At 40.2% G+C, this 144,179-nt stretch overlaps 1 protein-coding gene across 1 annotated transcript; it reads left to right on the plus strand.

Annotated features, from left to right (window-relative positions):
- The first annotated feature begins 2,218 nt into the window (after positions 1–2,218).
- NPR3 (natriuretic peptide receptor 3) lies at positions 2,219–43,508 on the plus strand. Its single transcript, XM_067315307.1, has 8 exons — positions 2,219–2,936; positions 8,335–8,457; positions 13,191–13,357; positions 31,647–31,782; positions 35,751–35,845; positions 38,546–38,681; positions 40,267–40,354; positions 43,397–43,508. The coding sequence occupies exons 1-8, from the start codon at positions 2,219–2,221 to the stop codon at positions 43,506–43,508; spliced, it is 1,575 nt and encodes a 524-aa protein (XP_067171408.1).
- The last annotated feature ends 100,671 nt before the right edge of the window (positions 43,509–144,179 follow it).

Raw genomic sequence — 144,179 nt, forward strand, 5'->3', positions numbered from 1 at the left:
TCCTTTTCTACAAGCATCACAATTGGTCTTTACACTTCTACTGCTAAATAATACTGGCTCGATGCCCTTTTCCTGCATGTTGGCCCTGCTTCTCCCACTCTTGCTCGGTCCCCGCAGTACTTCACCTCCCGAGGAGCAGCCAGTGTGAAGGATGGCAGCCTTGCGATTTAGGCGCTTGCTCTCTCTGCCTTTGCGTCTGCACAGCTTACACTCCGCTACAACAGCTAGGACAGTATGGAGCTCACGCGTAAAATGAAAAAGATATTCTGGTGGGGGAAGGAGGAAATCAAAAGAGATGTTTCCAGATTTCAGTGTTGTAAACACATCTGTAGGATCACCATAAAGCAGTAACTACAAAGGTCAGCATTTCAAAATGTGTCTTAAGAAAATGTTTTTGCAAGCTCTGTGGTGAAGATGGCTGACGTGTTGTATATTGTAACATTCTGCTTAATCTCGACTATGTTATACGTAGTCATTTACAACAAAAAAATGCCTGACATAACTTACAGTACAGGAACATACAAAATGAGCTTCACCAGGGTGGATGTTTATGTGATCTTCAAGAACACTCTGAAGTTCAATTCAGTAAGCAAATAAAACTACTTTAAAGGCACATTTCTTAGAGAAGCTACCCATCTATGAATTTCTGAGCTTTATTATTTTACTGAGGTGTGTTAGATAAATGATCCCCCCCAAAAGATTTTTTTGATGCTTATTTTTGTACACAGTATTATCCGGTGTTTTCATTCCACTTCGCAGTTGTAGCTGCACAAGCACTTCCAGCTTTCTTGCCTTTTCAGTTGAGTAATTGCGAAGGTGAGCAGATGGGTCACCCCCGGAGCCCATGTTTCCCTTTCAGAGGTTGCATGGTGAAGGCAGCAACAAATTTACACGTAACTGCCCTGACAACGAGAAACCCCCTCCGTAAAGCGAGGAGCAGCTCACTCACCTTACTAATTCAAATCCAGGGCTGAGTAATCACGAAACGTGACCGCCAGCCGCCTGCCCAGCTCTGAGGACGCGTACCATGACGGGACCCAGAGGCACCCACTGAGAGACGGCCCTTAGGATTTCACTGTCAAAACGCGTCGCAGATCCCAAAGGCTCTTTCACAAAATATTTCACGTTTCACGCTGGCATTGTTCTTTATTCCAAAATATGAGTGTCCGTTTTAAATGGATAATACCAAAATCTAAGCATAGGAGCTTTACGGCCGGTAAATACAGCGGATCAGGGATGCGGTTAACATGCCGCTGCCAGGCAGCGTTGTCAGGCCAATTCAAAGTTATTTTCCTTTTTTTTTCTCCCCCCCCCCCCCCGAAAAGCATCTCAGAGCAGCACTTGTCTCCCCGCTTTCCCCGGGGAAGCCTGTGCTCCTCGCGGCACGGCGGGGAGGCGAAGGGGCAGAAAGCGGTGCCCGGGGCGCCCCCCAAATCCCCCCAGCCCTGCGGAGCCCCCTGCCCCTTCCCACTGCCGGGGGGCCCCTCTCCTCCGCCCGGGGAGGGGGCAGCTCGCCGCCCCCCCCGGCAATGAGGGTCCGCGTAGCCGCGGCAGCGCCCGCGGGGGCCCGGCGCATCGCCGGCGCCGCTCCGCGCCGCTCCGCTGCCTGCAGCGCGGCTTGCGCCCGCCCGCCGGGGACGCGTGAAGATTAATGAAGATAAAAAATTAAAATAAAACGCAGTGGGTTCCTTTATCGCCGCTGCGGTCCCGCTTCTCAGGAGGGCAGCAGCCCAGCAGGGATAAATCTCTGTGTATAGGCGCACACATGCAGGCATATATACACATATTGGCTAACCGGCGGGCTCGGTGCGGCGCGGTGCGATGCGGTGCGCGGGGGTGCGCGGGGGCGGCGCGGCGGTGCGCGGGGGCCGGGCCGGGCCAGGCCGGCGGGCGGGCGGGCGGCTCCGCCCTGCGCGCAAGCCCGGCCTCGCCGCGCCATGTGTGCGCCCGCGCTCCCACCCTATTTAAACAGGCGGGCGGCAGCCGCGGAGCGGCACGGGGCACCCCGCGGGGGCGGCGGAGGGCGAGCGCGGGCGCAGGGGCGGCGATGCTCCGCGCGTAGCGCCAGCCGGCGGGGGGCAGGCTGTTAGTTTGTTTTATTTTTATTTTTATTCTTTGCAAAGCACCTGAGCAATAAAAGCACGAAGGGGAGGGAAGGGAGGGGACGGGACGGGACGGGACGGGAGGGGAGGGGGGCAGCCCTCGCGGGTGCGCGGCGATGCCGCCCTGGCTGCTCGGCGGCCTCTGGTGCGTGCTGGCGGCGCTGGGCGGCGGCGGCCCCGCGGGCGCGGAGCCGGCGGCGGCCGAGGAGGCGGCCGAGGAGGAGAAGCTGATCCGGGTGCTGGTGCTGCTGCCGCAGGACGACGCCTACCTCTTCTCGCTGGCGCGGGTGCGGCCGGCCATCGAGTACGCGGTGCGGAGCCTGCGCGAGAGCGGCTCCGGGCTGCCGCCGGGCTACGCCTTCCAGCTCACCTACGAGGACTCGGCGTGCGGCAACCGCGCCCTCTTCAGCCTGGTCGACATGGTGGCCCTGCAGCGCCGCCGCCCCGACCTGCTGCTGGGCCCCGTGTGCGAGTACGCGGCGGCGCCCGTGGCGCGGCTGGCGGCCCACTGGGACGTGCCCATGCTGTCGGCGGGCGCCCTGGCCGCCGGCTTCGGCGCCAAGGGCGGCGAGTACTCGCACCTCACCCGCGTGGCGCCCGCCTACGCCAAGATGGGCGAGATGCTCCTGGCCCTCTTCCGCCACCACCAGTGGAGCCGCGCCACGCTGCTCTACAGTGACAGCAACCCCGAGCGCAGCTGCTACTTTGCCATGGAGGGCGTCCACGTGGTCTTCCAGGAGGAGGCCTTCCACATGGCCGTGCACAGCTTCGACGAGAGCAGCCGCCACCTCGACCTCGACGACGTGGTGCGCGCCCTGCAGGCCGGCGAGCGGGGTGAGTCCGCGGGGAGCGGCGCGGGCGCGGGGGGGGTCCCACCTCCGCTCCCGCTCTGCGTTGGCGAGAGGCCAGCTGCACTCCGGCTCTTCTGTCGCCCGTGGGTCTCCTGGGGTGATGCCGGGGCGTTGGGGCATGCCGAGCTGGGCTTCGCGCCCAAAAAGCGGTCCCACCACCAGTTGGGATTGATGCCGGGACACCGGGCAGGGAGGGCTCTTCAGAAGGGATGTCACCTCTCCACCTGTTGGAGAAGGTGGCCACCGGAGCAGGACCAGCCATGCGTGAGCTCAGCCCATGAAATCTTGCCCGTGCGGGATGGGGAGGGAGTTGCCCTCGGTGGTTTTCGTTAGGATGGTTTTGCGGTATAACAAGAAATCAGTTTTCCACGGCGAGCTGTGACAGCGACCAGACTGAAATCGCCTGCGTCTGCCTGCAGATGCGGAGCAGCAAATCTGTTGCTCGTTCCGTGGGATTTTTCTAAGTGACTCCGTGTAAGTTCAAAGGCAGAGCGGAGATGTTTTCTTCTCACCCTGCTGAGTCTTGCTGTGGTGATCCTTTTCCCCACTCCTGCCATTAGGAGCCCTGTTGAGTGCTTCATAAATAACAAATGCATTTTGTGGAAGCAGTCGTATCAGGGAATGTGTGAACTCTAAACCCTTGAGTGCGTGCAGTAATATTGCCACCAACTGTTAGCAAAACACTGCGGAGATAAATGGCTTGTAAAACATATTGGAAAGTCACCCCTGGGCTGGATGCATGAAGTAGTAAAATGCTTGAAGTACTTTGGAACGTTTAAAATACATTTAATTACAAATTTGAAATGAGATATTGCCAACTGATGCACAGATATGGGGGCTCATCAAAAAGGTATTTTCAGTTAGAGGTTTTACCAGCCATAGAGTTCTTTAAGTTGCTGCAAAAAAAGAAAAGGTGTATTTTGGTAGTGGACTCTTAGAGATCAAGTTAGAGAAAGTTCTTAGCTGTGTTTCAGTAGAGACATAAATGTTAAAAATATTTTGTACTATTTTTACATCCTCAGTTTTAGAATCTTCCAATAGTATGAAAATTGAGCAGATATAAATCATGTTCTATGTGGCTGACACAACTCATGTCACTGTGCTGTAGGCTGGAGTGCTTTAACAGTCCTGCTTTGCACTAGTGATGTAGTTATGTTGGTGTGAAATTCCTTAATATGCACAGGACCGTATTTGTCTAATAAGAGATGGATCTTTAGTCCTCTTTTTGTGAAAATACCTGAGCAGGTGCTTGAAATGGAGCTTTCCTGTAAATGCTGTTTGGGACAATGTAGTGAATGAAGAGAAACTTGTAAGTGCTAGAGGAAACTGCTAAGTATGGAAAGAACCACCTAAGTTATGTGCATATTTGCCTTTCCTCATGTTAAGAGCATAAAAATAAGATTGTAGCAAGAAAAGATAAGAACCCTTAGCTGAAGCGAGCTCTGTCTGTGCTGTCGGATCATGAGCCATGGCTAAAGGAAAGCTCTGCTCTCTATCCCCATGCCGAAAGCCAGTGCAGAGAGGTTTGCTTTTTACTAAACTTAAATGCTTTGTTGAGCTGGGACCTTGTTGAGCTTGGTCTTGCGTTTCAGTATCATTCTTTAACTTGCTAATAACCGTGTTAAAAGCAGCCCTCCGTGTTACTTCTTTCTCCCTTTGTGCATGGGGGGGATCCTCTCCCTCCATCTCACCTGTTTCATTTGTCCTTTGGTTCATGCTGCTACTGCTAAATGCAGTGAGACCCTTCCACCTCTGTTTGTGCCTTTCTGACTTTATGGACGGACCACATGGCTTGCCTTGCGTGTCCCTTTTGGTCTAAGTGGTGTTCCCGCTGCCCACAATGCTATGACTGTCAAAATATCTTTTAAGTCATTTATCATGACAAGGATTCACCATGCACCTTAGCTTGCCAGCTTAGGTCTTCGTTTCTCCTTGGGACTCCTCAGAGGTTGCCTGATGGGGTAGTGTGCCTGGTGGGCAAGGTATTTGGGTGGTACTGTCCAAATCACTTCTCTACTTCTTTTAAACAGTTTTTAGGGGCTACTGTATCACACCTTTGGCAACATCATCCCGTGCTCTGACTCCCACCCTCTTGCTTGCCTGTACAAATGTACAGGCAAGATGTCACCTCGTATCCCTGCTGGTAGTGATCCCACCTGGATGGTGGCCTTTCCTTTAGTAGCAAGAAGTAGGAGCAGGCTTTAAAACAGATATAGGATACATGCTAGAAACTATCTTATGGCTGAGAAAGAAGTTGCCCCATCAAATACGAATCTTGAAGCTTTGCTAGCCATCTTCTAGTGAGTCTGACTGGAGGAGTCTTAAGATGTCACATTCTCTGTGTGACCTGCCATTACCCCTGGCTGGAGCTGCCAGGCCTGCGAGTGGCCCAGGCTGGCCCAGGAGGTTAAATCCCCACCGGATGGGGCTTTGCGCTGAGCTATCGGGGCTGGAGCCGGGGATCGGGAGCCAGGGACGCACCTGGCCGCACGAAGTGTTTGCCAGCAGATACCTGTCCAGGCCCTGGAGCCATTTCAAAAGCCTTGAGCCTTGTAGCCACGACAAAATCATGATGAAAAATACAGTCATAAAAGTTAACCACCTCTCTTTAATGAATGTCATTAGTAGCTGAAGCTCACTTTTGAAGGCTCAGGCTAGCCGTGATGGTCACGAACCCCATACTGTGCTTAAACACACTTTTTGTGTAAGGAGGCAAGTGCGTAGCAAAGGGAACGCTTACTCCTTTCAGACTCTTTTCTTACTGGAATTAAACACTAAGTATTTGCAGAATAAGTCAATAATCTTCGTCAATAAATTCAAAATATTAGTATTAGAATTACTTTGTGTATACTATACCAAAGGGAAAACATTTTGTGTGCACATGTGTACATTTGTTTGTATACAGTAGTAATGTACAGCTGCAGATTAAGTAAACATAATTTACATTTTTGGAAGATTGTAAGAGATCTGCCCATAGCTAATTAACCTCAAAATCTTGAAATATGTAATCTTTGCTCTCCTGCTGGGTTAAAAACCACATCCAAATAGTTAATATCAATTCCCTTACATTCCTTTAGAGGTTTACAAAATATGACTTAATGTATTTTAAAGTAGACTTTTTCCACCACTTTTCTTTTTTCCTTTTTGTTCAAGATCTTTTACTGGTGTTATGGGAATTGCTTTGATTTCCATCTATAGATTATAATTTTATGATGGATATGAATTATAAAGGCAAAGTCAAGGGAGAATTGGGAGGACAGCAAGGAAACATTTCAAAAGGAAATCTCTCACCTATACTGAAATTAGGAACAGGGAGACAAATCCATTCCTGATGTAAGTCTGGAAAAAATTTGATCCAAATTTTATTGTAAGAATTATTTTTTTTTCTTTTCCTTCATGTTGATACCTCACAATAGTCATGAAATATGTCTTGCTCTGTTTCTCTGGAAATTATTATTATTACTCTGCAATAATCAGTTGGACAGAGGTATGCATGGTATAACTTTTCTGAAGCGTGTGGATTTAACAGAATGTGATTTACACCAGGGCCGCATCTGGAACTTTATGCCTATCATGGCATAAAACCAGAAGAGTGATGGGAGAAGATTCATTGTGTGAGAAAGGATTTGGCCTGTTTGGCCTTTTTTAAATAATACCAAACACTTCTAACCAGAGAAGCTGAATGTGGTTTTGATTCAGTTTTTTTTTGTTTGGGTGAAAATATTTGCGTACATTATTGTAGTTTTTAAGTCCTGCCATGCATGACAGCATTCCTGGAAGTGTGTGCGCAGTTGGTTTTGAATCATTGCTCTGACGAGCTCTCTTATGACGAGGCTATAGGATACAGCCACATGCATTGATACAATACTTCACTGCGCTCTCTGATGGTAGTAGCTTCATACCCATAGTCCTGTGAATGCATATAAAAGTTTGATTTAGTGCTCGGTGTGGGAGGTATCTACCCACTGCCGAGCTCTAGCATGAGAGTCTCCTTTTTCCTTGCACAGGGAAGAGTGAACAAGAGGTAGTTTGCCTTGCCCAGCACACTGGGAAAGTGAGCTCTCAAAGAACATCCTTAGATTAATATAGAAGAACACGTTGGGGGTCTACTACCTTGTGGAGGGGTCTTGCACAGACCAGCTAACTGGAGTGGATGTGGTGGGCAGCAGTGGGACACTGGGCTGCGCAGAGCCCTCAGCCTTCATGTGGTGGAGAGCAGACCACCCTGACTTCCCGAGTCCCTACTGCAGCACCTTTCAGGATAGGACATGGTGAATTTGGCTTGCATGCTTGAGACTCATGGCTGAGGTACCAGGCAGGCTTTTAGTTGGGTAGTCTGAAGCTCTTTGCACCTTTGAGAATCGCTGACAGCTGTTTTGGCAACTGATAACAATATGTAGGGCTGTGACTGCATAGTTTCCTCTCCCCTGCCGGGCAGAAAGCAAACTGGGCTGCTGTGCTAGAGATCTGCAGTGATGTGGAGGCTGCTGGGAGGGTACCTGGAGGCTTTGTCACCTGAGCTTTGAGCTGTCATCGTGTGGATCACGCTCCTGCATAGAGCACATCTGCAGGCTTGTAGATCCCATTGCAAGACCAAAGCCCCTGTTCAGTGTTTGGTCCATGACAAACAAGGCCTTGTGGCATTTAATCTTGTAACCACCTTTTGTCTTCATGCACAAAAGGTGGCACTCATTTTTTTTCCCATTTGTAGCTACCTGACAATTAAGCATCCAGGCAAAGGTAGTTGCCTAAGCTCATTGTATTGTTGAAGAGAAAGTCATCTGCTGGAGAGATTCATATCATTGACCCTAGACAATTGCCTTAGGGTGAAGTAAATCAACTGCAGAAATATTGCTCTCCATTGACTGTGGGGGACTCCTGGACAAGAAGTTTTACACTAGATGTCTACACTTTAGGCAGCTAACGTGTAGGTGAGATGAATCAACACCAACTGTTCAATGGACTGGAAATTACAATGGTAATATCACTGTACCATCTTCATTCCTCATCTTCAGATTGTCTTATCTTCACTCGGAAGCCACCAGTGGCTTATTGTTGCAATTAACTTTATGAATATATGCAGTTGAACAAATTCAAAGCCACAACTTCATTGCATGTTGCAGGAGTAAAATCCTATATCTTTTTTTTTTTTTAATTCCTTTTCAGAGGAGTTAAGGGAGTATGAAGTTGCTTTGTGTTTGGGACCTGCCTTCTGTGGACTCTTTGGGAAATCAGCTTTACTTGCTAGCTGAGCTGTCATGTTTGTTGCAACATAGGGGGACAGTTTGGGTCACTGTCTCTGGCAGTGTACACATTTAACAGACTGTTCTCGAAAGCTCTTGAACTGCTTCTTATCTGTGTTTTCCATTTTTCTCCACCAGTTGTAATCATGTGTGCCAGCGGTGACACAATCAGGAACATCATGTTAGCTGCTCATCGACAAGGAATGACCAATGGGGACTATGCTTTCTTCAATATTGAACTCTTCAACAGCTCATCATATGGTAATGTTTTTCCTCCTTAAGTAAGTTGCAAGGTCTTCTGTAAATCTGGTAATATTTTTAGATCCATTAGCCTCAAAATATGCCCTACTGAATCTCAGAATACGCTACCATCTCTCCCTGTTATTGTAATTACCTTCCACTTGGGTTATGATATTGCAGGAAAGAAAATAGACATTAGTTTTTATTTAGCTATAATTACCACTGGGTGGATCACAAGATGTAGTATGACTATAGTATGGGCATTATTTAGTTAGTTTTAGTCTGTGCTGGGATCCACCCATCTCATTTCTTTTAGCTTTTGATTGCTAACTGTTTCTGCAAAAATATTCAGCATTGAAGGGGAGATACTGGATGGGACACAGGCAGTCCAGATATCCTAGAGTGGGATGGATGGATAAAAGTGGCTGACTTCACCCCTTGTTTTCTAAGGAAAAGTGATTAGATCTGTGAAGTTAAAATGGGACTTTAAAAAATTAAATTCATTTGCTTTTTGAACTATACCCACATTTGATATTATGGCAGTGTGTGGTAGAGCCAAACCTGCTGTCAGCTGTTAACAGCTGTCTCAGTTAAGTTAAAGTTAGTACTTGAGCAACGTGTTTGCTGACAGTTTTAAACAATGTCAGACTGCTGAAGCTGAGGGAAGTGCCTTCCTGAGAACTAGATTTTATTGAAGTGCCAAAATGGCTTTTGAAAGAGCAGTCTCTTTTGCAGGTGCAGGGAAAATAATTTCCCCCCTGCAGTCTGCCTTAACTAATCCAGTACAATAACAAATTCATTTAAAATTGAAGACCAAGTGGGAGCTGAAAAAGAAGGAAAACTTGTTTTCTTCTTTTAAGCCTTAAAAAACTTGATGAACAGAAACAATTGAATTCACAAAAGGATGATGTGCTTTGTTTTAATAGATAAGTTATGCTTAAGTGAAAATCTTTTAAGTAAACTTTTGATTATCCATCTAGGACCTCTGAGATCACGTTACAATAAATAACCCTCTTTATTGAAAAACTCTGATAAGCATATGTTGTTTAAATTCAGAGGGAGAGATACATACAGAAGTACTGATACAGCTACATATCTCTTCCAGGTTAGCTAAAGAAGTGCCAAGTTCCACCAGCTAATTAGGAAATTAATGAAATAACTAAAAGGTAAAATTACAGAACAAGATCAAAACCAATAGTTCAATCACGATTCTGTTTGCTGATTTAAATTTGCAGTGATTTAAATCCCTCATGACATAAAGTGAAACCATTTGGCATTGCAACCGTAATCAGGACCAGGGTAAAAGCTGAAGGTTTTACCCATATCATCAGTCATAGAACCCTGAAGTTTCAGCCCTTCTGTAGACCCTGGGAGTTTGGCAGACTTGTTTTTTACCTGTGCCTAGACACCACTGATCAAATAACTGCTCCAGTTTCTGGTGGTGTCTCATTACAGCTGAGCTACTGCAGCATTTCATCTCACAGAATGAAAATGTCAGATGTGATTTGTCTGACCTCAGATACAAGTCTGCCTCTGAGCTGGGCTCCCTTTAGAGTCAGTCACAGGAGAGAAACAGGCACTCCTGCACAGTGATTCACCTCAACCTTTGATGTCTGAAATGGCTCAGATGAATCATTCCCTAAAGCTCACCGTTTCCTTGCCTTGGCTGTAAGCAGAGCCCAGGGTGACTAGCTCAGCTCTGGAGGTCTACCAGGGAAGTGCTGAAGCTGGCTGGGACAGTTGTTACCCAAAGTTGTCTTTAAGCATGGAGATGCTCAATGCGTGCAGCAGCTACGGGAGGTGAGACACTGCATTTTGCAATCTGTTCACGTTTCAGGATGGTATTTGCTAGGAGGTAGCGGTGGTTGCAGGAGGCAGTGTTGCACTGGGATGGGTGTCCACAGTGATGCAGCCACTGGTAGACAGCACTTGTTCAGTCATTTGCTGGGCGGTGCTGTGCTGTCCTGGTGGGGGACCTCCACACGGTGCTGGGCTGGGTGGTGGTACTCGTTTGGCCTGTGGTTGTGTGGGGATCTCAGCATTGTCCTCTGCGGGTCATAGGAAGTCCAGTCTACTTGTAGTTTTTCGAAGTAAATAGTTAAAACTGTCTACCCTCTGATGTTAAATTGTGGCATTTCCTAACACTTACAAATTCTTTAGAAACAGTCTTTCTGTTTCTTTTTGGATGTGTTTTCCATGAGGAGCAAAATGACTTTTTGTCAGAAGCTGACTTCTGTGCAGATAGTCATCACATGCGAAAAGCAAGCATACAGAGAAATGTAGAGAAATTCCCCCCCAAATTTCCTCTTCCCAGTGCCTTGAGATACTGAAATTACAAAAGGTACAAAATCTAAGACTGGGTGTGACTGACAAATCAACATTCCCCAAGCCAAGTTCATATGACTGTATTTTGTTATTGCCCTCTGTTCTGAATGTTTTTAATTTTTCAGAAGAGCAGACTTATTAAATGTCAAGGCTGCAACAATTTCAGTTAAGTATTGGAGCAGGACTACATCCCATAAAATTATCCATGGAGGAATTTAAATATGTAAATTATTCTAGGAACTCTGTTTAAATTATTCTAGGAACTCAAGTTTAGCTTCCCTGTTACCACTGTCAATTTGTTTAAATAAAAAAAAAAGTAAGTATAGCATACAGGATAGAAATTTATTCATGTTCTGAGCTTCAGTGCTCTGGCAAGGCTTGTGTCCTCTTGAAAGGAAGCCACCCATAGTTACACTGCTGGCTCGATGGCCTTCCTTCCTTGTACAGACTGAGCTCTTCAAGTATTAGCTTTGTCCCTTGAGCTAGGATACCGTTGCTGGACGTGCATGTCTGTCTTTTGGAAAACAGGACCAAGGACAAAGTGTGTGTATTGAAAGGAAGAGCACTACCCTGTACTGCGGTCATGTTAATAGCATGTTAGGCTGCGGGATGTTAGTTGTTGTCCAATGCCAGGTCTGATGAATGGAGTTCCAGCATAAGTAATCTTGACCAGTATCTTTGAATTGGGATGCTATCCCAAAAGGTAGTGCTTGACCACTATCTTTGAAAGTATCTTTGAATTGGGAAAGAAATCCCTAGATCAAGGCAGAAGTATCTAGAATTTCATCATAAGAGAGCAAAAGAGCTCCAAAAATAGCAGGCAAAAAAAAAAAAAAAAAAATTACTAAGGTCATGTGTGAATTTTGTAAAGATTGCAGTCCTTCCCAGTGCTGACCTATGGTAAATAAGGTTTTCCTGGGGTGGAAGAGAGCTAAAGGGAGTTTCCATTTAATGTGAATCTTTCTCATGGCTTAACTGGGACTGTGCCTTGCTCCCTGTGTTGAGAGTGACAGGAGCTGCTGTAGAGGCAAAAGCAGCACGAGGAAAGAGTTTCTCTCTTGAAGAGTACAGTTCCTTCTGTATTTCCCCTGTGCTCTCTGAGGAAGGAGAGCAATTCCCAAATTGCTTTCAGTGCCAAAAAAAAAAAAGTCCTACCAGCAGTGTCTGGGTACCAGAGGGGGTGAAACACAGGCTCTGTATTCACCTGCTTTGGGAGGGCTTGAGGGTCTGTCCATGAAGTCTTGCTCCCACAGATGCCCAGGTGCAGCCTGGAGTGCAGTGCAAGGAGCACTGAAGGTTTGGTGCCTGGGCTCTGTCTCCATTAACTTCTCTCCTAAAGCATTCAGTTTTCTTGGTCCAAACAGCACCATGATTAAGGTCCTTTAACCAAGCAGGGTAGCCACATCCTCCCTCATCTCATGGGTCCTGCAGATCACCCTTCAGAACTGAGTGTGTTCCACAGTCTTCACTTTTGCACATTTAACCCTGAGTTTTTGTTGTTACTGTTCCAAAAATAAAATCACTGTCTAGCTTTTAATTGTTTGTAAGTATTTAGAGACACGCTGTTTAGGCTACTACTGTTCTACTCCTACTCTAGGCCCCTCTGTTTATCATTTACATAGAATAGCACAAAACCTGATCCAGGTCAATGCAAATCTTTCTGCTGATCTCATGAAGCATTGGATCAGGGTCTCAGGACCTGTTAGGGTCAGGCCCCATTGGGCAGAAGGGCTTCTTCTTTCAATTAACAACCAGTCAGCTGTTCTGCTTTTTAAAAATCTGATTACTCTATTGGTGTTTTGAGTTGAATCATTTCCCTGCTGTGACGCAGAACACATGTAAATACAGCATAGGCAGAATCCCATTTATTTGTAAGTGTTTCTCTTCCATTAGGAACAGGCCTCGTCTGGCAGCCACCGCACACATGGCTTTCTCCTTGACTGCTATGGGAGAAGTAGCTATACCATCTGCCTCCCATGCAGGGTGATGATCACGCTATTGTATTTTCTGGAGCCTTTCTGACTGCCCATGACTGAAAAGAGTGTCACCGATGGGGTGATATGGAGTAGTAAAAGCTTTGTGGTCAGACCCTCCCTCACTTGTTCTAAGTTAAATAGCTCTGTGTTTGAGATCTGGCGTGTTTTTTGCTGGGAGATGTCTTCTCATGCTTAGACTTGAATCCAACCTTTAAAAATAAGCAAGCACATCATGGGAGTAAAGTTGTCTTTCTGTTTGCACATTTACTTCACAGTCGTCACATCAGCTGTTCCTTCCTGCCCTGCTTCCTGCACTTCCTCAAGTGGGTTCAGTTCTCCCTCATACTTTGCTGTCTCCCCCAGGCAAAAGAGGGGACTTTTTGATGGAAAAAGGAAGATTGTCCTTTAACGGTGCCCGATTTGGTACTGGAAATATGTTTGTTTTCCCCCTAGGAAATGGCTCTTGGAAAAGAGGAGACAAACATGACCTTGAAGCCAAGAAGGCGTACTCATACCTCCAGACCGTCACTCTGCTAAGGACAGTGAAACCTGAGTTTGAAAAGTTTTCCTTGGAGGTGAAAAGTTCTGTTCAGAAGCAAGGGCTGCATGAGGATGATTACGTAAGTACTTGTTTACAGGCTTCAGGTTTTAGCATCTTTGAAAACACTCTTCTAATTAAAGCAAAAGCAGCACGCAGCCCTTCTCAGGTCAGAAACACCTGGTTTCATTTATGAAAACTCACCATTGCCCATGTAATCTCCTTTTGCTTTGTTTGGCAATATGTGGTGCTTTTTTTTTGGTTTTGTTTTTCTGTGGGTAAAGCAAATGCCAGCTAGAATAGACCTATGCACAGTCATCCATGATCAGTTGTCCTGTGTTCAGGGCAACTTTTTTTGTCTTCTCCCAATACTTTTCTTCAGTAAAAAGAGATCTCAGAAGATGCACAGACTCTGTGTATTGCATCCGATGATGAAGTTTTTCTTAACGATAGTGAGAAATATGGTCTTGTTTCCCTTGTGAGCATATTTAAATTGTTACTGTTGTTTATTTTAAACTGTCCAATTGTATCACTGTAGTCCTTGCAAGCCCTTTTAAATCCAGGGGAGTTCCAGTGTCCTCCAGAGGTGGATGTGGGAAAGTGTACATCTTTATTTTTTCTCTCTCCAAATGTAGGAGGAAGATGCCTCTGAAAACTGCTTCTGAGCTACAGCAAAGCTAGTTCTTTAGGTATATTCATAGAAAAGTCTTCTGTGAAAGCAAGAATTTATAGCACATACCTATAGGGATTTCTGCATGCTGATACAAGTACTTGCCTGATAGTCAGCCCTCCCCATAATGGAGAGTAAACTTTCCAAATGCACTTAAAGAAAAGAGCCTTGAAAGGGGTTTGGTCACTGCTTAGCTGTAGGAAACGAGAGTTGTAATACAAACAATTCTATAAGAAAAAGGACTGTCAAGGGAAAAACTTGAATTTATTGCAGTTAAGAGTGTGGCACAAAACTTCTTTCACTATCACACATGCCTACCAATAGAGGAAACAACAAACTGGTAATGACAGAAGACATTTTGGCTTCATAGAATAAAGTAGTATATTATGTTGTTTTTTCAAGCTAATTCAAATGTTGCTGTGAAATGTATTCTGTGAAATTAAGATGCTGCAGCAAGGGTGGATTTGCTTTGAAAGCTGACTCTTGAGTGAAAGGACAGGAACTGAGGCATCCAGAGCACCTGCTTTAACACCTGAAGTGAGATTTGAGGGGAATTTAGGTCCTAAACTCAAAAAAGCAACCTGAACCCCTCATTTGCCAGCTCCCACTTAGGCACCTACCTTAGTTCTTTGCTTTAAGCATTGTGTCCGCCCCCCCCCCCCAGGTGAAGGCATCGTCTTTGATTCAAAGCAAAAGCTGGTGAACTTGAAGGTTATGCTAATAAATGACCCCTCCTGCAGTTTATTGCATAACCTCAGCTGTCTTCAGAAAACCTGTACGAGTTAGAACTTTGATATATTTTATTTAAAATGTAATGTTGAGTCACATCAGTGGCTTGCATTTTTACTGTAAAGCTTCTAGAGTCTATGCAGGCAGAAACAATTTTTTGTTGGCATTCTTTGCCTCAGGCAAATAGAGACACCCCAACTGACAAGTTCAAGGTGCTGCTTTCTGAAGAACCTGCTAAATGAGTTTTGAACAAGGCAAGGGACTGTGATTTGTGCTGTTTTCCCCTTTTCCCTCTGTGTGCCCCTTTGCAGATGTTACTTGGCAGAACATCTACCTTGAAAACCTGCTATCTGCTCTTGGTTGTAGTTGTTGAGAAATGTAATTCTGAATATTTAAGATCCAGTCGCCCCCAAAGACTTCCAGCTGTAGGGTTTTGTAGCATTTCTGGTTTGGGCAGCGTGAAATTTTCCCAAATGAGTAGCACTGTTAAACTGGCCAAGAGCTCAGGATCCTGTGTGCCCAGCTCACGGGTGGTGGGCTGTGTTAGGGAGGGCAGTTTGAAGCAGCAGGGAGGGATGCTTTGGTCTTCTGTAGGATGCAGACCCACCTCAGACCATGTGCCAATTCAGCATTGGTGCATGCTGAGATACAGCAGTGTCACTGGATAAATACGAGCCCTGTTATGTTCAACCAGACTTGGATCTGCGAGAGATCAAATCCCCCAGTGCTGGCAGGGGAAGGTTTTGCTAGCTAACATGCTTGCTGGGGACATTCCTTGCAAGTCTGTGCACCTGCTGCCAGAAGTCCTCAACTCTCTTTTCTTCAGTCCATGCTTGCTTGTGCAATCAGACCTCTGTGCTGGCAGCACTCCTGGCTGTCCCAGTGCGGCTGCATGGGCGCCTGGCTCCCTGCCGCCTTCCCTTCCTCCCTGGCTGCAGGTGCCTCATCCTTTTTCTGCCTGGCTCTGTGGGCTGCTTCCCCCATCTCCCCTTCCACCTGGCTGGGCACCTCTTCTTGCTCCAGAGCTTTTCACCTTGCTCCAAGCACTGCCTGCCCCCCAAATGTCAGCCTTTTTTAGGGCCAGGCAGTGCGCTGGATTCCTGCTGGCATTGCTACAGACTTTTACACCTCTCCCCACCCTTCCTTTCCCATCTAGCTTTCTGCACCCTTCCTGGTCTCTTCTCACTGCCTTGGGGCAGAGAGAGAACTTGTGATATATCTATGCCTACTGTAGTTTCCTGCTGTTTGAAATGACAGTTCTTGACTTATGAGATCTTGAATAACTCGTGGTGGAGGCCTCAGGGATTTGGGGCTCCTCATTTAGGAACTACGGATCTCAGCTGTTGGGAAAAGAGGTTTGGTTTCAAATGCAGAATCTCCTGGTATTGCACTGATGCTTAACACACAGATCTCAGTAGACCCTCCCATACCTGCTTTCTTATAGCCTCCTAACACAATGGGAATATAAAACCTTTTTTTAGAAGGGATGTTCTTGGGTTGAGTATAGCAAAAAACTATGATACTTTGTTAACAATGTGTGAATTTTAATAATCTGGTCTGCTTTTCACTGTTTATGATGAATTTTACATTTCCTCAGTTTGGACAATGAGAAAGAGATGGAGCAAATTCCCTTAACTGATTGTCTTGCTGCCACATTCAGAGGAGAAACACTTTGGGGAAGTCTTGAGGCTTAATCTAGCGAGGAGAAATAAAAAGCCAAACTGAGGTCCAGTCCCTTCCTCTCTGAAAGATGTCTGCATAGTGGACATCTCATTAACAGTGCTTTTGGCAGCATGGAAAGCAAGTGGCCCTGTTAGCCTCATGGCATGCTGACCATGGCTGTTTTCTTCAGGGGAAGCTTGCTAGGCAGAGGTCGTTCAGCTGAGTGGGCTGGGAAGTGGGAGAGACTGATTTTCTGTGCTGGATTCTGCTCCTAAAAACAAAACCTATGGGGGAAGACAGTCTTTGGTACAGTCTATCTCAAATCCTATCCGCGGGTGTTGAAACAATCCTCATCCTTTTCTGCAAGCCCCTGGAGGACAGATTCGGAGAAATTTGGATTTGAAGCATTCAGCGTTTCTGCTACTCTGTGTGGATTTTTCCAGTGTTACGGGAAAATGAGGCCTGGATATATGGCCTAAATTATCTCACAGTGACCCTAACTAAAACAAAAGCAGTTAGTGCTGCCATTTTGTCCTGCCCCCTTGCCAACATTAATCCTAAAGGCATTATTATCTACCAGAAAAAGAACATTATAAAAATGGAAAATAACCAGATGACAGAAGGAAAGATAAGAACGACGGAAAGGGCAAAGTCCTAAAAGAGCAGTTGTCAAATTGCTGGACTGAAGAGCACATATGGCCCTTGGAGAAATAACGGGTCAAACAGTGTTGGCCATCTTCATTTCCAGCTGTGAAATTACACAGAAAGAAGTGAAATTCAGGGAACATGTTCTGGATACTTCTTTCCCAGGTCAGAAATTGCTGTTGTTTTGATAGGGATGTTATATTATAGTGATGGGAAAGGTAGAAGAACCTGCACCTTGTGCATGGGTAGGAAAGTGTTGGAGAGGCAATTTCTGATTTCTCAAGGAATCTCTGTTCTGAAGGAATAAACTTCCTTAAACACCTTTTAACCGACCACCAGTGAAAATAAGAGTGTAAAGGGGTTCAGAGAAGTTCTGAGAAGGCATCTTAAAAGTATTTGGGTACGCAGTAACTGCACAAGGTAAGGCTAAAAAGAATGATGTTCCCTGCCTGCGACATCCCACTGCAACAGTTGCTTGACAGTCAGCAGTGCCTGTTAGTAAATATTATTAGTTTGCTTTCTTATCACTTTCTGAGTCTGAAAGCAGTTACTGTCATGTTAATATAAGCCAAAGGACTGGGCTGAAGCATCAGATCTGCTCAGCTCTCACTTCAGCATTTAATAATGACCTAATTACTCTTTCAATAAACATCATGTTGTTCTGTAGAAGGTCTGGCCATTTTTTATACCTTCCTGGAGGCTGACTTCTTTGATAAAATAGCCAAATGTGGAATTCTTTCCAGAAATCCCTGTAGATTGGGTGTTCAGGCATAGGAACAGTAGAATCACTTTAATGTTGTTACAGAAACTACAGCATTTTTCTCACTTCTATAATGTTAATACAGTACCAAGATATTAACAGCAACATGTCCTGGAATTTATAAAGCAATTGAGATCCTCTGTTTAATAACAACTTACAGGACAAACTCTGCTCACAGATCTATAGCAGAGGTCTGGCAGACAGCAAAGGGAATTGCATGCATTTGCTTGAAGGAAGAATTTGAAACTGTTTCTGAACTGGTGTGTGAATAGGTCCCAACAGATGCTCTAGTTAAAAATGCTTATGAATAAATAGCATTTCAGTTAAAGTATATGCATAACCCATTTTTATTAAATAATGCCCAACACTAGATGAATTGGTGGTAGGCTGCAGTTTGAAAGTTCTTAATGGACCTTCTGTTCCTGACTCAGGTCTAGAATTCAATAAATGCTTTTTTACGTCTGACCCAGTATTCTGAGTGGGGATGATTTTTACAGCCCAGGATATTTGCTCTTCTGAGGTTACAGACCACCCCGGCTTGTTTTTTTTTCTTCTAATTTAAAAGCTGAAAATTTAACTAATTAAACAAATATCTCTGCTGTGTTAACTACATGGCAGCATTGTTTGCTAGGTAGATATGTGGATTTTATCCTATCCACAGCCTTTTTCACAACACTGAAAATGAACAGGAGGAAGAGGGAACTGGAGTTTGATTTGCCTGCGAAGTTATCTCAGTGAAAGAATGTGTACAGAGTCACAGCTACGTAGATTAATTAGATAGCGAGATGCTATTACCTATTAAAAAGGGCAAGTCTGTTACTTTTAACATTTTCAGCCCTCCTAAAGGAGAAACGGCCAGCATAAGAGCAACTGTTCGTGCTCCAACAGTTAACTACAAAAGCTACGTGGGAGGTAGCTGTGCTCATAAGGTTTATCATCTCATCCATAACATCCGTGCCAGACTCTTCCCTATGTGTATTCCTTACGTCAGCCTTTTAATTAGGATTGTACACCAGCTAGATAAGGGTTGAGAGAAGCAAGCAATTCAGTAATGTCACTGTGAGAGATGGTAGAAATGTAACATATTCAGCAGCGTATGTCCCACTTGTCTTTTTTGGGCACAGCCAGGCAAGATTAATGACAGTCAGGCTTTTGTGTCTCTTCTGACTACACCAGAATGAGAGTTTTTTGGAGTGTGTGGTTCTTTTTTTTTTTGTTTTTTTTTTAACTTTGCCAGGGAATAATTTGTTCAAATGAATAGATCTATTCAGCTGCTGGAGTGCTTTGCTAATTGTGTTTGAAAGAATAAAAAGCAAACCACAAGCTGCTTTCAGCAGCAGGAAAAAATGGGTTCACATGCCAGCTTATTAATAAGATGAATTCTATTAGTAAAACATATTTAGGATTTTTGAGCCCAGCTCTATACCCTCTGCAATTAATGAGAGTTTGTTTAATTTCCGTAAGAGCAAAGTTGAACTCTGGATTACTGAATTGGTGAATATAGCAGACATTTACTTATTTATTTATTTGCTAAAGTTAATGCTTTCTCAGTGGTATGAAAGACTAGTGTCTTCCACATTGGGGTCTTAGGCAAAAATATGGAGTAAAAGTATGTTATTTGCAGTTAACAGATATCATAAAAGACAGGAAAAGAAAGAAATTATTCTTCTCTCTTCCAGTGTGTTTCTGTTTAGTTTTTCTGCCCTCTCTAAGCATATTTTTGAAGGTGTCTTAAACCATGAATGAGATAATATAAAACTGTAGGTATATCTGAAAATAGTAACATCTGAACTCCGTGGGAATGTAAAAGTTTAGAATTGATCTTCGTATATATGTTGTATATTTTCCATAGCTCTGTGTTTTTACTTTGGTTTCCCAGATATTCACATTCCACTTTACTAAACCGACACATAGACATTTATGGGCAAGGCACTCTCCCTTTGAAGTTCTTGCTAGAAATATACCTTATTTTCTACTAAAAACGTGTGAAAAATGTCTTCCAGTAAAGTTCATAATCTGTTTTTGTTTGTGATGTCTCTCAATGTTATTTGCATTGCTAAGCTAATGAGCATAAAGCTAATGTGTCCAATTAAGGTCTTGTTTTTATTTAAATTCATAGGAATTTTGCTGTAGATTTTAAATGGTCCTTAGGTTTGGCTCTGTGGTGTTTGAATGAAGGCAAGAAAAGACTATGTACCTCATTCTGCACAAAATTACATTTAAAAGATGGAAGACATTTGCAGACTGACCTTCCAGCAGCTAATACCTTTCTCTACAAGCCATGTTCTCTGTAACTTGTGGAAATAGCACTCAATTGGAAGTTTCTTTTTTAACTGAAAAAGATTCTAAACTAAGCAAGGCATAAAGTAGAAGGTTTGGGTGTGACTGGCCTGTGTCAGGAGGCTGTTGGTAGCAAGCAGCAGGGCACAAACAGGGTCCTAGGCCGCCAGCTGGAAGCCCTTTCCTTGTCCTTTCTTGGAAGGTAGATTGGCTGCTCCAGCCTCAGCATTTCGATCACTGCAGAGGATTGCCTCTACTGGTAGCCAAAAGCTGCAGTAAAATATACTGGGTTAAAATTTCAGTATTTGAAATTTGCAGCAGCCGAACAATTTAATCAGAGTTTGATCAGGAGGGTGACAGGCATGGCAAGAAAGGATTCTCATCTTGTTTCCTGTAAGAACATGGATGGAGGGGCAGGTGATATTTCAAGGCCAGAACTGCATATGCATCGGTTTGAGAACTCAGAGAGGAGACACATCACCTCCACAGAGGCCTTCTGGCTAGATCCCACATGGAGATTGTTCAGGAAAGCTTTCCTGTACTCGTTTTAGCTCTAACTTTGGTGAAGGCTGTCCCGAATGACAGCAGGAGAAAGTCTGACTTTGTGACATTCAGGTGATAGGGTTCCTGAAAGAATAATACGGGTGGAAATCGGTAATACCCCAAGTCTGTGATCTTCTGCCACATTGGCACATTCATTTCTTATTGCTGAGTGCCAGGAGGTTAAACAACCTGAATATATCACTGACAAAGATCCACTCTCCAGAGCTGCAGATCAAGTATGAGGACACATCAGGCCCTGTACGTGTGTGAGTGAAGTTACCCAGGTGTATGACTTTGCAGAGAAAAGGCAGGTAGCAGAACTTGGATCTAGTCAGCCTGGGATGTGAAATAAGATCAGCATACAGCTCTGCCAGCTGGTTTTTTTTTTTCCCCCCTCCAGTGAATATTTAGCAAGTCCTCTAATGTGGAGGGGTTAATTTGTGAGGATGGACTGTGAGAATAAAGGTAGTCATGTCCTTAGGTACAGAAGGAGCGGTAGGAATTCACTTGAGGAAACTCCCAGCTTTCCTTCTCTCTTCAGTAGAATTTTTTTCATCAGGAAGAGAAGTCTGAAACAAAATCCAAAGGTTTAGTCCATTCCAAGAAGAACTAATACATCAAGGCAGATTGGAAAGACAAGAATTGTCTATGTCGCAGAAGCAAATGAATAAGAGGGGGCATGAGAGGCATGTGGGACTATGGGAGGAGGGTAGGTGAGAACCTCTGGTCGCCCTTTGCTCAGAATACAACAAGGAGACATTCAGTAGGCAGGATATGTGCATTTGGTGGGACATGCGTTTTCACAATGTGTCCAGTTAGCCCACCAGACTCCAGACCATGGGATACCTTAGGAAGTAAAATCTAGTGGGAGCTCAAGGACTGGGCAGTTAATAGGGAAACAAGAATGCCTAGATGTATAAAAGGAGAGCTAGAACAGAGCAAGGATTTATAACCTTCTTGGAAGGGTTGAAAATCCTCAAATTCTGAGGCATAAACATCTTGCTGCTGGAGGTTGGGAGGACATGTTCCAGCTGCATAGCTGGAACATCACTGTCCGCTGACCGCTACACATGAACATCTTTTGAGGTAGCTGCTGTACCTTTCCTTTTGCATGCTAGTGAATTCCTTGCAGGTATGCCAGCAGAGGAGGGGTGGTTACACAGCCAGCTGAACACCTTCCATCAGGTATCCAGTATCTGAAAGAAAATAACAAAAACAAGTCGTCATTTTTTTTAAATATTTGGAATGGAAACATAATTAACAGCAGCCTGAGGGTTTGCATTAGTTCCATGCCATTAAAGTTTACAAGTTAGTATGCCCATTTGCCCTGGTATTTAATAAAAGGATCATTTGTCATAGCAACCTCAGCCTCAGGTAGGCTCTTCTGGCAAATGATTTACTTCTAGCAGTGAGGTACCCACAGGTGTTAACAAATCCTCCTGCTCCCCCAGCACCTAGGTCTCCACTCCAGGGCACGCACACCCCGGGATGCCCTGCAGCCAGATGGTTGATGCCGGGCAGGGGAAGGGTGGAGTTCACATTCTCTCAAAAAAGGGATTTCATCCTGAATTTCTCTCATGCTGGCACAGCAGTCTCAGCCCTGGGGCTTTTAACATGAAAGGGGGCAGGTGGCGGTGCTTTCTTTTAGGGGATTTGAAAAGATTGGCTCCCTGTGGGGTTTTTGTACCAAAAAAAGAAAGGGGAAAAAAAAAAAGTGTCTCCATCCAGCAATGTAGTTCATTACCCGAGTGTATGAGTAACAGGATAAAATCAGTCCCTCCTTCTCCACCTTCTCTGCTGGCAAGGGTGAGGCAATGTGTTGGTGCTTTTGAATCCTGTTTTTATGTGCCTAAATTTCTCCCACTATTCAATAAGAAGCTTAGATGACTAATCCTGGCTCCAAGGGTACTTTAGAGCTAAGCACCACGTTTGGCAGTGCCTAAATCATCTGTGTTTATCCAGCCCTTAAGACTGTGTTTAAAGCAAACGCTCTGCTGGACAGCTTTTGCTAACCTATTACAAAGCACAAATACTATGGTCCTTTCACAGTGCTGCGAGTAGACGCTCTTGATAACCCTGTGTGGCTTTTTATCCTACCTACTGAAGACTTCACCAGCCTGCACTCATTTATTCGGAAGCTAGCATAGCATAGTTAAATTCAGTTTGAATGCGTGATTTTCCACAACAGTAATTTTTCTGAGTTTTGCATGAGAACTGGTGTGATCTTGAGAGTTTTCAGTGGAGAAAATAAAGTATTTTGATTTTTGTTGTGTGATGATAAAGTTAGAAATCCAGAGTCCAAAACAATCACGCATGAATGCCCTTCCTGTTTGTCCTAGCTCTGCATTTATTTAAACCAGTTAGCTTATTTTAGCAAGTGGAACTGATTTTTTCAGATGAGTGACTCTGTCATCCCTCAAAACTGAAATATGTTCCTATTGCAAAACAAACTTGCTCGCTGACATTTTAAACTTAAACTTTAATGAAAGTACTGTTTTTGGTTTCAAGATATTAATCTGCAATTAAAATGTTCTAACTCTTGTGTAATGCTAACTTTAAAATGTAAGCATTTGTTCCAGTGGTAGAATAGGTGATTGTCAGACTATCAGTGGGGTCCTTAGGAAAATCTATATAAAACAGAAGTGCTTAAATCTTTGTGTATGTTCAGTTGAAAAGAATAACTTTTAAAATATCCCTCCTCTTTTGCCATTGTGAATAGAGGTATGACTTCTAAGTATAGTTTTGTAACCTATCACAAGAATACCTCAGTAGTTAGTTATGACATGAAAACTTAAATGTAGAATGCTTAATTTTTAAATGATAGCTGTAACTTTTTTGGTTAAAATCCCTTCAGTGGTCAAGCCATGATATAATACTGTTTACTGGAGATCCTTTGCATTGGTCATTTATCTAGAGTTGGAGACTTATTATAAATATGGTGAAGCATATTTCACCTTAGCTGCAGGGAAGTATTAATGCATCCTCTGATTATTTTTTTTTCCCTTGAGATCTGGTCTAGGGTCCTTACAGCTGAATTATAGATATGAATATTATGTATGTAAAGTATGCATACAGGAAAAATTCCCCTAACTGATTATTATTTGTGGTTAGTTCAGTTCTGGTATGAAACAGTGCTACTCATTAGCTACATTGATTGCAATGCTTTGAGACTAGTGTTATTGTTCCAGTGAACTTCCCAGTCCCTGGAATGGGGCAGTTTTCAGCAACCTGTGCTTTGGACACACTGTCGGAGGTCCGAGGGGAGTTCAAGGCCCGGTGATGTCAAGCCGTGACTTTGGTCCAAAGTTCATGCAAATCAGCAGCACTAAGAGCCCCTTGATGTGAGCTGACTGTGGATTATGCTCTAAACGTGCTGAGGTTGAGATTCCCCTTTCTGTGTTTATTGGAAGGAACAGTTTTTGGCTGTATCTAGAAGGCTTTCTGCATGGCGTGTTGACAGCAGACTCTAGGGATTTAAGGCTGTTTTCTGGATAATCACACAAGAGGCTTGCAAGCAATAAATAAACAAGCAATGGGGGGCACTCACCAGTACTGTGTTGGAATGGTTCTTCCTTGGACTCGTGTATCAGTTGTCGCTGTGCTGTTTTAGCTGGTATTTTACAGTGCAGCTCCCCTGCAGCCTAGGACTGAATAGGTTTGGACTTCAATTCACAGCTGAGACAAAAGAGCAGCTTATGGCTGCCCTGGCTGGATGATACTGAGTAAATCTACCAGCTTTTCAAGAACTGGGTATTAAGAAAAACAAAGAAGAGAGCATGAAGAATAGGTAGGAGATGCAAGGGGAGGGGGGCAGGCTTTGCATTGCTTTTCTTTCCCTAACAAGAAAATAACCTTCACTGACAAAATCCCTGAGCTCCTTGAAACTGGCAGCTTTTTTAAAATAAATTCCAGACATTTTCTGTTGATTTCTTTTTATTTCAGCATAACTTTTTGTGGAACAAAGGGTCAGCTTATGGTCCGCATCTGACTTTAAAGCCAATGAGGAGTTTGTTATGGTATTTGTTGTAGGCAGTATTTCAGTCCTATTGGATTAAGCATCCTTTTGTTTAGGTGTAACAAGGTCAGCAATGGCTCGGTGTGCCTGGGGTACACATCAGCCCGTGTACCAGCTGGGTCAGATGCACAGGTGAACGGGGCAGGCAGACAAAGGCACGGTCGCTTCCTGAAGGAGAAGGGCTTAGCCATGGTAGAGTATCTTTGTGTCCAAATTGCACAGAAAGCAGTACCGGGAGAGGAGCTCTCTTGGATCTCCTGGCCATGCACCTCCCATAGTTAGTGCCGTTGACTTCTGAGGAGCTTCATGTGCTCCGGCACATTGGTAAACCCCATCGCAAAGGACCTCCTACAGCCAAGAGCCTGCGGTGCTTCGGTCTTTCTCTGCTTTAGGCTACAGCTGCCGGCAGCCACAGGGAAGGAGGCGTAAGCACTGTGCCCAACCTTGGGGACTGCCTGGGAGCACAGGATACCTGTGGTGTGACAAGCTACCCCCAATTGATGTTGCATGCTGAAAAATACAATAGCATTTGAATAAATCTTTCTAAAATATGCATAATTTTTTACTGTTCCGTAATATCCACCTTCCCATTGCCATTCCTGCAGTTTCTTTCTACGTAAACACCTTACCCTAGTGAATGCTTATCCTCTTTGCCTAAGGAGTGATACAGGATCCAGCCCCAGATAACAAATGAGACGTGGGACAGTTGCTTATCCTTTAGAAAACACAGTGCTGAGCTCGGGCCTAATGTGTTTTTGAGCAGGCATCAGTTAATTTATGTATCTATACAGAGCTGGCATCAGGGAATACACTGGGTGAGAGACTGTCCTTGGTTACATCTGTGTTGCCGTGAATTTGGTGTAATGCTGTATATTCTTTTTCAGTGGTGAACTAATATTGAGGAAATGGCCTTCTCTGGACAAGACAATTTTTTCTGTTATTTTTCTCTTTCTCCTCCTGTTTCTTTGAAGCTCTAAGGTCCAGCTCCATTAGAGAAGCAGTCTGTTTGCCCAGGAGAACAGGCTGTGTTTTTAACATGTTGGAATTTAAACATACAGCTCTGATTAACTGTTTTGTAGCTTTATTCTGCTTTCTAGTGCCGGGCTGGTTTCAGTGATATGATTGCGGTGGGAGCAGGTCAGGCCCCTGGTGGTGTGTCCATGTCAGTGGGCACCATCCTGCAAGACATGACAGCTGTTTATGAGAGCTGGATGGGTGAATCCTATGGCTTTGCCTTTGTTACACTTGGGAGTCCTTGAAATCCCAATCCAGATACATAGAGCTGACTGTTAGCTGTAGATCAGATTAGGAACTCTGCGAGTGTCTGCTGCATAGCGGCATTAAGAAATCATGCAAGGATGTGAGGAGCTGGACGGTGAGTTAATGAGGCAGGCAGGCAGGACAATCTATGAGAGTGTTAGAGGTGGTAGGACTAACACGTTACTCCAAAGATGAAACAGGACATGGCATTACTGCTTTGAAATGTGCTTCACATACTTGCAGGTAATCCTCAGATGTAAGAGCACTCTTCCCTCAGCTTCCAAGTCACTGCATCTCACTTCCATCCAGAGTTTCTTGTTAAGTTTATGCAAACCAAAAATTTAATGGAAAATTATTTTCCAACAACTGTATTTTATCTTTTTTAAAAATAAAATCATTAAAACCAAATCAGTTTATATCTGCCAGTTGTCTACTGTATGGAGATCACAAGCACTTTTGTTCTGAGTTGGGGCAGCTCAAAGCATGAGCAGAGCAACTGATGAAGGAGCTGCTGAGGGCCTGTGAATGTCCCAGGAGCAGAAGGAGCGCTTGGCTCAATGACAGCAGTGGTAGCAGTGTGCTGAATGGGAACGTGTGACGTCAGCGAATGGCATCAAAGATAAAATGAGGAGTATATTGCCAGGTAGTGTCATTCAGCAGTAAACAACCGAAGATGTGTGTCCAGAAATGGATGAAAAAAGCTATTCCATGAGTTTCTTGCAGAAGCTCATAAAGCAAGGACAATAATTGGCTTGTTGAAGAAGGATTGAGAAGAGAGACCTGAGAATTAAATTACAGCTGCTTACAGAAAGACTATTCCATTGAGATATGTTAAAACAGAACAAGGTAGTAGAAAAAACGTCACGCTAAAATGTAAGATGTGTTGCCATGCCACAGAAATCCATGGTCAAACAAAGTGGATGAACCAACTTGGCAGGAGACTAGTTTGAAATGTGATATATGTATAACTGAAATACAGCTGCTATATTTGAACTATGTTGCTGTTATTTTGGCTGAGTCATGCCATACTTACATAGCATGGTACAGCATTGTTAAAATTCACAAGAGTTCGCTTACAGCATTCATAGTTCTGAAGTTTTATGTGATTGTAGCATCAAACTTCCAGATCTGATTGCTTTTAAAGTTTCATCCCTGTGGACTAATCCAAAAGATACTGAGCATTAGCTCACCTGAGCATTACCTCAAGCTGTGGTATCATTGTCAGGTACGTAACTTGGTAAGACACCTGCAAAACATTGGGATAGACGCCATGCGATCCCCCAGAGTCCTCAGGGATTTGGCTGGGGCTATAGTTTGACAGAACCTGAAAGTCACTGTGGATGTCCTGGGACGTATGTTCAGACAGCCAGTTTGGGGGATATTAGCTGTCTGACTTTGTAGGAGGAAAAAAAAGTACAGATCCCCCTGCCTAGCACTGAGGTGGTATGGATTGCTGTAATTGCTGTGATTCAGAGCTGGGCAGCTCCAGATGGAAGAGAGTAACGTTACTTAACAGTCAGTGGGCAGGATACGGAAAATTATGCGTCCTGTGTAGCTGTAGCTTGGCTGTCTTCCATGTCGGTAGTATTTTGCATTGCTGTGTATGCTGTTAACACCTTGATATATATGAATGGTGTGGTCACACTATAGCTGCTTGGGGAACTATAACTTTGAACCGTGTAAGATTTATTCATGTGATTTCCATGGAGAGGGTTTTTCTCTAATGGATGGTGGTTAATTAGAGTAGAAAGGTAGGAAAATAAAAAGAACAAATGTATGTTTATCTCATTCAGTTTTCCAGCTATGCAGTTAGCTTATCTGCTTTTAATTATACTGTAGCTTGAGTGGGACGTGAGTGTGATGTGGAAGGTATTGCAGGACGGGGAGTTTCACATATTTGTGCTGCAGCCTCCAAAGAGGTTCAGCAAAGTGGCAGCTTCTCTGCTGCTACTCATATTGCTCATGACACATTTTGGTGGGGTGGCTGTGCTGCGGAGTCAGCAAGACTTTAATAGACCTGACTTGTCGATAGTATTCACAGCATTTGGAGTTAACCTCTCACTTGTAGTTTAAAAATCAGCATAAAACGAATTGGAAAATACTGTCATCAAAAATGTCTGCTTTTATTCGAGCTCAACTAAAAGAATTAGTAATTGCCTACAAGATTAGGGGATCTTTAAAATCTTAAGCTGTGTAGTGTCTTCCTGAGGGCTATCTAAGGTTGAACCACACATTATTAGCTACCATGCAGACCTTCGAGCAACCTATAAAGACATCTTCACAATTATTCTTGTCCCCACTTGACACATTCATGGAAAGTCCACTTCTTCTAGCCCTTTAAACCTTTCATTCCCACAATAGTATATTTCTTGCAGCAAGGGAAGAATATATTGTTTTTTACAAGTGTGATCTGCTTTTACTGACAGATATTCTAAAACCTGAATAAACACAGACCAAAAAAATGTAAAAATTGCGGAGAAAAGTTTGGTGTCAATCTGGTCATTTTTGATAGGTTGTCAAGATTTTCTAAAGATATCAATCATTTGGGTACTTCAGTTTTGGGATATGCATCTTGAGAAGCTTTGGTGTCCTGATAGAGTGATGTCACTGTCTGCAATTCAGGCCTCTCTTTAAGTTATTTCATACAGCACACTAAGTCTTGTTTCTTTTGAAAATACTGGCTATTTTTTTTTAATTTTCTACATGCACATGCACACATGCGCGCACACACAGATTTAATGCTTAGATACCTAAATAATGCTAGACAGAAATTATATGAAACTTCTCAAGTATATGTAGGCTGAAAATTGACAAAAAATTATTTTTGAATTGATTGTAGAACGGAAGCTATGTTTAAAAAAAAAGAAAGGAGGGGGGAGGAGAAAAATAAAGAAAAGTCTTCTTACCCATGAGATACATGAGGTACAGTAATACTCAGAGCTAATCTTGTCCAAAAGGGAAGTCCTGGGACACCATTCTAGTAAGTCAGGAGTGGTATCGGATTCACCATCTGGCACAAATTTTGGACTCTTTTTATTCAGCAGGTTTGTTGTAGATGATCTTAGTCACAGCAACAGGTCTGCAAAATGAACCTGAATAAACTCTAGGCAAGTAGAAAATGAAACACAGAAATAGAAACAACAACCCCTTCAAAATTATCTCAGGTTGTTAAATAGCTATTTCATACTTGAATATTCCTCCTGTCTCAGATGTTCTCTCCTTTCCAGCTTAGAGCAGTCCTGAGCTCTGATTACATGTCATGCATCCCATCCTCAGTGCAGGACCATGCAACTTCTGAATGACCCAGCAAGATGATAGGCAGGAAAACTTTATGCCCTTCATGGTATCCTGTATCCCTCTTCAAAAACTGGTGCTGGAGAAATCTGAAGAGTAGCCAGTGTGCCCAACATTTGCTTGGCCGGGGAGTGCTTTCCAGCTGCAGTTAGTAAATACTACTCTTTTTCTAAAAGACTTGAAATAGCATAAATTGCCAGTAGTTTCACCTTCCTTGAGAATGTAAGGGAAAATGCTGGATTTTGTACTAGAGGAACTGCGAGGTGGCACGGATGATTTTCTGATGATTTGCCTATGCAATGTCAGGACTCCTGGCCAAGGGGCAAGGCAGGAGGCTGCAGCAATACCCTCCCAGACTGCCAGGCGAGTTTTGCCAAGGCTCATCTGGCAAGTCTTCTGTAGCGTCTACAGGAGGGTTTTCAGGCTGGTTGCATGGGTAGATTTCAGATTGAGCAAGTTAGCTGACAAAACAGATTTTGATGGTTGCTGTGTTACACTGAGAGGTCTTTGCCATGGACAAAGGAAGCGACAAATAGCTTTCCTTGAAACTCATGCCAACCACAAGCTGTAAATCAGTCAGCAGGCAATCAGAGAGACTCATTCCTTCTCCTCCTGAGAGAATGAGTGTCACATCATGAAAGCCTGTGTTTGATCATCCACAGGTCACTTGGATTCTAAGGCTGGCACGTAAAGCGGTGGCCCAGCTTTGTGAGTTGCTTTTTTGTCTGTTTGTTTGGTTTTTGTCTTGAAAAATTAAATCCCCCACTGGCAAAGCCTGTCCTAGTGTGCACTTTCTCCATCAGCTCTTACTGTTCTACCAAAAGGTTGACTTTCACCTTCTCTTTTGTGCTTTCTCTTTAGGTCAAAATAACTTCAGCTGCATTTTAGTCTTTGGCTGTCTTACTGAACTGAGCTGTTCTGCGCCTTCTGTTACACTGGCTTCTTTTTCCCTAAATTTTGGTGAACTTTCTTAATGAAACATAGGTCAAAGTTATCTAAAAGTCCAATTTTAAATGCCAGAGAAATGTAAACTTTCATATTATCAGTGAGTGGGTTTAATTCTCCTTACTGTTGGCAACCAGTTTAAGAGTGAAAGAATGTCTTGTATGTAATTACATAACCGGGAGCTTGGTTAGTTCAGCTCGGCCAATCAACTATGTAATACTTTTTATCTATGGAGCAGTTATTTACTTAACTGGCTACATCTTTTTGCTCTTTTAATGTCCAGCTAAAACTGTGGGAGTTCAAGCAGTGCTTTATTTACCAACATTTTTTAGTTGTTTAGATATACTGAAATTGAAGATAAGCTAAATATTGTTTCTAACCAGGAGAATATTTATAGAAGGGTGTTGTTCACTGGAAATGGCAATAAAAGGCCCCATAATGTGCTACAACCTTTGCTTACACCTTTGCTATTTCCAGCACATCAGGCACTTTTCCAGTGTAACTAAACTGTGAGTGAATGGGAACATCCTTCTTTCAGCTGAAAAGATAATTAATTCTGAATTATTGCACATCAAGCTGGGATGTGCATCAAACAGGACGGAGATGTGAGTTGCTGCTTAGAGGAGAGGAATACCTGTGCTGTTCAAGGCACTTGCATGTCTGCTCCTTGGTGATGGGCCCAGATCTGAACTCAGCACCTAACGTTCCTTGCTTCATCACTGAGGTGCACATGGCTCGGGTGAACAAATCCGTAACGTTTGTGCAGTGCTCTGCTTTTAACTATTTCTGATACTCAGAGTGTTGCAGGACAAAAGCTGCAGGCTGGCTGTATTGACTCGTGGAGGACATCACCAATTTGCAGCAGTCTCCTTATATTAGTGTTAGAAAGCGACATTTTGTGTAGTTCATGTCATTTACTGAAAAAAACTATTAAAGATAGGAAACTGTTCTCCTGGCAGTCCCAGAGAATGCATTACTGTACAGGGTAAGCAGCTTCCTCCATTGCTCATTCACTGGTGGAGAGATGCTCAGCTGAGCAAGGGCCAGAAATGGAAGTGGTAATCATTAAACAAGCAAATCCACCAGTCAGTAAAACTTGTGCTCTCCAAAAAAATCATGGCAAAGCATACTTCCCAATCCTGACAGATGCTAAGTCCTTTGTGCAGAGGGGGGAGGACGTTCTCGGTGCTGCGGGATGAGGGTGCTCAGCACCTTACGGAACCTCACATGATCAGCAGCAGAATTTGTGCAGTTTGGCATGGAAACTGTGATCAGCAAATTTCTCCCCTATCTGCAGAACTATTCAGACACAACATTAAAGTGCAATTTGAGCGTTCAGAATAGCAGATAGTAGTTAACTGTTTTTAAAAGTGGGTCAAAAGTTACCCTTTTCCTCTTGCTTTTTTTTTTTTTGAAACACATTCCTTTGTGTTTCAGCAGTTGAGAAAATAACCCTCCAAATTGGTTATTTTGATTAATCTGGAGATTTTCTCCAGTTAAGCAATTCCGTAGGGAAGACAGATGTTTTTCATGTGTCAATTGCCATTGCTTTTTTTTTTTCTTTTTAGGTGAACATGTTTGTGGAAGGATTCCATGATGCTATTCTTCTTTATGCTCTAGCTTTACAGGAAGTCCTGAAGTATGGTTTCAGTAAGAAAGATGGGGAAAAAATTGTTCAGCAAACACGGAACAGAACATATGAAGGTAAGACGTAATATGGAATTCCAGTTTTCAGAGTCAAAAAAAATGCAGGTCTTTAGTGTGTGCAGAATAAGGACCAGTGCCTATCCAACTCTTAAATGAGAAGCAGATATCCATATGAAACCATGTACATTTTTAAGGCTGCCTCACATACCAGTCTAAACTTTTTTTGCACCATCCCTTGAGGTGTTATTCAGTTCAAAGAACTAACAATTTAATGACCCTCACTGATGTTGTAAAGAAATACCAATAATTTTCTCAGGCTCCTTTGTTTTTGAAAAGATTACAGCTGCTCACGTTACTCAAGTGCATCTATTAGCTCTCAGATTGCCTCATTCTTTCCATTTGACTTTTTTATCTTAAAAGGCTGGGAATGGATCGAAGCAAGCAGGTGCCAATTTTTTTTGTTTCTTGACAGGCTCTTTTGGGCCCTGGAAGGATTTCCTCCCAGCCTCTTTCATGACTTTTGCATGTTATCTCAGAGGCAGCAGCTGAATAGTACTGTGACTTTCTGTGCCTAATCCTGAAGGCTGTGATTCCGCAGTGCAACTGGCACGTGTTTGCCACCTTACTGATGTAAAGCTATGTGAGTGCTTTTGCCAGGCAGGGTTATTAATAAAGAAACAGAGTTCTGATATTGTTGGATTCATCTATCATCTCTTATAATATTCCAGTCTTTTGGAGTACAACTGATGAGATTTCCAATGGAAATGCCTAAGAGAAAGAAACATTTTCCCTTGATAAGAAGCCAATTATTAATTTAAACATCTAAGGAAAACTCAGTGGCCAGATTCTCTGCTCTAAGAGCACACACTGGACATAGTGGAGGAAAGCAAGAAGGACAGTGGCTGAAAACCTCTTACGTTCTCAAATTATGGCTGAACAGGAGGCAAAACAGCCCACAGTGTGGCTTTAGACAACCCTGGGTTTGCTTTAAATGATGTTGGCTGCAGTCATCCCATAAGGACACCTGCACCAACTGCAGACTGTGCTCAGTGCTGAATGCCTTGTTATCTCCCGTCTCATCCATGGCTTCCCAAAACATACTCCTTTAACAGAGGTAACCTGCTGTTTAAAGAGTTGCCTCACTGTTTGGCCATCCTATGAATGAACAGATGCTCCAGCACAGCCTGTCTGTGTTTTCTTGCCTAATATTCTGCTCCAGAAAGCCACCAGATGATGTGCCCATGCAAGACTTCTCTAGTGCCATGTGCTCCATGCAGAGGAGACCACAGGTTACACAATAGGTTCTCACACCTTATTTGTAAAACCAGCCAGGAGGAAACGAATGTTCTCTTTCCCCACTTGTGAAAACCAGTTTGTTGTTGCTGGGTGACCTGTCACAGCTATTCTGAAAACATAACTGCCAAGTTGAGCTGTGAGGGCACAGCTTGCAAGGTCAAAATGCCATATAAGTTATATGCCATCTCCTCCCTGTGGCAGTACTTTGCTGAACTTAATTTTACAAGGATAGGCCTGATTTAAAAAGAAGCCTTCAACCTGGCTTCTTACAATCCAGTCCTTTTAGGAAAATCACATCCCTTTATCCTGTTTGTAAGCACCTTTCTAAAATAAATACAGCATCACAGCATACAGTCCATCCATGCAGTTACCAGGTCTGTTGCAGGGCTGAGGCTTTATAATTCACTTAAATTTTTGCAGGCCTCGATCATCAGAAATATAATTGCTGTCATTAATTTGTAATTGCTGACATATAGATCTCTAATTGCCTGTGCACCTCGTCTTACAGCTGGCTCTGAGTAGGTGACCCATCAGAAACCCGACTGGATGTGGATGCCATTTCACGCAGCATTCACAGACAGTCCCAACTGCCAGCCACAAGTGCACAGACAACAACATGTACTTCAGAAAAGAAGGCTGAAGTGATCAAAATATTTCTTGGGTTTACCAAATATGGGGAATACCAATATTTCTGGGTTATTAGAGACACCTTGATATGACTGAAGTCAATATTTTGTGGGCAGTATTCTTGTTCCATTAAGGTTTCCTCTGAAACAGTGGCAACATTTTTGGTATGTAAATATCTAACGTAATCTAACAAAAAGATAGTCCAGATAAAATTCTTCTAGATTCATCCAAATGTAGTACTACTTTGAGGTGTCGTAAAATTTCCTAAATATGCTTCTTCAGGAGGAATGTTTTAGGAAATATTGAAATTTCAACTCTTTGTTTTGATTTATATTGCAAGTCAAAAAATTAGTGTTTCCCATTAAAAAAAATCCCATAGGAAATCTGAATTTTAGCAAGTTCTAGTACCTACTCCAATAATTCAGTTTTGGCTTGCTTAGGCCAGGAAAGTGTCTGTTCCCTATAAAGCCTCCTGCCAAATCCAGCAACCTGATTGCCATGTAGGCAAGGACATTGCAGCTCTTTATAGCGGTCTCTTTCAGTGCTTTTGTAGCCAACTGGTTATGCCCATTCTGTCCTCCTGCAATAATCAAATTTGCAAATTTACTGTACTGTTATACTTAAAACTAGATGTTTGACAGTAAATCTTTTGATTAACAGTACATATGCTGAAAATCACAATAGGCCTAAACATTCCTGATATCACTATGTTAAAGTGGGAACAGAGAACAGATAAATGTAGGTGTGTTAATCTGTTGCAGGTTTATTGTTATTAGGTATGTTGAGGGGAATTTGCACTCTGGCTGAATAGCTGACTTCTCTTTTCTGATTTACAGTCACTGGCAGCCTGATTCTCTACTGCTTTGTGCCTGGCATAATCACGTAACCTGTGTAACATGGATATAAAGTGATGCTTGTTTGACTTGCACTGGCTTTGCACAGGTGTAAATTGCTACATTTGGTGTCAGGCAGTGGAAGATCACATTTCAGCAGCCTCTCAGCATGAGGACAGTTAAGCATTGAAACAGAGGTTGTACAGTCCCCCAGCTTTGAGGTTTCCAAGACCATATAAATCCCTGAGCAGCCTATTCTGACCTCCTAGCTGACCCTCTTTGAGCAGGAGGTTGGACTAGAGACCTCCTGCTTGATGTCCCTTCCTGCTTGAATTATGCTATGATTATAAGTTTTCCCAAAGTTTCCTAGAATATTAGTAGTAGTTACAGATACAGATGGTGTCTAAGACATGCACAATACATACCAGATGTTTAATTTATTCCTCATTATTAAAAACAAATTCTGAAATCATCAGGAATCAGACATGATTTCATGTATAGAATTTTTAATGTGACTTCATTGTATGAAGGGCTGCTAAGATGAAGCCATGACCTGTCAGTTAGAGTGGTCTTTAGAAGTCTAAATTTTGTTAAAGTATGTGAAACAAGACTGGCAGCTGGCCTAAGGGAATGTCAGATTCTACCCTCAAACGTGTAAAGGAAGGAAGTGCACTGGGGTCAAAAATATAAAATGAACAGCACCATATTATGCAGTTAATCATATGTAAATGAATGCAGGATTTAATGTACATTTAATGTACAGTATGTGGTTCCTCTTTTCTCCCTTCCCACCCCCCTCCAATATCCTATCAGATAGGATACAACGCTGGATTAGCTGCATGGGTGCCCCAAGCTCCATCAGGCTGTGGGGCTTCTGGCTGTGCCCTGGAGGTCTCTGCAGCGCATGAACTGGACTGTCTTTACTGAGACATCTTTAGCTATTTTGGGGCTGAGCTCTCTGTAGATAATTTGCGTTAAAAGTATTTTTGTTTTATTCTGGCCCACTGGCTCTCTGGATAAGATTTTTCTCACATATTCCCTAGTCTCACACATTTGATATTTAAAAAGGAGAAATGTTAAGAATTCAGGAATGCAGACACCGAGCTGAAATTACAATTTCTTTTGGAATGTCAACAAAAATGCTGGGAGACTGATGAGATTTCCTGTCATATCAGTCTGTAAAACCTGTCCACTGTTTTCTTGTTTTCCTTGGAAAGGCTCAGTATTTTAACTAATTAATTTTCTAATTCCTCACATGCCATTCTTTAGGCATTGCAGGGCAGGTGTCCATTGATGCCAATGGAGACAGATATGGGGATTTCTCTGTGATTGCAATGACGGACCCAGAGGCAGGCACACAAGAGGTAAGGAAACAAACACTATTTCAATTGACCACTGATGAGTTAACCAGTTTGATGTAACATCATATCATCTGTTTAGTTAGTGGGCATCTGTTTATTAAATATACACATTAAAATGGTATTGCTGAGTTTATTAATACATACATTGCCCTAACTCCAGCTGAAGCATATAGGTACCTTACCATTGCACTGTTAGTTGCAATGTCAGCATCAACCCGAGCTTTGCTAGCCTTCCCCATTTTGTCAGAGGCCAGCAAGCTGGACATTTTTGTGTGTGGATTTGAATCTAATGAAGGAAACTCTCAAATTATTGTTCATGTCAGAGCTGCAGTAAATACAAACTCAGGAAGTCTTTTTAAATGTCTATGATCACTAGTGCATTTTGGTGGGTAAAAATGGCTGAAAAACACCAGCAGTGACTTACAGACACTCCCGGGGTAGGAGTAATGATCATTACTTAAAGTTAGTAGGACAAATTGATTGGGATAAGTTTGATAGGAACGAAGTGTATCTCTTCTTTTTGCTCAGCGTGTTAGCTTTTTGTCATGTTTATCAATTTAGTCTAATTCTTCTAGCCTTCCTTCCTTTGCTTTCATTCACTTCCAATTCAGACTATCTTTCATTTCTTTGATGTTGCATTCCTCTTCCCCTTTAGTATATTTCTCATCTTAATTTCTCTCTGCTTTATGATGATACATATAAGTATACTTACAAGTAACATATTCAATATGCAATTATTTATTACTTGTTTCCGCTACATTCATTTTTGCCTTCATGCTTCACTCTGACTAATAACATGGTTTCTTTGATGTCTTTGTTTTATTCATTCTGCTGATTCCTTCCATGTCAGCATGAAAACTTTTGTTTCTCAGTGGAACAGAGCCAGACAAATCCGTGTTTGGTCAGAGCTGTTTTCCTAAATCCATTCATAGAGTTTAAAGCTAGAAGAAAACATCAGGTTACCTAGCGTGACCTCTGCTGCATCACAGGCAGGCACAGTCTCTTACCCTTGTATGGAGCCTGGTAGTTTACATGTGAGTAAAGCTCACCCTCTCAGAGGCATTCATTTTTCATTTGAAGACACTGAAAAACAGGGACTGTCTCACTTGTTCCCTCAGTGTTTGTTCCAGTGTTTAACCACTCTTGCTCTTTAAAAATGTGTATCCTATTTCTCATCTGAATCAGTTTGATTGCTGCTACATATTTGTTCTTGATAAGTCTTCCTGCATCCTTTTATATTCAGTAAGTCCTCTTGGTAGAGGAGAATTACACTGTAATAAAGACACCTCTCCCACTCCTGTTCGATAAATGAAACAGTCTCTCAGTGAATTGTGTGCTGCCTGCAAATGGTCTCCAAGGCTTTTTTTCTGTATTTTTTCTAGTTTACTGAATTTGCCTGTATTTTTGAACTAATATAAAAAAGTCTTTCTTTTAAGGTCTTAACTTGCAATACTGGGAGAAGAATCTGCTCCCTTATTTAATGTGAAATCTACCTTTGTGTACCTAACCAGGGCAAACGTTACGTGCCTTCTAAATCTTTCTCTTCAAAATGGAGTTCAGGTGTAAGATTTGAACTGGTTATCATTAGCCTGAATAAAAGAAGTGTTACTCTAATATCTAAACCCAATGTATTTATAGATATATCTTATCCATAATTGGAAACTTAGGCCTTTTGATGTGCTTCTGCCATCCCTGCTGACTACTTCAGTGTCTGTGCATCATATATGGCCTTTTACCTTTATTAGAGTGCATAGATTTTTGGGAACTACTTTCAGATGACTGACCTACTACTGTTGCCACAATTTAGTCCTGCAGCTTTGTAGTAGATCCAGTGTATCTTATCTTGAATAAAGCCTGGATTTACCTTTGAGGACAGGATGTAAATTCTAAAGCATCTTGATGAATTGGTCTGAAATAATAGCACGTTACCAGAATGGTAAACCGAAAATGCCTTTTCTATATAAATATAAACGACTGCAGAATTACAAGGTAGAGAATAACTGACTCTGTACTAATTCTGCAGAAGATGTGAAGGTTTTAGCTGAACCTCAAGTACCTCCAGGTCCATCCAAAAAAGAAAAGTCCATTCAGGAATGTGCAGTCAGGAACATCAGAACTTTAGTTGGCTGGGTGTCCTGAAGACCTCCACTGCAGTACAGCCAGTCCTGAGCACTCAACCCATGGTGCAGCAATTTAAGAAAGTCCAGGGAGAGCAGCAGGAATATGCAGAGGGCTAAAACACTTGTGTGAAGCAGGTTTATACAGAAGAGAAGCCTGAGGGGAGATATTATAGCAGTCTATGAATATGTAAACAGACGTTTCAGAAAGGAAAAGCCTCTGTGTCCACTGGCAATAGAATAAGTAGTGATGGATGATTACAACAAGGGAGATCTAGGTTGCATGTTAGGGAAAACCACTAACAGTAAAGATAGCTAAGCTCCAGAATAATTGCCTGCAGGAGCTGTCAAGGCTCCATCTTTGGAGGCTTGTAAGAGCAGGTTAGATAAGCATCTGCCAGGAATGCTTTCGTTCAGCTGATCCTGCCTTGGGGCAAGGCATGGACTACATGACCTCCCAAAGACCCCTTCAGCCCTATTCTCCGTCATTCAACATCCTGCCGCAAAAGTTCGAGTGATGCACCTCTCTTGTTTGCTTTCCATAGTTAACAGGAAAATCCTTTCGTTCCTTTCTTTTTTTGCATAGGTGATCGGGGACTACTATGGAAAGCAGGGACGTTTTGAAATTCGATCAAATGTGAAATATCCTTGGAGTCACAGCAGGCTGAGATTAGATGAAAGCCGTGTTTCAGAGCACACAAACAATACACCATGTAAATCATGTAAGTTTAGCGATGTAATGCTTGCATCCAGGCTGTCCGAGAGAGGAATCCATGCGGTGATGCAGCATAATGGGCTGTATTAGATTGCTTAGCACAGTTGTCCAACTGAGACATCGTGACTATGTCTCTCTGCTGACCATTCGGGAAGCCAGAGTCTGACAGCCCTGGATAGTACGTGGTCTGAATCACTCTCCTGAACTTAAATATGATAGTAATCATGATGCCTGCATGAGGCACTGGCCCAGTGTCCTGGAGGCTCTGGGACCTTCCAGGGGCTAAAAGGTAAAATCTCTTTTAGTCAGAAAGAAGCAAACGAAGGATGTAGCTGAACCTTTTAGTAGAGAATAATCATGTTGATAATTAGAACTTGGGGAGCCCAGTCTGACAGGAGCAGTGTTTGCTCTCCCAGTGCAGAATGATTTTTCAGTGCTGAGAGGAGGCACTGTGAGGAGTCCAGTAAGGTGAGAAGAAGTAAAGTAGGTTGAACAGGCTAACCACTGGGAATCCAGAAGGTTGGGACTACTCTCCACAGAGCAATGTCCTTGTTTTCCAGCATACTGAGTCTGCAGACCATGTCATACTGAGCAGGGCACTGCAAGGAGATAAGGGTAGGAAGATGGGGGTGCCTGAATGGCAAAGTGTGGTCTTAGGTCTTTGCAGGAAACAAATTGCTAGCCCTGCAGTGAAAAAGTATTCACAGCTTGTTAATTCATCAATCCCTCCAAAACCCTATGCATATAAATGCTGGAGAGACTGCTTCTAGGCCATGCCCTCCACGCTCAGCACAGATACACAGTGTAGCTATGCACCTTGTTCCTTCCACACATCTTGGTGTACAGAGACAATCCCCTCAAAGGGTCAAGGATAAACAAAGAGGAGGGAGCTGTTTAATTTCCTTATTTCTTCTCTGTTCCTTTCCACGAACCTGGGTTTAGGCATGGAGAAAGGGAGCAGGCTGCACCCACCTGAAAATGCCATTGTTGTTTAGCTTCCCTGTGCTTCCCAGAATGACAGTCCCTGCTAGGGTTCCCCTTTAGCCACTGTGTCCCCGCTCTGCCCCTGTTCAGACTTGGGGCAGGGCAAAGCTCATGTGGCTTTAACTTGAAACAGCATAGTTTCAGAAAAAGTCTGTGGAGCTGTTGAATAATCATACAGTCATTTTAGTAAACCTGGCTGATAGTTGGTTATGATGCTAAACCAGGTGAAATAAGATTGTTTCTTAGGTGATATTCAGTGCTGATTCCTATTACATGACTTGTTACAATCACAGTCCAGGTGGTGTGATTCAGATCAAGCTGTCCAGACCAGTTTCTTAACAACATTTCTGCATATAACATCTTTACGATTCTGACTTCGTTTGGCACTGACCTTGGGGGCTTGTTTAACCTCAAGGAAAGCAGGGACAAAAAATAAACATGCAGGAACTGGAACTGAAGAAAAGATTCCCACGGAGTCCTGAACTCTGAATGGCTTTCGTTATTGTCTGATGCTGGTCATTCATTTCCTAGTCCTGTGTATTTTCGAAAATGTGAATGCAAATAGTTCTCAATGTGAACCCTGATGGTTTATTTTTCCCTTTTTCAAGCAGGTGGTCTAGGAGAATCAGCAGTTACAGGAATAGTTGTGGGCGCTTTGCTCGGAGCAGGATTGCTAATGGCTTTTTACTTTTTCAGGTCAGTCCAATTAATTTAAATTTTCTTAAACTCTTTACTCTTTTATAAACCTCTCAGCTCTTGGCAGCACATCCTTGATGTGAAGAAGATGGGAGACAGAGAGGCACCATAATCATCTGTGGTAAAATTCCCACCAAAGACAGTGAACATACTTTGACTGTCCTTATCTTCTGTGCGTATCCAAATCATTTTATGGATTCAGAGCCTTGTCCTGTAAACGCTTACATCTCTGAGTAACTTTACTCGAGGAAATAATTCCAGTGTGTTCCGTTCATTCACAACTCCCTTGATAAAATGTCTTGGCCTTAAAAGCCGCCTTTCTTTGGTATTCCTTGCCAGCTTAATTGTGCAGTCTGTGATCGTGCAAGAGATTTATTTCACTTGCCTGGTACCATGCTTAGTTTTGATTATTGAGCAGAATTCTCCTGAAAGCTAGAAGGAGATTTCTGTTTTGGTTTAAGAGAACATTTGGATTTCAAAGCCGTACGTTTAACTTAATAAACTGGTGTCAGGGCTGGGTGATTGATGTTTCATGCCTCTTTAAGAAAAATAATGCTTATGTTGTTGGTCAGCAAATCTAAAGTGTTAAGAGTTGATCCTGCACTAACAGACCAAATTATTATAACACCTGTTCAGCATCCTATATATGGTGTGATTTATCCTCTTATGGCAAGGAACAGAAAAGACAAGTAGGAGAATAGAATTAACCTCTGCATATAACAATCAAATCATATTCTTCAATGAAAAGAATTACTTATAAAACACATTAACAAAATGAAACAAGCAAAACCTGCTTTAATTCACCAGCCTGCGTCCAAGTTTTCAAAATATCTCAGAGCCCAGGGTTATTCATCCAGTATTTATAGCTGAAATCTATAGGAAGACTGATGCTAGTTGCATGGCCAGTTAATGTACTGTTATAAGAGGAGAGGACCTTTGCTGTTCATGTTATAAAAACTCTATGGCTAGAGAAAAAGGGGTTTTTGCATGTGTTTAGTGCTTATGTTTGCATAACATAATGTAGACATTATTTGGGTCTAAGACAAAGCAAGATAGTTGAAACTGATTTGTCTTTGAAAAACCAAAAAAAGAGAAAAGATGTGTGTCTATATTGTATGTCATCATAGGCTCTTGCATTTTTTATACCTTCCCAATCTGAGATGATAACTTTTAGGTGTTTTTTTTAGCATAGCTGATACTGAGAGGGAGTTTGTGGGTGGGGACAGGAAATGTGGCAAAAGACTCATCCTTAGCTGGTATAAAAGTATATGAAGCATTCAGTGTAGGAACAGCTCTTGAACTCTTAAGCATCTGACACTAAGATTTGGGATGGAAATTTATGTGAGCAAAGCTGGGTGGATATCCATGCTTCAGCTCAACACCTAGTCGTCTTATTTATGGTCAAAGGGGAGAAATAGGCACATTTTTGGTGCAGTTCATGTCATCTTCATGTAAAATAGGTCAGAAGAATGCCTCCTAGAAAGGCCTATTTCTCTCTGACTATTAAGGAAGGTGCAGGTATCTCAGATGGACCTGCACATTGGAGACGTCTAAAAGCACGCAGGTGAATTTAACCCTGGAGATCTGATCGCACCCTTTGAAAGGAGAAATGTGGTCCTTTCTCCTTTAGAATAAGTGTATGAAACATGTCGTATCAGGATGTATGGCTCAGATTTTCAGAAAATGCAGATCTGGGAACTGTGTGCCTGGAAGCGATTGGTACCTGCAGCTTCTACAGTGTTTGTACTGCATATTCACCTTCTGATTGCATCTCTCTGATCATTTGGATCTATAATCACCACAAATGGACATGTAAATACTGTTTTGAGTGTGCATATGAACTCTGTTGAAGAATCTGTGTTGTGCTTCTGATATGTAGCTTTGAAAGGATTTAAAGGTGAAGAGCTGCATTTCTAAAATGTGAGCCTGTCCTTGTGCCTGAGCTACTTCTGTGCATTCTCTGACCTGTGAAAGGACTGACTTGAATAAGCATAAATGAAGAATATAGGTTTTTAAAGTTTTTTTTGAAGCCTACAGATACAGACACAGATGTCTAGGGGAGTTTTTCAGGATGGGTAGGTACCCGCTTTCTATTGAACCACCTTATCCGGCTAGAAGACCTTTTTAAAAATCTTGTTTTGAAAATCCTTCTTTCATCGCTATATGTCTGACTCTGACTCCTGCTACACATGCAGATGGAACAGAGATATCCTTGGCATACAGACATTTTGTCCTGCATCTGCACAAGCAGTTCTGTATGCAGAGGGGCTGGACTCTTAAGGCCCTTTTGAAAAATTGGTCCTGAAACCCAATAGATGCATAAATGCATAAAATATAAACGTGGGGAGTCTAATGATTTTTTTTTTTTGAGATCTGAGTACTAAAGAGGAACAGAAAAGCAATCTGAAGGCTTCTGTTTGACATATAAATTAGCATTAACAGAATTCTTCAAAAGGACATGGAGGAAGATGCACAGGAAAAACTGTCTGATGCATGAGCAGTTGTATTTACTCCTTATCTATCCTCTACAGCCCACTTCTTAATTCATCTTACTACCTCCACTGACATTATAAACATAGTAGTTTTCCTCAGAGGGAGATGGGAGGATTAGTTAGTTAATAAATAGTTTCAGTGAGAAATGCAACTGAATAAAGAGTCAGCTCCATTGTTTGAACTCTGCAGAAAGTGCCCCTGAATACAGGAAAGAAATTTGGCTTTGATCAGTATAAAGCAGTGATGTGACACAGTTCACATGCCACTTCACAAAAACTTCCTAATCACTTAGATCAGAAATTTTCAAAGAAACAAACGTCTGTGTCTTGATGCTTTGAGACTGCTGTGTAGAAATTAACAGGCATTCTTGGGCTTGGGTAAAAGTTTCAAGGCAAACTACTTTAATCTTTGACCAGGGCTTCACATTCTGTCGCATTTCATTTTTCAACTGGAACCCAGCTGTCCCCTACAGGCATTCTGTATAAGGGAAGTCCTGTTATCCTATAGCAGGAGAAGGATTTATCACTCTGTTCTTCTCCTTTCATGCAGAAAGAAATACAGAATAACTATTGAAAGACGAACTCGACAGGAGGACTGTAACATGGGGAAACATCGGCAGTTACGTGAAGACTCCATTAGATCTCATTTTTCTGCTGCATAAAGAAGAAGAAAAATAATCCCATTCTTCCTGGAAAAAGAAATTAGGGAAATGGACACAACCAAAGACATCAGTGTAAAAAGAAGAGGCTCTCGAAGAACTCACTCTTTTAAGCAGTAATTTTATCTTAATTTCTTTCAGAAGCTCAGGAATGATTTACTAATTACATTAAGCCACATGGCCTTTCATCTCATGAGAAAGGAAAATGACACAGTTTGATCTTATAAGACGTACTTAATGTGTAAAGACAGTATTTCTTAAGGCATATGCTAAGGGCAGCAGATTTGGGCTTGGTTGATGGGGATGCCTCTTTCTGTTCCCTTTTTTTTTTTTAGCTCCTACTGCCTCCTTCCTTAATGACATCTCCCTTGTGGGTATCGAATGTGGTTTCACAGACACAGGTGCTGCTTTGCTGTCAAATTGAAAAAAGGGGTTCCCTTGGGGTTTGATCCTGCATCGCTGAATGATTGCTGTTGATTACAGGGGATGCAGGATTGGATATATGGAGTTCATTCCTGGGAGGGAACTGGCGCTTGGCTGTAATTAACTCCACTGAGAAAGTCAGGCAGGTGGAAACACACACAAATCATCCCTTCCTTGTGTGTACAGTACTGCAATCAAAAGCACTGATTCTCCCTTGTACGCACTGGGAGTCAGGAACAGCTCCAGTGAAGGACGTGGAGTTTCACTGGTATAAAATAGCATGGGAGAAGACAATCAAGCCTCCAGAGAGGACTGGCTAATTTTTCAGTCTTATATGTGTTTTATCGTGCTCTTTTCTCTCCGCTGCCATCACCTTTCAGAGAGGCAAATATAGTCCATGAAGAGCCTGCTCCTGTTCCCAGTGAAGTCAATGGCAAAGTCCCATTAACTTCAGTGAGTACAAGACTACATCCGAAATATGTAAATATGAAAGATACAGAAGTGTTTGTATAGCAGAGGCAATTCAAAAGAGGGTCTTTTTGTGTAAAAACATTCCAAGCTAACATTTTATTTTTAGGATAATTTTTATCTTGTATTTTTCTATTAAAATATCTATTTTTTGCTTTGGTAGGATTAAAAATTAAGGGGAGTGAACATTTGAAGACATATTTTTTATGATAGGAGTAACATGCAGGGAAAGTCAATAGATGTAAATACATTTTAAAAATCAGTATTTGGGGAGGAGAAGGGAGTTTATGGATAATAACAAGCTTTCTGCCCCACTCTGTTCTCCAGGCATGTGCAACATGCAAGTAGTTATTTAAACAATATAAATGTGCTTATACAATTGTCCATATGATGGCCCTGATCCTGAAAATAATTAACTGTTCCTATGTTGGGTAGTCTCACATTAGTCAGTGAGACTAATCATTCATGTATGTACAATTAAACACACAAAGAACTACCTTTACGATTGGGGTGGTAAAACACTACTTAGGGCTGATTTTAATCTTGCTGCCATCAGTAGTCCTGGGAGTTTTGCAATTGACTTTATTGGGAGCAAGACTGAATCTGTGATGAATTAGCTACTGATAGGTTATTTTATATTAGACAGAGGAGAGCTCTATGCTTTCTAGTCAACAAATGGAAGTGAACAGTACATATTATAAATGTGATGAATAAGACCCATAAAAATATTGTCTGAAAAAACCCAACTATGACTATGATTCTAATGTGGTAAATCTTTTGGTTTATCCTGTTCTGATTTCATAGGCAGAACTTTTGGATCCCACAGTTATAATTTACATGAATGTTATCCTCAAAACTGGCACTGAAGCCCATGTTCTACAAAACTTTTACGCTCTGAGAAGCTAGAGGGCAAATTCAGAGAAACCATTTTGAGGTAGCTGGAAGTGAGTGAAGAGCAAAAGTTGGCTCTGTCTTCTTTCTGCTGTCTTTTATCTGTTAATGTTATATGTGCAGGTCCCATGGGATATTTCCTTGGACTGGTTTCACTGTTTTTTACATTGCACTGTCTCTTAACATATGTAGTGGTTCATTGCCTGCCCTTTTGAAATATTGTCCAGTGTCCCAGGGCAGGGCTTCTTGAATCTCAGGGCTGCTCCAGAGTAGCTGATGGCTGTAGAGCAGATAGATGTGGCGTCTTTAGGCCTCATGGTTACAAAACTGTCATTCACATGGTAGAGTCACATCATCCCATTTCCCTGTCTGGACCTACAGCGTATGACTTCTACAAAGGTGCCTTGGCCAAAGTAACACGTAGGCCAATGGACACTGTTTTCTGGAGTGGCCTCCTTAGCCCATGGGCAGCAGAGAAGGAGACAGGCTAGAGCAGCAGTCATACTGCTGCAGTGTTGGAGTGGAAAAAAAGACTTTTTAATTGTTTTTTGGAATTTTTTTCAAGCAGTTGACTTTATTTAGCTTGAGGGAGGGAGGGGTGTGATTAATTTTTTTTTTAAGCTAATTTCAAAGAGAGTTTTATGTTTCAATTTGAAAATATGCCTTTCAGTATTCTTACTTTCTTTTATCCATTTGACCAATTTGCCACTGAAAAAGGGAAGGAAAATTTTAAAAAATGTAGAGAAAAAAGGGTATGATTTCAAGGATAAACTTTTTCAGAAATGTTTGCTCTGACTTGCCTTGCAGTCTGAACTCATACTCCCCCAGTCCCTAGTTAGGGAGCATCGCAGTAGTGTAGATCTGTTTTTTTTCCTGTGCCAAGCACTGTTAGGTCAAACCAGAAGATCTGGGCTAGGACAAGAGATCTGGCTGGGACAACAAATTGTTAGGACAATTTTTTTATTGTGCCATTTTACTCTAACTAAATTAAAAATAAAAAACAATCAGAACAAGTATAATTGTATAATTAAAGGTCACTCTTAAATTATAATAATTTTGATCCCCAATTATATGAAGTGTTTTTAATCATGACCTCAGGAAGTGTTGTCATGAGATGTCTGCTGGTGAGATGCTGATGGAGGTCTGGCCACAACTTTACATCCCAGCATCTCCCACCATCCTCCACAGGTGAACCATTCTTGCTCAATTAGAACATTTTAGATCAATGGGTTGTAATCTTTCTGAATTTGGGAACACCTGTACATTTTTGCCATGGAGGTGTAGAGATCATTTAAGACATTTCACATAAGTAGATTCCTGTATAGCATAAATAAACTTGCTCTTCTTAGCTGCCTTTCACAGGCTAATAGTTCCCAGATCTTCCAAGGACTATAGATCACAAACTGCTTTGAGTTTAGATTGTTCAGCAGAGAGATTCTTTACCATCTCATGCACTTTTCCTTTCTGGCTCATCTGCATTAGCTCAATGCCACAGTGTTTAGGTTTCAACCTCTGTAAGAGAATGTCTAATCAAAATAATAATAATGGATTCCCTAAAGAGTTTTCAAAACCTACATTTTTGGCTGCAACAAATCGCCCATATTACAAACATACATCTGTATTATAGAGCAGCACAAGGAGGGCCTTGACTCAGCCCAGTACTTTAGAGCACACTTAAAATATGCTCAACTTCAGCTTCTGAGTGCTTTGCTCACATGGGACCAAAGGGAATCTCGCCATGTACTTGAACCAGAAAAAGGTTGGCTCCATAGTCCGTATGTTTATTGCTAAGTCTTACAGTTGTGGTTGTTAACTTGAAACCATACCTGTGGCTTTGCTTTCTTTTGTTTGTCAAAGTGACATCTGCTAATTTAGCATTTTTTTAAATTACTTAATATTGTTCAGCTTAATATGGTCTCTTCTTGAGGATTCTAGGGACAAGTTATCTGACTTCCACCCCCTTATCTTCAACATGCAGACTTCCACTGCAAGTTAGCTATTGCAGACTACTCTCCAAAGACAAAGATGAAGCAGAACTTTCAACAGTACCTCTGATTTAGTATGCTGAGACCCACAGCTTTAGAGTCAGATGTCCAGGTACCTTAGTCTGGGCCATAGGTACTTCTGGAAGTTTTGCTAATGGACGGTTTGTCTGTCCTGAGTTGTCTCAGAAGTTTATAAGCAGTTCCTTCTGTGATGTGCTTCACTGAAGACCAAATGCAGCCAAGTTCTGAGAATGTTGAGCCATTGCTAAAAATTAGGATTGAGGGTGCTGTGCACCTTGCAGGATTGTGTCCAGAATTCAGTTTATTAAAGAGGTATATTCATTCACTTCTGAAAATAAAATAAATTTTAATGATCTATTTTCAGATTGCTTTTAATAAATGCTTTCTTGCATTTTTGAAAGTCTTTTGTTATTTTTTAATTGAGAATTATTAAGATGTGGCTAATGCTTTGAAAATGCTGGGAGGATGAGAGTTGTGCAGGACAAAATAAGAATTTTCCCTCACAGGGTGTTTTACTGAGAGATTGATCTCTAATTCATTTCTTGACTTGGAGATCCAATCGCACTCCTATTAAGCTGATGAAAAAAACCTCTCATTGACTGAATGGAAGCAAGCACAGGCCCTTAGTGAAGTGTCTGCAGGCTTTAAACTCAGCATCTTGAAGCAGTTCAGAGTGAATTTCTCAGCTTTGCAATAGAACAGGCTGCATCAGCCTTAGCTGACCTGGCTCTGGAGCGATTTTCACCTCATGAATGCCATAATGCTCCTGGAAAGCCAAGAATAGACATCAAAGACAGGAAGCTAATAGTCCTGGCCATAAATTTTGTTGGCAATTCAGTCCACCTTTTCCGGAGCTCAAGACAGTTCCACATCCTTAACTATCCTCCTTTACGCTTCAGAGTAACCATGTAACCATTCTGTTTCTATAAATAATGCAGAGGAGATTTTTTTCTCAATTTCTCCCAGGGTAGGATGAAAACTGTTGAATTCCCTAGTTTTTCATGCCTTTTTCTCTAGCTTCAGAAGTACTCTGAAGAGAGACAGCCATTTTCCATCATTTATTCAGAAACGCTTCCTCTTCACTGAGATGTGGCTTTTATATAGCTTCAGCCTTCACTTGTGACTGCCACACTGGTGAGCTGCCGGCGCAGCTCACGTTGGCCCTCTTCCATGCCAGCTGTTATCTGAGATCTAGACCCAGAATTGTCAGATGTTACCTGTCTTTAACTGACTAAGTGAAGTTGAAAAATTGGCTTGACCAAAAACTTTCTGAAGTTTAATCTGAAATTTGCAACTTGTGTCCTTTCCTTTTAAGAACACCCAAGACTAGTACTGCATATTGCGAGTATTGGAGTAGTCCCATTAAAGCCAGTATGATTACTGGGCATGATGGGGCTGCAGAACTGGGCTATATTTCAGCCATGGTTGGATGATGTCCATTTGTGTGGTGATGTCAGCTGATGTCTTTTGTTTTTGCCCTAATTGTTGATGCTATGTAATGACAGCAAATTTGGTGACCCTCAAAGCAGGACAGATAGCAACAGATAGGTAAGTTCTAATGGTGCATTACTTATTCTATTGGTCAGAGACATGTCCTAGTAACTTCTGTCACAACAGTGAACAATCAAGGGACAAATTCCAGCAAGGTGCATGCATTGTAGGAGGCAACTTTAGTCTTTTTCAGAAACAAAGACATATAAAAGTTACTTTTTGGAATATACTTTTAAAGAAATGCTGGAAAAAGTTTTGCCTTCAGTATGTGCTGCACATGCCCCCCATCCCTCCCTCCTTACTTTCTTGCTGTTGAAAGCACAAGAAGATTTGTGGGTATGTGAAACCTTTCAAAGGGAAAAATGGAAGTGTTTGCACTGTGCGTATCCCTGCTTAGAGGCAGAAATGAGTTCAGATGTTAAGGGGCCTGTATTTTTTCCATTCTCAGATACCTTTTAACATTGTAACTCTGAGACTGATGGAAAATGATTGCTGAAATTAAAACAAATATCTACTTGTGAGAGACCTCAGATCTGGCTGTCTACGGGGTCAGCAAGCTGTGCAGTAGACTTTGATAGTGTCTTTTTTCCTCTAGAGAGTGACAGGAAGCCTAAGCGCTTTGGTTTGCCCCAGTAAAGTCTTAAATCTGGCATAGATGCAGCTCTCCCTTTTTCTCACCCATAGAAGAAGAAAGGATGATGGTTATGGCTGCTGTTTTTACAAGGATATTGCTGGTTTTGATCAAGAAGATAATGCTGCCATGGCTTTGAGGCTTTCTTGGACTAGTGCTAAATTATGTCCAGTATATCATTACATAGGTTTTTTTTATTATGCTATTACTTCTTCCAGAATTTACATTTCAGAGTGCCTCTTAACTGACATACACCAGATTTACAGCATACAAAACTGGCTTTCAAAAGGTGAGGCTTAGAGTTCATTCAAAATCTCTCACTAACCACTAAGTTAATATTCTACATCAAAGCCAAAATATTCTAAATAATCTGACACTGTTAAAGTTTGTATGTTAAGCTATAGTACTTCTGAAATCTTACGTGGATTCATTAGGTGTTAAATCTTTGAAAGGTTAAAATCCACTCTCTGTGAACTGTTGCTTGGTGTTTTTGTCATGTGAATGTTTCTAGAAGACACTTGAGCAAACAAAGGAAATGTACCAAAAAGGGTTTTTTAAAAAAAAAATATTTTAATGTTTCTTTTGTAATTTTAACCAGTATGCACAAGGAACGCACAATTCTCTCCCCAAACTCTGATCAGAGGTTTTGCTAACATTACACTAAGCCTTCAGCTGATATAATCAGCACAGCTATGCTGACTCATACTAGCTGATGATCTGGACATTTCTTTCTCTGTGAACTGCATATGCAGTGTGACATAGGAGTGAGCCACCACTGAAAAGCCAATATCACAGTTACTAATCTGTGGACAGTTATTTTGGTGCCATGTGAGGTGATTAATGTTTCCTCTCATTTAGTACCTCCCTATTGTAGCTTTGTGGCAGATGTTGTAATGACTTCTGCAGCAAAGGATGCAAAAAATGGAAAGATCTGTTGAAAATAAAGGGGAAGTATCTGTGCAGTTGACTTAGGGAGAAGGAAGAGGGAAAATACTCAGGGACTGATTATACTCCCATGAAGATACTGTTGACTCTGGTGAGGGTGGGATCAAACTCTTTCTGTACAGTACACTGTCTTTATAGTTCCATACCTAATTTCTTAAAGGCTCAGCAGAAAGCCTATTCACCTTTTAAATCTCACATAGTCCCCTTACATAAAGTTTAAATGGGATTTAAGTGGTGCATAGGACCTGGCCAGGGTGCACTAGACCAAAAGTTGTGGTATTATCTAGTAGCAATATCTCCTTGACTGCACAGATCTAAAAGTGCTGAGAGCACTTGGGTAGAGTGGCAGGATGAAGGCGATGGGTAGAATTTGCTGTGTTTCTTGTGCATAGGCTGTAATTATCACAAAACTAAAAGGACTCAGGATAGACACTGTGGACGTTAACTCTGTCCCCTTTTTTGGGTGATGCTGTCCATTATTAATGTAAAAATACTGGACAACAGAAAAACCTAGTATCAGTCTAGTAGAAAACGAATGGAAAGCTGCACAGTATATTGTACTGATGTAAGTAGATCTATCTGCATATAATGTGATTTTATTTATTGTTGTTTTTGTGTAGAGGAGAGTGAGTATTCATGACTGTGGATATAACCTTTGTTTATTTGTGTAATGTATTTTATTTCTTTTATGACTTGATCATTTAAAATATCTACATTCATTGGTGTCATTTGACTTTTTATTATGTACATTTTACTTTAAACATTTAAAAAATGCAAGAATATCACATACCCAAATTGTAACAAAATGTTTCCATTAAAGAAATAGGAATCTGACATCTCCTGTTTTCCTGGTGTCTTTTGTCACCTGTTCACTACATTCTTGGTCTGTGATGTGTGTTTTGTATAGAGGGTACTATCAGATTGTAAGAAGTTAATAACAGGAGGATTCATCTGGGTCTAAGACACCATATAAAACCCTGATTTTAATGACGACTAGCAATTAATTAAATTAGGAATCTATTTTAACCTTTCTTTGGGGAGAAAAATCCCCCTAATGTTTCAGGGCCTGGGAATGGTTTAGTCAGTATAAACACACATAGAATATTTTTATATCTATTCACAGTCCTCCAGAAATACAATTAAATAGGAACAGAATTATTTAAATACACTGGGACCTTAACTAGTAAGCATTAATTCTTACAGCCTGTACAGATGCAAAACTCACAAATTTTACCAACCTACAAGTTAATTTCTTTGCAGCAATCTTATCAAATTGGGGACATTTCATTCTGTTTCTTTCCTGCTCTTTTAAATACAGTCTTTATTATCCTGTTTTGTCTAGCCTTCTGCTTTCTTTAAGCATGTGTCTGTTGTAGCGATGTTGCCAAATTTAAGATTTGTGCTTGAGAGTATGCCAGGCCTTTAAAATCTAAAATACCTTGGAAATGAGTATGAGGAAGAAATATCTGATCACACTTATATCAAAACTAAAAGTACCAAGAATTCACTGGAGAGTTGATGCAGAGATGGAAACATCCTCTGATTTATCCACCAACCTAAAATCTCTCTGCAGCCAAGGAAAGGATAAAGCAAAGGGTAGAAATACAGGCTTGCAGGGGCCCATTCAGTTAGGAGAGGGTTGAACTACTTTTCTAGCTGCAGTTCCTTTCACTTGTAAGTCTCCAGATATGTCACTAAATTAATTAACTCCATACTACCAGCAAGTAAATGAATATTGCCAGTTTGTACAGCTGATCAAACCATAAGATGCAAAAGATTACCTAAATTTGTATAACATTCCTGATATATGTTAGAATTCAGATCATTTTAAATCTGCATCCTCAGAGATACACTTCTATTTGTACAGACAGTGTATAGACACATATTACTATTTCTCCTGGTTTTGTTTGTTGGCTTTTGTTTTGTTTTTTAGTGGTCATATATCTTTATCCCATTATAAACAGGAATTCTCTGGAACTACTTAGGGATTTTCCAATGTTTCTTTATAAAGAATTGTAGAAAAAAAAATTATGGAAGTATGGTTTTGTGTTCCGAATAACTGCTGCAACCATTAGAGATCTTCAGTGATCCCTTTAAAAGTGCACACTTTGCGTGACTCATCTGCAGTTAATTTAAGACCCTAGCTAGGGTAAACTAAAGATTAGTTTAATAATGTTTACTAATACAGTTTGCTAGAACTGAGATTAGTAACCATACACGCTTTACTGCTGTTATATTCCAGGGATACGTTGTCAGGGATGACAACAGAAGCTGAACTTTTGACATCTTGCCTTCATTGATGGCCATGAAAAAAAAGCTCCTTGTCTTCAATGAAATCAGATGTTCACTCAGGCTTGGGAGTATGGCATGAGACATTATTGACTGAATTTATTGCATGAGAGATTATTGACTGAATTTATGTTCAGTGTATAACCCTGAGGCTATTACTGAATGCCCAACATTTAATTACCTCCATACTGGAAGGACTTCCTTCCACTGTTACGGTGATTTTTTTTTTTTTTTTTTACTTTTTTAATAGTTTATCCTTCCAAATGAATGCTTGAGAGTTGTGTGATGAATTCTGTATGCATATACCTACATCACTATTTATGCAACAGTTCACTCCTACATGTTAAGAATCTTTTTTGTCTGAGAGCATCAGCTAGTCTGCCAGGTAAAAAATTCATTTGCTGAAATTACCTATGGCAATTGATCTTCAAGGGAAGCAACTTCTGGATATCATTCTAGATATTCTGTAACCTGGCTGGGCACATTTTTGTGGCTTTCTGAGGAAACTATTTCTTGAGGAACATTCATCACATTTCTCAAAAATTATAGTGGCAGTTGAGCCAAATCTTGGTCTTGAACTTCAGCCAATGTTTTCTTGACTTGAAAGAGCACTGCCAATAAAAAGTAATTGTACAGCTGACAGAACCTCTTTTGTTACCTCCGAGGAATAACCATAATTTACAGCCTGTAATGCCAAAAGGGTCTCCCTGTGTACATATGCTACTCTTGGTAAATTTTCCTGAGTCATTTTAGGGCTGGTTTGATGGCCTTCAGTCATCTGTCTCAGAAAAAATATTTTATATTTCCCTTTCTATAAGTAATTTTGCTGTCCACTACAGCTATTTGTTCTAGCTGTATACTGCTTTATTACCATTCTCCACTGCTTCTTGACGCTGCCATTCAATTTACACAATATGCCTCTGCTTTCAAATTATATATATATGTTTAGGTGCTGGCTGATGGTGAAAACTGTCACCATGGGGTTTGTCCAGGCTCAGCTGCTAGATTTACAAGGGGACATAGGAAACTCATATCCTTGGAAGCCCTATTCTTCTCCTGTATTCCCACAGTACTAAAGAGCCAGCCTGCTCTATTCTTAGCACATGCTATTTGAACCACCAAAGAACTAATGCTGCTGCGCTGTCTATAAGCTGACAGGCTTCACAACTGGTTATTTCTCCATCACCCAGGCAGTGCTGGTCCCTCTTCCTCCTGCCTCTTCCCTAGTGTTAGATTAGTAGTGGCATGACTAGGGAAAGCCGGTGTCAGTTTTCTCTTCTACTGGACTTGGATCAGGGATAGGACCCCAGCTCTTCTGCTTCCTAAGGGAATGCCCTAAACATGAATGCTATTAGTGAACTGGTGTCTTGCTGAACTCATATACTGTTACATAAAAAATGAAAATGCCTCAGTAAAAACATTTTAAAATAATTTTCCCATAACCTAAATGCATGCCTAGACTACCAGACCACAGCAGGGATGTCTCACTTCTTATTTCTCTTTCTGCAGCAGAACATTTCTTTTATTATTTAGCCTTCAAAAGGAAAGAGTGAGAAGACAGACTATATACCATAGCCTAGGGGCCTTTCTGCCAGGAATGTGGATTTCTGGACTTAAAATGCTGTTCAAATCAAGCAGAAGAAAGATTTGATTTGAGGCTTCCTACAACCCTGGTAAGTATTACTGATTAAAAGGACATCAGTGAGAACAGTCCCTCTCAGTGTGATTTATATGTACTGGCCAAATTAGATGCCCAAATCCAGGAATGGACTAATGGCTGTGAAACCTCAAGAAAGAGAAAGCTGCTCTCAAGAACCAGCTAGAGAGACAGAGCCCTGACAGCACTGTCTGTCACTGAATTTGTGTAGATGTATAATATGCCCTTGCTGAAAAGGAAAGATTGCCAGTAAGGAACAATTATGTTGAACCAGTGCTTGGGCAGCCTTAGAGTGTGGATTTTATTGGGAATCCTAAGCAGCACATTTCTCCTGGGAAGTCAAAAGGAAACGTTCGCAGCCCCTGACTGAATCCTTTCATGCAAAATCTCTCCATGATAAGAGAGGAAAGGATCCCACTTGCTCCCATTTGATTACCACAGTGTTTTATGGGATATCAACTGGAGCAACAGCTTAAGAAGGACCTGGGTATTCCTTGGGCATCAAAAAGGTATATTACAGATGAAGGAGATCAGGGCTTTGGTCTCTGTTCTAAGAAGAGATTTACCAGAGCAGAGGACTGGCCAGTATCCAACCTCCTACCCTCCTAGGATAGAGGGAAACAAGGCTTTCTACTGGGACTTGGGCAGTTTTAAGGAAGAAATAATGGAGCCTGTCAGGAAGGCACCAAAAGGTTTAATGAATGTGGACTAGTTCCTGCCCTTTTGCGTGCCTACTTAAACAGAAATAAACCTCAGTACCACCTGGGATTCACCCAGCACTAGTTATAAATAGGAATAGTGGAGTTAAGACATCAAACAAAGGAAAATGTAGGCCATGTATCAGGAAAAATTGCATAAGAGTGTGATCTATTAGCTCTCAGACACCCCTCCCAAAGGGGGTGGGGGTTGAATTTCTGTTGCTCAAGGCATTAAAACCCAAAGCCCTTGGGAGTGTGCTGCAGGAACAAACCCGCACTGACTAGCGGGAGGATGAGGTGATTTAACTGGTGGTCATTTTCATCTCCAGATCCCTTTAATGTACATGCCAGGATGCCTTTAGTGACAAGCTCCAGCTCAACGCCAGAGCTGAAAGCAGCCTGGACACAGCTCGAGGGAGTGATTCAGAAAAAGTAGACAGGAAAGGAGGTATAGAAAGAGTGGCGGGAGGAAGGGGGGTTAATTTAATTGAGACAAGCCAAAGTCTATAAAAATTTTTCCAGTTCACTTTGGGATGGGAGCTGAGGTTGAAACAAAGACAGAGTGAAGTGATCCCATCATTCCTGGAATATTTATAGATGCCGGTCACATGGCAGTGGCAAGTATGTTAAGGCCTCATTAACTTTGCTTTCCTTAGTCAGAGCCTGACAAATTAATACAGATATTAAGGGCTCCTGCCTCCAACACAGACACCACTGCTCTCTAACCGCTCACCTGGGCCTGACCAGTCTGAAATTCTTCTCCTGCCAGAGTTGCAGCTGAAACAAAAGTTTCCATCAGCACCAGCACCAAACACTTAATTTCCTCCTCCCTACAGCTCCCCTTTCTCTGCCAAGGAAATAAAAATGAAGGAGAAATAACCATTCGTAATCATGAACGTCTGTACAAGAGATCGTGTTTTATTTTGCCCCTTTACGTTGTCAGTCCTTTCTATAGTCCCTCCTTTCATCACTCGTTTTCACTTGGAGGTCATTTTTTTCCTCCATTTCCTCCATAGTCCTCCCTAGTCCCTCTACTCCACACCTAACCTCCTTTCCTTCTGCCTGCCTGCCAGTTTTCCTAAGTGCTTTCTTTAAAGCTATTTTTACATTTTTTGTTGTCTTGTTTTAAAAAGTCCACCTGGATTAGCCAGCCCTGGAGAAAAAGCCTCAGCCACCCCTGCAGCCTGAGGCAAGCAAACTTGGGCGCAGGGGCCGTTCCTTGGGTGCAACAGGCTGTGCGGACGAGTGCTGCGTTCCACTTTTCTGTCATTCACCTGCTCCTGTGCCACTTCCCCCCTGTACTTCTCCCGCTCTCTGCCCCCTCAGCTGCTGAGACTGTTAGCTGGGTAGAAATACCTTTCCCTCATACTACGGGGCTTTGATTTTATTTCCGGCTCACAGTGGTGATAGAAATAATAACCACAAATCGACTGCATTCCTCCAGAGGACATTCCTTATGCCACCTATCAGTTAGTGAATTCCACACAGTGTCTTTTTTTTTTTTCATAAAAGGTAACACAACTTTCATTAGGACATTTTCAACATATTTTTGTAGAAATAGCTGGCTTCTCTCTGAACTCTCATAGCTTAACCCTCCCAGCCTGGAAGAATGACTGAAATCCATAGCATTGTAATGTTGCAGCCTTTAACCACGTATAGACCACCTGTTGAAAATAAAGTTTACTGTCTGTCAGACAAATATTATTAGGAGTCTGTGTTCTGCTAGAACATAATGTATCTAACTTGGCAGACTAATGTTAACAGGATAGTGCCACTGCAGCGGGAGGAGGCAAAGTCACACCCTTACGTACTCTGTGACGCCAGCACAGTTCTTGCTGTTCCTACAGGTCTGCAACGCTTGGAGCTGGCTCTATCATCTTTAGACCTGTAGCCCCGTGTTCAGGCGACGATGAGCGGTACATTGTCAGAGAAAGTCTCTGAACACCGATGGTAACTACCTCTTACATAAGGCTTCACAAAGGTAAAACGTCCTGCGCAAACGTTAACAAAGCCACGCAGCACGGCACTGACGATGAACAGCGCTGCCTCTCAAAGACGGTTTTAATGTTCCGGCCGAACGCCAGCTCAATTTTCCTGGTAGAGTAAGTTCTTTGACTAAAACTCTGTGTAACTGGAAGTGTTCCATGACAGATCGGACAGCTGATAAAGCCCCTTCATTCTCCTGTTGATTTGGCTAAATACTGAACCTGACTATGGGACACTCCCCATAACCTACATGCAAATGATCTTGTTGGGTTAAGATACTTCCAGATACTGCAGTCAAGACTTCGAAAAGGGACCAGGGATTTTAAATCTCTCAGTTCAGGGGTGCCTAATTTGGAATTCTTTGGAGTAATATGACTTTGGGAAATGGTAAAACCTTGCTCTGGGAAGATCAGATCTTTAGATTGGCTCAAGCAGGCCCACCTACAAACATGGCATCCAAAATCACTAGTCATTTGGAAAATAGAAGTCAAAAAAAAAAAAGTCAGTCCCCAAACCCTCTTCATCAACCCTCTTCCTTCCCTACCCTAAAAATTTGACTATTGTTTCCTCTTATTGGTAAGCAGTTTATTTTCACTGGTTGTTTTACAAGTGCACATCAGTTCCATAAGAGGAATTAGGTGGAAACAGCCAGGAAACTGTATAGGAAAGTTTGAAGTATTGGAAAAAAAGAAAAGAGAGAAATGATTTTTTTTACCCAAATTCAATACTAATATAGAAACCCATGTGCAACTTTCATTAAAAAGTCAAGAATGTTCCTAATTAATTTCCTTTATGCTGTTGTGTACTGCTATAATTACAGACCGGAGTTCTGAAGCCCACTAACCCTGTTGCAGAGGTAATGAACTTGAAGTCACTATCTGACTAAATCCTGTATTCAAAAAGCAATTTGAAGCAGGGTGTTCACTCAAAACATCACCTCTCAGCTCTGCAGCTATGGTAAACTTAAATGCCCACACGTTTACTTTACATTTACACTGCTGCAGTGCTCTAGGCTTCACATATGGCTTAGGTTCCCTTGTGGTTGCAGAGCTAACTGGATTAATTCAAGCTTCCCAAGAACGGTTGGTTTCGCAGATGGGAGGCAGGAAGCCTCACTTTGCTAACAGCCAACAGTTTGCTATCAAGGTTACAGTGTCAAAATCAAGGGGGTAATGTTAATGTTATACCAGCTAAATACCGCATTAGCTGTGACTTAATTAACCTAGCCAAATTGTATCAACGCATTCTCATGCTCAACACATTGTCTTCTTTTAGCTTATACTGTATAATTGGAAATATTAAAAACATGCATTAACTGTACAGTGGAAACAGAGTTAGGTTGTGCATCCACGTGTCATTTTCAAAGGGTCAGGGTTAAATGCTTTTCTTTGTGGTAAGAGTCATGCCTCCTATGCAGATTTACAATCATCTGCACTGTTTGCAGAGAAAATTAATAGTTGAGAAGCAAGATTTGTTAATGGAAGTGATGGCTCTTTTTTCTCTTCTCTTCCCCGACCATCCTTCTTTTCACAACCCTCTTTTTGGTATTCACAACCCCATTTTTAGTATTCAGAAAGGGAAAATAAAGCTCCTAGAATGAAGAAAAAGCTTTAGAAATTATTCAAGACATGATCTGCCAACATAAATTCAGTAGAATTATCATCTCCACTGTTCCATCATTGTATATGGATATAATACATATAAGATTTAATACATGTGATATAGAATATATCACAATATATCACATGTATTGAGATATAAGATTGTATTAAGATGTATTAAGATATAATACATATGCAAGATTTCTCACAAACACTTGCATGTAATATTATCAAAGCAAAATACATTTGAGGGTGAAAAACATCTTTCCGAGGCCTATTCCAAGTTATGAAACTTCTTGATGTATTTCCTATTTGTTGCCATTCTTCCTCCCAGTTTGGTGATCACATAAGAAAAGCTTTATAAGTGGTGTGGATTGAAAAATGTTCATCAGTACTATCTTGAATGGAAAATTACAGGCTAAATGTTGTTTGAAAAGAACCTATTTTCTGAGAAGAAATAAAGTATCTCACTAAAAACACCTGAAAACCATTACTTCAGTTTGACGTAGTCCCAACAGTTTTAACTGGAGGTTTTCAGATATGTTATGATGCTACCTTACAATATTTTCTTCTCAATATTGGCCTCTCAGAGCAGATGGCATCCGAAAGTTTTTCTAGGGTTTATAAACTGCACATTGTGCTTTACAGAGGAAAAAACGGAGCATCATGAGAGACAGAAGCCTGGCCAGCCCCTGCTCATAATACTCTGCTTCAAAACCTTGAAAAACTGTTACATCATCTTGAACTGATAAATTTGTTTTCTCTTAGTCTTTTAAAAAAACCCAGTATTTTCTGCAGGGAAGATAGAGCCCCTTTTGTTTTGACCAAGTCTGTTTTCAAGCATGCAGCACAAAGAAATTACTTAGAGGCAAGGTAAATATTAGATAGTATTACCCTCACCAGGCATTTTCTGCTGAAAAACACTCAAAGCTTCAACCAAGGGTTCTGTAGCAAGGCAAAACTTTAAGGAAGGGTTTCTGTAATTAAGGGCCTCATTATGCCCTCTCCAGTGTTTGCCCAGTTTACTAAAGGAATGGAATTATGCACTCCAACAGTTTATTCATCTGTGGCAAGTTTTGAATTAGCTGGCTAATTTCAACAACATTTGACAGGGGGATGGAGGGAGCTGAAAGATATTTTGGGCCCAGAAATTTCATGCAAATGATTAACTAAATAGGAGAGACCTCAAGGGAGAGTGAGCAAGAGAGGAGGACACAGCTACTGATGGAAGGAATAAAAAGGTGGGTTCAACATTTACCTGCTCTGTTGGCCTGATGCGAGCCAATATAAACCCATGCACTGAGCTGGTGATCAGGCACGCTGCCTATGCCCATTTCATAATAGCAATTTTGAATGGTAGTATAAGCTGGAGTCATTATTTTTCATTTGGCGTTGAAATAAACAGAGGAAAAGGACATGGAAAAGGGAAGGATAAATATTTTTGCAAAATACATCTTAAACACTAATGAACATTAAATCATTTCTACAGGAGTTTGCAAACCAAAGGAAACAAGGAAGAAACCCTCCTAAGTTTGTTAAGTTGAGAACTCCACTTATTTTTGTTTTGGTACTATTATCTGGAATTGTCCTTCTTCCTAACATTATCATTATTAACTTACATTTAAGCTTATGCTAAGTGTGATTTAACACAGGAGATAGAAAGCCAGAGAGGTCTGGTTTTCAGCATCAGAGGCACCTTTGTTGTGGAAAGTTGTCAGCTTCAAAACGTTGTCTATACTGCATAGATCTGTGTACTTTGGACAGGTTTATAGCTCAAAATCTAATTCCACAGAGACTTACTGTAACTTGTAAATCTGTAAGGAATTTTTCAGACCAGTTCTATGTTCAAATTCATTCATTTGTGAGAACAGATCCGCTATGCCATTTTTAAAGGCACTTTCAAATACCTGGTTTTCTTTCCAGCTGAAAAGTGGGGAAAAAACGAACAAAATAATTGTCAAATGAAACATTTAATCTTGTATTAATCAGTACATTTTGGGATGAGCTGAAACATTTTGGAGTTTTTGATTTTGATCTTTTGCTGGGGAAAAAAAAAAACGTTCTCATTTCATTTCAGTCTGAATCAGCTGCTATCTCTCTGGAGTTTTCAGTTTATTTAAATAACCACTAACAAAACAAGAGCATGAGCTGGTCTGTATATTAAAGTATTATTTAATCCTATTCTTTCATTAAACATCTAAAAAGTTCCCACTTTTTTCTGCGGGAAAAATCAGCTTCTTACACAAGAAATTATTTGGGAACTTCCAGTACTATAAAAATGTAGCTCGGTAAATTACTTCACACTTTGTCCCAGGATTATAGTTTCTCTGGCTGCATGGATTACTTGGCTTGGATCTTTTATCTTTTTTTCTCACCAGTGCCTTCCAGTCTTCTCCTCATAGCCTCTCACTCTTACACTATCATGTCCTCTTTTCTCCATCCTTCATAAGCTTTTCTTTATGCTATTAAAGCCACAGATACAAGTCCTTTTTTGGAAGACAAAACCCCACTCCTTTCTGAATGCCAAGAGGACATTGCAGCTGATTGCAGACACCATTCCCGGAGGCCCACTCAGCACTGAGATGGGCCTGCCTTCCCAAGGTAAGACGTATAACAGGGCTGAAAGATGACGGCCAAAGCTTTGCTGTACTCTAGCAGTCCCTGCCTGTGAAATGGCTCAGAGGGGCTGTTGCAACTGGAAATAACCTTGAAGCCCTGCAAGATCCTTCAAGGTGCCTCCATTCCAGCCCTAGGTGAGAGAAGATGGAGGCAATTTGGTGATGCAGTTGAGCCTGTCACTTCCTTGCAGAGCTCCAGCACGCCTGAAGTCCTGTCTCACTGGGACTGGGAGCGACTGGGAGCGACTGGGAGCGACTGAAATCAGTCTCTGGAGGATTGTCCTCCAAATGATTCAAATAGCACTGTGTAAAGGCACGTTTCTGATAAAGTATTTATACACCATTTTGTAGTGTTTTTATGTAACCCATACTTCCTCCTATTCTGTTCGGGTTCATTTACCCCGTCCACCACTATGGTGTACAAGAGTGTTCAGAGAGGATGTGATTACATCTGTTTTATCAATACACACCATTCTGTGGAAAGGGGACCAGCAATTAAAATTAAATTATGCTGCTTTTCCCCTTTGAAATCATTGATGAAAAAAATAATCTAAAAATATTTTCTTAACCTTTTGCTAATATCACTGTGAACCTTTGGTTTAAGTTCTCTTTATTTAACTGTTTAAAAGAGGAAGTGATAACAAATGTTTCAAGTAACATTGTTTCCAAAGACGTAGGAACTCTGTCTCCAAGCAAAATACTTAACTACTTCTTGTTTACAAGAGGTATTTTCTAATGTTCTTTTCTGGTCTGAAAAGATCCAAAACTCACAAAAAAAAAAGGGAGAAGCACCTTTTTTGAACTCACAAATAAAATCCCACACTTGCACTGTAGCTGGTCTGATATAGAGATGGAACAGAAGAGGTGAAAAGTACTCAGCAATGAGTTTTCCCATAGGTCTCTTGAGGAGCACATAAGCCCAAGCGAAGCTAATGATATCCAGCCACATCTAAATTGCAGAGAAATTAGAGCCTTCTCTAACTGTGAGAAATAATTTAGCCAGTTTTTCTAACAGATTTTAAAAATTGAATCAACATAAAGAAATTGATGCTGCAAAGTATTTGATACATTATTAACCAAAGAGAATTAAGAAAAAATCACATATTCTATTACCTAATTTTTGCCCAGTGCTGAATGCTATTTTTATCCGCGTTAACTCCCTGAAACTGATGGAGCTGACTGAGAGTAAAAGTGCCATGCAACAGGATTCGTCACTTTTATTTTGATTTATTTCACAAAGCACATCTAGGTTCCTACCTGCACATTCAAGAGATTTTTGATCACAAATCTTTAGTTACAGAAGTAGTACTGCTGCAACCAGAAGAGATGCAAGTGCCTCATGGGCTTTGCTGGCCTGTGGAGTACACGCTAAAAGGACTCAGCACTTCTGGAAGGCAAAGAGCTTATGAAACCACTAAATATTACCAGTTGAAATGATTTTTAGGATTTGTGTTGCTGACATGGAGAGCATAACCTGGCCTGCAAAATTCAGTTGCTTCTTCAGTTTTCTGCATCTGTCCTGGACAGTTGCTGGATCTGGTCTCTGCTGGGAGTTTTGTTTAATGCTTTCTGACAAGCGGACTGAAAGACCCTTGTTCAGTTGTTTCCCTCCTTGCAATTGAAAGGAAATTCGCTCTACCAGCTAGTTTGAGGAAATCTTCAGATTAAAAAAAAAAGGGCACAATTTTAAATAAGTGGATATATAACATTTTTAAAGGTGAGGAAAAACCACCAGCTGAACCGTCTGACCACTGGTATTCAGCATCAAAGACAAAACTAAGGAACATTAATTTGTCTGGAGTTTTACTTCTTCCCTCCAACAAAAGTAATTACAGTGAAGTCAATAATGTTACCCAATTGACTTGAAACAGGTTTCATTTTTAAGCCTGGATGTGGATGTTGGGTTAGTATCAAAGAAGCTCTACAGCTGTAGATAGGAAAAGCAAGCAGGAAGGCTGATTCTTCTTAGCAAAGGGCATTATGACTTTTATCATGTCCAGTGAGATATATATGCATTACTCAGGAGGTGAATAATAATAAAACAGAGAAAGAAGCTAACTTTTTTTGAGTAAGGTTCACAGCATTTATCCTACGTTCTGCAGTAATCAGATAATTTAAGGAAAGCTGAGAAAAAACGCATAATAGGAAGCCCAATTTATGTTAGTTAGTGATTATTTTGTGCCCTGAAGCAGTGGAGTCATATATAAACATAAATCATATTTTATATGCCTATATTAATGCCAGATTCCTATTTGAATTCATGGAATTATGTCTCTGTGAAAAAAATAGCATTTTCTGTGATGGGTTTTCAGTGTATTTCTGTCAGATATTCCTGTCTTGGGTATTTTTGAAAGGCAGATTAGAGCCCATCACCTAGTCAATTCGTGTAAAAGGGCCATCACACAAACAAATTTTTGGCTCTCTGGACTTGCTTCCTATGCAAAAACATCACAGTAGATCTAGGCTAAAGTTGCCTGGTGCATAATACATGTAACACAAAGAGTAACAAAACAAAAATTACGAGCTGTAGCATGACATCCATTATACAGCTCTCCTGAGAGACAGATACTTCATCACTATAACAAACACAGTATGAACCTGGCAATGACCACAGCCATAACTCTGTCTCAGGGCAGTTCACCGTCAACTTCCTACTGCTCCAATTCATTTGTGACTCTGTACAGTTCTGAAAAATTATATTTGGGTATGGGAGTAAGACTACTGCTGGGCTGGATTTCCACTGTTGGGATATCCATATGATCCGCAAAACCTCCTGCAATTTCCTTTTCCTCTTACTGCCTTAACACAGCATGAAGCGTATGTACAGCACCTCCTGCTATTTCATTAACACAGCCAGAGTAGAATACAACCAGGGATGCAAAACCCGACTGATAAAGGCCTTCCACACTCAGATAGAAATAACTGTTTTTAAGCCAGATTTAGAGCTTTCACAAGAGTATGTGGACATGAAGCAATGCAGCTTGATTTTTGCCAGCACTTTATGTCATAAGACGTCTTTGTCTAAGCATACCAGGAGGAATTTTGGAGGTGATCATTTCTCACATAATTTCACAGTGAGAAAATACTTCTCACCTCCACGTGAGTAGAAGGAGAATGACAGTCAGGCGAGCAGGCCATGCAACAGCAAGTTGACCCTGACTGCGCTACCCGCAATCATACTGAAGTGCTAACCATTTCTCATAGAAATTATTTCCTGTCTGCTGGATGTATTCCCACAGCACTAATACAGGGCTGGTATATTGCTCTAACTGGAATAGCTTAGATCGTCTAGGAGGCTTGCTTTGTATAAAATGCAACCTAGAATGTTTACTATCAGATAGTTAGAAAATACAGAAATTAATCCAAACTAATGGCTATTTTGCTTTCAGTTTTTTTTAAAACTTGTTCCATGAGCAACAAAACTAATAAATACTGGTTGCGGTATGCAGTATGCTATGCTACCCTTTAAATAATCCTGATTCCCTCACCCCTATTTGCCTTAAAGCATCCCATACATTTTCCAGGGTACCTCCTCTCTTTCTCACCTTCTCTAATGCCTGCTTATGCAGAAAGCAATGCCCGCTGTAATGCATTCAAAGCAAAACAGGTACTGACTAGCCAGACAGTACAACTAGGCTGACTGATCAGCTGGGAGGCAAAATAGAGCAGATGACTGATGAACTCACACTGCAGCATTTCTCTTGGTGGTGGCACTAATGCACAGATTTTCAGGAAATGTATAGGAATGTAATTTCTGTCCCTTTATCATATATGGCTGAAGTGAAGCAACAGATTTAAAAGTTCTTAGTGGAATGCCAGGTGGACCGGCAGTCAAAGATTATGCATGGTTAAGAAGCTAGACTAAAAAAAGAAACTGGAGAAATAGTGCACGTTATACACTCCTAATGTTAGAAGTGTGATACGTATATTGCCTGCACAAAATAAGTATTTACACCTATTGAGTAAGGAAATGCCTGGTTTTGATGAACATTTCCACATATAAATATCTATGTCTAAGCATATAATGAGCTATTTTTGTATCTCCTGGGAGTGCATGCAAATCATCCAGGCATCATTTAGGGTGGACTTAGAACGGACTTCAGTGTATAGCTATTTCTTAAATCTGCTGCGTATTTATTAATCATTATTTGAAGCGCATTCTATAGCAATCAGGCAGGCCTGTCTGTTTGCAGCAACACTGTTCTAAATCAACCTTAAAGCCAAACTTAAAGCTGTGGAGAAAAACAGTTCCTTCTCCTCAGGCAGAGAATTGCTGAACACTGATCAAAGAGTACTATCCTGTTCTGCAACCATAAACCCCTATCTCATGTGCTGCAAATCAGACTCCATATTCATATATTTGCAAGCATCCCTTTTATGTCATTAAAAAATAGAAGAAAAAATTAAAGGGGCTGGTCCTAAATTAAAATGGGATTATGCAAAATGTGTGTCATCATAGAACTGGTCAAGCCACCCCTTTTGGACATTCTTGAGGTTGCTGAGAATAGTAAAATGATCATTCTGTTCCTCCCTCTGATTTTGGGTACCTAATCACCCCTTTCTGGGATTTGAAAGCCTGCGGTCCATGAGTTTATACACTGTGATTAGTACAGCAGCCACAGACTCCCCAGTGTCTTAGCATAACCCTTCACAGAGTTCCCTTTCGTGGGCAGTCTGACTTACAGTTCATGTCTTCAGGGACACATGATGGTGGAAGCAGACAGACACAGGCCTTGAAAAAGATCCAGATCTATTAATCTTTACTTCTAGTAGCATAAGTGATATCCAAATCCAGACAAACAATAAGCCATCTGTATATATTTGCCTGCTTCAGTTTCCTCATACTTAAGCATTCTTTGGGGTTAAGTCACTCTTCTAAGGAGTTCAGCATTTTCTCCTTCCTACTCTACCTCGACTTTTCCATCAGAACACAGAGCTGAAACAAGCTCTTCTCCGAACTAGCCCAAAATATCCAAAGAAAAATGTTTTCTTTTATAACTTACTTTATCCTGGCTAGCTAGCTTTGTTTAATCACTATGTCTTAGGGAGCTCAGACATGAAAAACTAGTTTACTCTGAGCAACAGTTCTCCCTTTAGACAAGGCTAATGCCATCCGAATGAACAATCGTCAAAGTTTAACACATTATTATTATCTTCCATTATTATCCCAGTAGTCAGTGGGAGAATTTCCTTAACATTGCTACTGGGGTTTAACTTATTGGGGAAGCAAAAGATAATAGTGAAAGCAATTGAGCTCCACCTCCAAAATGGAAGTTGCAGGCTGACAAAGTCACGTGCATATGGAGAGCTCATTTCACATGGACTTTCTCAGTGACCTTTTCTCCTACCCTATTGCAGAAAAGATATTCTGCAATAACTGTGTCTGCATGGCCAGCTGTTTCATACTTCATTTCTACAACAATGGCATACAGACAGCAGGGGCCTTTTTCAAAGTAAGCACATAGCATTCTGGGCAGGAATCCTATGGTGCTTTTTCCAGATGGTGAGCTTGCTGTCTGTATTCTGGATCCTTTCTGGTGGTGTGTTGTGATTATATAGCAGAGCCAGCTGGAATCAGCTAGAATTGCAGGACTCGTGGTCAAACTGCACATTTCCACTAGATCATCTCCTTTTGATGTACCAAAGCATTTTCAAGTTGCTGTCAGCTAGTGTGAAGGGAACTCCTCCATCTGCCATGACTCTAGGAGTCTCTCATGCAAAGACACCGAGATCTCCACACTGAATGCACTGGAAAGCACACACCATTTTGATATACCATTTAGCAGCTCAAATGGGGTGATGGCACCAGGAAAAAGAGGAGAATATTAAACAGGAATTAACTCCTTTTGAAACAATTTCATTTTATGAGCACAGGAAAAAAGTAGATAATGCTGGGAAAGAATTACTCTGATAAGATACTCCCAAGATCTGGGATGCTTAGTGGAGGCTGAAAAAAATGTTAGTGCTATGAAGATCGCTCTTCTAAAGATCTCTGTCAAGCCAACCTCATGGCTACAGCAGCAGCACAACAGCATGGGAGCTTTCCAACTCACTTGGAAATGTCTGACTGTCCAACAGTCCCTCCTTCCAAGTGCTACCAGATGGCAGTAAAACAATTTGGCATGGATAGAACAATGCTATCCGAGGTTGCTATCACTGAAGGATGAGCTTTGCATGAATTTTCATGGGCAATGAAACATGAAAGCCATTATATATTCTTAGCGGCTTTACACACTTGTTCCCAAGTGATACTGATGTATTAATGGGACCCATGGGCCTACACTTTCCCTGCTGCACCACGATGAAGTGTTCTAAAGAAATGTAGCTAAAGAGATGTTTCTCTCCAGTTTTTGATGGCCTGGTTGCACAGCATAGCAGTTTCTCCAACACTAGAGTCACTCATGTATACATGGAAAAAGCTGGGAGATTTGCTTCAAGAACCACCTTGCTTCAAGGACCATATGCTCATAGTGTTCAAATCCTTGCCATTGTTTCGGAAAACAGAGCTTACTGCCATTCCCCTGACCCATGAAGCCTTTAACCGGAGTCCTGCATAGTAGGAAGTATTTGTTTATCCTAAGAATATGAAGGTTGACAGTGGAGTATGCATTTAAAGGACTGAATTGGGATGGAGGAGTAATGTGGATGACATTGAACAGTACCTGCCTTTTGTGTGCTTGCTTGCTTGCTGTAGTTTCAATGAAATCTACTTTATGAGAACAAAGGAAAGCTTTTCTCATGGAGGCAGAGGGGAAAGACTGAGAATGAGAGATGTTCCTCTGCAGATGGCAACTGGCAAGGACAACAAATTCAGAGAGGACTTGTGTTCCTACATGGCATGTGAAAATAAAGTGACTTCACGCATCAAGTCTTTTAAGCATGCAAATTATACTTTTATGAAATAGGGAATTACTTTTCACAGATTGGCATATCTTAAACATATTACCTTGACAGGAGAGACCCGTGTATGCACTGTATTTTGTTGACGTGCGTGAAGGCCAATGCTTTTATGAGCCATTCATTGTGTTCTCAGCCTGGGGTATTTTGCCTTATGAGAATCAAATCAGTTGTTAACAGAAAGGTTCTTATCAAACAAACAAAATCTACTTACCATCATCTGACATGTATAAGCTTTTTAACCACTGAAAAGATAAAGATCTGGGGAGGGTCAGGCGTTCTTCCTTACCAGTTGTTCTTGTACAGTCCAGTAGTGTGCTCAGACTTTTCAAGCAGAGGGTCATGTCTCATCCCCAGCAGCTCTGTGTGCCCCAAAGGGCACTGCAGATGTGTAGAAGAAGGTGCCTACAGAGAATTTCTGCCCCAAGCAGGCAGTATTCTCAATGACTTGCGTACGTGACTGGACCATTGAACTGCCTGAGGCTACTGTGGTCTCTGAGGAACTGACAGTAATAACTTGCACTCCTGCAAAATCATTTGTCTCTTCATCAACTCCAAGAGCTGCCTCTGTCTGTCTCTGCCCCTTGGGTACTCTTCTGGAGCAGGTAAATGCTCTCTCATGTCAGGACAGCACTGCCCAGAGTGAAAGCAAGTCAGCTTAACTTTCTTAATCAGCAAGACAGCTGCTTAACTTTCTTTCTTCCTTTCTTCCTTTCTTTTGTTCTTTTGTTCTTTCTTTCTTTCTTTCTGAACAAAATGTCAGCTGTTTTTACTTTCTTCTGGGACATTGATAGATTTCTGGCCCATTTTCTCTTCTGTCATTTTTTCTTACTCCTTCTTGTTGGGCCAATGCTTAGCAGATAATAACAAACCTTACCTTGAATGTCTTGACACTCTGTTTATATTGCTTATAGGAAATAAAAAACTTAGCTGTGGGTGTTAACTTTTCCTTGCTTAGTCTCCATCAGTTAGCAGAAGATGACAAACTGTGCTTTCTTTGTGCCAGATTATGAATCTTGCTGTAATGAACCATATGCTGTTACTGAGTTGTGTGAAGTCATGGTCTGGACCAGTGGACACCAGCATCTGTCTTTACACTGTTCAGTGGGACATGTTTAACATTCAAGTAATGAAGCATCCATAGATCATAAACTCGGGCTTTTCAGTTAGAGGCAATGGGAGAGTGGACTGGATGGGAGCAGATCAGCAATCACACCTGCATGTCCACAAACAGCTCTTACAATGTCAGATATTACATTTTCAAGGTTAAGAAAATTAGAAGAGATTGTTCACAAGACTAAATGCAGATTGAAGAGATATGCAATAATGTTGAACCAGGCGAACTCCTCCAAAATCTTGCTGGACTGGAAATGCCTCATTACATACCTCATTGCTTCACAGTTCTGCCATGCTGTCCATGCTGTGCACTGAAGCAAAATTGCCCTTTGATTATTCAGAAGACTAAAGAATCACTGCATCTTCCATGAATGTCTATATAGATGTCCTCAACATTTGGGATGAGTTGTTGCATCAGCAAGAAACATTGGCTTTCAAGGGGGAGCTCCTTGTCAGCATCAAGGTCGTATCTCATCAGTCTCTTTAGTATTGTCCTCCACAATCACCCCAAACAAGCAGAAGTTGAGGATCACTAGGGTGCACATAGATAAATATGCAGGAAGGTACCAGAGAACAGGATAGCTCTGGAGGACTATTGTGAAGTACAAATACATCCATGCCAACATTAGTCAGGAAAACACAACAAACTGGAATCTTTTTCTAGGCAGACAGAAAAAGTCACATCAACTGGGAAGTAAATTCAGAAGGAAAAATATATTAAGTGGCACAGAAAGAGTAACTGTGGACAAACAGTCTGATGCAGGTATGCTCACAGATAGTGAAACAAAGTTTCCAGTGTTCAAGATCCATGAACCATGTAAAAATTTCTGTCAGCATTAAGTATGAAACTATTCATCTAATTTCTATGTATAAATACTACACAAACTGGAGCTCAGGTTTTATAAATGAACACTTATTTAGGTGCCTTATTTGAAGCACCTCTCTTCAAGCTCCTTAAAAATCTAGTTTCTAAAGTGTCAGAAGTTATGCTTTCAAAAATGAACACAATTACGCTCACTAATCAGGTTTGAAAAATATGATCCTAGATATTTGCATATAGCACTGTGCAAATAACTGATTTTCCAGTTGGTTGGCTCAGCATTTCTGTTTGATTTCACTTGACTGCACAGAAGAGATACAGTCTTCTCATTAGCAGGTTAAAAAAGAAGAAACTTTTCTTAGACCTTTTATACCTCAAGGATTCTTATCAATAAACAGAGTAGATCTACACCTTGATACAGTCAGAGTAGGAGGTGAGGTTTAGTTAAATATGTTATTTTGTTTCTCTCTGTCTTTATTTTTAAATTTACAGATACGATTTTAGTTTTGGAAAAAATGCTATGTTGTTAATTTCTAAAGAAAATTATCTAGGGAGAGATGTGACAGACAGCAAAGACATGTAGTCTTTGCTTTAGTAATCCTGTTTTTGTGAGTCAAAATTTTCCTAAGAGCTTTTCACTCATGTTTAGGTTGATATCATTGAAAGAGAGCATCAGATGCATTGCATTTGTGTTCAAAGAGAAGAACACTTAAAGAGATAAAGAGTTGCACCAATACACAGACAGATTCCAGGTCACTGATTTTGCTTGCAGTAAAAAGCCAGCAGCCCGTCATGTACATTTGTTACCACCCAATAAAAAAATTGCTTTTTTTGTGTGTGTGAAACACAAAAATTACTTACCCTATGATTAAAATACAACTTCCCACTAGGCTGGAAAGATGTAAATGTCTGGATGTGCACCAGGATAGGAAGTGAAAAAGCGCACACTGTCCATCACTAGTTACGAGGAAAATATTTTTATCCATAAGGTGACATTCACTCTCAGATATGATCCAGATACCAAGGTCAATACGCTGACTTTTGAGAACACAGTCATGGTCTTTAGATAAAATTTAGCTTTAGATAAAATAACTCTTGGTGGCTTGGTGTGTGTTTTCATATGAATATTTCATTCAGTTTCACTTTGCATCTGCAGAAAACAGCATTTCACAAAAGAGGTTTTGAAATGAGCTATGTAGGTAGACTGCAGTGCTGGAAGTTTGCAGCCTGAAATTTGCTTAGAAGCCATCATGTTCAGCTGACCTTTGGTGTATGCACAGGGGGACTCCAGAACTCACGCAGAGCGCAAGGCAGGAGGGATTAAAGTGTTTGCCAGCCTTTGCTCTGTGCATATGACCTCGGCTGAACTGAAGTTTCACCTGTATGGGATGAAGTTCACATACACAATCAAACTTCGATACTATCTAGAACTGTTCCCTGAGATTAAGCCAAAACCACACCAGCGTGACATTTAATTATAACAAATATTGAGTTGAATTGTTGTAGTTTAATAGATGTTAAAGCCAGAAAGGATTGCTGTGAGCCTTAGCCCTGACAGCCTGGACAACACAGGATGATCAGGTTGCGACGATTAGACTCTAATTCACATGAGTATTAAAACAAAAGGGCCACTGACTTTAGTGAGTTGGTGCCTTTTTAGTAAATACGGTGGATTATTTTTCATGGTCAAATTCTCTTCTTAGGTCATGGAAAACCCACTCTGACGACGAGCTCTTGAACGTCAAGAATCTTCTGCCAAATTTGGTTATGCCAAAGCCAGGACAGGGACAGCCCTAGCAGTCAGCAGTTGCCCAGGACAGCAGATTGCCGGAGTGACAAAGTGGCCATGGCCTCATTGCTCAGTCTCCCTGTGCTGCAGGAGCTGTTACGGGTCACTGCTGCCAGAGGTGAGTGCCAGGGCGGAGGGCAGCAGCCACGGCCCAGGGAACCTCTGCCACCTCTCAGCAGCAACAGCCACGCAGCAGCTTCCCCGCGTTGTGGCAGGAGCAGCAGCAAACCCTTGGCTTTCTGCCCCTTTCCCTCCCACCCTTCCCTTTCCACGTGAGAGCAAGCTGACCCAGGTCAGGAGCCTGCCCCTCCTCCTGCAAGGCAGAGAAAACCGATACAGCCTACCCTGCTAAAAGCCTTCAGCAGCCTCTGAGTCAGGCATATCATACTCGGCTCCTTGAAAGTCTTAAAATGTGTAGCTAGATTGCTGACAGGAACCTCTACGCCCTGTATTAATTATTATTTATTAATAATCCTAAATGAAAATCTATAGGAACATTAATTCATTTTTTTAATCCCCAGGGAAATAAAGCCAGGCAGTTAGTTTTCCAGGATACTTGGTATTCTACTTCTGCTTCCTATTGCCCTTAGGTTAAGCATAAAGGAACAGGGAGCACTCACATCACCACCCAAAGGACTCAGACCTCCTTCTCCTGTGTACTGCATGCAGTAAACCAGAGAATTATTATGCTATATGTACACTGCCTCAGCAGTGTGCTCTAAAGCAAATTCAGAAGTTCACTTAAATACATGAGGATCCTACAGTGGAATTTTGTGAGCTATTTCCCTTGGTGTATGTATCTGTATGTATCTGTTAAACAACAGGTGAAATCCTGGCCCCTTGGGGAAATCTTTGGCTGGCTTTGCTCCTTGTCGGGGTTTTCTCCAAAGTGGTATGTCAGCCTGTGTGCATGGTATTTCTACAGTTCTTTTACATGAAGGTACATCCCAATGAATATAGTGTAAAAGTGATTTTTTTGTCCAAGACACATTTCCAGGCGCAATACAAGGTTTGAAAATACTGTGGGCTACATGCTGGAAGTGAGGCCCAGTTTCTGTGGCATGCTGCCACATCTCTTTTGATTAGGAAGCTAAAGGCTGTATAACTTCTGAGAACAGGAAGGTATGACAGCAAAACTTTCTTTCAATTAAATAGCTCCCATATAAACACAGGAATTCCACTGTCATCCCTGCTCCCTTCCCTCAGCAGGTTTTGCAAGGGCGGACTGGCTGGGTGACAGGCCCAGTGGCTACGCGCTGCCCGCAGGTCACAGCAAGCAGGTCTCTTATCTCGTTCAGCTGGCAGCCGCTTTCTCCTGACGTCTGCCCGGGCAGGTGGACGCTTGGTCAGTGCTGGGTGAGGCAAGCGGGAGGGGATGCTGGAGACTGTGGCTCTGGGCGCGGGAGGAAGGGGTTCATTCAGGGACCAATAATATTCCCAGCTCGGCAATCTTTGAAGCTACCACCTGAACTCTCTCACAGACATTTACGGTCTTCTGCCAAAGCACATACTCTGAAAAGCTGCAACACATCTGGTGTTAGCAGAACTTGCTGTTTTGCTGCAGATCTAGAGAATTCTTTAAAGTTTCATGAAAACATGCAGGAAGGCTTCCAACACGTGAATCTTCCTGTATACAAAATGGCCGCCCTCTCCCATGGCTGCCGATGGGAGGGAGGCCAGCGAAATGGCCGCCCCTGCCCGTTGCTGCAGTGGCGTGTGGAGGAGGGACTGCTTGTGAGCCAGGTGTGACTGCCCTCTCTTTTCCAGTGAAGGGGAGCATATACTCGAAGGTAAACTGCTGCAGTTGCACAGTTCACGGGGTAGTAGCCTGTCACCGCTGAGCACATGCCGTGTGAGGATCAGTCCACATGCGCCTGGCGCGAGCAGAGCAAGAAGGAGGCACCAGAGGAGAAAGAGGCAGGCGAAAGCAGAGGTGTAGGAGCAATGCCGGTGAGCGTGGGACACGGGCCCGGCAGGCAGCTCTTCTTCCTGGCAGCAGCACAGAGGGAGGGAATCCCTCCTGGTGCTGTGATTGTGCTCGAGGCTGCATTTCCACCACAGAAGCTGATGGACGCTTCGGGGGTATGTATCATTCACCACGAGCTGAACCATTAGCAGGAAACCGAAAAGCCCTCAGAATACCTTAGTTTAGCCTGGCACATGGTTTTTACTCTGACCTTGTGCTTACTGGAGGCCTAGCTGATCCCCCTGGGCTTGTGAGGTCGGCAGTCGTGAGCGGTGCCATTTCTAACACTGGCGACTGCTGACTGGCGAAGCGTGCTTTTTCTGAATTATTTTTTGTTGTGCTTCAATGTCACAAAAAAAATTCAAAGATGTCTTTGAAGGCCAAAAAAAAAAAAAAAAGAAAAAAGCCAGTTTTGTTCTGATTTCTGGTGAAAGAGGTCGGCATTCTCAAGTATCTTGCCTCTCTCCCCACAGGACAGTGACAAGATGGTGGCAGGAGAGCTGCGCGGGCTGAGGACCCCGAGCGGGACACAGCGGAGAGGATGGATTAGGAAAGGTGGAAAGTGGCTTGAAGACCTCAGAGTGGAGGTAGGGAAGCGGCAAATGACGGCGGCGTTGTAAAAAATCTCTCATGTGTGTACGTGGATAGAAGGCAAGCTAGAGAAAAAACACAGCAAGTGTTTGATCTAATGCAGGTGATGAAAGCAGTCAGTCGCCATTGTGCTTGCGCTCATTTTAATGGTATGAGCTGTTATTAGCTTGGCTTATTTATAAGCCAGTTTCCCCTAAAATTCTTAATGAGGCTTAGTAAAATGTGAAGTATGAAAGCTTAGTAAAAATATTTGTTGAGTAAACAAAGTGAAACTTAGAAATACAATTTCTTAGGAGACGGGTTAAATTAATTTTAACTTAAATGATCTGCTCCCACCCCCCCATAAAATTCAATCTTTAGTTACAGAAAAGGTGGATTTTGGAAAGACATTATGCATTCTTCATATGAAATAATGTTATTTAATCTAATCCCCACATTTAACTCCTCTCTTAGCCAGTGTTTATATACCTAAAATTTATTGTAGCTTCAACAAGTCACTGAATAGACATTGCAAATATTCAGGTGAGAATCGGGTAGAAAAAAATCAAAAGGATATATTAGAATTATTATTTAAGATCTACTGTCTCTTGTACAGAGTTTTAGAAAACAGGTATGCATCAATGGAAATCTGGTATATTCCACTAATCAGCAATGTCTGCCATTAACTCTCTCCTATGCAGTCCATAAGTGACTGGGAGTTAGACTGGGCTCATCATTGCTGTCACGAATCAAGCTGGACTTTAAGTACAGACAAGCCTGCATATTTTCAGTATCTCCACTGTTATGGGCCACACACTTCTGACAAATTCTGAGAAGTACCTCACACTGATAAATTAAAACTCCATCCTCAGGGTTGCCTTTAATAGTTATACATTGTTTAAACGTACTGTGCAAACTGTGACTCCTTAGAACAATTACACAGATCAGTGGCTTATGTTCCTTTATAAACACTACTGAGATTAATTAGTTGGAATGGCTTCCTTTCCTTCGCCTCTGATGTCATGAAAATGCTATTACTAGCTCTTCCTTGGACAGAATAAACAAGCATATCTGATATGCAAGCTAATATAATGTCCTTTATTTACATGATTGCAAATCCTGTTAGCTCTAAAACAATTTTGAATTTAAAAGAGGGCCAAAAAGGAGAATAACAAAGGAGAGAAGTGACCTCAGTGATTCCACACTGACGTATCTTCAGCCTCAGAACTGGCATGGGAAGGTTGTGTTATCAGTTGGCTTGGAAAACCTGTGTGATGGCTTTGCCACTCTGCCCACAGTAGGATATAAACAACCATTAATTGTCTCAGGAGTTCATAGCTTTTACCTGCACCTCAGTTAAGTTTTCTAGGTAGCATGCACAGGGTTTAAGGCACTTTGAATAGAGCTAATCCTTTAAATAGAGCTAAACTGGGATTTTAGGACTTCATTTTCCAAAGAACTTTATGTCCAATTCCAGGTGTTTTAGGCTTCCATTGTAACATCTATGAATATTTTTTCTGAGGCTGCACATCATATTGAACAACCTGTTTATTTAAGTATCTAAATGGGAAATCTAATCTCTTTGAAAAACTGAGACCGTATCATCTCTGAAAATGTTGGTACATGGTACAAAAATGCCATGAAATATCAGCCAGTTGGTGTTGTGCTTGTGAAGCAATGAATGTCACTGCACAAGCTTAAACTGGTTATCTAAGCACTTTTGCAAGGGTATTTTGAAAGATATAGATGTTCTTCCCTGGTTTCATCATGGCACCTACTCAAGAATGAACATATATATCCTGTGAAAATGATGAGCATTTAGCACACTTTGTCTATTTAAACATACCTTTTCAGCTACATTCCTCACTTCGTTGTGAGCTTTGTTACAAGAGCAACTGTTAAAAGATCACAAAAAAAGAACAAGGGTAAAAGTCAGACCCATAGAATGAATGACAAAACTTCCACTTATTTCAGTGGAACTGAAGTTTCAGCCCAGCCTGTGTCAAAGAAGAACTCACAGAGAAATAGCTAGGACCTTTTCCTCATAACATACTGGGTTTGGCTCACCAGTAATTGGTTCAGACCAGGGCCCCACATACATCCAAATCAAAGTTTATTTTTAGCACTTTGTGGTACTTTATTTAAGTTTCATAATAGCCCAAATGATGTAAGGCTGGAAAATTGAAATTATGTTCAAAGATAACCAAACAGAGCAGTATTCAGTTACAGCTGATTTATAGTAATTTAACTCATAGTGTTCTTGCACCATCAGATGACCAAAAGAACAGAACAGCCATCCTGCCCAAGGTCAATCCAAGCCAACTGTCATTGTAAGTGGATGCCTGGAGAACAGTAGAAGCATGGCAAACATTTCTCCAAGGACTCCAAATATTTTCAGTTCAAGGACTTCATAAATTGTTCTACTCCCAAAGGCAAAGATTTCCCCAAAGGAATGCATAAGCTACAAATGGATGCTGAGCCAATCTCCCATATGTGCTGAATCAGGACCATTAGAGCAATTCGTTTAGCCTGTGACCCATTTGTAATGGCCATATTTCTTGTGGGCCCCTCACACTTTATCTGTGTGAATGTATTCTGTAACACATGTACAGTAAGCTATTCTGGGTTTCAGGTACACATGTTATATAGTAGGTCTGTGCCTGTTCAGTAGGTCTAGTCATTTGTCAGGCAAAGGATAGCAGCATTCAGACTCTGTCTGCCTGCCTGATTGGAAGGGCTGGAAACCACTGTTTTCAGAAATGCATTCCCATTCATTAGTGAAAATGTTATTTATGGAATCAGCTTCACCATGGTGTATGCAGGATTAGCTTTGCTGAAGTCAGTGGCATTCATCCCATGATTTGGCAACCTTCCTTTCTTTAAAAACCTACAAGAAAATAATAATAGAAAAAGCAACTGATTACTTCTTCATCTCAAAAAAGAAATCAATATCTGATTTATGATTCATCTCCTTTCTTTCTTTTCATGTTTCTGTGACAGAAATGAATAGAGTAAACATATTATCAAGAAATCATAAATTTTTCAGGAACTCATCTTAAGCTCTCAGCAAAAACCTGAAACAACATTTATACATTTAAAAGCTTGTAATATTTAATTCTGTGTGATAAATATTATTCTAGTTTAAAAAGCACTAGAAATTTCCAAGTACAATATCGAGCCTGACCTGGGACATGTTAGACATAGGAGTTGCCCCGAAGCTTCAGATTTAGCAGAATGAACAAATTAAAATTCGATTCACTCTGTATTACTTTGCTGTGAATTCACCTTCTCTTTCAGGGCTCCAGATCTCTTGAGTATGCCCTAAAATAATATCATTCTTGGATAAATCATTGATAAAATTATCAAAAACCTATTGTATCTGTACAAATTAATGTAATTATATTGTAATTGTATATGTAATGTAATTTAATGCAATTAAAGTGCTTAATGTACATTAAAATGCTGAGCATTTAGCTAAAGTTAGCCTTACTGTGCAAACTGGTTTTAAAAAAGGCAACCCATAGGACCTCTAAATGTACAGCTTTCCATTTTGCTATGAATTTTCTAGAGGAAGAACTCCTTTACAGTTTTACCTAGCTCAGGCTATACTGTCAAGTCTGCATGACCACACTATTACTGGCTAGCAGGTTTTGGAAAAAGAGCTGCTGGTCAGGTAGAACCACTAGTGAAAGAACTAGTGCTCTGCATTTCCTCATCCTGATTAACATTAAGCCCATGTGCAAACTTTTCTCCCCTCCTCTCCCAGCCCATTTCCGACAGAGGTCTTTTAACTTTCAGCTTTGTTTTCTTTCTGTCCTGGACACAGAGCTAGTTTTCAGAGTCCTGTGAGCTCTTTTGGCTGCAAGGAGAAGTGGATGCAAGAATCAAATGGGTTTTTCAGTGCATTGTTTTTATTTAGGAAGAGTGTTTTCCTGAATGAGGCAGGAGACAGTTCTTCACTTACTGTAGCAAGCCGCATTCCAGCCAGCTCTAAGTTCCAAAGCTTGCTTGTATCGCTTCTTCTCAGGGCTGTGCTATCTGTGTTTCTGTAGCTGAGCCTGGCCCTTTTTTCCAACTCACATACAGGCAGGTGTACGTATACGTCTCCATCACTTAACATCCCAGGCTTTACATTTGGTCTTGCAGTCTCCAGGGAAATTTCTGAGTCAGTTTGTAGTCAGCTCTACTGAGTTGCTACTTGTCTCTGCTTTCTTTCTGTTCTGAGTTGGTTCCTTTTAGTGTACTACTCTTAATACCCCACAGAAGAACATCCTTTATCTTTACACACATCCTGAAGGAAACATCTCTTGTGTTCATTAGCTTCTATAAGGTTTAGCTCAACCCACAGTCACTTACTCTGGGACATGGGGTAGATAATAAAGTATATAGGCAGAAGGCCGTGAAGGGGATACTAGAAAGTCTTGAAATGTACAGAAATGTTGCTGTTCAAAACAGTCTGTTCTGCTTCATGTGCAGAGCAAACATTTTTGACAGCAGTAAATTGTCTGAAATTTTCAGGAAGCATTTACAATATGAAATGGCCAGTTTCACCTGGTATTTGGTGTATGTAAAACTTGTTCTATTTCATACCAGGCTTATTTTTCATTTATATGTATGTTTTAATATTTGCATTATTTTAATATCCTGCCTTCTTTTATCAGATGATGAACTGCATTCTTTAACCATCTGATTTATGTGGAATTTTCACTATCCTGACCCAGCAGCAGCCAAGCACACTGTCCTGAGGGCTCATAATTAGTGTAGGACACTAGTGATTAGGCTGCCTAAGTTCTCAGCATTTCTGCTGGTGTGCTGCATGACCTAAGACAAGCTTTTAACTTCTATACTTCCGTTTTCTAGCTTAAAAAAGGCAAGGCTGCAGACCTATCCATTTCTACATGAAAAAAAATTCTCAATTTCTTGGTGGTACATCAATGACAATTTTGTGTCCTCTCCTAGAACATTAGAAGGGACAAGGGAACAGAATCTAACAATAGAAACGTTGCTCATTCAAGGCTGTTGAGTGGTTAAAGCACAGGCCTGAAACTATGGTTCAGTTCCTTGGGCAAGACTCTAAATGTCTCTAATACTCCATCTGTGGAATAGAGATAATGTAGTTTTCCTTCTCCCATCTTTTTCCTGTCATTGGTTATTTTTACCGTAAGCTTTTTTCAGGCTGTCTCTTACTACATGCATGCACAGTTTCATAGCTCTCATGCTAACTGCAGCTTTGACTTCTCAGTACCTCTTGAGATCTTGGTACTTTGCTGCAGAATTCAAGCACATTTCCTCCAAATGAGGGTCTGAGGCTGCAAATGTGTGATTTACAATAGAAATTTACTCAGAAGTTTTGACTTCAGTTCAGCACCTGTAATTCTGCCCTGCCAGAGACAGTCAGTTCTCCTAAAGCAAAGTATTTTTTATTCAGAACAAAAACACTGAAGAGAAAATGCACCTCTTAAGTCAGGCTCAATGTAGCTACTTACCCAGCAGTCTGCCCTCCTGCACATGGACACCCTGGTAAGCACATCGCAGTCTGAATTGTACCACTTTTCCAGGTGACAGTGCTTGCTTTCTCCAGGCATAGGGCTGTTGTTTTACACAAATTCAGGTCAGTCCCGTTCTTAGTCTTTTTGAGCATAATCATACTTGCTTATGCTTCTATAGGGATGATAAAAAAGTTCAGAACATTTATTATTTCTGTTGTTTCACCATAATTCAACTAGCTATCACCCCTGGTGATTTTATATCCTGTGGAAAGCAATGAGCTAGAAACAAAGGTGCCTATAAAGATACATACACAGTTTCCAGTATTAATACAATCATCTCCAAACAATCTTTGAAATTAATGCAAAGTTCATGCCTTGAGGAATGGGACTCATTTTTCAGGTGTGGCTTCAAATGTATGTTTCATAAAAAGGTGTTTGTGTAATGCAGCTGGTTAGATTCTAAAAATGATGCATCTTGGTCTCAGAAAAGGAAAATACACTGCAGTATGCAGCTAAAGTCCCTGAGCAGGTGAAGTTGTGAGACTGAGAAAACACTGTCACAATCTACTCACTCTTGTTGTTGCTGAGAGCAAAGTTAAAATATAGATTTCACATTAAAATTAACATTCTCTGCTGAAACCTTAGAGAAAATATTGCTAAGTGCAAATCCCATACCTAAGCTCAGCACGTATTGGACATGTATTGGACAGAGTTCAGTTTCAGTTTAGAAAATTCAGATGTTTAGCTCTATAGTCGGCATAGCACAGCTGTCTCTGAGCTGTTCTTGCACTGCAAAATCTGCCTCCCCTTGGTAATTAGCTTTTTTTAGGAGAGTCTGCATTTCTATCCAGCATTACATCTTGTCTTCAGAAGTGAGTCAGTTGAGCATCTGATAACTTCTGGTGAAACTAGGTGTTTCGCTGTTCCAGCTGTGTAAAAGTGTGAATAGATGTCTATTTACACCCAACATATGACCCCTTTGCATTGCCAATATAGAGTGGAAGGCTCTTGGAGAGAATCAAACCAATGGTCTTCATTTTTTTAAGCTTCTTGTACTGCAAATACTGTCTAGCCTCAAAGCATTTGCACTCTCAACGACTAAACGGCGCCACAGTGATATAAAATATTATTTCATTGCTATTTATATTTTTTGTTGTTATGATAAATACAGTGGTGAGATCAGTGGAGATTTATGTCTGACAACGGTCCTTGGAAAGTCATTTTGTGTTCTGGTAAAGTGTAAAAGCCTTTTTCTCTGTCTTGTCTTCCATTAAGGCTAGCGAACATAGCAAGCATGACAGGGCAAATTGCAGGGCATGATGAATGATGACTTTTCCAGTGACACTCATCGTCACTTGAAGCTGGAAAGTAGGATATTTAGCTGTGAAACAGGAGGCTGTAAGATGGGGCTGAATAAAAAATGTCAGGAGCTAAGGTTTACATATCATCCTACATCTTTTAACTATATGCTTCTAAGCTATTTTTTAAACATATTTCTCTACTCCATAAACTATTTTAAATGATACTTGGATTGCATTATGTCACATTCCTGTAAAGATGCCGGTAGCTTAGTCTAGTAATTCATTTCTAACAAAATTTACTGTTCAAGTAATATTATTTGTCTCCTTTCTACTTCTTCACCGATCTTCACATCTTGCTTCTAAAATCCAGTTTGCGTCTGACTTTTTTCATTACATGATTTTTCCCAGGGGTGCTATAATTTCAGAAGACTCGGTGTATAGGAGTGTAATGTCAGCTGCTCAAGACCTGACCTTCAAGCTGCCAATCCTCTGAAGACCAGGGAAGGTGAAGGGGATAAATAAGTCTCAAATTTGGGCCTCTGGAAAGTCAAGGGTCTGTAGCGTGCAGTCACAAATCACAAAATGTGCACGTGAATGCCTTAAGGGAGCTTTTATCTGTTCTGATCTGAGTGCTGCTTTGCAAATGGCCCTCTCTAACATACACTGTGAGAGCAGCCAGAGTGCTAACATTGCCAGGGCATTCATATTCTGATCAGTTTGAGGCGACCAGCAAAAAAGGATGAACAGGATATGACTGTCTACAAGGTTTCAGGGACAGTCAAGCTTACACCAGGGTGAGCTGCATATGAATACAAATTATTAGTGTTGGTACCAAATACTAGAAGTAATTTGTTCTGTGTTTTCAGAAACCATCTGCGGTATGTACTTGAGATGTTCATTATCTCTGCCTGGTAACCTTATCTATAGCCGTTCTGCCTCACTTGTTACTTTTGTAACTTTCAGGATATATATATATATATATATATATGTGTATATATATATATATATATTTGTGTCTGTGTGTGTAAACACTATAAATAGCCATCTGCATTTTCTGTGCTGAAGTCAGATTTCATTCTAGATTCCATTTATTATCAAATTATTTAGTTGCTCCCATAAAACCTATGAGCCATTTTGCCAAGTTCTTCAAAGAACAGCTGCTACTTCATAGTGCTCCTAAAGACATCAGGAAGCTGGGGAGGAGGGACCCGCCAACTTACAGTCTTATAAGAATACCCCAGGCTATGGTCTTGACCTTTCTTCAAGATAAGGTTATGGGAAAAGGTTGTAGATCTAGTGTCAGTCCTTTGTCAAGTTGACACCAAAGATTGTGGATCCCTGCAAGCTGTTTTTCAGTCATCAATGGGTGTCTTTTGTGAAGAAAAGAACTGGACCACAGGGAACTCATTCTCTTCTTCCTTCCTACCATTCCTTCTTTCACTCTGTGTCCACCTTTGCTTACTCTCCCCATTTCCATCAGATGAAAACTAAAACTTACTGAAGGAGGAAGAGGGATAAATCTATTCCCAGAATTTCCCATTTTTAGTGGTAAGGAGGACTGATTTAGGACTGTGCAGTACCAAAGTGAAGAAAGGAGAATTTGTCAGCAGATGAACCCAATGGAAGAATCTCATCTAACTCCCATGTTGTCAAGAACCTTTCCCCTGATGTCTGGAAATGCTGGATCAGATGTCAAATTAAGCCGTGAAGATCACTGTGCAGAGATGGTTCAGCTACTATTTGCTGTTCTTACATTCAATTCATCCTGGTGCTAACTAGCTTAGAAAAATTAATGTAGTTTTTCTACACTCATTCTCGGAGTTCTCTTTGGGCTTTAGGAACCTCCCAGATTTTAAGCTCCCAAATACTTGCAGTTTTTATGAAAAGGGGCAGGTTATGGTATAGAAAATATCACTCTTCCTTACAGAATTTGTGCCTGGAATTCAAACAGGAGGAGATTTAGAGTTATTCCACCATTTCTATCCCTGTCATTTTAGAAATTTGGATAACTCAAACTCAGAAATAGGAACTGATCTTTTTACAGCTATCTGAATGAAATTTTAGCTCTGATTCTCTGGATGCTTTTCGGGCTTTTAAAACCTCTTCTGCATATCTCCATAGATTGCAAGTTTGGCTTCTGAGAGTCTTTCCATTTCTTACAAAAGTAGTAAATCTCTATAAAATTTAAAAAAATCAGCTTGATAAGGACAATACACCTTTGCTCAAAGATTTGCTTGGTTTGTTTGTGAAGTACCTTTTATCCTTTACTGTTGAAGTTCATCTAGCACGTTTGTTAACTGGCATGTGGCCAGCTTTCTCACATAGACCACCCACCCTTTACAGTGACGTCAAGGAAGTCCCCAAGTTTGCATTATTCAATAGCAAGGAGGCCTTTGCTATCTTTGACTACACACATGGGGAGCAAAAGGATGGGAGTCTTTGGGTTGGACTGCATCCCTTGACTCTAATTTGTTTTTTCTTCTCAACAGAGCCCCTCTGTAACAAAGAAATCTTCTGTTTGGCATACTTGCAATAAGAAAATAATGTTCCAGTTGATGACAGGTACTTTAGCTTGCAGCTGATTTCAAAGAGTGTCATACTGCTATGAGAAAAACCCAGCTGAAGAATGCATGGACCTGTAACGAGCCTTTCACAAATCCTGCTGCGGGATCACCAGGGAAGTCTTTTACCCATATGAGCCCAGTGCAATGCTCAGTGCACAGGACTGCATGCTTCATCCTTTACCACTTGTTCACTTAGACTCCAGGCACTGTCAACTACCACATCCCAGCTGAGATCCATACCTGACTGTGGTCACAGCTGGGAGAGGTAAATTAGTCACTAAGCCAAAAGCCGAGGGCTCAAGCCCAAGCTTAACACAGAAGGGATTTATTATTATCTTAAATAACGACGGCTGCTGGAAATGTAAGAATAAACCAGGTATGTCTCATTCTCCTGTAAGGATTGGAAAGATGCTAGAGAAAATAGACCTTTGCTTGATATCATATTTTGGCAAATGAACGTTCCCATTCTGTTTAGAGTGCTGTTTGGTCACTACCTGCCTCTGTTCAGTGATTCCAAGAGCTGCAGATTAGATCCGCAGAGCAGTAAACAGTTAGTACAAAGGGCCATAGCCTAAGAAAAGGAAAATTGCAAATTTTAATCTGAATCATTTAAAATATTAAGAGCTGTGGGAATATGTGTGGAGAGAATGGGAGGAACTAAGACAAAGCTATCAGGATGGAGATCATGGGGTGGTTTGTTAGGAGGATTACAGTTAAGTGCAAGAGGGAACTTCACTGACCTATGCACCCTAGCATGTGTCATACTTGATCCCTTTTTATGAAAATCATAAAACCTGTATTTACAGAGTTCCCTTTTAAGAGTATAACACCTTTTGAAATTATTTGCCTCTGATCACACAAAGATTTGTGAGAGAAGAGGGGGCAGAATGGAAGAATCCTGATTTACTTTTTAAGTTCCATCCATTAGCATTTTATCTCCCTAAACCAAATAGGAAGAATTATTGAAACCTGTTACATCAGTTAGGAATACATTTGGGAAAATTTGCCTCTGAGTCTAAAAGTGGAAATAATCCACCTCAAGTTTACTTTTACATCTTTTTCATAAACATCTGCATGTACAATTAATATGGTTTATAAAGGGAAGTCAAATTTGCATATATACCTTGGACAGATCTAAATTTCAATATGCACAGTTGCATGAGGAAACATTATTTACAAACATAGATTTTGTTTATAAATGTGTGCAAATTTTGAGCATACTGTTGAAAATGGCAACTTTCAGTTTAAATGCCACTGCCTGAAAGGACACAGAAAAAACAAAAGCTACACTTGGATGAATACACAGTGAAATTTAACTCTGGCCATTCTAAAACAAATAAGTTTTCTAATTTTATTTTCCGACAGAAACTGCATACAGGAAAAAAAAATAGATGGTAGGTAGGAATAGATTCAGTAGTATAATAGAATCATTTATTAACTTTAAGTACTTAACGGAGTTGCCTGCTAAAGAATCTTTTTCCTCAGGCTGCTTTATGATCAACAGAGAGAAGGGTACCATGACAGTCCCCTTTAAACCCAAATCGTCCTTGAAAGTCATCTAGGTATCCATTAGCTATAGACCTAGCTATAAACCTGTTAGCCTAGAGCGACTACCTGGCAACTTAGGCATCTTACAGAAAACTTAAAAGTAGGAGGAATGAACCCAGACCTAAATGGACATAATAACAAAAGTTGGAGAAGAAACTTGTCTTTTCCTTTCACAGATCCAAAAGTAACAGAAAACACCAATAAGTGGATTGTCCTCTTCCAATAATCTTTGGAGTTCTCTCTCCAAGCCAGTGTCCTCTGTTCATTTCTGCAGGAATTGAACAGAGGTGTGCAATTTTACATCACAATCTGGTGACACAAGTGGATGTGACATCACATTCTGCATTTGTGCTTTGATCCCTGGTCACATACTTGCTCATCAAACACCATTCCATGAAAAGGAAACAAATGAGAGAAAAATTCTGAAAAATGCCACAAGCACAATTCTACACTATCCATAAAACATATTTCAAGTCCTGGTAAAACTTGGATCCTCCATTAATTTTCAATTATTTTTCCCTAACAAAACAACCCCATCTTTCAAGGAATCTCTGTTTTGGAACTACTCTATTTTATGAACAAAAATGTTGAAAGAAATCCAACACTGACATTTTGGAATTGATTTATTTCCACTGGATTGAGTTAAAAATTACATATGACATATTTCATCTGTTTCTTCCAAAAAATTAGCAATTCCTTCCAAACTGAGGACTGAGGGAATTACTGTGCTTCTACTAAAAAATGGGGAAAAAAAATTCTGAACCCCAGCTGAACAGCCTTCTCCTTCCCTTGAAACACTGGGTCAGCTTGTGCATGTAGGTACTGTCATTTCTGTTCCCAAGGCTCAGCAAGGTGAACTTCAGGACCGAGAGCCACACAATAAAAAAAGTTGAGTAGTCTACTGTCTTTACACCTACAAGTATTGCCAGAAATTAAGGCCAGCAATCAGATGCTGATTTGAGTTACATTTGCTGCCTTATAGTAAGATGGAGAACAAGAAATCCAGGGATCCCTGGTTATTAAAAAAGCCTTTCATAAAGGCTGTGATAGCCAGCATAGCTTAAAGTCAACCTGAGGCTGCTGAGGCTTGTGCAGTAAACCGAATCAGCCTCCAACATACCTTAAGAGGAGGGTTTCTGTCTCTGAGTTTGGCTAGACTGAAGCTAATAAATGGCCCATAGAAATCTTATTATTTATGAGATACCAGAGGGCAACCTTTTTATGGAAAAGTGTGATCTTTTAATGTTTAGGATAGTCACTATTTTTTATTCAGAAAGGAACACCAGCATCATACCTACTTACCTACACTACTTAATGGTTTTACTAAGTCTTTTGGGGGGGTCTAAAACAGATGTAGAAAATTCCAGTCAAAACAAAAATTACTGAAACAAAAATTATGAAAAAAATGAGAAAGGCTGGTTAGAGAAGGAACTGGAACTCAGTATTAGAAAGAAAAATGCTGATATCAACTATGAATGGAAGAGCAGAGATTTTGTTTTTCGGGAATGACATCCTTTCATAGAGAAAAGGCAGTAAGAGCCATAGTATAATAAATACAGCTAATGGTTTATCATAAGTGAAATCAAAATAGTTATTCTAGTGAAAAGGATACCACTTTATTTAAAAAAATCAACAGCCAAAACATGGATTTAATAATAATGACAAATAATACCTGGTAATATGTCTGTTAATATAGAATTAAATGTTATTGATACACAGTGGAAAACTACAGAAAAGTTGTATATTTATTAGTATTAACTGAGTAAACAGAAAAATATGTGAAATGCATCATCTTCCACAAGTATTCCAATTTTTATAAACTTGAAAATAAAACAGCAAAGCAAAAAGTGAAATTTCGATATATTAAGGAAAAACCTATGCAAGTTTTCAGAGCAATTTTAGACTAGTAATTGTTCTCTATAAACCCATAAAGCATTTTACCCTACTTATTTTGCTAAGATGAAGTTTTCCTTTGCAATTGTAAATATTCTGTACAAATAAAGATTGACATCAACAGATTTGGACTGGCCAGCTGATATTTATCATAGTCTCCTGTAACTGCACAATCTGATGCAAAGATTTTAAGACAGCGATAACAAACCATATTAAAGCCGAACATACTGCAGGCAAGGAACAAAAGCAGAAAAACACTGTCTTGGGAGCAGGCGCAGGACTCAGACTTTGAAAACCAGCATTTCATTCCTAGTTCTGATGCGGGCTTTCTGTATTATCTTTGACAAAGCAGGTAAATTCACAAGGCCTTATTTATAAAAATAAGTTTATAATAACATATTCCTTGGGTCATATATATGGATTGAGACAAAAGCTCTTTCATACGATGTGTACATTTTCTTTTTTCAGGCCATACTGTTTATAAATTCTAAAAGCCCTTTAATAAAACCCAAATTTTCGCTATGTACAAAAAAAAAAAAAAAAGAGAAGGCATGTAAAAATGAAAGGAAATTTACATTTTTTTGCATGCTGCCATTGTTGGTGCTGGCTGCACCATTTGAAACATTTCTGCAGTGATTTGGCCAAAAAAATCTCTCTCTCTTAGCCTGATGTGACAAGCCCCCAATTGTTCACTTGTAATTGGGGTTAGTGTACAAGAGAGGCAGTTCAATAGCACTGTGTCTGCCCCTAACGTAAATGAAACCCTGTTACACTAATTCCATTTGTATCAGATTCAGAGACTGATATTAGCTTTACTGATTTAGTCCAAGATCTGTGACACTCTGTTTTATAAACATGGACTTTTTCCCCAGCTTCATTAAATCTGATCTGTATGTTGGACACAAACTGTAGTGTAGTTTTATTAGCCTATAGGTTTACACCAAGAGCTTCTGTAAAAAAAAAATGACTGAAGACAAAATTAGTTAAAGGAGGGAAAGGAAGAGAAGTATTCTGTTTAGCTCCTGTTTAGTTTAGTCAATCTGAAATTACTGCTAATATTTTATACAGTGGGGTGCGTGTTTGCAGTGCCTTACAAAACTATAGTTCAATCTGCAGTCACTCTGCCAGTGCCAATGAAGAGCAATAGTGAACCACCTGAACAAAAATTAGTTCTGGGACATAGTCCCTAAATGATAGCAGTTCATAAGAAATTTCCACGTGTGACGTTCTTTTCTATTGACTATGGTGGAGTTTTCCCATTGGATTCTTGCTGAGACAGGAGACTGGATTAGCTGGACTCAAGTTCTCATGCATGGAAGTTTCATAGTTTGTATAGCTATAGAAAATGCTTTGATTTTTGCTTCAATTGAATATTGCATTCATCAAGAAAGGTTTCAGGGAAGGATAGTGTCCTTTAATAGACCAACTAATACAATTGGATAGAACGGATAAGGTTTGGGGTATACGAAGCCTTTTTCAGATGAGAAAGAGAAAAGCAGCTTCTAATTCAAACCTGAAGAAAGGCTTGTTTTGCTTTTTTTAACTGTGTCAGTTGGTGTCATAACAGATATTACTTCTCCTTTCAAATCTTACCTTTTATCCTTGGACCTTCATGGCTGTGGTAGCAGTGCTCCCACTTTTTTGTTAAGCAATAGCAAGCTCTTTTCCCTGTACCTATCTGCCAGCCGAGTAAGTGCAGCATGGAGCAGACGAGCTTATTTAGCAATTCTTCATGATATATCCACTGACACCAAAGACCTGCAACCCAGGGCATGTGAGGAACCAGCATTTCCTGTCTTTGTTTCGGTTGCTCCTTCAGAGCAGAACCAGTTTTCCAGCCAAAGGGCTTCCATGACCGATGAATCAGCTGTCAAGGCTACCTGTTGGTTTGGCAGAAGAAGTTTCTTGGTTCTCAAGAAACTGAAACTCGCATTTCCATTGTTAAGAGCTGTATCTGTGATTGCCATGGCACAGAAAGTAAATGTGTGGTGTAGATGTCTCTTTTAGAGCTACCCTTATCACCTAGAACTGCACTCAGCTGCTACAAAATGGAGACCAGAGATACCTCTTGTTCCAATACATGTTCCTAGTTCGTTTCTTTTTGAGTCATCCCCTGCATCTATGCTGGCTAAGGATAAATTGCTACTTTTCTGATTGTGCTGAAATTACATTTAGATTGTCAAAGTCAGTAACAAGCCGAACAGATCAGATTCTCATTTTACTTATCCCCAAGCAATCCTAGTGTGTTCAGCAGGCTGACAGGGAGGTGATTAAGAACCAAGTTCAATCTTTGTCCCTTTAACAGGGTTATGTGCAATCTGTCACACATGCTTCTCTTTTTTCACACAGATGCTCTTTGTGCTACACTTCTTGGTTGTTCCCTGTTCATTTGTTTCAGTCTAGCCGCAAACACCGGCTGACGAGGAGAACTCTCTGAGGAGTTTATTGCTTACTCTCTCCTAATATGATCTATACCATACCCAGGTTGAATGGTTTTTTAGTTTTACCTTCTTGTCTCTGAGAAGAGTAAACAAACTACAGTCCATGTACTCATGAAATCTGATCACCGGTTTGAGAAGAGGGCCTGTAAACTATGTAACCTAGGTTGGATTTAATAATTCTGTAAAATGTATGCTCCTTTTTTTTTCCATCTACTAACTTGTTCCTTTAACAGGGGAAGTTTATCAGCTTTGTTTTCAAAAGACATGAGTTTTGGCTGTACAACTTGGAGAATTATTTTCTTAACCTTAAATAAGAGGAGAGCAGAAGTCAGCAGGTCAGAACCTCAGATGGCAAAAGCTGATGAAACTATAGTGATTTATAGGAGCCATGGACCTGGCCCAGGATATCAAAACAGACAGTGTAGCACAATCTGATGCAAAGAGCTGTTATGTAACATACCAACTAGGAAACTTCAGTTCTTGATTTCCAAGGTGTTGTCAGGCAGCATTTCTTCTAAATTAAATCCCCTGTAGCTGGGCTGAAAAAATAGGGTTGAAGCTTGAGGGCAAGGCTGACAGCCCTGTTGAAATGTAGCCTTCCTTTTCAAAGTGTTTTCCCCTAATATGATGAATTTGATTTTTCACTGGAAAATCTTCTGCCAGAAAGATTGCTTGGGATTCTATGGGAGTTCATCTGAAACACATCCAAAACAGAGCTCAAAGTCTGAATACACGTATTGTATATTAAACTGCGCTAGGATGAACTTAGAGGGGAAAATTAGTAGACAGCTTCCATCTTGAGATTGGCTACGCCAAAAACTTCAAGCACCATTTTTTGTGTGTGAAGACTGGGCTTAGGGAAACATATGGCTTGTAGAAATGGTCCATGCCAAAAGCATATTTGACAGAGTTTGAAGGCAAATATCGTTCTAACAGCAATTTGTGGTGGTCAGAATTCCCATTTATAATATAAGACAGACGGTCAGGCAGGAAGAGTTGCTGTAAGACATAAATCTAAATCTTATCTTCCACGGATGACATGATATTTCTAGAAATTAACTCCTAGGAAATGTGGGAATAAATTGCCCTTTAACCTTCACAAATGAATCTTAAAAGAACAAATATAAATAGAATTAGGGTGTTTCTATCTGTTTATTTTTATATCTTTCTATAACTGCTTCCCAGAGAAAAATAACCCTTTCTATATGCCACAGTTGTCGAGTGCTGTATAGGTAGAGTTTTGCACCTGCCAATGTACTAAATGCACTGGAAACATCCTGAAAGTGGCCAATTTATTTAAGTATTTAAATATTTGGCTTGATATATACCTGAATGAAGCAGTATCCATACCAAAATACTGAGTGGCATTTAACAGATAACGAGTGGTGACAAATTACCTACTTTTGAACTGTCCCTGCAGATCCCCTGCCTAGGCAAGACGCACATCTCTCCTGCTCCACCATGTTCTCTATTTTAAACTGCCATTTCTTGAATTCCATCACCTGCTCCTAATGCAAAGCAAGATTTACACCACTGGTAACTATATGGGCATTCCTGGAGGCTCTTCTTCACTGCAACGGCAGAAGTTCCTTGTAAATTTTCCCCAAAATTGTTTTTCTGATAGCGTAGTAATCACTGCAGAAGGATCTGCTCATCTTTCCCTGTGATTGTTCCTTACAGAAGCTCTTCTCTTTCCCCATTTTAGGAAGTATATCTTATAAGTAATTATACTTTCATTGATAAGCAGTGATTATACAAGCTACCTTGCTCCATTCCTTCTTTTTCCAGATAGGTGGAAAATTTTCCAGCTAGGTCTTTTAATTTCTTTTCAATTAGGGACTATTTAGTGAGTTATTGGGCTAGATCTACAGGAAGAGTCAGATGTTTAAAACAGGATTTAAATGCCTAAACTGCGAGCTTAGATCCACAAACTCCACTCTACTACACCTAGTGGAAGACTGTGGAGTCTGTAGGCACCTCAGGTTATTAAAAGAAATCTCTAGAGGTATGTCCTTCTGGGCATGGCAGTTGTGAATAGCTCCTGCTTAACTCATGCCCACAACCTGTTGGCATCTACCAGCTGGGCATTCTCCAACCTCCTTCAGTCTCCATCAGGAGCTTGGTCCTAAGGCGTTCTGAGGGTGAGCCTATCAAGTCGGGTACCGCTCAAAATACAGCAGCAAAAGCTGCTTTTTTTCAACACACAGGTGAAGGTGATGATTCCCCAGCCCTTTTATACATGAGCTCACTGGTAGGAGGACTTGGTGGGTGAGAGATCTACTGACAGTTCTTCATCTGACAGATCCTCTTCTTCCTACATCCCAGAAAAAAAGCTCTGTAATCAGTCCATAGACTACCAGCCATAGACTACCCAGGGTGAAGCAGGGAACTCTTCTCAATTCTGGCTGGACCAGTTCTACCTTGCAGAAAAGAATTACAAATGATTGGTACAGACACAGAAAACAATACTGAAAATGATCCAAGCCTCCTGCAGTTCCTTCTGTAATGATGGTTTACATGCGTAATTAATCTAATTGCTCCGTATCGTAGAACACATAACCCCTGATAGCAGCAAGGACCAGAGTGCAGGTCTGCCCACTCTGTGGAACACCCTCATTTCTAAACTGAAGAGCCAGGTGCTCGCCAGCACTCTTTCGTGACCCAGTGACTGTAAAAGCCTGGAGAGGGCGAGGTTTAATATGCTGTCTTGTCCTCCCTTTGCCCCCCTCAGTACCCTCCTTCTGATGGTTCCTACTGTGAGAAGTCCAGCTTTTCCCTGATACTAAATAGGGGCCTGAGGTGAGAATATCTTTGTGAGAACTGTGTTTAGCAGGTCATTGTCCAAAGCTGTCACTGACCTGGCCCTTCGGTCACGTGCATGTAACCAGGCATCACAGGCTGCCTGTGCATTCCCACTGCCGACATGCCAGACACCAGCTGGTTTGTATCACTTCAGCAGTCACAGCTAACCTTGAATACTGACATGGCTTTTACCCTGCTATTAATACCTGATACAGTTTCTAGCAGAGGTGAGAAGCTGGGTGTCAGACCAGTATGCTACTATATAAGTGCAAATCACTGTGTGGATGCTTCATGACAAATGAAGTTCCCCTCACAGGCCTCTTCCTAAGCCAGACTCAATCTTTTCCCCAGACTATATCTGCCTTTTTTTTAGATCCATTAGTATCTTTTTCTCCTCAGTGTAGTAGATTCCAGCAGTAGCTACATTCCAGGTAAATGCTAAATATTCTCCTCTGAGATGTCAATGCTGTGTGTTGCCTTTCTAGTGCAAACCTCCTTTGCTCAATGTCCTTTTGTAAAATTCCAGGCAGAAATTTGGGTTGGATTTGGTACTGGTTCCTTTACATTTCCCTCACAGTCTCATTCTAAGACTTAGAGTGGCTCTCTAGCAAAGAGTCACTGATGTTTTACAGCATTGTATTCAGTGCGGTTGCACAAAACATCTCCATTGTCTTTGATGCTCTGAGTACAGCCTAGTGATTTATTATAAATATAATTCGACAATAATTTTCAAACACTGTAAAATACCAAAGTGATACTGACTATACGTTATTTTCAAGACACCTCCCAGAGGAAAGCTTTGGTTAATGATACTTTCCATTAAATATTGCCTATCTGATCTGATATTTTTAAACTATAAAGTGCTTTTTCCAAAGCAATGGAAATGCTATCCAGAAATATCTAATGAAAACTGATGGATGTACACAGATCTAGTTTTACATGCTTTATAATATAAAAATACAGATCTTATAAGCTTCGGTAAACAGGAGCAAAATATTATCTAGTTTTCATCTTGCATTCTGTAAATATTGTTGTATTATCAGATGGATTTTTTTCAGTCCCACAAACGTATACTACGAAGAGTAATGATGAAGAGTGAGTATCCCTTACCAAGTACACTCAGTATAGTAAAAATACGCAGGGAAGATAGAAAAGACCAACCAATTAACCCAGAGACTAACTTCAGCAGATCTGAGACCTAAATCTCTTACAGCAACAGTACACTAGGGGGACTAGTTTTACTCTTTCTTCAATCCTGGACATATGTCATAGTCACAAAAGAAAGTGCAGCTTCAGGGAATTAGTAATTTTGGCACTGCTAAAGGTAGACTCTGCACATAGCGGGCCAAGTATCATTACTGTAACTCCTCTAAAATCAGGAAAATAACTAATACCTAGAAGTTGTCTGACCCTACAAAACTTTTTCCCTTCTGTTCAGAAATACATTTGCCTGACTGCAAACTGCATTTGTTAAATATGAACATGGCAGGAAAGAAGAAATAAATCCTCATAATACGGAAACTGATAACTCCAGATATCATTAAGTAGACCAGACTAAATCCATTTCTGCCGGAGTAAATCTGCAGCATTTTCACTACATACAACGAACTCGCCTCAGAATGAGGGACATCCAGCTCCTGGCTCATTTTGTATGGTATAATTAGAAAAGCTGGGGTTTATGCCACAAAACATGTTTAAATTTTGACTTAAATAGAAAACTTAGAAGGTTTGTTAAATGCTTATTGGTTTATAGAACTCAGTACCAGAGGGAATTAAATATTTTCTTATTTAAATATTTTATGTTCAGCAGAGAATTGATAAGAATAAAGCCAGGAACTCCTGACTTCTAATTCTGCCTTTGATACTGCCTCTCTTGTGTCCTTTGACAAATCAGTGAATATCTCGGCTTAATTTCCCTCTTCTTTATGTATAACCCTTGGTATGCTGCCAATTCAAAAGGTAACATTTCCCTAGGACAGTCTCAAAAGGCTGTATTGTATGGGCTAAACTTTCGAGAGTTCAGCACCCAAAAGCTCCTGCTTGAAGACACAAAAACCGACCTGCATTTTCTCCGCTGGAGTATCATTCTCAATAGGAGCTGTAATATGCTGGAAATCTCTTTCTATGTATGTAGGGCTCTCCATTTTTTCTATTTTAAATTCCTCTTTGTCTTGCTAGAAAAGTACTAGAGAAAAGGAGCTTAAATAAAAAGGTGAAGGTTGCCTGGTATTCAACCTTTTCAAAATCACATTCTCTATAAGGTAGTTCTCAGGAGTGTCTCACCTGCACAGTTTATGGAAATCTTCAGTGATACTATCTCAAACCAGTTCTTTAGGAGTCCAAGGCTATTTGAGTTACGAACTTTTTACCACAGCCTAACCTAAACTTTCCCTTCCTTAGTTCCAGGCCATTGTTCCATTGTGGTTGTAAATATTTCTCTTCCTTCATTTAAGATAAACTTTTAAGGAAAACATCAAACAAACAGAAAAAGAAATTAATCTTCTCTCCTTCTTTATAAGCAGTGAAATGCTACAGTGCAGTTCAACTCTGGGCAGCTTTTAATATCTGTGTAATACAGCAATCCATCTGGAAATTCATAGTTGGAGAATAATCTTACGTGTCATTATAAAGGCTCTGAGCCTGAGCAACTGAAAAACTCCCAGGGAGAGAAATCTACTATAATCAGAGGTTTTCAAATCACAGTCCAAACTGCACATGCTGGTAGCATGCTGAGAGCCAATTCTCCCACATATGTTGCCTCAACTCCTACATTTACATCTGGCCACCAAATTAGAGCGTTAATATTAATGTAACATGGTTAGACTTTTGTAAAGCATTTGATTAGGTACCCTCTGGCATTTTGATTAAGGAAGCAGAAAAATTAAAATATAAATATTGCGCATATTTAACAGAATAATAGCTAGCAAACAGATAAGTCTCAAAATGTAACTGTAAGAAGAGAATCATCAATGATCTGGTGTTTTTTTTAGTGGGAGCCTGAAAGCCTTGTTCTTGGCTCTGAGATAATTGTCACGTTTTTTAAATGGTCTGGGAGAAAACATCATATTCCTGCTGACCAAGTCTGCAGATGACACAAAGACCATAGTATAAGTAATGTAAGTAGTGAAGAAGGCTGTTTAGGGTAATTGAATCATTTGATAAGAAAGTCACAAGCAAATTCTACACAGTGCAACCACAAAATCACAGAATCAATATGGCTAGATGTGCAGTCATACACATGGGACTACTGTCGCAGGACATGGGTGATTTTCCTGGGAAAGAGCAAATTGGGGTTCATGGCAGACAGCTAACTTGGACATGAGCTCCCATTAAGATGCCATTTCCAAAAGTGCTAATATAGCCCTTGGATAAATAAAAAGGGGAATCTTGATTGTAGATAGCAAAGACATATATTTGCTCTGTATTTGGCGCTGCAGCTAGGAATATTCTGTCCAGCTCTGTCGTCCAGAACTGGATAGTTGTTGTTGTTATCTATGTGTTGATAATTTAGAGAGATCTCGAGCAGGGTTACAAAAGAACATGGAAACATAATACAGTGACAGATTCATGAAGCTCAGTCTGGTTTGGTTTCATCAAAAAAGTTACTTGGTGACAGCAACTGCCAATCAGTATCTAAACAAGAAATCAGAATGTGAAAAGAAGAGGGGAAGACAGACTTAAGATGAGCATTTTTTTATTGATGGTTATAATTAGTTACAAAAAGTTTAATAAGAATCATAGTGGAGTCTCCATTCCTGGAATTTTTAAAATCAAGATTGGGCCTAATTCAAATGAAGATTAATTCATGAGGCCCTGAGCAACCTAATCTAAATTGGCCCTGCTTCAAGGGGGTTGGACCAGACGATCTCCCAAGGTCCCTTCCAACCTTCTGACCTAAAGCATACTATGATTCTATGGCCTCCGCTTTTTGGGAGATCTGACTAGGTAACCCCCATTAGCCTTAAGGTACGTCTCTACTTGTTTGGAATGTAGTGTAGAGACAGCAGCAGCACTGCGGCTGCAAGGAGCACAGCTCAGCAGAAGCAGTTTATCCAGTGAATTGTATACCATACCTTTCCTCCAATAACCTAGGTGTAATCTGACTTTCAGTTGTCCAGAACTGAGGTGTGCACAGATGCCAGTGGAATCCAGACACTTCACTTGTTTGACGTTAGCCTTTAGTTTTGGTACTTGTTTGCTAATAATAAAATACAACCCGTTTGAAGTCAAGTTAGCACTGGCATAGCATTGGGTACTTGTAATATCTTTCCACCTTTAGTCCCCATGAGAAAGGGAGGAAGAAAATAGGACACAGTACCACCACAGCATTACCAACACAGAGGAAGTGTGGTCCCTGTCCTAGGAGAAGGAGTTGTAACAGGGCTATAACAAATTAGGAGATGGGAGGAACAGCACTGAGAACCCCCACCACCACATAAAGTAATGAGTTGCTCAGTGAAGTATTTCTGAACCTTGTAACGTTCATTTGCAGCATTAACAGTTTGTGTTGTTGGTATTTATTCAGTTATTAGTATCCTTTTGATTTCTGTAGCTATCATGATAGAGGAGGGATGTAAGTGAATGTCTTGCACATCAGGCTGTGTGGGAGTGACATGAATCAGGGCAAGCTTGGAGAAGGCACTGGACCACTTGCAAGAGAGCCGAGCATAGGTTCACTGTTTGGGGTAGAGGGGGCCAAGGAAATACAAGAGGCAAATAAAGAAGAGCTGTGGTTTTCACAGTTATTGCTTGTTCTTGCCTTTTGCACTTTAATAGGTTGTTGTATGGTCTATAATTTTTCTGTTTGGTAAATGGTGGCATTAGAATTTTTGTATGGTTATTACGTTCCACCTTGCTGCTGCACTAATATTAGCTTTGCATCTCAAATATTTGTATTCAGCATTTTACCTGGCTATCTGATGGATGATGGCTAGTCTCAGTGCTTTGCCTTTGAAACTTTCCTTATACCCATGCAAATTATCATCAAGGAGTAAATCCAAACCAAACAGATCAGCCTAACAGATCAGTATATTGACTGATATTGCCCTAATACAAAAAGGGTAAAATCGAGATGGAAACGAGTTAAACAGTTACTGCATTTGTTCTTCCTGGCCAACAAGTCTGTTCCTTCCAGTTGTCAAAATTAGTCTGCTAAAAGGAGTGAAAAAGCAACTGAGGAAAACTAAACATTCAGCACCAAAGTGTGTTCTCTCTTACAAGAGAGCAATCTGCATGCAAGGACCTAAATCTTTGCTGTCTGATCCTAAGGCATCTTAGCCCCAGCTTTGCTCCTGGATAACAGCACAAGAAGTTAAATATCCATTTTACTTGGGCCAACTCTCATTCTGCTTTTTAGGATATAACAGAAGAATTTGGGATTGCTGTGCATAGGTCTTACAAATCCTTTTTTAAAGTACATCATTTTACCAGAAAAACATTGGCTATTTACCTAGCCCACAGTACATGCATTAAATGGAACCTGAATCTGGCTGAGGAGAATTACTGGACCAGCAGCAAGATCAAAGAAGTGGGCTCCTGAAGTGCACCACTGAGGTATAACTGTTTTTTATTTTCCTATTCTTTTCTCTTTGCTGCAATAGCAACAGCTGAAAAGCACTGACATGAACCGAGGTTTCTGCAAGAAATCTAGGAAGCAAGTCTGTATAATATATTTCCTATTGTTAAGACAGGCAGCACATGCCCAGGTTGGACGTGAGGTGCTTGTATTGTTAGTTTGAAGAAAACAGGGAAAAATGAATTCTTTACTGAGAAAAGCTATAATAAAAATATCAGAAGGAAGGCCCAAATGATGACATCTTTTGTGCTTGCATGGGTAAGAATAGTGCTGATGGGGGAAAAGAGAAGGAAGAGGTAAGAACACAGAGGTTTTCATAGTGCTGCTGTGTGCCCATGGGTAGAGATTAACCCGTTGTTATTAGCTGCCCTGGCTGACTGCACTGTAAGTGCACTGCCCTGAACTAAAACAGCCCAGTCTGCTCTCCCAGGGCTCTCGCTGCAGCCATTTCTGTAGCTAATATGGGTCAAACCAGCCTGAAAGCAGAACTAACATTAAGTACGCCTCCAATTGCTCTTTCAAGCAAAATGATCAGGTTCCAGACAAAAACCAACAAGGTATTTGCCCTTTTCTCAGGGAGCAAGCGATCCTAACAACAGGAGAGAGAGCTGCATCAGCATAAGGCCAAAAGTTTCAGAGCAGGGAAATCTATAATCAATAATTAGTGCCTCAGTTTCCCTTTTTATGAGGGGATGTTACTGTGGCTCTTCCTCACAGGAATGCTGATGGATAAATAATCATAGTAACACACTATTGGGAGGCTCTAAAGAAAGAAGTTAGATAAGTATGAAGGATTATGCCAGAGGATGATTGAATTTCCAAACGCAGAGTTAATGGAAATCTCATAGTATACCTATTAATCAAGAGTTTAATGTTATGGAAGAATCTGTGATTACTGACTAGCACTGGGTCCTTTGAGGAGAACGTGAACATTTGTCATGTGAAAAGGACAACACACACAGAGTACAGTGCGTACTTATTTTTAAGTGCAGTCACAGTATAGGTCAACAGAGTACAAAAAGCATGTGAGAATGTACATGCTCCTTCAGCACACAGGCTGTAACCCACAGTCTCAACACAAGGAGCGCCAAGCAACTCTTTTTTCTCTCTGTTGGCACAAACACACTTTTGCCTTCACCCCTTCATATCTCTTCTACATTTGTCACATTTACACAGCTGGATGTGACTGGACACTGGCTGTGCCAGCAATGTCAGCCACAGGCCCTCCTCCCCTTTTCCTCCTGCTTTCACGCCTTGGGGTAGCTACACAGAAATGCGGATGGGCTTGCAAAAACACTCGTTATGTCTCCTTCCTTAACAAGACAGCCCGTTTATTTTAGATAATGCTACTGCTTTAGTTGATGGAAACAGAGAATGTCAAAGTGGTTCATAGTGCTTATATCTTCATAAACATGAGATTTACTGACTAGATATAAAGCAAATGGAAGGTGAAATCATGCGTCACAGAAATGAGAGCTAAAATAAATACAAATAAGGGCACTCATCTTTCTCTGAAAAAAGCTGAATAATGACTTTTATGCCCAAAAGCCTGGCTTTTTGTTCCAGCTACCTTAACTAGTCTAATGAGATATATGATATTAAATTACAGATTGTGTGTCCTTTTCTCTTTGTCCCAGGTAGGGATTTTCTTCATAGACATATGCAGATACGATATTTGGATAAATATTCATTATGAATTTGTGAACAACTTTTTCAAGAAATATATCAAAGAGCATATCAGCAATCTCAGATAGTAGGCATTCAATCCCCCCATCCTGTTTATATAATGTTTTTATTAAAAAAATTAAAAAACGTACTTCGTATCCTATACACAAGTCCCTGCCTCTTCCTGCCCTTATTACAGGGCTACCAACGATGGGTGATAGGTATGGCGTGACTGTTATGATTGTTACAAGAATTAGGATTAAAAACCTCTGATATTTTTCATTTTGGAAGACTGAAACTCTCAATAATGTGAGCTTTCCATCTGGAAAGCTCCCACAGTGTGATCAGGACCCCAAGCATGCTTGCACAGTCAATTAAGCATAGGTTATCTCCTAGCTGTATTGCTTACAGGTGGAGATTTAGGCCAAGCTCCACAGTGGTGTAAGGGGAAAAGTCAGAATTGTGGTTGTACAACCGTAACTTGAATGGTTTAAGTCTGGAAAGGACCAACCATTCTACATTGCAGTCCACCAGGAGATAGCTGGCACTCATTTCTGTCTAAGGACAGCGTGTTTGCTCCGAGTCTGTGCTACCCTAAAGTAAATTATCAAAAACAGATGGTACCACAAATATTCCCAGCACAAAGTCTGACGGGTGCTTGAGGTCATCAATTCTATAGCACACACAGAAAAATTACATAATATAGCTTGGAAGAAATGCACAGTTCTTAGTAATCTGTCTTCAAAATAATGTTTTAACCATCATTTGGCAAAATACTCTTCCTTCTCTTTCTTTATTTCTACTTAATAATGTGGTTTTGTGATATAAAAAGAACATTTCATTCAGAAACAATAGTTATTAGATGAAATTACCATTACTTGTTTTTTGTACCCTTTTCCTACTTTCAAAGAATAATTATCTTGGCACTTTCATGACAAAGGCAAAAAGCATAGAATTGCATGGGCTGTCACATATATATATTGAAGAACAAAGGGACCTCAGAACTTAATTCATATTTTAACTGAAATGAAGGAGAGACACTCTGATTTAAGCATGTTTTCGTACAATGTGATTGAGCATATGAAAGGTATAAAATGTAAACTGAAAGGCCCTTCTGCCAAAATGTGTCCCATCTAAGTCAATTTTTGCCATTGCTTTCAGAACTCTGTATCTTTGATATTAATTTTCTGATGGAGTGTCTTCTTTTTAATTCCAGCTACATTTTGTCTGAAATGTGAGGGCAGAATTATTTAAAAACTCTTGTTGTAAGTGGCTTCATTTTATCTTCAAAGGATGTCAGTAAGAGTTAAATATGCAAGTCTGAAATATCTTAAGCAGCAGACACAGAAAAGAAGGTGTATCAAGAGTTCGTCATTGTCACAGGAGAATAAACAGCTTAGCATGATAGACAGTACTACAGTTATTATTTACCATGCAAGCTAAGGCATTTTCTTTTATGGTTGATTTATCTATCTGGAAAGATTAAAGACTGAAGTAGCACTTGCTTCTCAGTGAGAACCTAATTTTAATCAAATCCCAAGGCTGTCTTTAGCATAATACCAACAAACTTTCTGCATTGCTAAATCACCCATACGGTCTTAAATCATTTCATTAAACTATGGTAACTTAGACAGTCACTTATGATATGTCATAGATCTCCTGTGTCTCCATAACATCAATTCCAACTACTATTTTTGCTTATAATACCACTAGAAAGATTGCTTTCCCTGCGCAGGATTGGATTTGAATATGGAAAGAGTTCTTTTCAATACCCTGTGCAAGCAGCTTCACCTCTTTTATTGTTCAGCCTACTGATCTTAATATCCCAGTTATTTCTTGCTGACCCAAGTTTAGAGTTTGGAGTTTGTAGATACTTAGATGTGCTCCAAGTTTGCAGTAGGTGCGATCTTATCATTTGCTGCCCTACTTTCTAGGTGTTTCTGAGAAAGACCAAGTTGAAAATTCTTGCCAGGACATACCTTCTCACTCTATGTACTTATATAGTTTATTCTTTTAGGTCACATCCATATTGCAATCATGAATGTGGACACAAGAGAGGGATTCAGATCCAGGTTGTAGATATCTGTATTTAGGTGTCTAAACACCAGACATCTATGTGCAAGATAGGTATCTAAGCTACCATTATTATCAGTATATTAAATCTAGAAGACAATTCAGCTGACCAGATGTTGAAGCCTGCTTCAAGGGGAGCTGAATAGCCCTCACCATTTCTTTGACTGTCTTGACTAGGGGCTTGATTCAGCTGCCTAAACATAAACATCTAGTGCCAACTGAGATGTCTTGGAGTATCTGAAAAAAACACACATGGGTGGGCACTTGTGACACAACATCCATAGGAAACCTCTGCTCTTCTGGAATGGAAGCTGGGGGCCACAGGGAAAACCTGAGGGTATCATAAATGGCATTTGATACCCATTTGTGGCCAAGGGTAAAAACAGCTCTAAAACTCCTCTGTCTATAATAGAATCTATTATCTATAATAGAAGATTGTAATAGAAGATTCTCTCTAGAGTCTATAATAGAAGATTACATACTGAGTTCATAATTACTACATCTAAGTATCTGCAGTTTGGATTTGAATCCTATCCAGTCAGAAGTTAGCCACAGAAGAGAAAGTAACAGGAGTTTACTACCTGGAAAAGACCTCATTTCCTGGAGAGATTTGCAGCTGTGAGAAATCCCATGCTTTTGTGATCATGTCGATGCTGTCATCCAAACATACCCAAGTTAGGTTGAATGTGGGCACATTATTAAACTGTTATTTTTAACCATCTATACCAAAGTGCATCTGTTGAAAGAGTCAGGAGTTTCATCAAAATTCTCATCCAGTTGCCACTGAAAATAACATCAATAACATTGATGGAAACTGAATTAGACTTTGACTATACACCATTATACACCACTATACACTTCTAGATGTCAATGAGACAAAAATAAGCTCCTTTGGTTCATATGTTTATATGATCACACTGTCTGTCAGATGTAAGCCTTTGTGCCATGTTGTGAATTATATTACTATTCCTACTTTGCAGAGAGAGAATTGAAATACAGGGATATGATAGCTTCCTCAAAATCCCAAAATAGTCCATAGCAGAAAGAAAAAATGAACTTACTTAAGACAGGACTTAATGTCCTGTCTAGTGACTTAAATTGCATGACCTTCCTTTTTTACAGGTATAGGAATATGTTCTCAACTGGAAGAACCAGTCCATGCTTTTTTTCATGGCAGCATAAAAATAAAGCTGCCAGAGCTTCACTCTGCATTATGCAGAATCATATATTGACAAGAAGAGCTTCACAACTTATATGAAAAAATTACATTTTGGTCCTTCCATTTATATAATTTTCTTATCCTAAATAATAGCTATTCTTAAGAATATGGATTAGTTGTTAGCTTTGAGGTAGTTTTGGAGTTATCTAAGTGTGAATAAAAAGTTATAGGGCCAACTTCTCCCACCTTCTCTAGTAAGAACTCAGTTCCACTGAGTTCAGTGCATGCAACTCAATATTAGAAGCTATAATTTTTAAAGCATGTTTGGGAGAAGCATGGACTCTTAGGTAGTGAAAATGCAGACACCAGAATAATCAAGTCAGAGACTCAAGGTCTGCAGTATTAGTTTTATTGCTCTTAATAGGCACTCCAATATCAGGATAATTGAATAAGTGGATAAAGGAAGCTTTTTAACTTTAACTGTGAATTTTAAAATATGGAAAGAGTTTAGAACCAGGAAATGCATATGATAAAATGAAAATAACAAAAGAAAGAAAATAAGTTACACTGTTATTGGTTAAACTGAGTGTGATTGCATCAAGTTTAAATATGCACTAACAAATGAAAGTATCTAAGATGGTAAAACAGATTACAAAGGCAAATTCAGCTTGTCTCCTGCTTAGGAATCTTTCAAGTAAGTATGATGTTATTTGCAAAAATACTGGATTTAATTTATTTCCCTGAAAGCTTAGTCCAGATCTCAATCATCACTTTGATGTAAATAGTTTCCTTTAAGTTCAATGGGTTTTAGCCCAAACACTCTTTGGGCATAAGAACATCAACATGTCTAATGAGGCAAAGCTCATAGGAAGAAGCAATGGTTTTTTATCAGACTAATTGATAATTTTGAAAAGAAAAAAACAGTTTAGCTTCCAGATGCACAAGTCTTTCCTCAAGTCTGGAAGGGAAGCAGCAAAGTAAGTACTTGATAATATAAATCAGATGATTTGGGAGAAAATGTCAGTGTTTGTGGAACAGGGAAGATGTTAGCAATGGAGCTTACATTGGTGCTATAAAACCAGTATCTTTGGTTTCATACTGAAACATCCAGTTACTGGTGAAAGAGTACCTTTCACAGAACAACTATTACAACTCTGACCTCTCACTCCCTCTTGCCCTGAGTGGAGACCTACTTCCAGAGGATGGTCTTAGGAAGAAAGTTCTAATAGATGCTAAAAGGCACAAACTGATCAGAGATGCTGGTTTTATGACACAAGATACACTCCAGTATCTCCAGTCACCCTCTCAGCATTCAGTGGCAAGTAATTTCCTGTATCTTTCTTTGGTCCTGTTGAAAATAACTATATGATCACCTCTCCCCACACTAACATCTCCCAATCCTCCACTGCTACTAACCACTATTTCTTTCAAATTATATGTTTAACACAACCAAGTTAAATTCAGACCAATTGTTCTCAGCATCTACTCTTGCTTAAAAATCATTGCTTCAGTTTAAGAATCTGCATGCCCAAAGCCTTGACTGTTTCTTGCAGCCATATCAGTTGCTCTTAAAAGAGATATTATCTCCCTCTAAAATCATGGCTGCAATCAGTTGTCTACTACAGCATATCCAGATATGAAGAAACAAGCTAGGATATTACCAGATTTTCTGAACAGTGATGGTTGTATATTGTTTGCATTGTTAAAACTTGCTGTTACAATTCAGAGCTACAGTTTTGTTCTGAATGTCAGAGTAGTGCAATTCTTTATAAAATGAAACCTGGGACTACAGAGCAATGATCTCTAATAGATGCACAATCCTTTAATCCCTCAGATAGGGCTTACATATTTTCTGTGGTTACTATTATCTCAAACAGAGCAGCTTTCTCACTAAAAGATTACCAGTCTGGCTATCAATCATATCTTGCTACTCATAAATAACTAAGATTATACCCTGATGGATCATAAACTTTAATTAGGAAGAATGTCATAATAGAACTAGAAAGTTGTGGTGGTTTAGTTGGCATTTCAAATAACAATTGCTCATGTCCTCCTAAACTGTCATGTTTTAGTGGACTTTGTTCAGCTTCTGGTAGATTTTAAGGAAGTTGTTTTATCCTGTAATTGGTTCCTCTAGCTATTTTCTCTCTCTAACAAAGATAGTTTAGCTATCTGTAATCCAGAGTTCTAAAAACCACCATGTAAAGTGGTATACTCCATGCATAAAATAACACTTATGTAGTGTCATTTTCTTCCTCTGACAGGCACATCTGGAATAGGCACGAAGTGAAAACATTCTGGGTATAGTTTTAATCATTCCCATTTAGGCAGAAGGGAGGATATAAATTCCTGCCAATATTTTCACAAAGATATAAAGGGTAGTATTTTCAAATTTGTCGTGGCTCCTTGGACATTGGAAAGCAAGGAATGGATGTCACAGCTCTCAGAAAACTAATCTGTTTTCTATTTTTATTTTAAGGATCTCAGATTTTCATTGTGAATTTCTAATAAGGTAGAATGGATCATTTCAGGAAGGTGGATAGCTGAAACCTGAAATTTCCTCTCACTTAAGTACCAAAGTCAAAACCAATAATATGTAACCTTCTGAAATGTTCTTATTACTTTTCCAACTCAGGTAAAGACAAGACAGAGGCATTCACTTTCTTACTTAGTTCACTAAAGACAAAGAAGATATATACATTGTAGTCTTTCATGGAAACTTTGCCTTGTTCCTTGTTTTGTTGTTCTAATCTAAAATAAAAATTATGCTAATTGAAGGCATATGGCTACTCTTTCTACACAAAAATATAACAGCCTAGAAACAGAATTACTGTATATCTTGCAGTTAAAAAAACTCTTTCTTATAAGATTTTTGGCTCAGTTTTACAGACTTACAAGATTTTGTTCTTCCTGATACTTTGGAAAAATATCTGAAATTTCTAATGAACTCCAGAACTGAATTTGAACCTGGGTTCTCTGAAGTTACCCCCAGTAGTTGAATTAAATTACAGAATACTGGTCTGTCACATTTGTTATGCAGAATCTGTCCTTCCTCATGCAATACCATGGAAAACAGGAACTGAAAGAGAGCATGTGTGTGCCAGCATCCATGGAGCAGAAGAGAACCTCCAAAACCACTTTCTCTTCTCTTCCCTCTCTAAAGTCATACTGACCAAGAGGAGCATCAGTTAGTCATGGAAATGTAATAGTCACAGGCCTGCTTGTACATACCATGACAATCCTGTAAAGACAGCTTGTACGTACCATCATGATCCCTTAGAGACAACAAAAGGTAGAAAAGATCAATGAACCAATTAAAAGGAGATAAATAATTACTTATCATAATGTTCAGAACTATACAAGAGCTGCTACTCTGAAATGAAGTTACACCGCATTCTCCTTCTCTCTTTCTCTGAAAAATTTAGGAAATACTTCTTGCGTTGTTACTGAGGCCAGGCTAGGCAAATTGAATCATAGCTTCTTTTCACCTGTTTTTACAAATACACAAAATAAAATTTTAGATAAAAATAAGATGGAGGAGAGAAAGTGATTTTAAGATATATACATATGCTCATACTGTATAATGCCACTTTAATTATAAAAGGCTATTTTTAACTGAACATTTACAAGAATACTTTTTTTGAAATGTTATTGAACTAAGGGTTTAATCTTATTCTCAGTGAAGTCAAGACCTTTTGTTCCTGGGGTCAGGACTTTGGGTCAGGACTTTACTTATCTTCAACATCAAGTTATAGCACATATTATTTAATAATATTTCCATGGTATTTTTACTATTAGCTACTACAAGCACATTTCTTTAGCTGTAGAAAATTGTTTAGGCTTCAAGACTTCTCTGATTATTTGTAAAACAGCAGAATCAAGAAAATTCCCTGAGGTTGTGTTTAATTAGAGTACAATTTGCAGCAGGTTTGACCCCTGTGACTGAATAAAAAAAAGGAAGAATTTTTAAGGACTAGCTGATGGTTTCATATTTCTGATACCAAAGGACCTATAGTAAAATTAATGCACGGTCTAGACTACAAAGTTTTGCTGGCATATCAAGCTGACTGGAGAGTAACACAACCATACCATGGAGTCAGAAAAATATGCCAGCAAAGCCCCAAGCAGAGATGCAGCTACAGCGACAAAAAGCAAGCTTTAGCAGCTTGCAGTATAGTTTCACATGGACAGTAGAGCTACCATGATGGAAACCTGCCAGCAGACTGTATCTCTGCTAGAGGACTTCCCCCAGACAGCTCTACTGATAGAGGGTCTGTGACATCAAAAAACCCTAAGGCTGAGGTCTTAGGCCTAGACCCATCAGGGGCACACATGCCTGCTTCTGAAATGCAATCCAGAAGACTGAGCTAGGCATTCTCTAGCCTACACGAGATGATGATTCAAACAGGATCCAGAAAGGGCAAACAGACTGGAAGAGGAACTGCCTTATTTGGCATGCTTACATTCCAGCTGCCTATGGTTAGCCTATAGGAAACAAGGGTCTGTCCGAATTTTCTCTGTTTGATTTCCAGAATGGATGATGGAGGTACTTCCACCCACTGGTGAAGACAGATGCTTGTAACCTTCCTTTCAAAGAGCTGTGCTGGTATCGGAAAGACACAGCATGTTTGGAAAGGGCAAGCAGTAGGGGAGTGCTGCCTCCTTATGCTGCTCCACCAACACAGCATCTGTAATACACAACAGTACAGAGGACTGAGGAGCTGCCTTTCAACACCCTCATGTCAGAGGAGATTGTAGATAAAGCCTTGTTCTCTCAGTTGATGCACTAAGGATAGCAAGTTCCTCGAATCAGTAAAAGAGGAAAGATTTGGGACCTACACAGTAAGAAAAGTTATGTAAGGTTTATACATGTGATCCGGCTGTCTTCTGAAATGCTAGGACCTTAGAACAGCTGATCATCTAAAACCAGATGTTTCAAATGTAGCAACCAGTTTTCTATCCAGAGGGAGTAGGCAGAGGGAAACAAAGGAATGAAATCTGCCTAAAATTTCTTTGTGAGTCTTCTTTGTGTTTGTCTTCACAGCACCTCCTTGCATGAAAAAATGCTGTTTCATATTCTTCTAATTAATTGTTGCTATACATTTCAAAATAAGGTGGCTGAAATTATCATTCTGGGATTTGTGCCCATTAGTCAAAGTTTTCAGCACTGTTATTTTCTCTCTTGCCTTCAAATTGTTTTCATCTTTTCATCCCTAGTGAAAGGACAGTCTCTTCAAGTATATTCACCAGCCCTACCAGTAATACTGCTCTAAGAGCAGGTTTGTACTATAGAGTTTTACCAGCAGAGGTCCATTAGTCAGGAATGTGGAGAAACAACATGCTCTAACAAGGCCAGAAAACTCATGATGCACATGGAGGTTATGTTATTCATGGAGGAGATGAATCTTTGCAATCTGAAAATGTCCTTTAGAGAACATAATATTGCATCTCAGATGTCACTGCCAGCACCACTGTATAAGCCCAGATTTTGCCATATTTACTCAAGTGAAGTGGTAGCTAAGTTCTCAGATAACGTAGAGAAGAAATTCTACTTATTACAAGCAAGAGTAACAGAACTCATCTCCTTGGGCTTTATGCTCTCTGGAGCAGTAGCTACACTTTCTTCTGAGCTTTATACAGCAATGAGCACACCTTCGACTGCTTTAGGATGACACAAGTATTAATTTTAGACCATTCTTGTGAACTGAGGATTTGGCTTATTATTTGTAGATCAATTTACTAAGCTGGTAAATGTTACAGGATTTTTCATGACAAAAGACACTCCCCATACAGTCATACCAGCTCTTCCCAAATCAGAGTTTGGCAGTGCAAATGGAGGCCAATAATGACATCAGAGTTACAGTCACAAGCGGAGAAGTTTAACATAAGTATGACTGGATTGATTCAGACCAAAAAGCCCTCTACCCAGCATCTCATCTCTGACAGCAACCAGGATTGCACAGCTAATGGAAAGAGTATAATAAAGAGGTCAAGTGCTAAAATGATTCTTCCATAATACACCTTGTCTGCTGCTGGCATTTGGGAGGTCATGGACTTTCTCAATCACTGAATTTGTCTCCTCTCTTTCTTTGGGAACTGCTCATATTTTTTTGAGAATTGCTTATATATAAAGATACTATCATCATATTGCTGTTTGGAAAGCTATGCCAAACATGCTATATATTTAATCTCCTTTTACACATCTTTCGGGTTGTATTGTGATTCATCCACTTGAGATGAATTCTCTTCAAGAATGAGGTGCTTATAGAAAATCTTTTATTGTAGCCATCCAAACCCTCACTTAAAATCTAGACACCTTCAAAAATGTACAATAAAGAACAGCAATTTCAAGCTGAAATGGAAAGAAGATTGAAAGTAATGCCTGAAAACACACGTAGTATCAAGGGCTGATAAGTAGTTTAAAAATTTGGGAGAACCAGATACTATTTAATATCAAAACTGCAAAAAAGAGAGAAGTGTAATCCAAATCAAATCTGAAAGGAAGCCACTAAAGAAGCACCAGTAATTTGGAAGTGCAGTTGCATTTCTGTTAGACAGATATTGACAAATATATGTTGAGAATTAAGCCAATATTTTCTTGTTTTTGTTTTGCTTCATGGAAAATCAATATACGTGTAGCCTGAAAATGCATTCCTGAAAAGGTTTATGTGTATTTCTTGCATATTTGTTTCATTTAAAATTAATCTCTGGATAAAAGTAAGCAAAGAGCAACAACCCTTACCAGGAATATGCACGGGATTTAATTTCTCTTTCTTCAGTGTTTTCAGGGTGACTCTTTGTTATCCATACGATTGCAAAGGCTATCCCAGTTTTTTGTGTCCTTTCTTTGCTCCCCGTTGAGATTTGGATGGATTCACTCCACCCAAAACAAACTTGTTCCTCCACCCATCAGAGATAACTTTTGTAATTGTACAAACTTCATAGTGTAAATCCTGTTCTGATAAATTTGAAGCACTGATTCTGTGAATGAAGCTTCACAGTATGTTCTTTTGAGCAGTTATAAACAAGATACGAATATTGTATCTGACATAACAAAATCTGTACCTCGCTCACAGCTTTCACAAGGAAAATAAAACTTTCACATCCTTACACAGGGGACTTCTTGGAACTGCAGTTGGAGATGATGATTATGGGGAAACTAAGACTTATAAATGCTTTATTGTTTTGATGGAAATCAGCCAAGAAGGCAGATAAAAGACTTTAGAAGAGGCTAGCTAGGAAACAAATCAGAGACCTACATGACCCTACTGGAAAAATAAATTCTAGAACTTAACATCTGGTTCTTGCAGTTGTCAACTCACTCAGCAAATGGTCAGACTGATTAGCTGCTTGTCTGCAGAATATAGGGAAGGGAGTAAAGACCACATCGTATCAACAGCAGCAGGCAGTGCCAAGTGAATGCTTATAATCTACAGTGATACTGGTAAAGGTAGCAGACAGCAGTGTCTAGATAAAGCTTAACTTTTAAAGTCTGTGCCTGTGTTGCAATGTGACCCCTTGCTGGTACAGCAATACAAACAATAAATAATGATGACTTGGTTGTTAAGGAGATGACTATGGAATCTTAAGCGTCACACAAAACATTCAGTAGCAAATAATGTTGGACTTTTTGTTGCAAGTTTTAAACTGAGGCCAGGTTTGTTCAGGTCATGAACTGTTCTTCCAAAAGTTTCCAGTCAGCTTAGACTGATTTACAGTTACTGCCTTACTGACTTAGCTCAAAACCACATTTTGATGCAAAACCACAGTAAAACCAATGGCTTTTTGTAGATTTTTGTTTGAAACAGAACTTCAAAATGAAGGATTTGGGAAGCCCTTTCAAAATGGAAGAGAAATACCTCTGCATGCATGCCCTGAAGTTGGGAAAACACTAGGGCTGTTTATTTACACCATGCAATAAAGGGAAGTTCAGGGAATTACTGCACTTGAGGAACCTGAGACAATAAATCCACACAATGCAGCTTAACACAGTGCAAACCCAGGCATACAGATCAGCTTGGGTCTATACACATTCATGTAGTAATGCCCAACCTGATAACCCTTGTAAGTCATGCAGCATGTATGTACCAGGGACAAACCATTTGGCTGCTTCCAGACCACAGCCGGCCTCCTCAGAGTAAGCATAGGTGTCTCCATCTTGGCAAAGTCCTGAGGTTCTTGGGGACAGAACCAAGCAGCATGTCTCTGAACCAGAAATTACATGTGTTTGTAGTACTGGTGACCTGGAAATTGCTCAGTGTCTGACACTTTTAGGTACTAACCAAGCAGTGAAGAACATCAAACAGTTCTCTTGTTATTTAAGGAAAAGTAAGTGAAATTCAAGTGTCTTTGCTTGGCTGCATAAAGTACACTAGTGTGTGTGAAGTTTGCTTCTGTCTCCGCTAGTCCACCCTTTGTCCATGATGGCAAATCTAACAGTAAACACTATGTCTCCCTAGGAGTGTCATTCCCCAAAGTCTGGGGGGATGACAATCTTCTTGCATTATTAGCCATTCTTACTTTCAAACGCTTCAGCATATTTTGCTTGCAGAGTTCCTCTGTAGAAACTGGGCATGGGTAGGGTTCTTCTGTAACATGCTCATTAGTAAAAAACAGTCCTCTTTCCTAAGGACTTAGCAGCAAATTAATGGGGCAGTTTTGGAAGATGCAGTGGTTAATATGAATGAGAGACAGGCATTTTGAACACACACACACACACACACCCCTAAATAGAAATTTGACTGCTATTGCCTCAGACTTCTTCATAATAAAACAAGTAGTTGGAAAGGGATAGAACTATCTTGAAAGGATGCTGGTGTACCTCCAAACCTACTCCATGAAAGTGCAGGGAATCAAGCCACTATGGGCCAAAACATGCAAGCTTTCCTTGGGAAAGCAGGAAAAAAGCTAGGATTCTCTTGTTTTCTGCCCAGCTAACATCCTATGAACCATACCAAATGCCACACAGACATTTCCACAGGAGCTGCATTTACATCCATCAGATTTGAATGTGATGGTTTGATTATAAAGATGATCTGTTTGTCGCATTCCTTTATATAAACATAGCTATATTTCATCTTTGCTTTTTTTTTTAATTTGTATTCATGTGGTTCCATAATAGGTCCAGCAGTTTGAGATGCCTTGACATGAATTATGCAATACTCTTGGGCTAAATCCTGATTTATACAATCCAGTGAAATTTTATAGTTGTTAATGGAGGCAAACTATGGCTCCAAAACTTTTTTAAGGAGCTCAAGTATTCACCCTTTATCTTGTCACCTCCTGCACTCCCTAAAATAATCCTCCTTTTTTCAATAACAAAAAGTGCTACAGCACATTTTAACCATCCATAAAGGTGACTGGACCATGCTCAAAAACCCAGTCTTTATATATCACTCTAGGTTACTAATAGCAGCTGTGACAGCTGATTATCAGGCAGCATTTCTGAATGAAATTCAAATGACTTGCAATTTTAAGACCAGAACAGGGACCATAAAAGGGCACTTCAGGATGATCAGTATCAAGTATTCAAGTACAACTTTATGTTCATTCATTGTGATTGCTGGATTTGATAAATCATTGACTTGGATGGAATACATGAAACCTTAACATTTTCTGGGACTATTTCACAGCTTGAGCTGGGCAATGAAAATGGAAAAAAGTTGATTTAAAGAAACACTGTCTTGTTTCAGGGTCTTGCACTCTCCCCATTAAAATTCTTTTGTAAAACAAAAGCATACCATTTCATTAAACAAAATAACTACGTAGGCTCCTCCATATGTTATTTTCTTTTAAGGTCGATGCATGTAAAAAATCTGTATTGCATTAAATAGGAAGCGAATGTAAATATGACATATGGAAATCTTCCAGATAATTAAACTGTAAAATATGATTTAATGCTGAAGAAAATTTCTCTTCTCTCTCAGCTGACAGCAAGCATTTCTATATAGATACAATACAAAACTTTTCATGTGCTTACTCTGAAGAAAATTAGCTAGCACTTTTAGCAGAAAAATCTCATGCTATTTCTATGTTGATGTATTGGGATATTTACTAAAATTAACAGGAAAATAATTTCTTTAACAAGAGGTCTAACTCTGTTCTCATTCAATCAGTATAAATCAAAATCAACTCCACTGAAGCATGTGAAATTCAACTGATATGAAGTTATAAGGTTAGACTCATTTCCATTGACTTCAGCACAATTACCTCTGATTTGCATCAGTGTGATATCAGATTCAGTCCAATATGGATGGACTTACACATTCAATTTAACTCTAGGACCGGGCTTAAATGCACATCAGCCCGTCCCAAAAGGTAAGGTATTTGTTCAACTCAGCAACCTTAGGCTTGACAAGAAGAAAAATAGGAACCAGCTGCAGAGTTCAGGATGCTTAGATATAGACACATTTCTAATAAATTTATTTTAAAATGTAGTGACTGCAAATCAGCATGCCTGTTTTTATTGCTAGGACCTAATTGCATGTCTCTGGATTTCTACTGCATCAGAAACATAAAGCAGAGTAAGGAATTTCATTCTTTATACTATGCTTTAGGTGTGAGCAAAGTTATCTGCTCTTGCAGAAGAAACCCAGAACTCTGGACTGAATTCTTGGCAGGTAAAAGTCACTTGATTCATCTTTATACCAAAACCTAATGTTGACATTAAGGATGGATAAAATGAATAATGTTTGGTGTTCTAACTGTTCTGAATGTTCAGCATGGGTGAAGCTAAAAAAGATGACTGAGTAGTGAATGGATCTGGTGATAGAGGGGTTTGACTGGGATGGTCACTTGAAGACTGGTGCCTGTCTTTCCCATACTCCTTGAACCTTCCCCATTTCTACAGCTACCTCCAAATTGCACTTTTTTGAGGTTTAGAACCATTTTAATAAGTCTTTTCTACTTTTGGTTTTTGATTGCGTCTAGGAGTGCCAAATGTCCTGCAGAAGGCTGTTCTCTCCTCCCGATTTATTCAAGATGTTTGAATTCATTTTCAATCCATATGGAAACCCAACCTAAATATAAAACCTCCTGAGTTTTGCACCTCATTACCTCCTACAGGTTCCAAAAAAGCAGTGCCAACCCACCTAGCAATGCTGTGAATATGTCTGCCTCGCATTGCACACTTGTTACATTAAACCAGATAGCAAACTGTTAATAAATATCACATTTTCAGTGGAGCATTACGGACTCCTGTGTAAGAATGTATATTATGGTCTTGTTCCCCTTTTATTTTCAGAGCATATCAGCAAAATCAAGAAGGAGCCATGACTTGCATTTTAGCCCCAAATACCTTGTGCTGCTTTGTTGTTTTTACTTGCAGTAAAAACCAGCGTTAAGGATGCTAGCTGAAATCATGCAGAAGGAAAGGGAAAAGAGCAAAACCTGGCCAATCTGCCACCTGTAGCCTGTCCCAGGACTGGCCACAATTTGAGGTGGATTCAGACCTCTTCTCTTCTACTGTTCTCATATGGAGGGAGTGTCCAAACAGAGGCGATAAAGAACAAAGTGGAGGCCAGGTGATGGTCTAGTCATTACCATAAAATCACAATGTGGCAGTACAGGGAACATGCTGCACTCTTTGAGAGGCAGTACAGTGCCACATAAACATGGTATTTTCCCTGGACACTCTTTCTTAATGTGTTGGAGTAGCAGGAAAGTTATAAAACGCATTAAGACTTAGACTGGTGAGGGTTTAAATTCCTGGAAATCCACATAGCTGGACAGATTAAAGAGCAAAATCCAGAAAAAAAAACTGCCTACAGGATAGGAGCTGGGTGACAGGCCAGCAGCCTAGCCCTTAAAGAATTAGAAATATGGCAAAGTTGCCACTCTGACTGACAGCACAATAGATAGGGATGGCAGCATTTTGTTCAAAACCTCTGAGCAACACTTGATGGTACAAGAAGGCTTCAAGTGTATGCAGTAACTATAGACTTGGTTTGGTGTGTTTTTTTTAAGTTTGCTTAATTTCCAAATTGCAGCAGTAGGATGTGTAATTTGAGATAAATAAATAAATAGGTGATTAAAATGTCACATTAGGTTTACTTGTTTTTTTAAAAAACTTCCAGGAAAAGATTTATAGATAGAACAAAATGCAAAAAGAAGAGATTATTCTAAATGAAGTCTTCAAAGAATGTAAATTGTCTGTCTCTGCTGTGCTGCACGACATTTCACAGAATGACAGGTCATTCAGAGCCATTTGTGCTCAAAGGAGATTAAGAGGTAGCAAGTGATCCCAACAAGAATTCCATGTGTTTAATAGAAGGGCTCTCTGAGATGATCTCACCCTGGTGCAATTACGTCCTGTTGCTAGACAAATGCCGAAGTGTATTCAAGGCACTATCAAAATGAAATGTCACGGAAAAGCTGAGATGTTTATTTTCAAAACTGGAGACTCAGCCCCAGGAAAGCAACCTGCTGAATGACCCTGTTCTTCCTGACTGTATCAAATGACAGATGTAGGTGTAGCGTCATGTCATCTGATAGGCACTGGAACAGACGGGTGACGTTTCTCCATCATGAAACAGGATACATAGATGTTAATTATACAGTCTATATCTATTAAGATTTTGATGGGGTTTATGGCTAAAAAAGGCTCATGGGGATTTAAGATGCCCAGTGAATAAAAAAACAAGGCCTTGAGGAGAGCCCCAGTGAACGTATCTCCACTGAGCACTGGCACTAGGCTCCTGTGATAGTACCCCGTCAGCCTGGTAAATCTGCACAGGGCACTGCAGCCTGCAGCGAGATGGCAGCCCACAGCCACACGCAGTGTCTTTGCAAAGCGGTGCCGGTCAGGAACCTGCATCCCAGCAGCACTGTCCACTCATGTTGCCACGCACCGATCCCGCTCCCCTTTCGGATGGAGGGATGGTGGCGGTAAAGTCAGCACACACCAGGACAGCACTGGGGTTTTGCCTCCACTCCCGGATAAACTAAAGGTAAAAATCAATAGTGGGATTCCTATTTTAAAACATCTACCTTGATGGAGCACTCCTACCAGGTCTAAGGGTAGTTCAGTCCGTTAACACAGATATAGATTTCTACTTCTTAAGCATTTATCTGTGAACTGATGAATCCTACTTCCACTGGCAGGAATTGATGGGGAATAGGGGGACATTTTCTTTTTCTACATTGAAGAACTTTTGAAAATTTATCCAAAAATATTATTCTGAGGAAAAACCATCAGGGTCTTCCAGTCCTTTGAGAAGAATTTACAGAAAAACAGCAAATGCAGAGCAGCAAACAGCTCAGTGTCAGGGCACTCCCAGAAATATGGAAGATTAGTCAGGTCACTAACTTATTCATTTCTTACATTTTTGAATAAATATCTAAGTTTGGGCACTACAGAGTATCTCTCATAGTCCTCTTGTTCAGTGAATACTTAAATATTCCTAAGCATTGGAATAGCTTTAAGAAGAAACAAACAGAGGAACAATCTGAGGGTGAAGGCACTTGGGGGTAACAGGAGACAGGCTGACGCAGGTCTTATTTATACCCTTTTTGCCCCAATTTAGCTTTTTTGCTGATCTGTATTGATTTCTGTGTGATCAGAATTAGGATCATGTAGTACTGCTTTTCATGAGAAAGGCTCTGAGTTTCTTGGGGAGTTTTATTTTAATGAAATTTAAAATTTTGTTTTGAAGCTTTCTATTGTGAACCGTCCTAAATTCTGCCGAAAACTGAAAACAGTTTTTAAGGACTTAAACTGTCTCCCCTTTTGGGATTTCTCTTTGAAGGAGGTTCATGGTGATGATGTTTCAGTATTATTAAAGTAGGGGAAACTGGTCAACATTTGGATGCATGGAGGAGACAGCATGTCTTTACAGCCTACAGAAGGTACCAAAGGAAGGAACCCAAGCTCCAGACATGCATTTATGATTCATTCAGCCTCTACAGCAGCTGAGCTGCAGAAATCCATGAAATTTCCAGATCAGACCTATAGAACTGAGAAGTCTGCTGAACAAATTCTTGTGACACATTTTGGTTTAACTCTTTCAAAGCACTGTCTCAGTTTAATTTGATTTAAAAAAAATATTTGCTTGCTTTTCCACTGTGTTCTTTTATCATTTCCCAGTAAGACAGCTGGAAAAAACTGATTATCCTGGGATGGTGGAATAAGTATTGAAAAACAGAACTGTTTGGCTTTAGATCACTGATTTGAACTGGAAAGGGGCAAAGCATGTCAGGATTTAGTGGTTGTTCCAGGCTGCATATAGAATGAATTAGTAACTTCAGTTTAATTCTCAGTTGCATAAAGATAAAAAATGCTACTACCATGATTTATGCCTTTGTTGGCAATCCCAGTAGAACAAGATAGGTCAAACTTGAAAGCAAATGAGTGCGGTGGGGTGGGGGAAATTCCCTCTCAATCCTACAGGTGCACTATCTAAGCCAGAGCTGGAGCACGTGGAGGAGGCAATATGAGGAGTTTTGTGCTGCCAGAACACCAGCTGGATCTCCTCTGCGCTTAGCCAACAGACCCAAATACACAGATCCAGGTTAGAATGGCCCACAAACACTTCATTTAAACAAAACAGATCTGCAATGTCTGTCACTAGAACTCCTGAGTCTTCCCAGGCCTCCACTGGGTCCTTGCTTAATACTGCATCTCTGTTGGAGTATTCTCTCTCATGCACCAATAAGCCAGCTGACAATATTTAAAACATTTCAATTCCCTAATGCTTTCGTGGATGAAAATGATCTTAGCTGGATGCTTCTCAATTTTGCTTGTTGTGCTGGTTACTCTAAAGTTTGAGTTTTATCCTATTTGCTAGTCTATCCCCTTCATCTCACACGAAAATCTTAATAAGTCAACAGCGAGTGGACTGCAAATGGAGTAAGCCTCTCTAGCCCCAGAATACAGCAGAGCACTAAGAATGGTGCATTTTAACTGCTTTTGACAGAAGGAAAGCTTTCAGCACATTTTTATCAGGGCATGTTTTCTATTTGCTCATTTATAAGGTTGCTGATACTAAGTTCATCTTAAGTCAAACATCCACTGTACTCTGATAACAAACTCAGGACACTTTGCATTTGATAGTGATAAAGTAACCCCTTTCTTCCACAAAGTACAAAACATATTTATTTTAGCTAAGATTGCCAAGAAGATTAAGACTATTTATCCTACAGTAAAATGAAGAATAAACTTTATTAAACTACAAGAAAAAAGATCTATATAAAAAGTTTTGCATGTGATATTATGAAATCTCTGAATCACTTGAAATGCTATCAATACAGAATGGTAAATATTGAATGTTTTCCATGTGAAAAAACATATAATTTTATGCTTTGTATCTTAAGAAATTACTGTTTGAATTTTATAGTTACTAAAACAAAGGAGTCAGAATTGCAGTGAACAACTCATTAACTAGATTTTGCATTTTATTTTTTTACAGATAGTAAACCAGCTGCCATTTCCAGGAAACTGACCTTTCATCATCATCATTCAAATCATGCCAAAACTGTCAAATTATTCTAATTTGAGAAATTTTTCAATGTGAGGGAAATTTTTCAATGAGGACAGTATGAGAAGTATTCAATATTAACATTTGGGTGTTCAAATGTCTATTTCATATATCTATCTATAAATATCTTTCATAAATGCATATTTAAACACACAATGTGCTTGCTTCTGTTTAAATTAACTTTACTCCAATTTAAACTCCAATTCTTGATCTATCATACATTCAGAATTAAATTTCCTAAATATTTTGTAATATTTGCTTTAAATGTGCTGTCTTAGTTACTATTCCTGAAAGCATGCTTCTTTTCTAGCAAATTCACAGAAGGTAAAGCCAAAGGAATAAAAGCAGTACTACTTGATTCCCTTCAAAATTTGCAGCAAATGTTCCTTTTCTTAAAAAAAGATAGTTTTACCTCGTTCTAATTGAAAAGGTGTCTTTGACTGACACATTTTATCTAATCCTGCTTATTTAAAAAAATAAAAGTGCTTTATAACTTTCCAGTTCTATGGCATTAGAGTGCTTGCCAAGTTTTTCTTGGCTAACACTATGGATAATTATTTTTCAACTATGTGCATTTTAGCACTTAAACCACAATATTTACCTACATAACAACTACAGTGAGAGTGCAAGTTTCCTCAAATCAGTGTGGTCCAGACACTTCTGTGATTAAAGGCCATGGTGATAAGAGACCAATATATATGATGGTTACATCGACCAAGCGAACCAGTTTTAAGATCTACTGTAACCACAGAGTTATGCTTTACCGTAGTTTACACTTGTGGTACCGAGCTCAGAATCTAGCCCTGGCTATCTCTTTAATTCTTGACGTTTTAACAGAAGTTGCCAACAAAGCTGGCAATTAGTGCTATTAGCAGTCTAGCATTTTACAGTGAAGCACATTTTTGTCCTCTAGGAACAAGACAGAGACTGATTCATTTTGCACGAACCACTGAACGGCTTTACACAGCACTCTTCTGCCAATACAAGCTGTACTAGCAGCCTGAAGTTTAGAGCCTTTCCCTTCTGATCACTTAACCATGAAGGCCAGGCAGGAGGACTGTTTAGTGAATGTATCTACCTGCTGGATCTAGCCTATATGTGATCATCCCATCATCATGGTATCTAGACATACAGAAGAGAAGGGAAATATCCATCCTTTTAGGAAAGAGGTACTGGCTAGCTCCCAGCAGCTCTGAAGTACTTTGACTAAGTAGTCTCCCTTAGGACTGCTTCGATATTGCACAAGACTTATTTAATGTCTGCATCAGTCGGTTTATTTGAAAACCACTGACCCATCTTATGTAGTCTATATGTCCCAGGAATGTATTCAAGTGAGATTTCACATGTCTACTTTCTTCTGTCTTTAGTCTTTGCAGATCTAAATAATAGAGGCAAAAAAAAAATCCATCTCTGGAAAGTTTCAGCTCCTCTGGCTGCCAGCTCATCTAGCTGTAGCGGTAAATACTGAAATGCACTAGCGCATAGTTGCTAATCTGAAGACATCTAGGTGGGATGAGCTGTTTCAAGAATGATTACATTTTCTTTACTTTTAAGGTGGATGTTAAGTTCTTGCACCGACCCCAAAAGGTAAATTGTGTGGAAAAAATTGTGACATGTGAAAGGGACAGATTGGAGTGATTCTTGGTTGAGTCATGGCTAAAGGGCAAATAATTATGTTTGTGTTATGCTTCTTGCTATAAAAAGCAACACTGATATTAATTATGTTTGTGTTATGCTTCTTGCTATAAAAAGCAACACTGATATTGATGGTGGAATATTCCTTGATGTGGAAAGTGGGGGAAGAAGCTGTAATGGAGTGAGGCATAACAGCGTTCCATATTAGTGTTAGTCGTACTGCTGCTTGCAAACAAAAATTAGGAATATACCAGTCTGTGGGACCCATCATGAGCATATCCTAATTTCTTTTGAATCCACTCTTTATTTTTCAATTGATAGCCAAGGGCTGTGCTAAACAATTTTTAGTGCATCTTCTCAAGCCATTCTCCATAGATCTTTCCTTTTAGTTGGCTGGTTGGTTGCCTGAAATTTCTGATGCAAAATGAGAAGGATATTTAACTTGCAAAGAGGGGCAATGCATAACTTCACTCCTGTGGCCATGCCTCAGGGAAAATCTTATGATTTCCTACTCCCTCCTTGCATCTGTTGGGGGAGTGATCTGTTCCTTGCCTGCACCAGTTCAGCACTTCATTCCCTACCCTGCCAGATGCACCCCAGGTGTCAGCATGCTCTGAATCCCCGACAGCCTTGGTGGCCCAGTTGATGTGGCCCAATTAATGTCCACAGTGAATTAGAGGACATGAAGGACAACTGATATTTTGCACAGGATACTTGTTTCCTGATTAGAAGATGAACCATATTAATGCTGAAGAAGACAGAACACATTTCTGCCCTCACTAATCATTTGTGCTAAAATCCACAACTCTTTTATGATTTGTTAGCATTCTCAGGAACAGTGGAAGGTTGTCCAAATAATCATGATTTACTAATGTGGTAATTTCCTACCAGTCACCCTGAAAGCTAAACTTGGATTTTGTATTTTTGTAGGGATTCACCTAACAAGTTTATATATCATTTCGTTACCCAGCTAGCTCTCTCTTTATGGAACACGCTGAACAAAACAAACAAAAATAACCCAACCTTTATTATTCTGTTTGCTTTTGGATGCATTGGCAGCCTGGATCATTTTTACACCACACATAAACACTCCCTAGGGACAGATGTCAGAATGGTTCAGTCTTAAAAAAAACTAGGCTAAAGGTTCAGGTCCTGATACTTGGTTGTTGAGGCTTTTATTATACAACATTTGAAAAGAAGAAAACACAGCAGAAAGAAAAAGACCTCTCTACCTTTCCACTCCTCTCCTTTTGTCTGCTTTGAATGCTTGGGCCTGCAAGTCCTTAGAGCTGTGTGAAAAAATGACAATTCCTGCAGCAACAAGGCAAAATGATTCCTTCATCATTTTTCAGGAAGCCAGAATAATTTCCCTGAACTTGAGTTCTTGTGGCAGAAAGTCATGGGGAGAAGGTTTCTGTGGTTAGAAGCTGGCAGGTTTTTTTTGAAACTCCAGTAATGACAATTTGAAAAAGACATGGTTTTGCACACACACGCAGCCTACTACAAAACTGATGGCCCAGCTCCAGGCCTGGTGCTGTCCACCTGGTAGGGTCAGCTGTCCTGATCAGGCTGCCCTCAAATCAAGATGCCTAAATGGGCAAACACTTACTACCAGATGTTCATGGTTGATGTGGGTAATGGTTACACAGCTACAAAGAGCTCTTCACATCCATGGAATAGCTGTGTCCAGCCTTATTAATACTATGATATTAATTAATTAGGTAATGTAATAATAGTCCCTGGGGCAACGATTATGCTTTGGTCTGTTGGTATTACAATGGTGTTTTAAAGGATTTATCCAGAAGACAAGCAGCATTTGATTAGTGTGCCAGCCTCTAGAGACTATGTTCACCAGGACAGATTGGGGTTAGGAAGGAAAATTTCTGGCCAACTCCTTACTTTCTCTTCTGCACTGCAGATCAGCCCAGATGTAGTTATATGGTGTCATTCGTCATGAGCAATCCTGAACAATCATGTTGCTCCTCCTTGATTTCCAATCTAGAGCTTCTGAGAGGATGTCCTGAACAAAATATGGCTTGTTGATTTTGCTGAAATAATCTAGAAGTAAAATATTTTGTGGCTGAATGTTGGGATTGAGCCGTTGGCTGCAAAGTGATTTCATTTAACATGAGGCTTCTCCAGACCCCCACCATCCTAAAGTGCAGACAGCAAATCATTGTTCCTGTTAACAAAACCAGTCATCCCATGCAAAAACATCACAGGATGCTTCTCTAACCTTGACGGTCCCAGGGGATTTACACTCCCCCTCTCTTGTCTGGGACCCCTTGACTTTCCTCTCAGCTCTGGACCTTTCATAGCCTCTACCAACGCCCATTCACCGACATGTCCGACAGTCTGGCTCTTCTTGTTTCTAGGTGGCCATTACTTGCCTGCACTACTCTTACTGGCTGCCCTCCTCCTCTACAGGCATCTACGTCCTACGTGTACAAGCAGCACGGTGATGCCAGAGTAGCTAGAGGCAGCAGGCTTATAAGTCTGAGGCCACGAGTAGGCCCAAGCAACAGGGGGAACAAGCAGCCAAGAAAGGTGCTGCTGCACTCGGAGAACAACAGCCCTCTGCAGCCAGCAGAGCTGAGACATTGGCAGGGACCTCTGTAACCGATACAAAGAAAACCTGTCCCAGCCAAAGCCGGACTCTTGGCACATCTGTAACTGCCGAAAGAGTTATACAATTTGAAACAAAAAAGCATTTTTAAGGCCAATGGGGAGGAGGAGGAGGAGGAGGAGGCTTCTTCCTACATAAAACCTGTCATGCACTGTGTGCACAGACATTTATATTTTAGGGGCGTTCGTGATATAACTTTCCTTTCTGAAAATACGTGCATGTGCTGTAACAAGAGAGAGTTACTGGGAATGGATAACCAGCTGGAAAAATGTGGTCAGGTTTAAAGTTTTCAGGTCCATTCATGCCTGTGAATTAATTTAGCTTGCCATTTTATGATCTTAAGTTATGAAATGTTCTTGCAAAGCGTTAACAACAAAAGCAATCCAAGAGACAGCATATTACGCCAAACTCTAATCACTAGACAGTAATTAGGCTGCCAGTTACAAAACATAAGATTGTGATGTTTCCAAATCAAGCAGCAGCCAGTGCCATGTGTCAAAAACCGGGATTGGTTCTGACAGGTAAGAGTCTTTTTATCTGACAGTTGCCAACTTAATTTCTGAGCAAATGAAAACCTTGTCCCATTGTGCCAGTGAATCCTGCTTTCAAAGAAGAACTTACAGAGACATTCTCAGTGCGAACCCACAGATAATAAAAGAAAAATTTGCTAAGCATATAGAGAGATTTTTCCTTGAATTTCGACACAGTGGCAGATTCTTTATCTATTTATCTGAGTACTCAAGGCATTCCTTTAACACACACACCAGCAGAAGTTAAATATCACAACATCCTGGAAAGTCTAGTGAAGCCCATTTTACGGCTGTTGACAGTGAGGCGCATGTTAAGTCCAGCATTTTGGAACAACCACCATGAAAGTCATAAGACAACATCCATTTTCAGGATCTTAAAAGCCAAAATCAATGGTGCGCTATCTTAGGGGCCCAAAAGTACACTTAGCTGCCTATGTGGCCATATGCCTCACTCCTAGGCTCAAGGTAACCTTTTACGCACATTGCTACCAACAGCTCCCCAGAGCCTGCTGCCTGGGAGAGCTGGAATATTAAGAAGCACTTATATCACTGCACTCTTGCAAATTATACTACTAGCATAAACACAGAAAAAACGAACATTTAAGCTCAACTGTACCAGCATTAACTGAAGCTGACTTTGAATGATACAAACAAAGATGCTGATATTTTATGTTCAAATATGCCACTTGGGACTCACTCAGCAGCTTGTTTGTGGCTGACCTGTCCAATCTGACATTAAGAAAAATATCTCACAACCCTGCAACTAACCATTGTAGCAGGCACTTGAAATTTCAGACACTGATGATGAAACCTTTGCAAACGACTTGTGGAGTAAGAATTATTTACAGAAGACATGGATGCATGATTTTCAGCAGGGAGCTGGCTGCTTGCTGTAATGGGCAAAACAGCATGGTCCTTCCTCATTACAGGAACCACACTCTTTTTTCTAAGAACATCAGTGTAAACCTACATGTTTCATTCTGGCAGCAGCAAAACTCTCTTTAGGAAGGATTAACATTTAGTATTGACAAAGGAAAGACTTATCAGAAGTCTATATTATCTTTTCTTGTGATTTTATTACAAGTTCTGCAATATTTTATTTTTTCTTATGGGACCACTCTTGGAAGTATGCATATGGCACTCGGAGTTTCCATTTAAAGACAACTATGTAACTAGATCTCCTGCCTGCAGATGGGCTTGAATGTCTGAGCAAGAGAGCACCTCCCTCAAAATATCAGAAAACATTTTTTCTTATAATGGTTTTTGAATGCTGATAGCCAGTTCTCAGGCTCACACCCCTATACACAGAAACACACGCACTGTACATATCTACTCTTAGATGTAGGTGTGAGTTTGCCTGCTAAATAGATAGCAGGAGCATTTTCTAGCTTGATATACTGGAAGCAAGCATTAATGCTTTGGCAATCGCTACCAGTAACAATCAGCCCACCACCATAGCCATTTCAAAGGCTAACAGATACAACTGTAAGTATCAGTGAGCTATGAGATAATTTGAATAATATTACTGTCTTGCACAAGACCAAGAACAGTTGATAGTGTCTGTGTTTCTCGGAAATGTTTTATTAGAGACACAATTGTTCAGATGTCCAGAGCCTATATAAACATTTGGGAATTTCTTTTCTTTTGTCAACATGCCTTTTGTTTTATGTATCAGCCTATCCAGAGTTATGCTGAACCTGTGCAAATATTTGGCAGGTGCTTAGGAATAGATTTCATGAAATGCCAGATAAATTGCTGGGTAAACACTGTGAAGAATAGAAAATATAATACAAATATTTAATTAAATTGAAAACATGGGAAGAAAAAAGTGACTATGGCACTTAAATAGCCCCACTGTCAGCACATCTAGGCACCTTGCAGTGTTGAAATGCCCTTAACCTCACAGCACTATTTCCTAGTCATAGGAAGTCCTGTTATCCCCCTTTTAAAAAAGAGCAGGAAAGTAAGCCCAGACCTCTCAAATCTTAGACTAGTATCTTAAACCATCATTCTCCTGTTCTAACTGGGAACAGACACACTTTACACTTCTGGGGAATAAATTATTGCCACCTGAGGACAAAAGGAGACGCATGAAGAAAGAAAGAGAGGAAGGGAGAAATATGGAAAATAACTTTGAAGAAGACAGACTAATGTTAGATATGGCATTTGACACGACTTTTCAGGGCGATATGGTAGCAAGAAAATATGTCATTGCAGGCAGTGGGGCATCAGGTCATGGGGAAGAGAGGTTCTGGTGAGGCCATACCTAGAATAAAACATTCAGTTCTGAGCAACTGATTATACGATTTGTGCCAAATTGGAATGGATTCAGAGAACAGCAAAGCAATTATTAAAGGGCTGAATTTATGAGGAAAGATAAAACAGCTAAATATATACATAGCTTGGCTAAGAGATATCTAAAGGGAGACAATACTTATCTGTTGTATTGACAGTATTCAAAGGCTTAAATGCCAAAGAGGCTGAAAAATTACATGAATTATTTAGTGAGATATTAAGAGGATGTAGTTAAGGCTAATGAAATGGCATAGTCTCAAGTGATAGTGCCTGAGAGAGGGCTGGCCCTCAACAGCCTAATATATGATTATAATCGTTAGTTTAACTTCCATGTTAGCAGTCTGTAGATTTATCAAGAGTACATGTGTGTAGGCTAGGGAGCAGAAAGGAAGGCAGTAGAGGCAATTTCACTCTAAATTAATTTATGATGAATAAGGTGCAATTTCTGTTCTGGATGAACTAATGGTTTGCTTTAAGACTGTAAACTCTTCAAATCCTTGTGGAAACAAAGTGTTTGGTGTAAGGACTACAGCATTTAGCCATCACAAATTGGGAGTTTCTATGCTGCAATCTGCATGCAGGCTTCATGCTCATTGCAAACTATGGTATTAACCTTTCTATTATTGATTTACATCTGCAGAAAGTACATATGTAGTACAACTGAATAAACTTAAAATGTTCAGTGGATTTACAAGAATGTACTTTCCTGCCTACTGAAGTTTCCAGTATGAGAAAGAAATCTCCAGAGATTTTGCTTTTGTTTCCATGTGAGATGGATGAAACTACACAAACACAGAGACCCCAACCTTATTTAATCTCCCCTCATTCCCTGGCAAACAGTGCAGAAAACTCTGGAGACCTTTGGTTCTGCTAAAAAAATAGACTTCATCCATTTCCGCTGTGCTGTTACGGTTTTTATCTATGGTGCTTTGTATGGAAGTTGCCTTAAGTTTTTGCCAAACAACATCTGTGTTGCTCATGAAAAAAATGAAAATGTTTTCAATTTGTTTAGACCAGCACAAAAATATATTTTCACGTGAAACAGTGCTTGTTCTTGCAGCTATCTGATGAAGAATTGACTTGCAAATGCATGAATCAGAAATGCCCCTGGCATTTTGCTGCCTGAGGTGAAATCCAAGCCTAAATACCTGTTTGGTCCTTTATCACATTTGACAATGTAATTCAATAAAATGCTTTAGCAGACAGCCTTTTGTTTAGTCCGAATTTTGTAAAATAATTTGTCTCCTTTGTTTTTGCTGTGCTTTATGCTCTCATCCTATTGTCTTCAATCAGCTTCATGCTTTAGCATGTCTTCTCCCTCGTCACATTTATTTCCTTAGGATGTAACTTTTTTCTGCCATTCATCCTCTCTTCATGCATTTCCCTGTTTTTCCTTCCCACACACTCTTTTCTTGGAGTCCCACTTCTTTCATTTCAAGCCAACCCACTTGTCTATTCTCCTGCAACATGCTGCCCACCATGTGGCTTTCTGTAAGCAGGGAGTTAAACAAGTGGCACTAAATCATAGGCCTTAACTCAGTACCTTTGAAAATTGAGATGAAAGCAGAGCATTTATAATTTAGAACAAGCTAATTGGATTGAACTCAAGTCCAGCCTTTCAGTTTTAAATCCAAGTCCTGGGAAGCCATGGCATTTTACTACCCTACAGCAGTAACTCCTACAAATACAAACAGACTGTGCCTCCCTCAGCCTGTCACACCTTAACACCCAATGATGCTGCAGGAGCATTTACAAATGCAGGAGCATTTCCTTGCCTTTGAAGGAAAAGTTCTTTCTGCTACACACCTTGGCAGTTTTAGGGCTGGGGATTTACAGGAGGGTTGAAGTGATCTGATGCTGATAGAGTGTGCAATGTCTCTAAAGAAGATGGAGAAAAGGCAAAAAGGTCCAGCTGCAAGACCCTTTTCTTCCTTTTTTTTTTTTTTTAAACCAATTCTTTATGATGGAGCTTTAGTATCAGCAGTCTTTGCTTCCTAGCTTTGAAATGTTGTCTCTCTGAATCAGAAAGCAGACAAGATCCTGCAAAGATATCTGCTGGTGCTGTGGCAGGTGAGCTCTCCTTCTCTGTCCTTCACTTGTAGGACAGGAAGGATCATCCAGATAAGAAAGCGTATCCTCACCTCTTTGGTCGTGCAGGAATAGCTGAGACACAGTTAATGCAAATCTTCAGTGCACAAGTGTCCTCTTTTGAACAAGCTTTAACATAATTGCTAGCAGGAAAGCCCTGCTTAGTCCCAAAGGATTTCAGTTTAGCAAAAGCACCCATGCTGCTGATCTAGATGATGAGGGTGTGAGGCTGATGTGGCAGCACAGAGTCTTCTGGTTCCTACATAATAACTTCAGGTGAAAGGCCTAAAACTCATGTGCATTCTGCAAACAGAACACCTTCTAAACACTTCCAAAAAGTCCAGTTCCTGCAATCTTTAAAAAAGTGCCTAAAGTGGGCAAACTTCACATGGAATATGCTCCTCTCTTTTCCCTTGTTGGGAAGATAGCCTTGGCGAACCCTAGCAAACTGAAGTGCCCCTTTGTCACTCCATCATCTCCATGAACTGTTCAGGCTTACATTGAGATTCAGGAACACTTCAAAGAGCAAGAGTTATGATACACATGTGTATTTTATATATACATATATGCATGTAAATATACACATATTAAACCCTTTGAGTGTTTAACTTGCCAGGAGAGTGGAGAGTTTAAAAATTTAAGAAGCCATGACGTTCAGCTGGGATTCTTTCCTAATACCTTGCTCTGCTTGTTTCTGAACATAACTTCTCCCATTCTACTTTCTACAGTTTTCAGCAAGTGTTTTTGGTAAGATGTCTCGTGTGAAAGTGAGAGCTTAAAATTTCCGGATGACAATAGTCAGACTGTCTAGGGGAACTGTGAAACCTGATGCATGAGAAATGGGATGCAAACTGATTACAGAGAAACTAGAAAAGTATCCAGGAGTTTGGGAGTGTAGGCGTTTTTTCAAAGTACCATAGAAGCCCTTAACCATATTTTAGATGGAATGTATTACTGAAGGAAGTTGTTCCTTGATTTACTCTTAGAAAAATACTCAGGAAAATTTGGGGCCTCTCCAGGACACACTAATTTTTGGTTTTTCAATTGCAGCTGTCCACTGAGATTAAGGGACTTGAATCAGTTCCAGCCTTCATTTACACATGTTGAAATAACAAAATTGTGTTTGCTGTGTCACATGGTCATGCCTTTAATGAAATGCATGAATCTATGTGTTATAACTGCTGATGTAGAGATGAGGATAGAAATGTAGAGCCAGAAAAGCATTCTCACACTTCCTTCCTGTTCTTATTTTATTAAACTAAGTTATGGTAAACTTTGAATATGAAAGTGCATATATGACTTTCATTTCAACATGTAATCCTGATCCTAAACACTGCCTCAGCTATGCAGATTCCTGCATCCTCAAGAAGCACAGAGACATGCACACCCACTTGCATACATATACACAAACAAGGGCATAATCTTGTATTGTTCGTAATAACATGATAAATGAGACATAGATATTTGACGCATTCAGAAGAAAACAGAAATAATCCAGCATACAACTCTTTACATATTCAAAAGGAAAAGAAAACACCAAGGGCCCTGGGCTTGCTGTTCTTACCCACATGACTAGGCTGTCCTCCTGGGAATGGCTCCATTGTCCTCACTGGGAGGGAAGTACTGCACAGAGGCTGAAGAATGGAAGAAATGTTCCAGAAGTTATTTTGTCATCACCAGTTGTTGAGGTGTGTTTGAAAGAGGGTATTATGAAATGCAAATAAATGTCCCAATTAAAACTTCACCAGGCCTGAATCTTTGCTGAGCCTATTATCAAAGAATGACTAATTAGAGGTCAGCTGTGGAAAAGAACCAATTTCTTAATACTGTTCCCAAACGTGTCTATAACAAAACAAAGGATGTATGAAACTTTTTACTGCCTCCCAGCAGGTATCATCAACTACTAAATTCTAGGCACTGTTAATGACATCACCAGGGAGCATGACTTAGGTCAAAAGCTTGGCAGGAGGTGTTGGCAACTGTTAAATCAACAGCAATCAAAACTGGAAAACCAACATACTTGCTACCATCAAATTTAAAAGAGAACTTATTGTGCCTCAAACACAGCAGCAGGTTTAATAGAAAAGTAGACATGTTTATGGTTTCAGATTTACAACAAGACTTATAAACACCTTATTACTCAGAATCCAGTCTGCTGCCCTAGAAACTAAGAATGTTACTTTGTTGAGAAGAAGGATCTGTTGACATAAATGTCTTGCCTAAGTTTGCCATTGTGGTTAACCAAAATACATCTACTACTGAGAAGGTAAATAAAAGCAAACAAGATGCCTCTTATACCACAATACAGTAGGGTTCAAATTGACCAAGCTTAATGCTATGACATAAATATGCTTAATGTTTATGGAATTTTTCTAGAAGCTATTTGCCATGTTGGGCTTAACGTCTTATGAGAGTCCTACTGAATGGGAATGTGTTTTCGGTATTACATGTACTTAAAGACTTCATCAAAAATATTCAGAGGAGCTGCCATGAATACCACAGTTGACCATGTTGCAAATAAAATGGATCATGGTTTACTCTTACATTAACATGAATAAATCAATCCTGTCCCATATAGTATATGTACACAGAAAAGGTTACCGACAATTAAAATGATAACACTAATGGGAATGATTTTGTATAAGTCAATATAAGTCAGTGAAATAGTGCAGTGTCTCTTAAATCTGTAGGAAAACTAAGAAATTGGGGAAACCGAGGCCTGATAATCTGAGCTTCTGTACAGACAGGGCTGCAGGGTCTCACACAGATGCTGGGCTGCTTCTCCAATACATAACCAAAAACACGCCCAGCATCATATGGTGCTAATGGAGAAACACCAGCTCCCAGAGAGTCCCACAGTGTCCAATCTTGTATTGCTCCACTGCCATGGGGTACAGCGTGGCATACGGGGATATGGGGCATGCAGGGAGATAGGATGCAGGGATACAGGGAGAAGGAGGAAGACAAGAAGAGGCAGGTGGAAACAACTGAGAAGAAATAAGGCCAAAGTATGTCTATCTCAATTTACATTCTTAAACTGGATCAGCTTGGTTTGCAAATCTAAGTAGTCTTGAAAGGCAATTCCCTTTCATCTGAATTTCCTTTTTGCTATATTCATGCTTTAACACCACTTTAATTCTGTTTTTAAAGTTGAACTACAAGTCATTAAAAATAATGCAGAAGACCAGCCTCCAGTGACTTTTCAAAACGTCTGTTATTAAGCATTGCTCCAGAACACCTCGATATAAGTAGAGAATGCACATTAAAATGAGACTTTGCTTTCCCAGCAGTAAATCTTTCTTAGAATCTAAGATGACCCTCTCATGCACATCTGTGAGCAAGACTGGAGCCTCACATCAGAAGTGTTACAATTAATATGAAAACACAAAACAGTCAGCAGCTATTGAAGAAAAAAAAAAAAAGGCCAAAGTAACAAGATCATGTGATTGCTCAGTAAGACTATAATTTACACCCTGCCACAAAGCAGCATCAGAAGGGCAAATTTTGCTCAGAGATCACAGATTCCTTCCAAGAAGATCCCCACTATGCTGTTGTAATTCATGACAATCTGTGACAAAACCACTCAATGGAATAATGTTGACAGGTCAGTAGAAATTCTCCACCTCTACAGAAAAAAACCCCTAAGCTCTGATTTCTTCAGTTTATACCTACTTTTTCAGGCTTTTTTTCCTTCTCGGTGGTGGTGGTAGGGTAAAGGGGAACATTTACAGTCACTCTCTATTTAAAAATATTGTGCAAAAACTTATGAAACAAGCTTTCTTACATTATATCCTGACAGAGTCAGGGCTCAGGAGTGAGTTAGTTACATGTTTCATTTGTGGAAGATGAGTGCTGCTGCCTTGAGCTGTTACTCTCCCATGACTGCTCCCATGACTGCGCCTGCTTAGATGAAGCACAGAAAACACTCTTTGTTTGTATCATTGCAAACTACACCAGATTCAGTTCTACTAGAAGTGTTCACATGGCCGCATACTATGTCAGCTAAATATCAGTAACTTCTTGGAAGACTCGGATGATTCTGTGATTCTGTGAACTGCCTGGTAACTCAGAGATGAAAAGTCAAGAGCAGGTATTACACCCTTCTGCTTAAAGGTCAGAAGCCTTTGTCAGTTAAGGCGTGAAAAAATGCTTCAAATTAATAGTGAGTAACTCCACTTATACAATCTTCAACTCAAGAAGTCCACAGCCACTAGCTTCTGAAAGCTCAGAGCAGGCTGGAGAGAAGACCGGGAAGATACTTACACTCTCACCATAAGCATTCACTGCCGCTGCTGTCAGAGACGAGACAGCAGGGCAATTCTTACACGAATTCATCCATGTTTACAAGATTGTTGGCCAAAATCAAGCCATCTCTCAGCTGTAACAGCAAATTTGTCATTCAGCTAAAGCTGAGTTATTGTTTATTGAAAAATAACATGGGATAAAGATAAACAGATAAAGATAAGGGGATAAAAATAAATAAATTATAATTAAACTAAACTAGTAACACATCAGCAACTGGACTTTTGTATAGTGAGTTTGCAAAGTAAAGAGGGTTAAAACATTTTCTTTCAAATTTTGGCAACAGAATTCAGCTTTGAAAGTTAGCATAACTCTTCAGAAGAAAAAAGGAAAAAAAAACTGATTTTTCTACTGTGCTCCTATGGCACAACGATCACTAATTCTTACAAAAGCAACATTTGCAGATTAATCCTTTTTAAAAATGTTTCCTCAAAGACCTTAATTTGCACAGAATCCAGTAGGTAAAGTACAAGCATCAGTCTGTGTACACATATCTTTAACTTGTGTTTCAGACCCTAGGCACTTTTGGAATTTTGCAGTGAATAGGAGTTCTCTCTTGTATAGGAAGTGGAGATGTGAATTGTAGATCATTGTACGTCGGCATAAAACTAAACTTGCTGTGGGCCTGAGGTGTCTGTGTGGGTGTTCGGATATTATGATGTTTGGTTAATAAAACTCATAATTTGAGGTTAGTACTCACAGTTTGATGCCTATATGAGCAGTTTCCTGGAATTTAACTATGACATTGATAGGAAATGCAGCTGAGCAATTCTAACTCTAAATTAAAATCTTCATTTTAAGGAAATAATTCACTCTATATATTTATCATAAAAAGAAACTTAAGTTTATGAAGAATTATGAAAAATACAGTTACAGAAAAATTACAGAAAATCTGTTTTTCCAGTGAGATCACCAGATCTTATGATTGTTCCCTGATCTACTTGCCCCAGATATTTTAATTGAAATAAATAATACAACCCGCCTGGACGCGATCCTGTGCAACATGGTCTAGGTGACCCTGCTTGAGCAGGGGAGTTGGACTAGATGATCTCCAGAGGTCCCTTCCAACCTCAACCATTCTGTGATTCTGTGCTTTCTGTGATCTTTATCCTAGTAACTAGCTTATTACTGAGACACTTACAAAAACCATCTCTGGCGGTTTAAAGTCTTTCAACGCAGAAGTACTCTATTGTCTGCTGAAAATCTCTGGGAATGTGGAGTGCCTTTTCCTGGGCCAGGTATCAAGGGAATGCCATGCTTTTAGCTGCAGTATCTTGGGACAGGTTTTTTGTTCCTGATTCATGACCCCCATGTCAGATGCACCTGATGAGTAGATCATAGTGATAAACATGAGCAGCACCTGCAGAAAAGCAAACAGGTAGTTCAGTTGTGCGTATCTCATGTTTGATATGTGAGTCTTAATTAATCAAGTTCACAGTCATTTGGCATCACACAGAGTAGTTGCAGTGCACAAGTGAATCTCGCCATCAGTGTTAAGGAGCTCTACTGGTTTTGATGAAGGCACTAAAAAAATTTGTTCATTTTTTTCTTCTTTCAGTTCTTTTTTTTTTTTTTCTTGGAAAAATGTCTTCCTAAGGTCTAAGGCTCATGTCTTTATCAAGATATTGCAGATCAATGTGACTTGATATACTAAATTTAGAGATAGGGAAGCTCTTTGGCCTCATAAGCACATTCTGTGCCAGCTAATTCAGTGAACAACTCTATAGAGCCTCATTTGATCTCTCGTGTAGTTTTATCCCTTCAGAAACAGTTTAATATGGAGACCCACCTAGCTGCTTGTGATCATCCTGTTGATAGAGATTATTGCTGCAAAAAACTTAGGGCACACTTTTTTTTTATGCTTTTCCTGGTTGCTTCAGTACAAAGTTAGCCAAATTATCAGATGCTAGCTTCACTGATAGCTTCAGCTGTGCTGCCAGCCTTGGTATTAATTCAAATGAACTGTGCTCACTTGATGCTATTTCTTTACTTAACTAAGGGGCAGTAACTTCTAGACCTTGGAGAAATAACATCTTCTATTTCTACAGCTTGATCTAGAAGAGACTGCCTGTCTGTCTGTTCTCCAAAATGTGTATTGAGGCTACAATTGTCCTGTTTAAGTGGTTGTACCACACACATTTTTAATACACGGATTGACACAGAATGTAAGTTCCAATGAAAGACACTTTTAGGATGCTGGTCAGGATATCTCCTACTTACAGAAGGAACAGAACGAGTTTCAGGGAGAAAGATTAATTCCTTGTAGAACTAGTAGACTCCAAAGGCAAGACTGGCTAGAACCGCTTAGCATGCTCCATGAGAAGGAAGGCATGTGCACAGCCTGCAACTCTAAATGCCAGCCGGTCCAGAGGCAACCAGCCAGCCAGCTGCTGAGAGTCTTTTCTCAGATAAATTTTGTTGATTTTCTTTCATTTCTTCACCTTTAAAAAGCATTTTAACTGTGCTATTTTGAATGTCATGGGTGAATGCTCACATTTGCATTTTGTCTCGACTTGGCTTAAGTGTGATTTAAGGTAGGTGGAGAACAAGATGTGATGAATTTATAAACCATGGCCCTGGGACTTATTAATTAAGTTTCCTAGTTCCACAGCATATCCAAAGGGTAACACAGTGCATTTGCCATGTGGACTTTGATGAGTAAGATGGAAAGCTGGTAGCACAGCATTGGGGGTGAGGGCAGGAGCAGAAGTGTCTTCCAGCAAATGCTGATGACACCAAAGGCATATTAAGGGCCCAGGCAGAGTGTCACAGCTGCTAGTTTAAATTCTGTGTTCTCTGCTGTAAAAATGGGAAATCCAAATTTACATTATTTCATCAATAGAAAAATCAGATTTTTTTTCATAACAAGAGGGACTCTACCCAATCACAGTCTGAATATGACTCACATTAACCAAAGTCTCACCCCGTAAAACAAATCTGTACCTAGTCTGAAGAATTTCCTTTTCAGCCTGAGTCAGAGCAAACAAGTTTCAAATGATGACAGCATTCCTATTTCATAGCCATGAAGCCCATTAACTCATTTATCAGCCTCCATTTTCTGCTGCTTATTAACATTCACTTCAGGTTTTTCATAAATAACATCCAGCCTTTTTGTAAAACTGGTCTTAACTATGAAGTGTAATCTAAACACTGTATGAGCTTGCAGCTTATTTCTTGGTATAATTATGATTGGTTTGATATGGATTATTGGGAATATCATCTCTTCCACATGACTTCACCAAGGCATTTGAACCATATGTTCATCTTGTTCAACAAGAAAAAAAGATTCCTTGGCTTTGGGACTGTTCCTTTTGGTCTGACATTACCAAGTATCCTCACATCAAACACTTGTGGAAAATCCATTTATTTTCTTAGGTTTTTTAAAAGGGACAGAACAAAAGTTATCCAAAGATGACATGTTGGAGTGAAGACAGGTTCAGTTTTTGTATGACCTTTTATTAATTTAAGACCTACACTTCTAGCACAGGTGTATAAGAGCACCATGAATCAAACTGAATACACTTATCAAGATGCAAATGCTGAGTTCAGTGCAAGAAGCCTCCCAGGAAGGCTAAGCGAGTGCTTGTATCCAATACTACTCTCTCGGTTTACCGGTAGATGTCTCTGTGCCAGCTTCTCCCTCTGTCTTGCCTCAGATAAAAATCTGCATTTGAAGACTATGCTGCAAAAGGCTGCCTAGCATTTTTCACTGCATCTGGTAATCTATGTCTATATCCAAGTGATTTTGAAAGAAATTCAAAGAATCAGGTTTGTTTGGGTTATTTTAAAAAGGTAAAACAAGCATTTTGTTATAGTTAAACTACCAACAGTTATATTACCATTAGTTAGGGTATCTTCATCTTGATTATCTACATGTTATTTATGAACTAATCTAATACATGCAATGCTAATATGTGGCAGAAACACATCACAACAAAACTATTTAAATAAGGAAAAACAGAGTTTAATCAAAAGAAAAAACCTACATTAGGAGTGGATGTAAATTTCAACATTAATTCAATTCATTTTTATGTCAAAACAAAAAAGAAAGGCAGAAATATCACCAGAATACAAATATCTTTCTCTCAGAAAGTTATTTATCCTTAACAAAATTAACTGAGAAAAAAAAGGCTACTGACCAATAACAGGAATTCTTTGGGATGTGCAGTCCACATATGTATTTGACAGTTTGTGTACTACAAACACACAAAAACAGAGAATTATTTCTCCTACTGGATAATTAATCTTATTAACACTTGATGGGGTGCACCAATCCTGTATCCCTAGACCATGCCTATGCAGAAGCGGTATCCCATGCATTCAGTTTCTCTCAACCTACAATCCAGTCAAAGAATTACAGGACAACAGTATAGAAAAGAATGAGGTCAGGAAGCAAAGGTGTGTATGAACTATACATCTTCAAGAACTCTAGATATATCAGATACCTCTTTTTTTATCTTCAGGTAATATGCTCATGCTCTGTTAAACTGTGAGCAGTTGCAAGCAACACATTCAGAATCACCTTGTGACTGGTGTCAGTGCTGCACACAAATTAGGATGTTAGCAAAGTCCTGGTGTGCTTGGTAAAGGTATGAATGGATCTCCAGGTAGACACCCTGCACTGTCAGAGATACAGACATGTCATAAGAGGGCTGTGAAAATGGTTTAGACTCCAATGGCACATGACATAATTACTGAAAGCAGCTTGGCGTTGTCTAACTTGCATCATTTCTGATGGTCTATGTGCAAGTCCTTCATTCTTCATGTAATGGAGTTTGGCACTATAAGAGACTTTCTCAAAGGAGAGGGAAGGGAGAAAAGATCAAAGGCTTTCAGTAGGGAGGCAAGGGGCAAGGAAGTCTAAGATGACAGGAATGATGGAGACAAGCAAGAGGAGTAAGCAGAGAAAATAAGCAGAGAAAATAAGCAGAGAAAAGAGGAAAGCAGAGGACCAAACACATTGTTATGTTTCCTCATTCCATGGGATAAGAAAGATGTGTGAGGGTGAATGTGAGTTCAGCTTTTCCCTGCAGCAGAATACCTACAGCCCTGTGGGAGTCCAAGGCCACTGATTTTGAGGTATTGCCTGCCACAGAATAGATTCAACAGGATGAATGTTCAAATCTCCATTGACTGAAAGGTTAGTATCACTTGAGGCCATTTGCCACAATGTGCCATTCTTCTGGAAAGTAAATACAAAGCTTTGTATACATAGACATGCATACATAGAGGTGCATTATGGGTCCAACAACTCCAGAGATCAGTGAGTGAACTACAATCTTATCTTACCTTTTTTGGTAAAAAAAGGGAAGGGAAAAAAGGAAAAAAAGACAAAGACAAAGAAAAAGAAAAAGAAAAACTATGAAGGAAATTAAGGTGCGGTTTGGAGAAGAATAGAGATCTACTGAATACTCTATCTGGTAGGGAACTGAGAGGAACATACTGTGTGCTGTGACCTCTGCAACCACTTACCAATATCAGTGAGGACATGAACCACACTTTTAAAGGCTAGTGCCATTAGGAAAAAGCAGTCCAGTCTCCTGCACAGCCCAAAATCTGAATGGACACACTCACTATCACTCTAGGCGATCACTGTAAGTACCTGTAGGACACCTCCAAAAAGATAGTTAAACTATAGCAGTAACAGCTTCTGGTCTCTGATAGTTTCATAGTTAAACAAACAACTAAAAAAATAGATCTTCAAAGAATTCCATGAAGAATCCATTCAGTTCTCCATGGCATGCTGCAAACCACTAGAACAGACCTCTGCTGAAATAATCCAGGGAATTTCTCCATCACAGCTTTTGTTTTTGAAGACAGGACATGAACATTAAAAAACTTGGCTTCAAATCATGAAAGATTTAGGTATAGAAATTAAAGCTTCCTGGCATAATACTTAAATGGAACATACTCATCTTTTATGGAACAACTGACCCACATGCACTGGATATGTGAAAACATAGTATTTTCTCACAGGTTAACTCTTTGCTGTTTGAACTAAGGTTCTTCCTTGAATTGCCCTGTTTTTCTTCTTCCAAGCACTTTTAAGGAAAATCTGCTTGTATCAATCCCCCTCTAAGTGTCTCAGATGGCTGAGCACCATCCTTTTTTTTTAATTGCAATACTCCAGATGTAATGTTGCACTATATATAAGGGGCTGAGAAGAAAGATCAGGTATTCATCATCTGACTTTCCTGTGCTGCCTATTTCTGTTTCTGGCAACGGGATATACCCCCATAGGGTTGCTATTTGCCATGCCTTCAGCAGACCAGTTGGAACAGCTGAGTTTCATGGCAGGAGATGCAATCTTCAGCTGTAGGACTGACAGACCACTCCCTCCCTACCTAAAAAGATGAGAAATGGAAAAACTGCAGTTCTAAGTTGCAGGCTGTTTTGTGTTCTCCTTCTAAGAGAAAGCCACTTAAAAGAGAATTCCAATTCTAAACACCAAAAGAAGGTGTTCATACTGTTTAACTTAAGGTAGGCTCCAAAGAATAAGGACAAATACATTAGAAACCTCCTTCCTTCCATTGATTACGAAGAGAGGAGTCTGGAGTCTTAACTGGGATGGCTCAGTTAGATGTTAGTGTACTATTATTAGAGTGAATTTATCTCCTCCAATAATGTTTATGCCTGACAACACATTCAACTTTCCTGGGTAAACAAACTGTAAACAAAAGAGAAGAAGAAAACACTAGGGTCTACAGTTGAAGAGGGTCAAATAGCAGAAAGTATTGCTTTGAACATGGAGTATTAAAGAATTGTTGCAAATAGGCCACACAGACATGGTTAAACAGGCTGGATTTCAGCATGTAATAACTAAGGAATTCACCAAGGTACAAAGAACAATGAAGCTCAGCCTCTGAGAAGAAAAGATTTAACATGTCGCAGGAAAGAGGCAAGTTGCCAGCTACTGGACATTATACATTGTTTCATGTTAATAGATTTTTCTCCCCCTGAATAGAGCCTCTTACATTTCATATCAGTTCTGACTGGTTCAGCCAAATAAGAATCAACCCAAATTCTGTTGAAATGAAAATCAAACCCATGAGTTCAAGTACATTCATTAAAGAAATACATCCATTCACCTTTCTTGTCAAATATCGTTAGCTCCATCACGATGCTTCAGATCCTTCTATCAGCGAGCTCCTCCTGCCTAATAGTTAGCACAACGCTTTCAAAGGCTTACTTCCCAAGTATCGTCAACCCCCCTCCAACTTCTCCATGCAATCAGCACATACTCTTTCCTCCTTTTTCCTTCTTGATTTGCAATCCTGCCTTCAGACTAGCTTTGAATTTGTGTGCCTCACATGCTCTGTAACTTCTTCTAATATATCCACATCACTCCCAACTGCAAAAATTTAATTCAGCAGCTGTGCAGTCTCACTGAGGTTGACTTCCACCCTACAGCTATTTTTAAAGAATGACCTCTGAATCCTTCCTAGCAGCACGTTGCTTCAAGGTAGAAGAAACAACCTGCTGAAGAAAGGTTGGCTTCTTGGTATAAGCCATCACATTTCCATCCAAAGCAGAAAGAGGTTGACTGGCTTTCTGTTCTGTACTGTGGATGAAGAAACCACTCTTCTTGAGCAGCCTCCATAAATCCACAGTATAGTGAATTTTCACAGGAGAGTTCTCCTGCCTTCAATACAGATCTACTGCTCTTCCAGAAAACTTGAAACAGGTTCTTCTTCTCGTTCATTTTCTCCCATTGCCAGATCACGAACAGTTCCTGGTGGCATGAGGTAAACCCCAACAATGACTTACTATTTTCTCAAGGTGAGCATAAAAACGGGAGGGAGTTCCATGCAATTTCCCGGTCTCATTATGAACACAACTTTCCTGCCTCTTTAACCAAAATATTTGTAGCTCTTCACATGCTTTATGGTGAACGGGAACAGAATTTTAGTTTTGTTTTGGGACTATGATCAGGTGAGCACATCTAGTGGAAAAACAGTAATTCAGCAATTGAAAACAGTCTCTCACAAGCTGAACAAAAATGGCGACATAAGAAGAATGGAGGAGAAATATATACGTGGTGACAGTGGACAGCCAGTCATTTTAAATATACTTATCCATAACATATTTGGAAACACACAACTGAGGAGAAGAGTTTGTGTTAACCTTCTCTAGTTAATTAATTTATGGTGAACAACAGGAGTGAGTTAGCACTGTTTTCCTGAATGCCAATCATTATGTTAATTGCAAGTGAAGTGTACTGAGCAGGACAGCAATGAAATTAAAAAGATGAGAGAGAGAGACACTATACATGCAGCCAATCAGCTTGCAATTGGTGGCAGCCAAACACTGAGATCCCATAAAGGAAGGCAGCTATCCTGAAAGGTAAAGTCATTAATGTTTCATTTCATTCATTTAAAAATTCATAGGGATCCAATTACCTCAATACCTAGAGAACAGTGTATGAACAATGCATTTAGAAAGCTTTCCAAGACACTTTCTTCTCTTCTCACTAAAAGCTTCAAAGGGAAAAAATAATCAGAGATACTCTAGGGAATCTCCTGTAATTAAAAGAAATCCTACTTATCATAGTCAGTTCAAGAGCTCCCTCATTGACACTACCTGACAACAAAATAGCAGAAAAGAAATCATGATTTATTTCTCCTCTTTTATTATAGTCATTCTTTGATGAACAAACCACCATGCTGCTTCTGTCACTGCTTAGAGCCTAAGGTACTCAAGAGATTTTCCTTCTTGCAGCACTGTATAGCTAATTTTCTCAGCAGAAGATAGATATTTTTAGTATGTTTTCTTCTTGTCTTCTTTCTGCATCTTGTTCAAATTTCCCCCCTTGCTCTCTCTTTCTTCCCCACTGATATTACTACCACGTGTACAACCTTCTCACACAAGGGCTTTTTTTTTTTTGGCCTTTCATACTAAGTGCAAAAATGTAAAACCTGCAGTTCTGGGTATGTTACCAAAGGAAACAGTTTTACTTAAAATCTTGTTTTTGCCAAAATATTTTCAAAGTATCTGGAAAGAAGTCAAACCACAGTGGCTCTCAGTTGTATTTCCTTTTACTATTTCCCCAGGTACTCTCAGCACAGCACTAAGTAATTGGATATTCTTTCAGGGGAAAAAAAAAAAAAGAGGCTGCACGAGACAGTTTGTAGGTTTAAGAATTATTCTTCTGGGGCCTATGGGTATGAATACAGGGCACGGTTGCCAAACTTAAAATCCTTACTAATGTTAGTTGTTCCTGAAGACAGGAATCAAATATGACAGTTTGTACTAAATACACTGATTATGTTCAGCTTTTGTAATGCTGTATCAAATCTGCTTAATTTTTAAAAATTAGGAACTGGAGATTGAACTAACGTGGGATTTTACTTCATTTTGGTATCTGATTCTGCCTCTATTTCAAATCAGCCTTTTCCTATAATGTAGGTACAGAATATAAGTTTAGATACAGGTTACTCGCAGAGCATTAAGAATGTAGTGAAAAAAGAAAATAGTCTCTAATGCAACTAGTTTCACTGAATTAATCATTTAATTATTTTCTATAACTGCTATCATTCCATTTTACATGCCATCTAACTAAATCTTGTTACATCCCAGACTTCAGCTTATATTAAAAACACAGCTGCAAGGCTTCTTGGTATAAGCCAAACACATATTCCTTGTGTACTGGGGGTCTTCCCACAGGCTGCCTGTAGACTATTATTTTAAGATTTTACTTAATTCTTCTCAAGCTATTTGTGGTCTTGCTGACATCTCCAGAAGACTTATTCCACATCCCCCTTTAGGAGTGCTAAGATCTTGAGAACACAGGCACTTCGCTTTGGCACTAGGGATTCTGTCTGCTTCTCTTGATGGTTGCTGAATTCTCTCCATTAAAACTGGAAAAATGTTTTGAAGCTGAAGTAGGAAAAGTCTTTTTAGTCCTGTGCCTTCATTATCCTCATAGAAAACTTGATGTGAATGAATTCTCCTTATGTTTTTGTTTCTTTGCAAGATGATCATTTTGGGGGAGGGAGGCCTATCAGACATTGCTTGGTGAAGGGCAGATGACAGATTGGCAAAGGGAGCAGGAGAAAAAACAGAATTCAAATATTACAGCCCACGAGATACAGAGTTTATAGTTAGCCCCAGAAGAATGTCTGCTGTATATAGTGTATGCAACTAGGGGCTTGCTGGATAGCTCTTCCAGGGAGTCAATCATTCCTTTACATCTTTGAGCACACATAAACAACATATACACAGCTGGAACAATGTCCAAAACATGGAACCTTCACCTCAAACTGGGATTCTCTCATCACCCAGTATGAGAGACAAACTCCCCTTTCCAAAAAGTGTTAGGAAAAATTATAAAGTCTGCAGTTATAGTTGAAGTTCAATATATTTACACTCTGTGGGATGGAAACTGATGTGATTTTGTTCCATTGCCCTGAGTGGGAATAACCAAAAAGTGCATCTGACAGGAAATTATTTGCAACTACAAATACTGTACTACCATGCAGTACTGGTATACTACAATGTCACAATGCCTTATTGCTTCTTTCAGGTCTGTAAAGTCAGATTTGGTCACATCACTGAGAGCAGGCCATACACAGAAAAGACATTTTGGATGTATGTGTGTAATAGGAAACAAAAAGCCATCATAACTATTCAGTCTCAAATATTTTTAATAGATACCTGGTGCCTGGGAACATACAACAGAATATTTCACTTCAAAGCGTCTTTTTTCTTGCTTTACTAGATTCACACCACCTGTGAAGCAGCCACTCTTGGAGAAGGTATGGCATATGGCAAAATGTCACAAGCACTGCCAGTAGGATTATTGAATCTGAGGAACATTTTTCATCTGCTGTTCCAGAAGGAAAAAAGTCATCTGTCCATTTAGGTCTCCAAAATGAAGATGCAAAATTTCTGCCATAATAGTCCACAACTACCTGAAGGTGAGTTACAGAGACAATGGAACCAAGTAGTGACAGATTACAAAACAAAGCCAACAACCACAACTTGTGGTTTGGGAGGTTCATACCGGACATTAGAAACACTTCTTCACTAGAAGGGTAATACAATATTGCAACAGGTCACCCAAAGAGGATGCAGAATCTCCATCCACGGAAGTTTTCAACACTTAGCTACATAAAGCCAGGGCTGATCTGATCTAGTACTGGCGAAAGTCCAGTCTAAGTGGGACATTGGACTGGATGACCTTTAGAGTTTCTTCCAGCCAATTCTATGATCCTATGATAAATGATGGATGCAACAAATGCTAAATGCAATAATGAGAAGGGGCAGCAGAATAAGAATCAAGCCAATCCAGCTTTGCAGAGAAAGTTATAGGAAGAAAAAATGGGCTTGGTTATCTATGTTCTTATACTTCTTCAACACCAATGAACCTAAGCAACAGCTAAGGGGCATTCAGACACAGCCCTAGAAAAGACCTGGAGACTAAGATGAAGAGGACAAGACAGGGGCACAAAACAGAAGTCTGCAAACAGCTCCCATCAGCTTTATCTGAAGTAGCAGCATTTCCAGGCATAACCTGGCATTCATGATTTGAGAACACAGTGAATGCAAAGATGAAGTAAAACAACAATTTAACCCTCACAGAAGCTGGCAGAATGGCTGTCCTGAATACTGCAGTCTTCTTTCCCACTACAGGCAAGTAAAACATAAGAAGCCACTAACCAGTCTTCCCTCTAATGCCCTCCCACAGTGATCTGAATTAATTGCAGGGAAACCAGTACTGGTGGTCAAAGAGAGCGTTGCTCTACCAAAACACAGTAACTCAAGAACATTGCCTTGTCAGCTTGGCTAGGGAGTCACTTTGAAAGATAACTGTTGATGGGCCATCAAAAGAAGGAGTGGAGAAGCTGTTGCACTTTTATATAGACATGCTTGTGCACTTCCATCCTGAGATGTTCAGCAAATGCCTACAATGAATGCTGGGAGCTTAGTTGTCTTATGATTTGAATTGCCCTCTCTCCTCCTGTAGGGGAAACAGGCTCATAGTGCAGGCTTAATAATCCCCATAACAATTCTATTTCCTGTGTTTTGCCCACTAACACATGTACTTTCTTTTTTTTCCCAAGGATGAAAAGGCCTGTATTTCTTTAAAAGTAATTATTTTAAAATATTCCAACTGCTGCCTTTTCATTGGTTGCTAAGCTTAAGGAGAAGGAATTCACTCAATATCATCCTGCAGTCAGACTACGGACTGAAATAAAAGTGTTTATTTTTGAACATCATTGTTTTTCTTGAAGGCACCCCAACTTATAATTGGTCCCAAGTTGTTTCTTAATTTCTCCATATTTGTTCTTACTATGTTTTATTATCATGAGGACAGGAAATATGAGTCAGTAACCCTAAGATCATCCATTTCA

This window comes from Apteryx mantelli, chromosome Z, assembly GCF_036417845.1.
Source record: "Apteryx mantelli isolate bAptMan1 chromosome Z, bAptMan1.hap1, whole genome shotgun sequence".
NCBI lineage: Eukaryota > Metazoa > Chordata > Aves > Apterygiformes > Apterygidae > Apteryx > Apteryx mantelli.

What these genes read in the sequence shown, in the direction of transcription:
- NPR3 (XM_067315307.1), top strand. Translation starts at nt 2,219, where the DNA reads ATGCCGCCCTGGCTGCTCGGCGGCCTCTGGTGCGTGCTGGCGGCGCTG. An exon ending in CTTCAACAGCTCATCATATG is followed by an intron (nt 8,458 to 13,190) that starts GTAATGTTTTTC and finishes TTTTCCCCCTAG; the next exon opens with GAAATGGCTCTTGGAAAAGA. An exon ending in CAGAGGCAGGCACACAAGAG is followed by an intron (nt 35,846 to 38,545) that starts GTAAGGAAACAA and finishes TTTTTTGCATAG; the next exon opens with GTGATCGGGGACTACTATGG.